This window comes from Phalacrocorax carbo, chromosome 1 (genome assembly GCF_963921805.1).
Source record: "Phalacrocorax carbo chromosome 1, bPhaCar2.1, whole genome shotgun sequence".
NCBI lineage: Eukaryota > Metazoa > Chordata > Aves > Suliformes > Phalacrocoracidae > Phalacrocorax > Phalacrocorax carbo.
Window position 1 is genome coordinate 65,385,288 of NC_087513.1, and position 144,179 is coordinate 65,529,466.

Here is a 144,179-nt window from a genome sequence, read left to right on the forward strand (position 1 = left end):
AGGCACATACCCAGCTGGACAAGTTAATACATTGTGTTAGAATGATGCTATATAATCAATCAGCTGCAAGCGAGCATCTGGCATAATAATGTTCTTGCTTTCCTTTCCTTCTGCTCCTTTTCTTATTTCCCTAGCTGGTGCTTTCTTCCTGTTGTAGAAAAGCTTCATCATTCTATCTCCAAGGATTAGCTGACACAGAAAACTATAACAGGAGCTTGCAAGCTCTATGATGGAGTATTTTTTACACAAAAAGCTTGTAATAAGCTAGCATCTTTCCATGCCTTCCTCAGCTGTCACTCGTATGCAGCCCTTTTATGTTACCACAAGAACTGAAAAAATGAGTGAAAGAAAAATATCCACTGATGTTCATTCATAGTTTTAATGAAATTTGCTTCAGTAATATTTGCGTCTCTTCTTATTTTTGTCTTACAGAAGGATTTTAATCAGCCAGTTTACTAGCACCAATGACTGGGGGCGGGGTGGCAGGGAAGAGAGAGACTGACAGACAGGAAAGATATTTTCAAAGAAGGACAATTAAATATAACCTACCAGGCAGGTGGATAGGATTCCCAGAAACTCAAATCAGCCTTCTCTCAACAATTGTCTCACTCATCCCCCTGGTAATTTTCCTACACACATAATTCCTCTTCATAATTTTTTCATGTTTTCCTCTTATATATACACACCAATATCCACATTTAGTCTATTGAGTTTTAAAAGGTAGGGGATGGAGGAGGAATTTTGGGGGAGAAATCCCAAATATCTAGGTCCCTACTGACTGTCCCCATCACATTCAGAATGAGATAAAGGAGGCAAAAGAGCATCCCAAAGAGTCAGAAAACACAAAAATGTCTGACTTATGTGTCCAATTACAACACAGTCTGTATTTAAAGTGTTTTTGTCAACCACAAGCTTGAAAGAGGAAAATTCAAAAATGCACTCATCAAACTGAAAAAAATGGGTACATGTAAGGAAGCTACAATTTGCTCATGGATATTTCATGATCTAAGAAAGATGCCAAACTCATCAGATAAATTGTTTGCTGTGAATTATTCACTTGGGTCTAAATTGCTACTCTTTCAGGCAAATACAATGGAAACCTATGACTCCTTGTCATCAGATTTGTGCTTCAGGAGCTGCATCACATTCACTGTTCTTAGTAAAAAGGGCTTTGTATGACAGTTAACAATATAACAGTAAAAAAAAGATTTTGTTACCTTTTCCTCCTGTTTTAAAATTGCCTCCTCCATATTCATATTATAAATTTACCTTTCACATACAGACCCTGATTCAGCAGAAGATTTCAACTTGCTTGCCTGTACTTAAGCAAAGCTGAAGAAAGATCTTAAAATAATGGAAGAAAGAATATATGGTTAAGGATATGCTTATTTTTCCCTGCTAATTCCCTGCTAAACTGGCACTTTGACATGTTTTCAAGCTGGTCTGAACTTTACATTCCAAGGGCAAATATTTTTCTCAGTTAATCTAAGCACAGCCAACGTCTGACAAAGGCCCCGTTATTGCCGCTGTTTAAACTGCAGCAACTTATCAGTCCACTAGAGCACAGTCCTTTCTCCTTGCATATAAATATCTGGTATTGTGTAGAGAAATGGTCGAGTAGCCTTCAAAGAAATATTGTAGGCAAGTAAAACAGAAGATTAGAGAAAATAATCATACTACTGGAAAGAAAATGTAGAGAAGCAGTAAAAAAATTATATTAAATGCCACAATACATTCACTTGAAAAACTTAGGTCCAAGATTTGAACCTTCTTCTCAGTTTGGCCCATCCAGAAACAAATGTCTCATTGTTTTCTGTTTAAGAAGTCTGGCTTCCTCTGTTGCTTGTTATATATGAATACACCCACACAAGGCAGGTTTTTTTTCGCCTCACAGCTCACTCTATTATGATGAATAATGAACGTATATTTCATTGCCACATCTTTGCCAATCTCCTTCAGCGTTTTTGAAAAGGGATTATTTAAGTTGCAGCGTGCTTAGAATGGTACTTATATTTTTATTTTGTCCTGCTTCAGTCCTTTGTCTTGGGATGGATAATTCAAACATAAAGCAGGTACCATAAAATAGGCTACAGCGCTATAAATCTGCACAAATAACTGTGATTAATATAAATAGAGGTTTTCACCAGTGATTGTAAAAGGGCTGTTGGTGAAAAGGGAGGAAGAAAAAGAGACACAAGAAAACGTAGTGAAGAATGAATTGTGCTGACAAAAGCTGCAAAATATATATATATAAATGTTAATTATCTGCATAAAACAAATGGCGAGTCAATGATAGAGAATGACATTTGCAATAGTGAAAAACAGGACAGTCCTTTCTTAACAGGTAGCAAGATCATAGTGTGCCTTTGGCTGAAACAAAAGTACAGAAAGTGCCCAAAACTATTGCTTTTTTGGACTGTTTCCCCAGATAAGTATCTTATTTCTTCCAGCCTTCTATCTCCCGACAGGGAGTAGGCTGAAGGAGTAACAGTGCTTAGGGAGCAAGAGTGCTCTCATAAATAAATTGATAGGTGCAAACTTCTGCATACATCAAGATGTAACTAGGGTCATATCATGCATATGGAATCTTCTCAGGCTGTTTCATCCCAAGTTGCATGAAGGACTACCATTGATATATGGGCCTTCAGTCCTGGTCATACAGCATGAGTCTGCAGCTGCTGGAGTCAACGGGAAAGTCCTCACTAGGTAGGGTGAGGAAGAATCCCATGGAGAGACTGTCCTTTAGCTGGCTTGCTCAGTGCTGGTGCTGCAAGAACTTGTCATCTCTAGTGTGAGCCCTCTGTGGTAGCTGGTTCTCTAACAAATATAAAGATGGAGACTGAAAAACCTTCACTGAATCACTATAATATCAGGTGCAACAAATTCTGCTCCTGAGGTAATAATCCAGTATAAAGGAACATTTCTTACCTAAATAAAAAGGATTACTATTTTTTAAACCCCTGAAATATAACATGTAATAAGCAAATCTGGACACACGTAAGTTTATCTTTTGTTTGAGAAATTCAGCTCAAGATAAACCTAAATGTCATGGATCACTTCAAATTTAAGAAATGAATGAATTAGGGTGGTTTCTAAAGGTTTGAAGAAGGGGTTTAAATGAGTGACCTCCACATGGCAGTGAAGAAAGTACCGGACTACTTTAATGATTATCTGCGCAGAGTAAAGTGAAACAGTTCCTGCCTCTCCCATGTCCTCTCACATATATCCATATAGTGAAAAAGAGAGCTATCAATACCTCAGAGCACAAAAGTATTGCTTCAGAAAGTTACCAAATAACATTTCAGCAAAGCATTTAATGGTCATTTAGAGAAGCTACCTTAAAACCAGATAACCTTTCAAATCCATTTATCAAAGTACTTACATTTCTCATTTCAAGGCAAGCAGCAGATAATAAATATAGATCAAAGGAAGCTAGTTAGTATATAAAACATTGTAATAAATGAAAAATTTATTCACAAAATAGCATTATATATTTTATAGCCTCTTCACAGCTCTTATTTATAAACTGAGCTTTGTTTTCTATGCTGAACTTTAAGAGCTATCATGTCACAGAGATATAACCCTTGGGGGAAAACTCCCCACAAATTAAAGACCTATAGAGACTAGAGACGGTTCCAACCACAGTCCAGAAGTGAGATATGAATCATTTCAGATTCTGAGGACATGTAAAATGAGATCCCAGTTTGGAAGTACAAACAAATGCTTTTGTTAAGCAAATTCACGCTGGAAACCAGGTTCAGTAAATCCCTTCAGCCATTCTGCTGCTGAGCACACACAGACCTTTCAGATTTCTTTTTCTGAGGCACGAGAGAGTGCTGCCTCTTCGCATCAGGCAAGAGGCATTTCTCGCACTTCAGGTCGTGTGGCTGGGAAAAGCCACAGCTCTGGGCTGTGGCTGCAGTTTGTGCTACTTAGCAGGACAGTGTTACATGCCGGGTCCAACGGGTAACCAGCTCCTTGGCAGCAACAGGGTGTCTCTGTTTCTTCTCCATTTTATAACCTTAGCCCATGACCTCATAGGCCTCTCCTTCACAGTTGGCCTTGATAGAGGTATTGGGTTGATATATCAAAGACAAGTCTTGTCAATATGGGAGACATAAGACCTTGCTGTGGGGAAGACTGAAGGAGGAGCCAGGTGAACAAAGCTCATGCTGAGTGGCTGGGACTTGACAGGTGTGTAGATGTACTTATCACAAAATAAACGGTGGTGTCGATAACTCCTCACACCCACCCTGCATGCCAATCCTTTGCAATCCACAAGAAGTGACAGTGACAACACAAGGTGTTATTTTCATCTTCCCCAGCTAGTTTTAGCAAATCAGGTCCCTTCATGCACAACAGTCCTCTTTTTGAACCTGAGAGCAAATATGTGTTTTTCTAGAGAGTAGAAGTCTGCCTTTTAACAAAAATTTGCCCATTATTGTGGATTTCATAATGTAACTTGTCACTGCTGGCAATTTGATCTCCTTCTATTCCCATGAATGTTCAGTAAGAACTGAAATGTTACCTTGAAAATGTGGAAACTGAAAGAGGGATGTTGCATTCCCTAACAGCTTGGAGATGTTCAACTGCCAAATTTACACACAGCTTATTTGATAACCTAACATTATTTTAATAGACTTTTTAAAATGTCAGATGTCACTTTTTCACTTATTTTTTGAGGATAATTAATGCCTTGGACATGAGTATATTACAGAGAAAATGTTAAATATTCTATCCATTCAAAAGATTATGCCTGAAGTTTTTTAGAGTTTATTTGTAATCCATGGATTGAAATCCTAGCTTCTGATCTGGAAATAACAAATATTAAAACTGTATACAAAACTGCATGAAACTTCTATAGCTTGTCAGATCTAAAGGGCTTAAAGCAAATGCATCATTTCTACAGATGCCGGCACTGTCTCCTGCATCTGAAAGGCTCAGTCAGGAAAACATGTTTTAGACAGAGTTTATATAGAAAATACTAATAAAGCAAAGCCAGGCAGCAGGAGAAAATATGCCTTTAGATGTGAAGTAAATGGAAATTTGCCAGGAGAAAAACAGGGAAATAAATTAGAAAACTCTGGGGTTAGTTACTCAGTCCATGTGCTACTAGCAAAACTCTTCATAAAGCATGTTAATTTGTCTGTGGTCCCTGCAGAGGGATGCAAGTTGGAAAAGAAGGTATGGCACAAAGAGGTTCAGCCTGCTTTTTTCCCCGCTTTCTGTAGCAATCCTGACTAAGAAACTGTGGCACATTTAGGAGTCAGTGATCCACATGATGGCTAAGCTGAGCAGGCACAAGCCTGTGCTGTGCTTCACATCCAGCACGGCCCTTAGGCCTGTGTTGTGCTGCACAAGTGCCTTGGCTGCAGGATAACCTTGGCCAGATCATTGCAACCAAGGAACCTGCAGGAGACCCCACTTGCCTGGCCTTGCCTTTATCTAGAAGTTCAGCAAGAAGTTCTCATGAGAACATCATGTAGGACCAGAGTTGTTTTCTTGTAAGGAAATTACACATCAGCTCGAATGACCAAAAGGGAGACCTTCACTCCACAGACAGGATCTGTTCCATGGTGGAGCACACCATGGGAAAATCTATCCAGGCTCCATCTGATGCTACATGAACTTAGCGTGCCTGAAATCTGAAGGGACATAAGGTTTACTTGGCATCTATATTCTGTTTTATTAAAGCGTTTATTTTATTAAGCCATTTTCTGTTTGGTCTTTCCTACTGAGGTCCAGGCAGGACCCTGCACAGTCCCTCTCTCCCCTCACCTCCCCACCTCACCCCAGTGCAGAAGAGCTTCTAGCTGAACACTAATATATATAATCTCATTAAATATAATCTCATCAAAAAGGTACAAAATCACTATGCTACACACCCAAAATATCTCCAAGCATTCCTCCCAGTGTTGGCTCCTCCAAAATTAAAACTTTAAGATTACATCAAGGGTGGGTGTATGAGCTAACCACTGCCTCCATCCATTCTGACAGGAAGGCAATACTGACTCTCTCTCTTCGAAGAAGGTACAGGCAGTTTACTGACAGGTTAGCAGCACAAACCTTCCATCTGCATTCTATTACACGTGATGCGCTGACATCTCTAAATTAACTCTTTGTGTTTCCTTCAATTGGAATCAATCCATTAAGGCCAGCAGTGAAAAATATATGACTCCCAAATAAAGCGCCCAGTATATTTCAGATATAAAATGAATCATGGGCAGGGAGTAACATGTTTCATTTGAAGTTCACTAGTAAAATAAGGACTCATTTCAAAACATCAGTGCAGATTAAATCCAGTACAATCTACAATACCATCAAATCTAACGGTTTGGATACCCATCTCTGCTAGCAAGGCTAAAACTGAATTTATACTTTCCCTGTATCTAATTCTTTTTCTCAGAGGAAGTGTGAATGACGGTTTTAATTACAGGTGCCTGTCCATCATCCCAATTCCTCTCAATTTTGCTAAATTTTAGCCACTGGTTAATAATGGTAAAGTGGACAATAATTAGTCTGGTACATCCTAATTTAGAAGTGCTCGACCTTGCAATCTTAATCTACTTTTATTAATGATGATCTTGAGCAGGCAAAGCTTATTTATCTTGGTCAAAACTCTGCACAGATACTCTATGCTTAAACTACATAATTTCCTGATTCAGAAAATCTTGACAGAATATGTTTAAAATTACTAGCTATAAATGTAAATAATATCAAACCCACCAATGGATTACAGAAGTTCCTTACCTTTAATCTCATGATTAGTCATAGAATCACAGAATCACAGAACCACAGAATGGCAGGGGTTGGAAGGGACCTCTGGGGATCATCTTGTCCAACGCCCTGCTTGAGCAGGGACACCCAGAGCAGGGGGCACAGGAACGCGTCCAGCTGGGTTTTGAATGTCTCCCGGGAAGGAGACTCCACAACCTCCCTGTTCCACTGCTCTGTCACCCTCACAGGAAAGAAGTTTCTTCTCATATTGAGGTGGAACTTCTGTGTTCCAACTTGTGCACATTGCACAATCCACTAATACTCTTTATTAAATAGTTTAAATTCAGATTCTATTCTTGATATTCTGTAATGCTGAGTTGAAATACTAGTTAGTGCTGTTATTTTTATGTCAGATGATCACAGAGTAAAATTCCCCTAACCTTAAGCAAATGGAACAGTTACTTGCTGATGGTATTATGGAATATTACACAGGACTTTCAGTTCTGCTCCAAAACTGCAGTTTACTAAGTTAATGCTTCATATACCATAGCTGGTTCATTGACCACACAAGGTACAATAACAGGAAATTAAATTTAAAATTTAATCTATTAAAGCAGTAGTTAGGTACAACAGTGACAGGCTCCAAAGAAAAGAAAAAAAAAAATCTGTTTACTGTTACTCAGAGTACATTCCCACACTGTCTTCTATTTGCTCTTGCCACTTGCAGAGAAAACCTTATTTCCCTCTCAGGTGTGCAGACATTGGTGCACTGAGATTTTATATCATTACTCAGTCTGGTGGGTCTTTTAACCAGAAACCCCTTCTCAGATACAGGAAGGCTTCTCCTACCAATTTTAGTATCTGTAATACAGACAGGAAACATTAATATCAGGCAAAAAAAAAATAATCTGTAATGTCAACATTTTGACACAGAAATACTTATGTTAAAATCATTAGCAAGAGAAATTGGCATATGCACTGACATTAAACATTCTAAAGCCACATTCATTTTCTAGGAGAAAAGCTATATATAGCGGATCATTTTTTAGAAGTAAAAGTACATTTAACAGCAAGATTGTCTTTCTATTAGCATAGTAAATGTAGCTAAAAAGATTCTGGATGGAAAACTGCAGCAGCATCTGGGAATTTGGTGGGGTGGATCTGCTGAGATACAAGTCACTGGAACAGTAGTGTGAATACATGCCCATTCGTTTATCAGGTACCTGTTGGTTGTTTCCACATCTGTTCTGGTGATTATGAATTATTAAAACTTCATCTATAGTTGGTTATAGCAATTCTTAAGTAATCAGACAGGTATGAAATATTTAAGTGTATAGAATAGGAACATGACTAATGCACAAAGGAAAAACAGGGTTTGGGACATCAGACTGATCTTGCAGCCACTGAAAAAGGATTACAGCATGTAGAAATTTGCATGCAGATTCAACACACAGAAACATGTACACACACATACATATTTGCATAACCTACATGTACATGCATGCGTATAGGCATGCTTCATAATTACCTGCAAAGAGTCAAGATATCTAACCACAGTGATGTCTTAATTTGATTTTACATGCATTAGAGATAACCTTTGAGTATATAGGCACCAGTGTATGATGAATAGATACAGAACAATGCACTGAAAGTAGGCACATCCTTACATAGATCCAGAAGATGTCATTGCTGCTTTATAACAGCAGGTCAGGATATGTCGTGGTTTTAGCTGGTTTATCCATGACAGGATAGCATCTCTTATGTGCCCTGCCTCTTTACCACTGGTAGATCAAGGCCACCTGAATTAATGAAAAACTTATTCATGACCTCAAAGCACTTTATAAAGATGGCTAGGTATTATTTCAACTCACAGACGTGTAGAAGATATGCCTAACCACTTGCAGCGAGCTTAAAGTCTTTAACCACATGCAACTAATTATGCCGTCTTTCATGCAACAACCCTAATTGAGATCTGGTCCTGAAATCGCATTTAGTTTCTCTTTGTGTTGCACTCTCTTAAACCTGAGGTAGTCTTAAATCTGTGCTCACCTCTTTCCTGACTGCCAAACGTAAGAAGTGAACTTAGTCACTCCATACGCAGGAGGAGACTCTATTTAAGAAGATAACCACTAGAGGTCAGGCAGGATATAATTCATGGCCAGAAAGAGGTGGGAGATTTTTCTAAGACTGCCGTTACAAAGAGAAATGAGTGACCAGAGTGACACTTACATAAGAAGATTTAAATATTCTCTACTTTTCATGCCAGAAAGCAAAATTTTTCTCTGGAAAACTGACATATTCAAGGTAGATCACATGCAGTGGTATGAAGGTAATGGTGAGGAAATAGTTTGATTAGATAGAAAACAGGTGTGCAGTTAAATATGGACATTCCACAGAAACAGAAGCTGGTCACAGTAAACATCTCACTCAGCAAGTGTTCAAGTCTACCCAAAGCTTACTTGTTTACTGGATCTTCATTTGCTGCCTAAAGCAGTTTTTCCACATCACTTTCGTTATATAAAGGTATGTGTGGGAAGAAGAATATGAAGTAGAAAACCACTATAATCCTCTATTTTTCTTGGCTGAATGAGAAATGCAGTCCCAACCTTGGAATACATGCAGAATATCATACTGAAATATTCAAAATAGTTCAGCAGCTACTTCCCAGAATCACCCACTCAGTTGTCACCGTTTCGGTGAGCTCCTCGGGGACATCTATTCCTTCAGTAGAAATAGATGAGTTAAGCTCAGTGGGTGCACAGATGACCACTTCTTGTCACAAAACCAGTAGCACAGCTCAGTGGGAGAGCCAATCTGCAGCTGCCAGGGCCTCCTTTGCCTCACAGGCTTTTCCTGTCCACAAAAGTGCTACTTCTGATCAAAATGCCTCTCCCATCCAATATACATGTTCATGTTCCCTTGCAGTCTATATAGGGCTATAAGCTCAAAGGTTAGGTAACAGTTTATACTTCACAGAGTATGTTTTAGGGAACTTACTCAAATAATCACGTTTCTTTTTCTGGTATATCACTTCATTACCTGGTACACTCATTACCCTGCCTGACTTGCAGCTGAGTGCTCTGAGGGCACTTCTATATATCTTGGAAGCTCATTTTCTTGGAAGCATTTAAAATAATTCCACCAACACTGACAGTAAGGTAGGCTCTGTTATCCAAGAAAAGGCTACAGTGGCTTTTGTTAGCTTACTAACTTGCAAATAGCTATGTTTGATCAGATACCATACCCAGAGTGAACAGAAGAAATGATCAAAAATTTGGCAACATTTACTAAGCTTCACATCTAACTGTATCTCCTACATTCCTAATTTGATATAGATCTGTAAATCTATACTGAGACATACCTGTCTCCGATAGCTCTATCAAAACCAGCACATCCACCAGGAATATAATTTTATTCAGGTTAGCCAAAATCTGTATAAGTACTTGCTATATACTGGACTGTGAGATAGCTAAGTAGTTAAGTCCTTAGTGGTATTAGGCAAAAAGATATGCAGTAAATTTAGACCTAATTGCCATAATACCAAAGGAAATAAAAAAGGAAGACGTGCATAATATGCATTACTATTTAAATGAGAATCTGCTAATCTTTTAATACTTGTTGATTTCTGATGAAACTTTTCCTCCTACAATAGCTGATGTTATCTTTAACAGATAATAGAAAATAAGTCCTGCATCTTCTGTGCAGCTGCTTCAATGTCAGAACTGGCCTCACACAAATTGAGGAAAACTGGGAACTGGAAACCCTTCTGTTCTGGATTCCTATCTGAACAGATAAACAAAAATTAATGTCTAATTGCTACCTGTAATGGTGCAAACTTGTGGCTCATACTGACCTGCCTATTTATAGTAAGCAATGATACTGATTGATACCTATTCTGATCACTATGAATAGGGACTACAGAAGTAAACTGAAAGGTGGTACAAAAGTCTGTTCTGGTTCCTGTGCCTCTATACATTTTATACATGTGACATTGCTGTTTTAATAAGTCTATATCATATGCATAGACAAATACCCATGTACCCTTCAGTTTCCTTAGATTCCTCCAAAAAATAAAAACAGAGAGGGCCAAGCACTCATCAGTTTCCATGGAGAGAAACAAGAAAATTCACCTTTTGTCTCTTGTTTTCATTTCCACCTCCACTGCAAAGCCTTGAATTTCACATTGCATAGCAGTTAGAAAATGGAGAGTAACACCTGGTGGATGGAGAGAGAAATAAATATCACAGCTCTGTGCACAGGACAGTACAAGTTTTATTATTAGCATGCACGCAATGTAACCTACAATCACATTTCAAACGGGAATTATGAGAAAACGCTCCAGGTACTCAAACAATGCTATTAGTGATTCTGCAAGTTAGTAAAAACCATATCAGAAACAGAGGACAGATATGGAATGACGCATACACAGTATGTGGTCAGTATGTGTCAATTTATCCAGAGAGGCTGCATTGACATGCCGCTTCTGTATTCCATCCCCTCTGGCAGAAAGAGAGTATGTATCTTCACAACAGTGACAGAGCTCCTGCGCATACTGACTGAATGGGGCGAAGCACGGATAGCAAGCGCCTATGCAAACTCATGGTGGATGAGCACCAAGCTTTATAAATAGCTATAGCTGCAAAAAATACTCTGGATATAGGGCTCTCCCTCTCCTTTTCTGTGTTGAGACCTTTCAACCTTATGAATCTGCTACGAAGTTAACCAGAGGTGTTTATTAGAACATGCAGTATTAATTAAAAGTACAAATAAACTGTATGTGGCAGAATAAGGAGGGGCTGCGATACAAAGTCTTTTCCATTACCAAGGGTAGTGCAGACACTTTGGGAGGCACTGCATAGCTGGTTCCACTGCTCCGGCAAAGCGTCTCCGGGGATGAGAAAGAGCAATGCAGAAGTTTATGTGTATAGGGTACATGGGTAATGGAAGAGTTAGTCTGTTAACAGTACTGATGGCTGTATGCTATGTCACTGTACCTATCCCCACAAACATTAGCAGCTATGTTTCTGAGGAGTGACATACACAGGACATAAAGACATAATCTGACAGAACACACTGAGCATTACTTAGCTGTCCTGTTGAGACTACTGTAAGGGTCCTGCAGTATTCCCACACACTATGTCTGAATGCTGCATGTTACAGGTTTGCAAGGGCCTTCAGTAACTGCACTATTTTCAGCTGGTTTTAGGATGTCATTTATTCCTCCCACGCCCTGCTGAGACCATGGAGAATACTGCAAAAATATACGTTGGGAAGATGGAAGGGGCAGCATTGCAACACAACACTGCTCCAGATTGTCCTGTACTGGAGATACTCACCAAATCAAGAGCAAAATGGTTCTTCATCTGTACAACCCATGTAACAAGAAGAGATATGCACCCACTCAAGGAAGCTATTCCCTTTTGCAAAAGAAGGAGAACTTAACCCAAACTGTTATATAAATAGATTATGGTAAGAGCATTATCACAGTTCTGCCTCTGTTAATGTGAAGGGACAGTCCGTGTATTAAATAGCAAAGAGAAAAGAGAAAAATATGGAAAGAAAGAAAGAAAACACTAATGAAAAGGACAAAGCAAAAAACAAAAGTTGTTGCTTTAAACTAAGGAAAATGTTGCTGATTAAAACTGAACACCAAGTCACATTGGTATCTGAAAAACACTGAAAAGTGATCTTAAGCACAGCACTTTTAGTTGATATCTCCCGTCCATATTTTTCCAAGAAAGACACAACTGGAGACACAATCAGATTATAAATGATGTAAGAATATGGATAATTATTGTGAGAGAAGAATATTGTTATTAACATAGAAAACCAAACTTTTTCAGTGCTGTCCCAGGAACAAGTATCCGCAGTGCAGCTAAGGCCTTTCTTACATCTGTTTCCAAACATATTTATTCTTCGACACAAACAGTCTGCAAAAGCAGGATATGTTCCATTTTTGTGAAGAAATATGTCTTTCATCAAAGTATCATTTTTTTGGTTTTTTTGTTTGGTTTTTTTTCATTCTGCTCCAAAGAGAAGTAGTTACAAACATAATTGATTCCTCACAATTACCTGTCCTGTATCTTGGCCTATGGCTGTCAGGAACAACGCCATCAACCATATATTTATAATAGTTTTTCACTGATGTAGCACCCTTTGTCTGAGATTCTCAAGGCTCTTCACAATTGTAGAAAAGTACGGATGGGAAAATGAAGACATAGGAAGTGATGGTTTGGACAACAGTGTCTCCCTGTGGCACTGTGACTGTTACTGTTATTGCTCGCTGTTTGTTAAACATCACTAGTGAAAGCTTCAAAACCCAAGAAAGAAAAAGGAAGTGATTGTCCTTGCCCTTTGGTTCATAAGCAGAGACTCAGTTTATTAAACACATTACAATATACAAAATATTCCTCAAAACGTTAAGAGTGTTGAAGTCAGCACAAGTATATATAACGGGATGAATTTTGCTATGTTATATTGAAGGTCTTCAGTTTATCCTCTGATGCTCACAGGACAACCAGTGTACCAGCAAACAAACTGCATAAATCCTGGTCTAAAATGGTACCTCTCAGGGTGGAACCAAAGGTCCAGATTTTATTATGGTACTGAATGGAACAGTAACATATATGGTTCATCAGTGTTTTCAAACATTCAACCAATAAATTCCCTGTGTACAGTCTGCATGGTTAATCTGGACATTCTAAACTTGAACACTGTGGTTTTGATTAAAGAAGATTTATTCCATACTTTGCAATTGCAAGCTATGTACTTCCTAGAACAATTACAGCTGACAGAAAACACACAGACTATATACTCTGTAAAACCTCTGTATAGTACTCAGGCAGTTGCTCTTGCGTCTACTGCTCACAGCTAGGTCCTTAGATACTGTTTCATAAAACATTCCAGGGGCAGAAATACAGCGTATTTCAGCTTTTTTATGTGGGTGATATAAATGCTCATGTTTAAGTTGCATTTCACAACTTCGGATGCTGAACTAAGGTTGTTCATTTTGTGATTTGGGCTGAAAGTGGAAGGCTACAGACAGTGCTTAAAGCACTAAAAAAATTATGATACTGTTCCAAAATGAATGAGATTTGGAAGCCAGCAGCCAATGTCTCACCTAGTTGCAAAATCTTGCCACTATGAAAAAAGGGGGTCCCAGGAAATTCTCAGCTTAATGATGGTAAGGAAACCCCAACACATGCTGAAGTATGCAGCCTGTGAGTGGAAAATTGCAGATCTAACAAGCAAAAGCTCCAGAAGCAGCTTTCTCTGCTGTGCAGAAGCTGAAAGGGTTCAGCAGCATCTTTGTAGGTTTTTCAGACAGAGCTGTTTTGTACTAAAAGCAGACCTATGATTGCTCTCCAAATAAAAAACTGGAAAATGTCACACAGCTGTCTGCTATCTCAAGGCACTGATCCGGGTGGAAATATAAATGGCACCAAAGAAAGGTTTAAGTGTAAATTGCTTTATTCTGGCTTACCTTGGAACTTTTAAACATTGTTTTGTTTGTTCTACTTCTGGTATTACCCAATCTCTCCAGTTGTTCATTCATCCAAGGTATAAGTTATACCGATTTACACTCACTTTTCAAACTGTAACCTTCACACGGATGCCTTGTCTGAGTTAGGACAAAAATGCATGAGAAGATGTAATTTATATTTTTTTTCTCAATGGCTGTCCTTTCTCAAAAAGGCAGAATTTTGCTATCTGCAATTCTTGCCTATAGAGCCAAGCAATTTCACTTTTCTAACTTTTCCTAAAATCCTAGAATTTCACCTACAGTTTTAGAATTTAGAATAATATCCATGCAGCAGAGCAAGTTCATAATAACTTACTTTCATTTAACTGGAAAACCACATTGGTTTCACTTTTAGCAGTCACTTGTTTATTGCTTTAACAACAAGTACTGTGGGAAAAATGATGTTGCTTATGTTTCCTCTTTGTTAGTATCAGTCCCTAATGCGCCCAACCCTCATTTGCTTACTAGCAAAAGATTTCACCTTTGTCAGCACTGCAAAGCCCATACTGTTGTGAAAAAGCAAACTGCAAACTATTCAGACACTTGCACCATCAGCAAAGCTTTGGGCTAAGTTCTCCTGATTGTGATGCTCAGCTATACTGAACAGTCCCTTGCTTTGGAACAGAGGCTGTGTTGCCACTCATGCCAGCACAAGCTCTCTGGTGTTTAACCCATCACTGCAACAGTTTGCTTGAAGGCAATTTCAGCCTTCAAAGGAATAATCGGTACAAGTGATTGATACTTTCTAGTCATCACTTGTGAGGCTGCAGATGGAGTACTGCTTCCAGTTTTGGGCTTCCCAGAGAACAAAAGGCATTGACATACTGGAATGAGTTCATCAGAAGATGACCAAGATGATAACCTGACTTAAGCACGTGACAAATGACAAAAAGCTGAAAGATATTGGCTTGTTCAGCCCTGAGATGACAAGGTTAAGGTGGAGGAAGGGGGATCCTACTGCTCTCTTCAACTACCTCATGAGAATACAGAAAGAAGACAGAGCTAAACTGTTCTTGAAGTGGTAGGTATAGGATAAGAGGTAACAATTATGAAGTTTACAACAGGGAAGTTTTGATTAGATATAAGGATTTTTTGTTTGGTTGGTTTGTGAAAGCAGTTAAACATTGGAACAAGTTGCCAGGAAAAGTTGTGGTTTCATCATACTTTGAGATATTCAGAACTTGACTAGGAAAGGCCCTGAGCAACCTCACCTAGGTTAGCCCTGCTTTGAGCAGGGATTAGATCAGATGACCTCCAGAAGTTCCTTCCAACCTAAATTTTTCTGTGCTCCTATGATTTGATTTCAACTTAGAGAAATAACTGAGATGATCAAGATATAATTTCTTGAACTTCTGTTTCATATGAACAGCTCCTGAAAAGAGAAATAAGGCTATAGAAAAAAAGTTATCTTCTCCTGTGTGAAGGCACAAAGATATTAGTTTGGTTTAGTCATGGAGACAGTAATAATGACTTATACCCATACTCTTGTAAATAAAAGAAGGCACAGTACTTAAATGTGAAACACACAAAGAAAACTATGAAAACCTACTGGCACCTACAAATGATACTGAAAGAGAAAGGCCTACAGCCAAAAGGAGATTTGTACTCTGTGGTAATAAATAAGCCCAGCCTGGTTATTTGTGGGTCAAACCTCCAAACCATTATTCACCTTCTGGTCTTGCTGAGAGTATTTGTCAACACTGGCACACTCCTTGCTTCAGTTTTCAGAGCCAGCCCCTTGTTTAGCAATTGCTAAACCGACTGCTAGATTGTGTTTACTAAATAGTGTCTGAGGAAAAGGCAGTTCCGCTCCATGGGAAGGTGCATTTCCACAGAATGACACCCTTCCTCGTTACCAAAGGCTGGCACCCAAGTTACTGCATTACTTTCCAAGGTCCAGCCTCACTGCGGTTCATGAATGGTACCAAAGAACTGGAGCTGTATGTCTGACTTTGCTTCCCCTGCTGTTTCAAGTACCACAATGAATACATTCAACCTATGTTGGGTTTCCCTGTCTGCAAGCCTTGCTGGACCTCAGGAAAGAAAAAGTAACTCTTACTTCCTTTTCCTTTCCACTCCCTCTTCCTTCAGACCTTTTGTATCACAGACGGACAAACCAAAGCCTGGTTCTCTCTATATATACATACTTACTTTCCAAATATTTACACAGATTTCCTAAAGGTTAGGAAGAAATTTGTTTGCAGTAATGTCAGCAACTACTAAACTGTTTCACCAAAGATTCACACAGCTGAAAGAACTCAGGGAGACAGGAGTCTCTTGTATCCTGTACAACAAGGTTTGAGGTGCATGGACCAAAACCCAAACTTTTTTGGCTAAGATGAAGTAAAACTGTTGCTGGATTCAAAAAGTAAGGGGAAGATGTTAGTGTTTCTTCTCTGGTAATCTCCACAGCAGAAAAACTGCAACAAACAGTATAAATATGACCAACGAATAAACACAAAGCTAATCAATAGTCCTATTTTCACCTGTCATTCCTAGATCTTTTCTGTCAGTTCTGTAACTTTATCTAGTCTGTTATTTGTTAACTTTATTATTTTCTCCTCAATAGAATGTGTTCTATATAATGATATTTTATATTTCTGCTTGCCTATTGTTGTTGAACTAACAGCTGTTGTGTATGAATTGTTTGGCATTACACAAACAGAATGTAATAAATACGAGATCAAGCACACATTTTTAAATAAAACCTGAAAGGGTACCAGTATGCATTCAAGACTCTTTTCTTGGGTTTTTATGTTGTTCTTTGTTTTTTTTTTTTAATTTGGATAACTAAATTAACCAGATTGCCTAGTATTCTAGAGTATTTGTGTACTGCATTTATGATTTATACAAGCATATGCACTATATAATAGTAATATATAACTGAACACAACAACGAATTATGATTTCTTTGTTGAAACAGATAACAGCAGCAGCATCTTTGCATATAAACTACATTTATATGCAAAAGTACATGGGCAAATATATGAAGATATATGCCCAAAAATAATGATGTTTATATTCCGTAAATGAGATTCAGTTACGGAAGTGAAGCTCTGGTCAGCAGAGCAGGATGAGTCTATGGAACAGTTCAGCAGTTATGTAGTATTCAAAAGAGGGCTTAAACAGTAGGCAGAAAGATTCATTTCATCTCAATGGGAATAACTGGGCTAGGGATGGCACAGTTCGTCAGTCTAGCAGTCTTCCCACACCTTAACTCATTATCACTTCCTGTCTCCTCCAGACATTCAATCCATCTCATGCTTCTTCTCAAATTTTCTGGAGGATGCAGAATAGAAATAACCAGTTTTTAATCAGAAAATGAAGCACAGATTCATAGAAAACATACAAAGATATGCCACGCTGATGGGGATAATGTTCATTCTTGTTTGTAATATATTTGGCTTATAACTCTATTGAAACACAAATGGCACTTCGTTTAGGTGTCTCCTTTATGCTATAACTCTTCTGGAACATGACTCGCATGCTGTATTGAAACTTCTGTTGATGGGACTAAAATACTATCCTGAAGTAGGGAATGTCATCAAGTAAATGCTTATACTTGAGAAGACAACGTAAACTCTATGGCAAACAGTTATGATGCTCTCTCAGCGATGAACTAATTCTCCAACCAGTGAACTTGCAGCCAGCCCAGAGCTTTGGCTAGTATGGTTAAAGACGGTACAAAGAAGGGATTCTTTCCACAAATGGAAAGTGATTCCACTACTGCTTACAAGACAGATGAGGTAAGTAGAAAGATGTGTAAAAGCAGTTCCTAGTTTAAGGATTATAATCAAACCCTCCAACTTTGGTGAGTCTACCCGTTGCTCATCCTGACTAGCTTGATACCACCCCCTTCCCCTTTCCAATCTAGTTTAAAGCCCTGTCAATCAGCGCTTCTAGCTCCTGAGCAAAAACCCTTTTCCCCTGCTGAGAAAGTTGAACACCGTCAGATCTCAGCAGACCTGGTGTTGAGTATACCATCCCGTGACCAAAAAAGCTGAAATTTCGCCAATGACACCAGCCTCGGAGCCATGTGTTGATCAGCTGGACCTGCCTGTTCCATTCAGAATTCTTCCCTCCTACCAAGAGAGTCAAGGAAAATACTACCTGAGCACCTGATCCTTCAATCCCAAGGCTCTGAAATCCCTTTTGACAGCCTTTTGGCTTCTCCTTGCTACCTCTTCTCTGCCGACATGGAGAACCAATAGCAGGTAATAGTCTGAGGACCTTACCAGACCAGGGAGTTTCCTAGCGACATCCCTTACCCTGGCCTCAGGGAGGCAGCAGACCTCCCTGTGGGTTGGGTCCCGTCAGCATATTGGACTCAGGTCTCTCAGACTTTCTATGTTTAGCACTGCGCTTCTTTTCAAATAACTGCAACTTCATTGTGCATTCAAAAGAAAAAAAATTCTGTTTTAGAAATTCCTTTGCTAAACACGTATTCACTGCATTTCTTTAATTTTTTTTTTTTCCTGGATTAATATGTCTTAAGAACCAAAGCTCTTACACGCACAGACTTTTAGGGGTTGGAACTGAACTTGGAAACAGTAAAAGGGAAAGAAAGCGGGCTAAGGCAGTGCATGCACCTTTTAAGGCATATATAACAGCATCCCACAGTTAGAAAACGGTATCAGGTATGGGTTTTTATTTCTGGATGCATGCCCAAGAGATCCAGTATTAGACACCAAGTAGCCAAAAGCCATTTAGAATTTGGGCCCTGAAAGTAACTGATAAGTGTACCTCTAGAAAAGGCATGTATCGGGTAGAAGGGAAGAAACATCTGACTAAATCATGTACTTTAGGTAACAGAACTTGTAGAGAAAGAGGGACGTGTGAAAATATTTCTGCTTCAGTGATGAGATAGGATCATAAACTCAGGATTATCTAGTTTTCCTAAAAGAAGAAATTGTATTTAGCTTATTTCAAAAAATCCAAATTTGCTTACCTTTTCTGCAGACTGCAAAATTAAGCACTGAAAAATTTGCATTTATGCACGTACTGTGAGCATTTACAAAACAATGCAAGGATGCTTGACAATTTCTTTCAGTTTTTTGTTTTCCTTTTCTTTAATGATATTAGGAAATGGAATTAGGAAATTAGGAAATTTAGGAAATAATTAGGAAAAGGACAAAGTCACGTGTTCCAAAACTTCAGTTTATAAGTGAAACCAGTAATTAATCCAACTTGAACGGGTATAGATTTTTTTCCGTGCAAGTAACATGCTAGCTATTTCAATGGAATACCATTCAATCCCTGACAAGAATCTGCAAAGCCGTACATATTTAACATTTCTGTGGTTCAGGAATACAAAGAAAACACAGAAAAATCACGAGCTATATGGCACCACCAACTCCCCTCCCTTACCAATTTTCTTTGGCCGCACGGCGGAGTGCCCCCTCCTCCTCATTAATAAGAGCACTGCTGCCCTTAAACAGCATCTGTACATTTTCATACTGTTGCCAGGCCGGGTACAGTCACAGCAGAGCAGCCTTAGCTCCAGGGGGGTTCAGGACGGTGCTTGCCAGCGGGGGTTAGGCGGAGCGGCTGCCTCTTGGCAGCCAAGCGTGATTCACACACCAGGCTGCACGTTCCATACGCAAAACGCGGTTTCAAAAACCAGATGCAACCACCAAGCGCCAACTGATTAATTGTCTCATACTTCCTTTCATGTCTCCCCGCTCATGTTTTGGAAGCATTATGATAATTATCCACAGCACGTTCAGTGCCTCGGGTTTTGAAGAACAGCTACTTAGCCACTTAGTTCCTCAGTGGGAACGGATGCTTAAACACGCAGTTCCCCAGCCGGTTTGGAGGCAGGAGCCCAGCGCGGCCTTGCTGCGCCCCCGGCAGCACCCCGGGCAGAGACCCACCGACCTACCCAGCCCCCCGCCCGCGGCGTCCCGCGGCGTCCCGTACACAGGGTGAGGTAAGCGTGGGGGGTGCCCGGGGCCGAGTTTCACCGGGTCCCCCTCCTCGCCCGCGGCGGGCTCAACGGCCCCACCGGCGACCCAGCGAGACGCTCGGCGCCATGGCAACCCCCGGGCAACCGGGGGCGGGACCGACGGCGGGGCGAGGCCGCGGGAACTTACAGCGCATGCGCCGCGCAGCTCCGCGGTATCTGCGGGAACGGAGGGACGCTGACGGTGGGCGCATGCGTAGAGCGGGTTCGGCGGCAGTCGGTGGACTGCGCATGCGCATAAGCCCCGCGTCCTCCCCCCCCCCCCTTCCGCGCGGGTGTTTCGTTGGGGTGGGTAGGGGACCGCGGGGGACGGGGGAGGGGAGCCGAATGGCAACCGGAAGCGGAAGCGCTGTGCGCAAGTAAACCGTTTTTCCCCTCAGTCAGGCGGGTTCTGCTGTGCTTCCCTCTGCACGCGTGCCCGGCCTCGCTCCGCGGCGCCGAGCCTTAGCCGCCCTAACTGCCACCGAGCCGCTGCCCCGCCCAACCGCCCGCCGGCAGCGAGGGAGCGAACGGGAGAGCGGCCGCCAGCCGGGCCAGGGGCTCCCGCCCTCTGCGCCGCCGCCCTCGGCCCGTGGAGGTGCTGCCGGCCCCTCGCCGCCCCGCCCGCCTGTCCGTCCGTCCGCGTCTCTGCTAGGCGGCCGCGATGTCTGACAAGGAATTTATGTGGGCCCTCAAAAATGGAGACTTGGATGAGGTGAAGGACTACGTGGCCAAGGTAGGAGGCGGCCGCGAGGGCCTGGGGTGGGTGAGGCGGCGCTGTGGGCTGAGGAGGGAGGGATGCGCTTGGAGCCTTTGGGACCCCCCGTTCGGGGGTCGGCCGGGGAGGGCTGGAGGGCGGCAGGAGCCGCCACCCGCCCGGGGACAGAGTCTTCGGGAACTTCCCGCAACGGTGAGCGTCCGGGCGATAGGGCGCCCTTCCCCTCCCCGTCGCGGCCCTCCCGTTCTTGTGCGTCTCCCTTCCCTCACCCGGCGCTCCGCTCCCCTCCTGCCCCCCGCCGGCCCCCGTGTACGCTGCTGAAGTTGTTACATGGCAGTACGTGAAACTTTCTGGGTTGACAGCCAATATCCTAGTCCCGCCTCGCTGATCTTATGTGTATATTCATATGTGTGGCCTCGGTTTGGTTATCCTTCCTCTCTGTGCCTCAGGGCTCGTCCTTAATAGGGTGATGCTAAGCTACCGGGTGTGTTGAGGCTTAATTCATTAACCTTCTGTGAAGCGTTTTGATATCTGGTTAGGGTGAGTGCTAAAAAAAAAACAGTAGATGCCTGTGTAATGGGTGAGAAGTCTTGAGGTACGTTGTATTTGGAGGGTGTCTGCCTTCATTTGCCTTCAGTTGTCAGTGAGGTTTGTGGGAAAAGTGCAGGTATGTAACGTCAAGATTCTGCTTCGGTGAACCCCTGGTGTTCAGGAATAGTGTCTAGAAACTGTTATATCCGAGCAGAAGTTTATGTGTAATTTAGCTATAATTACTTAGATCTCTGAACAAGTTAATGATTGTCTTTGGGAGCTTGACACATGCTAACATATCTTGCTGTGGTGACTTAAGTTCTTCCTATTCCAGTTGTCAACTTTGGTTGAAAGTTACACAAACTTGTAGCGCTCTTGGCAAAAAGAAATGTATGCAAGTATTTCCAGCTGCTTAAGAGCAAAGTCCAACAGCTTAGCTTGAATAGTCTTCTCTGATAGTTTCAGCTAAGCTGTTGGACTTTGCATCAAGGCGGCTGTGCACCCACATGCTCTGCTTAGTCTGTAAAGTGTTAGAGGTAGTAACTGGGAATACTATAGTTATCCCACTTTAGCTGTTTGTTAAGGGTTGTGTACCTATGTCTACGTAATGAAGCTGGATACTACATTGATGTGTCTTATTTCTTCTCAGATTTGGGAGCCTCCAAAGTGTTTCAGCAGCAGATTTGGGTTCTTGCTACAGCCCTTACAGGAATTCCATATGTATCTAGAGAACTCACTGCACACTCGTGATTAATGGATCCTTGCATATCTATTGCTGAGGCAAAAACTTGGGCAGTAACCATCTTGAGTCAGTTTTTAACTATGAGATCACTGCAGTACTAATTACAAAGCTTTTCTTTTATATTCCCACTTTTTCTGAGTGGCACTGCGCTCATGTAGCAAATTCATTTATGTGATCGCTCTTCATCTGCTTCAGCGCAAAGTCAAATGCTTAGTTCCATCTGCTACAGAAAGAGGCTTGAGCCAGCCTGGATGGTGCTATAGTAAAGAGGCTGAAGGGCATCACCTAACTGTACTAATGAGGTAAAGATCCTTAAAAGAGAGATACTGTCAGTGGTTAGATTACTATAGTAAAAGAAGCCTACAATCCTTGAACCAGCTTACATTTTAGATCTGCTTCTAATGTAGAAGGTAAATAAACTACAGGAATTTTCTGCTTATTTGTGACCTAATCTTGTTCATTCTTTCCCCCCACTTGTAAATATGCTTTCTGTCGTCTGCCATTAAGCATCCTGCTTGCCAGTAACACAAGAAGTTGAATGTTTTCTTCTCAGTCCATTGTGTTTTCTTGATGGACTTATGTTTCTGAAGTTTTCTTGGCTACTAAACTCTTAGCCTGGTTTCCTGTGGAACCAGAACTTCTATGAGCAAGTTTAGACTGACCACCTTCCTTCCTAATTGTTAATTTTTTGGCTAATTTTTGTTAAGTTTTACAGGGCTACAGGTAGATACTCTTAGGTTTTGTGAAACTAAATGAAGTAGAGGCACGTACCTTTGTGGAAGAAAAGAGTACAAGAATGAGCTTATGTTTTACCGCATGACAGGAAATGTGCACGGAGGCAAGAGAACTCTAAATCCTCCCACTGTAGGAGAAGCCTTAGTTGGAACTTCATTCTTGTTTTCTAAATTAATGAAATATGTGAGGGGAAAACATGCTTTGATAGTTACAGTTCTCAGAAAAGTATCTTTTCCATGCTGCATGTTCTTTTGACTGTCTTATCAGTTAAGTGGCTTCTGCTCCCTGCTGCTTTCCTGTTCTAAGTATGATTTAATGTTCAGGAATTTTACTTAGATAAACTTTGCAGTAATAGAAGTTTCCTCTCCCTGCAGTGTGGGAGGCAGTCTTATATGTCTTACATTCTGCATCTTCATAAAATTCTTTCTTGTCTGTCTTAAACTTGATTTCCAACTTCTCATTTGTTTTGTTTCTTGTTCTAGTCTTCTTTCCTCATTAGTTGATTGGAAAAAAAATACAGCTTTTAACTATAATCTTGCTGTTTTGCTGCCACTTACAATAGAAAGGGTTTGACCCCTGATTTTGTTTCATATCTGAATGGCAGAGCTTGAAATATGAACTAGATGACCCTGGGCACTTTAAAAAAAATAGTAGTATAAATGGATATCATCAGTGAGGCTGTAAGAGTTGAACTTGGATAATCAGTCACGGCTTTTCTTTACTTGTGTGTAATAAGCTGTGGAGATTCTGTCTTTGGAGTTATTAGTATATCTTTTTTTATCTCAAATTTGATTAGTAGGTACCAAGAGGAAGGTAGCTTAATGGCTCTCAGACTTTAAGTTTCACCTGTTGTTTGAATCAAAGTATAACGTGAAAACCTTTCTTTTTGGTGACATGGTTTATCCTCTTTAAGTAGAGAAAGTTTCTGCCACTTAAACAGTTCCTGGACAAAGAAAGGATACAGAGGCAGAAGGAAGAGCCTCCATTTGCATTTTATATTTCTATGTATTATCCTGAAGTTAACTTCTTCAGAAAGAATCTTTCACAGAAACAGTAGTTCTGAGGGGTGGCAATGAAAGACAAATGCCAAATGATACTGCCTTGTTGCTTAGCAAAATAGATCTTAGCACTGACAGTCTGTGCATTTGAAAGACATTGCTGACATCTACTTGATAAAAATATGAAAGCTTATTTGTATAGTTGGAGTAGTCCTGTAAGACTTATTTCTTTTTTTGTAAGAAACATTAGTCTCTACATTTCTCGACGTCTAATCGTATCAACTTTTTCTTCATGCTAAATGTTAATTTCTGCTGAAGTACTGCAGTTAGTGTGTTATGCCAGCAGTTAAGTATGGTGCCATCTATTTTTATGATGACTAGATTAAAAAGTAGCTCTTACTGTTTGCTTTTCTTGATGTCTTCCTTTTGAATATAGCCAACATATGTTGGCTTCAGAAGTGTCTTTGCAGGAATTGAAGGGATTGAAGGAATTCTGCACTCTTCCCACATACATCCACTCAAATTTTTAAAATTCCCCAAGAAAGCAGAAGCTTTCATGGGAACAGATGAATCAAATATGCAGTTAAATGGGTGAGGAGGACCCACGCAGATTAGAAATTTGCTTCCCTCAAGGGAGGGAATGGGGGTTAATACGTACTAGTTAGGAGAGCAGGGTATATTAGGCCTGCAGACCTTCCTAACAAGAATCGTGCTTGCTCTTTTTCCTTTTAATCCTTCTTCCCCAGTGGCATGAAATAAGCTGTACAGTTGCTTGAAAAGACTTCTCTATCAACATGTACATGTAATGTTTCCAATCAGCAGTAGATTTCTCAGGCTAAGTAGAAATCCTGTTCAGTCACTAGGCACAAAGTTTTTTGGCAAGATAAACTTGTATTTGTGAGAAAGAGGTTACAATAAACATTTGTTCTAAAGTAACTTAATCTCCCATAGCTTAACTGAGAATTCATCACTTCCTGAGCTGCTGTAATCCCCTACATCGTTGCTTCCTAAACCTACTGTTGCTTACAGTTATGTTTAGTAAATCAACTATCCTAACATAATAAGAAGATGGACAGTCAACCAAACTGGAAGCACCAAATTTTTACTGGTGAGAGGACTGTGAGGTTGAAGTGATGGTAAGCTGTGAAAAACAAACAGTTTCAGAAAGTATGTACATGCTGTGCTTGCTAGGTAGGCATTTCTGGTGTGGAGTTTTGTTTTTTAAATAACAAAACAAACCAAATCCCTAGAGGACCTTCCATAACTCAGGTAGAAAACAGGAACTACTTATTCAGCCTTCACAAAATTGTGCTACTACAAACAGTCTTGTAGTTCTTCTGAATATAATGATATTTGAATACACGTCCTGAGAAATGCGGAAAACTTGACTACTGCAAAACTAACTGGAGAGACTAAACCAAAGGCATCGTTTAGAAATATATTTTTAAAAAGAGATTGCAGTCAGGGATCTAGTTAAGGTCTAAGTGTTGTGAAAAAGAAGAGACTTAAACACATCCATGGGAAGAATGATTAGAAAGGAAAAATAAACAGCTTTTTCCTTTTGAGGGGTAACCTCTCTGCTTTTGAGTGTTCATTGAAATGCCTTCCACTCCTTCAGGAACAAACTAAATGAATATGAACACTTGAATGGTAATTACATATGGGTGGATTACTTGAGTTACAGGTTAACCATACCATGGATACATTGAAATTCACTTTGTCTCACTATGTTGAATGCTGAAGTGCACTTCATTATTATGGCTACAGTGATACCTGGATTGGCTCTGGTTTGGAAACCGGTTTCAAGCTCTTACCTGACAGGGAGCCTGAAATCCTTGCTGGGTTACAGTGCAGTGTAAGTATACCTCAGTAGTTTCTCCAGGAGCATATCAGGGCTAGCAATGACCTGGGAACTGCTGGACTGAGCTTATCCCCTTTGGAACCTCTTGGTTATCTCTGTATTTTAACTCCTCAGTGTTCTGCCAATACTTGTACTATGTGGGTTTTTTCTTTGAGTATTCTAGGCCTTCTGTTGCTTTCCTCTTGATTACTGTTGAGCATGCTGTAGTGTGATTGCTAAAGAGAGTTTTGGTTTACTGTTTAGTTCTACTTAAACTTGTTATTTACATTTTGTAAATTTGAACATGATGAGCTAAACCTTTCTTTTATGAAACAAGACAGTTGCTTGCTACTTTTAGCTTTTAGCAGGTTCCATATTTGTGAGTTACTCTTAACTAAAATGCCATGGATATACTAGAAAAAACCTTTCAGAAGAATGCAGCATGGCAGCTACTTTTTAAGAATGGGTTCAATAAGATGTATGAGGTTGATGAAAAACACCTTTTTGGGATGGTTGATTAATTTCCCCAGTGTGATCTGAAAGTCTGAGGAAATGTGGCAAAAAATTGCTCACAAATATTTATAGTTTGTGCATCAGTTCTTTAATAGTTTATAGGAAGAGGTCGGGTAACAAACCCACCAGTAAATGTGGCATTGTGGTGGAATGTGTGACTCGCTGCCTGAATGAACAGCACAGAATTCTCAAATCTGTCCTTTTTGGGAAGGTAACTGATTCTGAAGCCATTTTCATCCGAAATGTAAATGGAGTTAACGATAATACTGATCATGAATCTGGAACTGCTAAATGCAGTAGTATCTTTCTGAGATGTTGATGTTAGGCCTATGATTGGGTTTTTTTTTCATTCAGTTGACTTCTGGGCTCTGCAACTCATGGTGGCTTTAAGAGATTGCCTAAGTACGTGACTCATTTGACTTTTTTTATGCTGAAATAAAACATTAAGTACTTATTTGTTTCTGTTTAGGCTGTTCTTATTATGCTGACTTGTCCTGTGTCTAACTGGTGTTTGCCACAAAAAGTAGAGAGTGATCAAAATCAGATTTTACTAAGACATTGAATTTAAATTTTTGTTGCCGAAAGTTTTACTAACGTATTTCATTCCCTAAATCGAAAGCAAATTTTCTCTGCTGTGAAGATACCGTGTTTTGTCTGAGTTTGTGGTCTTTAGCATATGCATTACTAAGTATGATGATACAAAATTAGGAACAGGTTATGAATAACAGAGGGCTCACTGAGGTGAGGAAAATATTTACTCCTAGTACTGCTCCGTTTCTTCCCACCCTTTTTATTCTGTCCTCAGTTTTCCCTCTTGTATCAGTTCTGTCTTTATTAAATTCTTGTTTTTCAAGCCTAGCTCTTGCCTTTCAATTCAGTTTGTATTTTAACAGGAGGGCCTATAGGTGATGAGCCAAGCTTTCTAAAAGTCCAAGAGAACAGTTCTGCTGTGGTTTGTATTCTGCCTCCGTTTGGAATAATATGTGGAAAGTTGTGTTAGCTGTGAACCTTATGCATTGAATGTTGACTTGGGTACCATGGAGTTGGTGACTCGTGCAGGCCACAAGTAAAAAACTGAATGAATGGATCTCACAGCAGTGTCAAAACACATAAATAAATACCTAATTTGCACACTTCCAAAGTTGAAGGTTTGTATTAAGTTATTCTGAACTCTTCTTTCTCCCCTAGCAAAAGCCCGACCTTTAATGTTGTATTTACCATCCAGTGCAATTCTGTAGAAAGGGGCAGTTGTTACTTGTGTAGACAGATCTATTACTGGGACAAAAATATTAGCTGGAATTAATAAGTGCCAACAACTGACCAGTTGATTATACAGTTGTTTTTCGCACAAGCCGCAGTTTCAGCAGTTTTGAACAATTACATGTATTTCTGCTTTAGCTCGTTATGAGGGGGGTAGATACAAATCAGCACAGCTCATATTAATAAGACTTAGAGATATTTATTGGATGCTGGATATCCTGTTGGCTCTTTTTATTGCAAATGATGCTAAAGCCTGTGTTGATTGATACCACCAATGGCAAATTCTGCAATCACATGCCAGATATGGGAGGGAAACTATTGTTTCCTCCTAAATTTTTAAGGGACTAGTATCTGTTGTGCTCTCTAGGCAGTGAAGATCTGTAGCTCTCTGACCTGGAAAGCAATCAATATTAATAAGTCATATTGAACAAGCTACAGTTCTTGTCTCAGTTCTCAGTTTGGCTGGAATGTACTTGTGTGTGTTTTGAGGGTGTTTTGGTGGCTTTTTTTTAATAAAGAGGACACAAATAACTTGATGTTATCCTGAAAGCAGTTGAAATCCTGATAAAGAGAATAGGAAGGAGAAAATAAATATGGTCTTGTAAACTCATAATGCATATGCACATGAATATGGCTTTGATGTAGCTTGAAGGGCTTGGGTTTTAGTGCTTTTTAGCACTTTGCCCATTTTTGTGGTCTCTCTTGGTCTTTTGTATGCAGTGTAATTCTGTAGTTCAGTACAGACATATACTATGCCAATGGTTGTGTTTCTCCAAATCAAGAATTTTTGTAACTTTCTTCCCGCAACAAGAATTAGAGTATGGTCTAGATTTTTGTCTTTGCTTATATACATTTCTGTCTTCATCACCGATTACAGGCCAAAAGGGAAGTGGTGAAGTCATTTTACTTACCCTTCAGCTACACTTTGAAAATCAAATAGAGTAATTGTATGCAGTGGCTAATAAACTGAACAGACCGAAACATCACTACAAAGGTATTCTGGAGATATGCCTGTCATACTTCAGCCAAAGTTCAAAGGATATTCTAAAGTGTCTCTAATTATGGAGTCACTTTATAAAACAGAATTATGTGCTCGAAGTTTCTTATGAGCTAAGATCAAGTCTTGATAATTATTGTTGAATGACTGACACTTTCTTTCTGCAAACTCCAGTTATTTACGAACTTGCTTTTTAACACACTTGTGGCCTATAAATTAGTGATTAGCTTTAAGGAGGAAAGATGAGCTGGAAGGCCATTTGAGACACAAGATAGAGAGCTGTCCATAAACACTTACCATCAACATATCTCTTCTAAACTGGCTTGTTAATGATGCTATGAATGCAAATACCATAGGTAATAAATGTTTAAAAAGGGGTTTTGTTTGTTCAAAAACACTTCCGGTACTTGATTCAGGTAATGCAATTGAGAGCAAGTGTCAAGTCATTATGTAAAAAAAGATGGATCAGGATAGTTCCTGTGAGGTGAAATCTGCATTTCTATGTATGTCCTGTATACAAACTTTGCAGGATCCTTTGTATTCAGGTGAGGCATTTGGGAGAATCTTTATTTCTTGGATCGCTAACTTCCCAATAACTTCAGTAATAGTATTAACTCTTCCTTGACTAAAGGGGTGATTATTTAGCAGGGTTTAAAAAACTTGAATTTGGCCTGTAATAAAGCATTAGTTATCTGTTACTTAAATTCATCTTGGAGATTGAAATTAAATGTATTTACTGTTGAGTTACTAAGCCTGTTTCTTTAATTAGAGTATAACATGAAATGCAGTCTTCAGTTCTTGTGACAAGTTAGTAGGCTGTATTTACTAAAACATTTTCAACAGTAATTCCTGGTGTAATCTGGAGAAAATAGTGTAACTTTTGTAGATGGATTATTTAAATGCAATATCAATATTGCTAAGTTTTGATGGAAGATTTACAGTGAAGCTGAATACTCCAAGTGTATATAATTGGTTTACACAACATTCTGTGGATGTTAATGAGTATGTTTTACAAGTATATGCTGCTTTCTAAGCAGCATTTTTCTTATTGATTTAAAAATAGCTTTTCTGATCAAGTTTTTTACTTCCATGTTTTATTTTTGCATGATTCCAGTCATTAACTGCTTCAGCATGTCAACAGAAACCTGCATTAAGGCACAAAACTCTTAGAACTCATTAATACCCACTCTACTCAGCGCTTGTCAGGCGACACCAAGTACTGTGTACAGTTCTGGTCCCCACTGTACAAAAAGGATGTGGACAGGCTGGAAGGGGTCCAGAGAAGGGCCACCAAGATGATCAAAGGACTGGGAAGCCTGCCATATGAGGATAGGCTGGGAGAGCTGGGTTTGTTCAGCCTTGAGAAAAGGAGGCTCAGAGGGGATCTCATCACCATGTACCAGTACTTAAGGGGTAGATACAAAGAAGACGGAGACTTCCTTTTTACACGGAGTCACATGGAGCGGACAAGGGGGAATGGACACAAATTGCTTTTGGGGAGATTCCGATTGGACACCAGAGGGAGATTTTTCACACTGAGGACAGTCAACCATTGGAATAGTCTCCCCAGAGAAGGGGTTGACTTGGCCACGTTGGACACCTTGAAGAGTTGTCTGGACTGTGTGCTGTGCCATCTTGTCTAGACTGTGCTCTTCCTAGAAAGGTTGGATTAGATGATCCCTGAGGTCCCTTCCAACCTGTGATTCTGTGAAGACTGCTTTTGATATTTCATATCTTTTTTTATGCATTGCTGTGAGAAGGAAATGTAAACTCAACGTGCACAGGAAAATAATGCCTGTTAATCTTATATGAAAACCTATTCAGAAGATAAGCTTCATTGCTTTGGGTTTGACAGAACACTTGATCTTGCCTTAGACATATCCTTTGTTTAGATTCTAGAAGTGTCAGTCATGCTATTGATGCTAAGCCCCAATTATAATATTTCAATTCAATATATTTTAAATTATAGCAGTAATTTTTGGAAGATATCATTATCTTCCTGCTTATCATCTCATATCTTCATGATGGGGTACAACCTTAACTTTGAGAACTCATAACTGTGGGGAGTTTATTATTGTTAGTTTTTAGATCATGCATAGAAGTCAAAATATCAAGCTGGCATCTGTTGAAACCGAAACCCAATAGCTGGCATCTACTCTTCTCCTAGAAGTAAAACAGTTGCTTCCTGTGCATTCTTTGGGCAAGGAGTACTGAGGATTTTAATGCACATGTTGATGCTGAGGTTCCTACAGTTACTGTAAAAGCTTTAATTCAGAGCTACCAGCTAATTGCAGGTTGGATGGTAATGGCTTTTATTCTTTGCTCAGCTGGTTAACTCTTGGAGCAATGATCTAATGATGGAAATAGCCTGAATCCTATTACTGAACATTTGGATTGCTTTTTCCTTGAACTTAAAATTTTCTCTAATACAAACTTAGTGGCACCAAGGAAGTAAAGCATGCTACGGTATTTTTTATCTGCCCAAACTTGTGTTCAGAATTCCACGAGTAGATGATCTGACATGTTAAGCTTGAGTTATTTGAAAGTATATGGACAGGTATTTTGTAGATTTTTCAGTTTTGCTAGTGTCAGTCTGTTGTCAGTCTGCTGATGGTATAGTACTGAATTACTGAGACCTCATCTGATTTCTGGTTTAAGGATGGTTCATGTCTGCTGTTTAACAAGCATCTGGCACCCACATGAGCTGGAATATTTTCTGCTTAGTAGACCCTTAGAATGGGTATCATCCAAATCAGATCAAAATACAGCAGTGTTAAAACATGGACTTTGGCCAATCACTTCTAGAGGAAAAACCCTTTCAGGCCGGTTCAGTGTTGCCTGTGAAAATGGACACTGTGCTGTGTTCAATGGAAACAGTACTTAACACATCTCTTTAGACTGAACATGAGTCTTATGTCCAGTTAAGGAATACAGTCATTACATCTGGCTGTGATTCCTTAAGAATTAGTGGTTTAATGGTTTTATTTTAGATTGTGTCCCATCTCTGATAGACAAGCTGTGGTACTATAACTAATTTCAAATTCTATCAGCTCTTCAAAGCAGAGGTAGCTTAGAAAGTGCATCTGATCATTGGCTGTTTCAGTTCATGATATAGAATATTTAGCACAACAACATTCATCAATTAAAGTAGTACTCTCTGTCCAGAGTTTCTTGATATACATAATAATACTTCTGTCTGCAACAGCCTATTCTGTCAGAACTAGTTGCAGCCATTACTCTGAGCTGCTGCCTAAGAGGTGAGTGCTTTTGGACAAAACTTTAAACAGACATTCGTAATGGCAAGACAAAGCTGCCAAACTGATCCCTTCATTCCTGTTTCATCACTTGCTAAAGCAAATAGCAAATAATGCAAATTTCTACTACTTCTCCCTCAAGTCTGAGACAGTTAAATTAAGGGGGGTGGGGAGAAAAACTGTTTTCAGTAATGCACATATGTGATACATCTCTCTGAAAATGGGATTGTAGCACAAGTTTCTAGAAGCTGTAGCTAGGAAACAGTATTCATTACTGTTCTACAGAACAACTCATGTATCAGGTTTATTTGTCTCTAAAAATGCTGATACAACTGAAGCACAGATGGTTCAGTAGTTCAGTTCATTTAGCAGTTGTTTCTGGAACTGTATTCTTTTGACTGACACAAAGGACTCTGGATTGCATTTGATTATGGTGGATAAGCTAGATACTTGTTTACCATTAACAAATAAAACCTGAAAAGTATGCTTGTTAAGTACCTTTTTGTTGACTTAAGCCAAAGTAAGTGTAGGGGTGCTTATAAAAGCTTCTCGGTGTACTTTAAATACCATATCAAGACAGGCAAAATCCAGCATCAGGTTCATAATTTGTTCTCTTAACCTGTGTAGACCAAGTATTGGTGTAATCATTAGCAGTAGAGACTTCTATCAAAGTAGAGAATTGCAAAGTAGATACACATTTTAAACATACATGGGCATCTACATCCATCTGCTCTGGTTGTAGAACTTGCTGCAAAATGCCAGCTGAAAAGACTCACACTATTGTCAGAACAGATACCTCTTTTTGATAAACCAGTGAGGGTCTTTTAGTGGGAAAGTTATATTGAAATTCTGAGTAGCCTTTTTTCCAGCTTTTAAATACCGAAGTTCAGATGGATGTGGCAAGCAAAACTAATAGAGACTAGATGTAGAGCCAGAACAGCAACGAGAACTTGCTACTGATGTCTGCAGCCTCTTCCACAGAGATTTAACTTTCCATATTCAAGAAAGTCCCTTCTCAACACCTTGATTTTGCTTTTTGATCATTGGACATTTTTGTTGTTTCTGCGTCTTTCAGTAAGATGTGATAAGAGGAAGGTGTAAAGATAGCTTGTCCCAAATATTCCCCAAAGCATATAGGGTATAAAGAAGACAGCTGGGAGAAAATTCCTTGTTGCTTCAGGTTATGAAACTTAGAGAACGGGGAATAAAAAACCTGACAGTGTCCAAAAGGCATTATTAAATCTCGCTTACCATGAACCCAAAGATAATCAGTAGAAAGGCTTATCTAATATAGTTGCTCTCAGCTGTTTAAAAACAAAACAAAACAAAAAAACCCAAACTTACAGATCTTCTGAAATTCTCTAAGTGGAAAGTAGTTATCCATACAATAAACCTAGGCCATTTGCTTCTGTTCAGCTGTCCTCAGATAACTGTGGTCCACGCAGGCTGCAGTTGGAAAACTACTGGAATGGTCAGAATTTGCTGAACCACTGAGCAACAGGAGCAGTAGTCTCTCTATGGCAGGCTGAACGATACAGGATTACATTAATTTATTTAGTGGACTGAAAGTAAGTAATTTTGGAAAATCTAGAGGATTTAAATGAAAACATGGATCCTGCACAGATTTTTTGCAGTTGCCATGGGAAACTGCCTACTTGCAGTTACAGTTAGTTGATTTCTCAGCTTTGGCAGGAGCTTACTGCTGGTTTTTAACTGAAGAAATCTGCTTCAAAGTCATTAACAATTCACAAGTTACAATACTTAATCTTTTTCCTTCCCTTTCTGCTCTTTGGACTTAACCCAGCCTTTGAGTTATTAGTTCACTGTGTTCCACTCTTGCTCTCAAGCTCAGTATTGACCAGGGGCAACAGGGTCTAATTCTGTCTTGCAAATCAGAAGACAGACAAGAAAACTTGAGACTTGATAATCTTGCCGAGCAGAATATATAAAAAACTGTCACCTCTCCTTAGGCCTTCTGCATTGAGTATTTTTTCAATGCATCTGTCTGAGTGGATATGTGGAATTTATCTTTTTTCATCTTCTCTGCCCAATTCTTAATTCTGCAATCTCTGAAGCATCGTGTCAAGAGGTTTTTTCCTCTTATAAGAAAAAAAATGCACAAAAGTTTAAATAATATGCTTCACTGACTTGTATTACAAGCTGGTCATTTGAATTATTCTTGAATCTAATTAATAAAAATGGACAGGAATGTGAAAAGTGCATGTTTAATGGCAGGCTTTAGACAAGGAGACCATTTTTTTAAGTGCTAAACTAGTGGTCAGTTATCTTCAGGTTTGTATTAAGACAGCTGATATGAGAGTATGTCTACTGTAGCAATTTAAAACTGAGTCAGTTTCAATAATGGATGCAGATATTTAACCTCTCAGCTCTGCCCAGCAGAAACTGCTTCAGGCTAGTGCTCCATTTCAGTTACCATGACAAAATTTCTAGAGAAAAATTGTATAACCAGCTTGGAAGAAGAGATTAATTTATTGTCACTGCTACTCGAAGGTTTTTGAGTAGTGTTAATATATATTAACACTTGTAAACTAGAAATAAGGGGTTTTTTAGGAAAAGCTATTAGGCCTGCATTACTGAATTCATTTTAGGGGTGTTTCTATCAGTAATCTCCAAGGACCTGTGAAAGTACTAATGTAGATTTTAGTTGGATAGATAAGTTTATATCTTGGCAGGAATTAAAACTAATTCTTCAAAGTCAGTGCTGCTTTTTAGACCCTGAGAATGTTTGGGGTGGGGGGGCAGGGAAGGGGGAGAAACTCAGTTGAACTACAGCACCACTTCAAAAATATGGAATGTTGTGGGATTGTTGAACTGAAGGCCTAAAGTAGAGGCCAGATGAATACTTCTATATAGTGAGCCTTCTTGTTAAGAACTGGTGTCCTACAATGCTGTCAGATTTCTTCAACATATTTTAGAAAAATACCTATCTTGGAACAAAAGACACAAATCAAACTGAGTTAAGGTCAGCAGTATGTGAATCAGCTCTTTGGCAGTCATAAGGTGAGAACTAGGGTTATAGAACGGAATACATATGGAACCACTACAGAGGCAAACTGAGGAGGATGGAAATACTCTATACCAGGTTGTATGAGGTACCTGGGCTGTCTGCACATAAGTCCAAGGAATGTTTCAATAGTGAGAAAGTTTCAATAGTAAGAAAACTGAGGTAGTAGCACTTTTCAGTGGTAAACCTCAGCTTAGTTTTTTGTGCTGGCAAAAGTAAAAAAATGAGAGCTTTTTTGTGTTTCAACTCATAGCATTCAATTTTGGTTCTTGAGTCTTGAAAGAAAGTTAATTGAAAACCAGGGTATTTGAGGCTCCAGCTTTGTGCTTAAGCAGCTCATTCATAGAAGAAGAATTTTGGTGAGGTGAGCTATAAAATTCTCTTTCTGTGGAGGGTCAGGTTGCCTTTTTTGGTGTTAGTTGAATATAGATGAGATGATACTGCAGGCTGCCTAAAATAAAGATGATTAAGATGCTTCAGGGGCCTTTCTTTGCATTCTGAGGCTTGGTCATGATAGCATGAGAAATGTTGAGAGAGTGCTTTTCAAGGCTATTACTTGGACACACAGCTTATGTCCCTGGTTGTACATTTTGAGGAATCTGTAACCAGTGCACAGTTACACAGCAGGTGAAAGCAAAACGGTCTACTGGAAGGAATGTAAAACATTGCATGAATGTGCAGGGGTGGAGGTATGACAGCAGAAGTTCAGCTGAAGTTTAAACTAGCAGGGAATCTCAAGGGCAGCAGAAGGGGCTAGTGCATTGATAATGAAAGGAAATCAAAGGAAGAAAGGGGAATGTTCCTAATGAATCTGAGAAAGTAAACATCACACTCATTCAGGAGTGGTGAGGAGAAAGGTGTGGGGAACTGTAAGTAGGTCAGCTTAGTCTCAGTTTCTGGAAAGGCTATGGAGCAAATAATCATCCTCCTTCTCCTACTCCTAGAACCCATTTGACACTGTAAGGATAAAGTGAGAGACCAAGTTGAAGTTTGTGGTATGTGGACGGTAAGGTTGGTGGAAAATTGGATGGGCTGTTGGACTCAAAGGGTCGTGATTGGCAACATAGCTTTGAAGTGGTGCCTGGTTACCAGTGACATCTATCAGGGATTGGTATTGGTAGCATTGGTTAATATTTTTATTGGTGACCTAGACAATGGGTTGTCTACCAGTCAGGACAAAGGATAGAAAGAAGTAAACACATACACCTGCACAAGCTGGGGACTAATTGGCTAGGTAGGAGCTTTGCAGAAGAGGACTTCATGGTCCTGGTGGACATGAAGCTGCAAATGACACTGCAGTGTGCCCTCGTGTTATTGAAGGCCAGCAGCATCCTGGCTTGTATTAGCAAGAAAACAGCCAGCAGGTTAAAAGAAGTTTTTCCTTTCTTACCATTTGTGAGGCTGTCTGAGTACTGTGCCCAATTCTGGGCTTCCTAGTACAAGAAAAGCATTAACATACTGGAACAAGTTCAGAGTCAAGAGTTTGCGGGCCATCAGGATTGCTGAGGACATACAAGGAGATGCTGTTAGAATTGTGGTGGTTTGGGTTGTTTTGGTTTTTGTTTTTGTTTTTTTTCTTCCTGAAGAAGAGAAGATGAAGGGAAGATCTTATCGTCTTTCTGTACCAAAGGCAGGATATAGGGAAATTTGCTTAGAGGTGCACAGTGAAAGTGTGGGAGGCAACAATTCCAGTTGGAATGTGAGAAATTCCAGTTAGGTAGAAGAGAAAAATACTTCACTATGAGGATGATCAAGCCCTGGGAAGGGCTTGAGAGTAGAGACCTTGTGGAATCCTCTATCCTCAGGGTGCATGGAACTCAGGTGGGTAGTGTCCTGAGCAGCCTGATGTGATTCAACCTGCTCGAAGCAGATGTTGGACTAGATAACTGCCACAGTTCCCTTTCAGCCTTAAATAGTCTATGATTCCATTAGTCATAGACTTAGAAGTTTGTGGAATTAAACTGTCCATATATTTTTAGATCATTAGTCAGGTCTCAGGAAGCATGGTATTTGATTTTTCCCTCATTACCACCAGCGTTTATGACCTGTGGATTAGTTATGTAAAAACATAAAATTATGTTTTTACTGTGACAGCAAGTAGAATAAGGGCAGAAGTTTTTGTTTGACTTACAGTGTTCTTAAGCTCACAGTTACTTTAGAAACTGTAGAGTGATTGACCTTGAAGAATAAAAGTATGTAGAAGAAACTAGGGTGGTTTTTTTTTTTTCAGTTGTTTCCGCTATGTGGTTTTTAAGGACTCTCAATCAAGGTGTTTAGATCTGCAGTGCTAGAGAGGTAACTTTTGGATTAGATGAGCCCCGGAGCTCATATATGACAGCAGTAAACAGTTGAAAAGTCTATGAACATGCAACTGAAACACAGGTTAAGCAGTGAACTTTGGTTTAAGTATTTAAAATATAACCATTTTGAGAATGCAAGTAGAATAACAAGGATTCCTAAAAGTATTTTTATCTTCAGAGTACTTATGTTGTTTGGTGTTGGGGGTGTCTTTTGTTGGTTTTTGTTGGCTTTTTTTAAAGTCTTTCCAGAGATGGATGAATCTGGAAAAAATTATACTGGAGAATGATTGAAGGGGTGTGAGTTGACTCAAACTTTGAAAAAAGGGAGGAGAGTATATGGGGAAGATCAATACACAATAGTTCCTCCATACCCCCCATATTCTCATTGTGGGAGTGAGAGATTATTGGTTAAATCATGTTTATATGGCTAAACCCTGTTATATGGCTAATTTTTTTCAAGGTGTGGTTTGTCCAGACTTGCTTTCCCTTCAGAGGACTAAGGAATATAATGCCCTTAAGTGATTTCAAAGTTCGGGTTATCTATGTTCCACTTAAAAATATAACTTACTCTTTCAGGCAATTAGTTAGATGTGAAAACTAAAAATTAGTTATACTGTCCCTAAACTGGAGATACATGGATTTGATGGATGGACCACTCAGTGGATAAGGAATTGGCTGGATGGTTGCACTCAGAGTTGTAGTCAATGGCTTGATGTCCAAGTAGAGACCAGTGATAAGTGGCATTCCTCAGGGGTCGGTATTGGAACCGGTGCTGTTTAACATCTTTGTTAGTAACATGAGCAGTGGGATTGAGTGCACCCTTGGTACGTTTGCCAGTGACACCAAGCTGTGTGGTGCGGTCAACATGCTGGAGGGAAGGGATGCTATCCAGAGGCACCTTGGCAAGCTTGAGAGGTGGGCTCATGCAAACCTCATGAAGTTCACCAAGGACAAGTGCAAGGTCCTGCACATGGGTTGGGGCAATCCCGAGCACAAATACAGGCTGGGCAGAGAATGGATTGAGAGCAGCCCTGAGGAGAAAGACTTGGGCATGCTGGTTGATGAGAAGGTCAACATGACCCAGCAATGTGTGCTTGCAACCCAGGAAGCCAACTGTATCCTGGGCTACATCGGAAGAAACATGGCCAGCAGGCCAAGGGAGGCGATTCCCTTTACTCCACTCTTGAGAGCCCACCTGGAGTACAGTGTTCACCTCTGGGGCCCCCAACGTAAGAACAACACAGATCTGTTGGAGGGAGTCCAGAGGAGGGCCACAAAGATGTTCAGAGGGCTGGAGCACCTCTCCTGTGAAGACAGGCTGAGAGAGTTGGTTGTTCAGCCTGGAGTAGAGAAGGCTCTGGAGAGACCTTATAGCAGCCTTCCAGTACCTGAAGGGGGCCTACGAGAAAGCTGGAGAGGGGCTTTTTACAAGGGCATGTAGTGATACGACAAGGGGTAATGGCTTTGACCTGAAACAGGGTACATCTAGATTAGATATTAGGAAGAAATTCTTTACTGTGAGGGTGATAAGGCACTGGAACAGGTTGCCCAGAGAAGTTGTGGATGCCCCATGCCTGGAAGTGTTCAAGGCCAGGTTAGTTGACGCTTTGAGCAACCTGGTCTGGTGGAAGGTTCGATGGCAGGTGGGTTGGAACTAGGTGATCTATCACAATGTAAGAAAGATTTTACAGTCCAGTAACACCTCCGCCACTGTTATGGGGTGTATCAAAGCTTACCTAGCTATCTGCTAGGAATTTCTTTTTTTTATTATTTTTAAAAGACATCTCATGAAGAAGATAAACATAGAAAGCAGATGCTACACTGAATTTCACCTGTTGGTTTTCAAATGTTTCTTCTTGCATAAAACCCCAGGAGGATTTTTTTTTGTTACACCATGCCCTTTAAAGTGAAGATTTTGCTAACATTGCATAAAGGAATATTACACATGATCCTCCTGATATAAAGGCTATGCACTGTGGTGCGACAAAGAAACAAAAAGGTACAATGCCTGAATTTTACTTTTTTTCATCCGCATGTATCTACCTGTTGTTTGTACACCTGAGAAATATAAATGCTCAAGACCTGAGACACTCCTGCTTTCCATGAGTTGAATTCTTAACAACACCTGCTATAAATCTGTACAAAAAGATTGATTGAAAATACTTCATAGAATCATTAAGGTTGGAAAAGACCTCTAAAATCATCAAGTCTGACTGTCAAACCAACACTGCCATACCTCTTAAACTATGTCCCCAAAACATCTGAACATTCTTCTGATGAATTATCTCAATCTCTTCGTTGAATTTCAAAAGAAATACAACCTGTGTGACCAGAGGCCTACAGGGAATATACTGAATACAAAGTCTTTGGATGTAGTATTCACAATATGCAGTAAGATGTTCCAAATATCTTATCCATAAGACTTAAACTCTTCTTTATAGAAAGATAATTTTTTACTATTTGTCTTTCCACTAGACAACAACAATAAAGTTATTGCTATATTTAAAATATAGTTATCTAATACTCTATAGGAATAGCCATCCTTTGTATGCAAAGAGATGGAAGTAGTGCAACAGACTGTACAGTGAGTTCATCTTTCTCCAGGATAATGGAGACAGGAATTACCTGGTAATTCCTGAAACCTGGTAGTGTAGCTCCTGTAGGATGCTTTCCTGCGCTCTAAGGATATCTGACTGCACGGAACCTGATTTCCGTCTTTAAAACTGGAATGAAAGGAGTGCATGAAATGGGGAGATGAAGTTATTTCTGTGTGGCGGGATAAGTACAGATGGGGATATGGAGTTGTTTCTAAATCTGAAAGAGCATTTTAATGCCACCAGTATTACAGATACTGCTCTACTAATACAGTTAACCTATGCAATAGAATTTAATGAGGTCAAAATTTTCCATTTCTATTCCTGTAGTAGAACTGCAGTGTAAATTCCAGCTACTTATTTCTGGTGAGTTCAGGTGCCAAGTGGTGAATCAGATGAAGGAACAGATTCAGCTGGAAAGAAGAAAATGATCAAGTTAATTCTCAGACTGATAAGCTTCCTCATCGGAGTCGTCATTCTGCCACTAATTCTGGTGGGAAAGATCAAACTGTGGCTGGGAGTAGTGATACTGTAACTGCTACGCAGGGGAAAGTTGGTGCTAAACTGGTGGGTGAGCTGTGAATATGAATGGTGATATGCCAATAGCATGGCAGTAGTGTTCTAGAGCAACATTACTGGCAAACCACAGTGTCCAAGTGAATAGCTGGCTCAGATTCAGTCTTGGTTGGTGTGCTACTGTGAAGTAAGCCTGTGATTGAAGCACATGGAACATGGCACTAGATGAGTTTAGTTTAACTCATTTGGCTTTAACTGTTGATGCTTTTGAAACTGGCAGGAACTGGGAAAGGAGGGAGTTAGCAGGTGAAGCTAGACCAAGAGAGGCATGGAATACAGTTTGTGTAGTAAAGCCTACAGAAAAGATGAGGGCTGTTCAAGGACAATGTCAGTTTGGTGTGGTTAAATAATCTGCCTGGAAAATAAGGAGCTTTAGAACTTGTAATTTATGACTAAACTTGTTCATTCAACGTTTTCAATGAGCTGATGTCATAATGTGCATTAGGGACAAAGTCTGTGAAATCTGCTTCATTCTTTTAACTAGGACAGCAAAAGAATAAGGAATTAAATTTGGCAGAACTTATTCAAGGTAGCTGTTAAGGTGCAGATCCCTTGAGATTACTCTGAGACATCCAGCAGACTTGACAGGAAGGCAGCTTGGCTGTCAGAGAACTCCTCTGTGAGCTCAGGTACAAAGAGGGGGGACATGAAAAGTGGAACTGGGGATGGATATACAGGAAGAACATAGGCCTTTTCCCAGAGTTTGCAGGGATGGAACTAAAGCCAAAGCTTGACTGGAGTTAAACTGGAAAAGGATGTGAGACATAACCAGGCTTTCTGTGTTTTGGCACACAAAAAAAATATTGTCAACAAAAGGTAGAGCAAAGAAAATGTGTATGATAGAAGGTAGTGGAAGAATTAAGTTCAAGAGTAACTAATTTTGACAGCAGTCACTTAAGACATTAGTCAGAACAGATCTTTTTGTGGATTGAATTGCTCCATTACAGAAAGTGGGTGATAGCTACATTTGGAGGATGCTATCATGAACCCTACTATTAGTTATTTAAAAAGCAGAGAAAACTCTTGAAAGTATTTAGAACTGAGCTTCAAGTTTTTATTATCCTGCTTTTCAGTGAAAAGTTGAAACCTGGCTATCAACTGAAGCTGAAATTTAAAGTCCTTCAAAATGAATATTCTGCTGTTATCCATGTATGTGAGTTTTCGAAGTAGGACACAAGATCAATGTGTTATAAAAATCTTTCATGCTGTCTTGTTAAGTAATTGGAGATTCACAGAAATGCTTTTCTTTACCTGTAGTCAGATTTTAATAGTAGGGATTAAAGCAGATACATCAGAACCAGCAGTTAGCAGGTTTCATGTGTTGAACTGGTTTTTAATGTTACTGCATAGTTGGTGCTCTAGGTCTTTGATCTGCAAAGAAAATCATTACTGGTGTGGTTTATGCCAGACTGAGCCTTAAATGTCTCACTAAGTAAACTCGGTGTATTCTGGAAGGTCATTAAGGAGGTGATCATGTCTTTGCTTTTGCAAGGGCAAATTCTTCTCTGAGACTTTGCACAAACATTTGCACAGTTGTTAGTGAATTCGTAGGTCCACTCTAGAAAGTGAAAATCTTCTTTCAGAAGTGTGGCCTTTGACCGAATGTATATTTTATTTTGAAGTTTATATGATTCTTTGATTCTCACTTAATTACATCTCCTTCAAAGTACCCTCATAACTATTAACCTTGGTGCTCTGTTAGACTCTAGAAGATGGCAAAAGTCCCATAAAACTTCCTGGGAGAATGGTTCTGTTACTTTTTTTTTCTAATATACATAAGAATCTGTTCCTGTAGGCATAAAGGAAAAAATCACACTCGTCTTTGGCAGTTCATGTGGCTTCTGACCATATGTCTCTGTGTGTAGTATGGTGGTTTTTTAAAGAAAATCTTTAGCAGCTAGTACAGTCTTTGTTTCAGCCTACCAAAAATATAGGTCACTTTGCTGTCTCAGAGGTCAGTATTGTGAATTGTCCCTTGATAGGTTTGCTAATACCCAAGTTCATAACATTGAGTGTGATGTCTTTGAACAATATATTGTTCAAAACCACAGTAATTTCAGAAGACTTTACAGAGAGATAACTCGTTTCTTTGAATCTTTGAATTTTTATTTTCAGTGCTGTTTCCTGCTTCAGCCTGTTACAGGGCTTGAGAGACCACTTTTATTTCATTCTGTTGACATAATTAGCCACACCTTCACCAGAGCTGCCTTATTTAGTCATGATGGGGCTCAAATCTTGACCTTATGCTTAGATTTTCTTCTATTGTATGAAGATATGAATCAGCATTTGGAGCTTGTTGCTATAGCTACAATATGGAATTTCTTAGCTAATGTGAATACTTGAGTTCTCTAGAGTGTTCTCTAGTCATTCATTTGTTAGGTGCCACCATATAGAGAAGGTGTGTTTCCTATACAAAATGTGATCTGTCATGGCTGGCCAGTCTGTCAAAACTGAAAACCCAACTGCCCCCATAAGTCAATATCTCTCCCTGGCTTAGCTGAACAGGATACTTCAGGTAGAAGAGAAAGAGAATCCAACTTGGAGTGCTCATCCAGTGAAGACAAAAATCAATACCCACAAGATTGTATATCCTAAGCTTAAAGGAGAACAGGTTGTTTAGATAATCTCTGCCAACATTATGTAGGATTTTAGGTATGTTTCACATCACTGTCTGGCAGAGTGAAAGGTTTATTGTTGCAGCTGTGGTACCTGCTGTCTTTGGCACCAGTGTGCTACCAGTTAGGATCATAGGGTTCAAGCAGTTTTCTGCCTTTCCCATTTTATAGGTGATTTATATATGCAGTTGGTATCTTTGAGACTTAATTAAGCACATAAATGGCAGCTGGTGTAGATAAAGATTGAAACTTTGTATCTTCAGTTGAAATTCTATTGAAAGTCGGTATTTCCATGCCTAAAGGCACTTTCTCTTTGCGTTAGTGTAACTATAAGGATATTTTTGAGTTTTATAACAGCTTGTCTTTAATCTGAATAATTTGTATGTAGGGGTAAGGTTTAGGGTTTTTTTAGTTGGCCTATAAAATTTTCACTGAAACTGTTTAGTCTTCCAGCATGAAACTCCCTCTGAAAGAATTAATTTATCACTTCCATGGATACAGATAAAGCTCTAGATGAGTGGTGTCCAAATCTTTTTCATCATGCACCTCTATCAGTAAAGAAAAAATTGAGCATGCACCACCAATATCTGCATATTTAGTTATAAATTATATACTTCTACTACTGTACTAAGCTATCACATACATTATAAATTATAAAACATGCCCAACGATGGAAGTTAAAGATTACATAAAGATTAATTAAATGCTCTTTTTACAGTGCAAAAAATATTTCTTCTGACACCTCAGTGGATTGTCTTGCACACCTCTCCAGGTTTTCACAGCCTGCTTTGGAGACCACTGTTCCTCCTATGGGGAGATGTCCTGGGCAGTATAAACAGAAGATCTAAAGGCTAGAGACTAATTGTCTATGAAGAGTTCTGCAAGATTTGATATGTGTGTTAGAGACTCCATTTAAAGCAGGTGCTTGTGCCAGGGTTTGATCCCTGCCTATGAAATGGCTTGGTTTGTCTTCTCTTTGTACTTCTATATGTCTTGGACCAGGAGTAGGAAAGACCAAACAAAGTTTTATAACATTCAGTGGTCTGTTTTACAGTGGCTTTTCACACCCATGGAACAACTGGATATTTGACTTTGCTTACTGCAGAGCCTAGGAGTACTTTTTTTTTTAACTTATTGGATATCTTTGTTCTGTTAGTTTGGACTAAAACATTCTGATGCTGATATATTTTCACAGTACTAGTATTCAAATCCACATAGTCTGTGTTTGGGACATCTTTGCAGACTTTTTGCTAGGTACTACGCATATAAACAAGCTTTCATTGTCTTAAAGGGAAACTTAGAAAACTTCATAATTGGGTTTTTTGGGTTGGGGTTCTTTTGTTTTTGTTTTGGTTTTTTTTTTTTTCCTTCTAGAAGTTCATTGTCTGGCAGGAATTTATTCCACAGCCAGCTTAGGAGAGAACAGAGGGATCTGTGGTATATTCTTTTAAAAAGAAAAAAAAAATCCTATAGTGTAAACCAATGAGCCAAATAATATTTATAAGCTTAAGGGAGGGGAGCTTTGTTGGGCTGTCCTAATCTTAAGACATGATGATTCTAAATTTCTTTTTGAACGTGAATTTTGTAGTTTTACTGTGTGCTTTCCCAGGAGTTAGCTTCTTTGTCCTTCTCCCTTACCCCCTTATTTACCACGTCTTAGTACATGTCAGACATTACAGGAGTTTTTAGAGCCTCTTTTGGGGTAGTGATTTCATGGATTTTACATGGTTGGCTTCCTAAACTTAAGCATCCCAATCCTTATGTATCTGCAAAAATAATGTATTATTTAAATACCAGCTCTTTTTTAATTGACAGAAAGTGGCAAAGTGTAAATAGTAATACGGGTAGAGCTTAACTTCCAAGATAGGCTATGTATATGTTTCTTCCTCATACACTTTTCAGACGAGTGTGGCTATTTGTATGCTGTTAGTGTATGGTGATCTGGCTGGTTTTTTTTCTTTTAATTGGAACACAGTTGTTAACATATCCCCACCAACCACCAGTTTTGGAACTTCTCTTTTGCTGAATTTCAGTACGTCACAATACTGCTTGCCAGTAAAGTTGTTGCAGATAGAGTTAGACCTTCATTTAGTCATACTAGAATTTTATGTTAAACTATTGTACAGTGTTGACAGTCCACATAGCTAAAGCTGTGGTGGACTTTGTTTAGAAGTACGATTTGTTACTGTTCTGAAAGTTATAGATAAAAGTGAAGCTATCTTTTTTCTGATGTCTAACATTCTTCAGAAGCCATAGCTATATTTCAGGGTCAGTAACAGCAGTTGCAGAGGGTTTTTTTAACTCTGCTACTTGCTGCTACTTCATGCTACTTTGAAGCCAGAACCTTCAATGGTGTGAGAACCAGGTCCTGACTTCTGAGACCACAGAATGTACAGTGTTTAATATAACACTCTTGCGTTGCTTTGACTTTCAGCAGGGTATATTATGAGAAGAATTGAATAGTGTATTGTAGGAGAGGACAATTCTGAGGTTGTCTTGTTATTTGGCCAGCAGCGTAAAACTGATAATATAGAATATCAAATGCAGAACAAGATTGCCTTCTCACAATCTCCTCTTCCGCCCTTAGAAAGGAGGTGATGTCTGGAAGATATATGTCAAGCCCTGTGTTCTGTGAACTTTGTGAGATTTGGGGCGGGAGTGAAGGAACTGCAGGGACTCAGTAGAGAAGTATGAATTGGTGCTGCAGCTGAAATTCTTTTGGTATTTTTTTCTGTGGAGATGCAGGACTTGAGGGATGATGCTAAATTTAGCCACCCCCTAAAATACTAACATTACTTGCACATATGAACAAGAAGTCACTTACCACATAGCTTGGCAGTATTTGGTTTCCAGTAACTTCTCGTCATTACTGAAGTGCAACAAATAAGTTTATTCTTAGTTGCACAACCCAAGGTGAAGAAACAAAGCTGCTTAGGCACTCACTAAATTAAATTTTGTTTACGCCTTAAGAGATGTCTCAGTCCAGTGGTACGAGTGGCATTAGAATAAATCTTCCTGTGTCCTGATTTGGTTAACTGTCTTCAGACTTTTTTTGTGTCATGTAGAATTGGCAGGTGCTATTTATAAAACAGAATGGCAAGTTTCATAATTGGGTTTTAAGTTACAGGTGATCTGTAATCACTTGCTAGTAGTTATGACACTGGCTTATTCCTGTGGATCTGGTTTCTCAGTGTGTAGAACTCCATGTTAGAAGCAGGAAAAGTAACTTAGCCAGATAACTAGCATCCCAGCTGGGGGAAAGGAGAAGGAAAATGAGCTAATGTGAGCGTTTTTTTACAAGCTCTAATGATTTTTTGATATTTTTTTAATCACATGACTTACCTAGTGCACCTGGGTACACTTGAGATGCAGTGTGGAAGGAGGGACCACGGTTGTCTTACAGCCTTAAATGTGTAGGTGAGGTAAAGGAAATCAAGCAACTTATTTTTCATTTTCCATGGGCAATTAAATATTTGGTTGGGCTGTTCTTCAGCATATTTGAGGGCTCCTCTTCTTGGTGTGTTAGCTCTCAAATTTTCCTTATGTTTACATTTAAGGGTGAAGATGTCAACCGGACACTTGAAGGTGGGAGGAAGCCTCTTCACTATGCAGCAGACTGTGGACAGCTTGAGATTCTGGAATTTCTGCTGTTGAAAGGAGCTGATATTAATGTATGTACATCAATTTGCAAACAGATGTTAGGATGTTAGGGTCTTCTCCTGTGCCCTCCCCACCTCACACGCACGTAAGAATTGGTGTAAATGCCTATATGGTTACTGGAAGACTTAGATCAAACTAAACAATTTGAGGCATTTAAAAATATTTGAGAGGTGGTCTCCTAGAGGTTAGAAGTTTAAAATTATTTAATGTTTTTATTCTTTCTAGAGAAACTAGGAGAAGTTGTTTGAAGTTATAAAAAGTTAAATTTATTTGACAATGATTAGAAAAATAAATCCAGTAATCACATCTAAAGAAAGCTTGGATGAAATACACGCTACATTTGTTGGAAGGGACTTCAGAAGACAGTGCAATGCATCCTTGGCCAGGGCAGGATCAACTGTGTTTCTATGGGTGTGCTTCTCTCTTCTGGAGACATTCTTACTTGTACAAACTTAGTCATTTTGCTGTAGCTTGAAATGCATGGCTTTTTGTCATGAAAAGACTTGGCTGGGCTGTATTGGCACTTTAAATGAGTGTAGTTCTCCATAAAGTGAATAATTTAACCATATACCCCAAATGCTGTGCTTTAGAATACTGTCTGAAAGTTAACATACAACACATCTTAGCTTTAGTCCTTGGTGTCTGGAAAGATGATCTTTTCCTCAGGAGCTCTAACTAGAGAGGAAGAAAAAATAAAAACATTTCAGTTGCTGCATTCCTTATCCTTTCCAGGACTATGGTTCTGAGAGAAGATAGCCCAAACAATGTTTCAGCCAAAAACTGGTTTCTGAAGTTAGTTAGCTGGCTGGGAAATGGGAGAATTAGGAATAATGTTTTTAAATTGGGCAAAATTTGTCAGCTGAAATACCACAATTTCTGTCATTGGCCTAAAAAAATTGACAAACTTTGGGATACCTAAAGTCTTATGGAAGAAATATCTTGTGGGTACCTGCCTGTTCTTTAAACAATTAATCCTCTTTGTAAAAGGTAAAATTCATAAGGAATGCACTTTTGGATAATATTCTTGAATCCTTACATTCACTCTATTATTGACAAAACAAAGTTAAATGAAATGTTCTAATACCGTGTGAAATTGTGTTTCAAATAACTGTATCTCAATTTACAGGCTCCAGACAAACATAATATCACACCTCTCCTATCAGCAGTCTACGAGGGCCATGTTTCCTGTGTGAAATTGCTTCTGTCAAAGGTGAGATAGAGATGTTTAGGAGAAGTTATCCATTAGCAAAGTGTATTACTGTGCAGTTTTTTCAGTAAGATTGATGCACAGGATAAGGTCAGAATATCAAACACATGCTGTTTATGTTGCTAAACCAGAGAGGGTACTCTGATTACGGAGAAGATTGAAGGAGAAAGTTCTGGGACTTTTGCAGTGTAGCAAAAGTAATAGTGACCCCTAAGAAGGTAATGTGAGCTCCAGCTAGAGAGCAGTTAACAGCAAATCAGGCAAGAAGGAAAGAAAATGCATTGCTTCAGCAGGCAGGGAGGAGTGGGATTTAGCTTTGGCAGCTGCTTAAGTGTTTCAGGTGATAGAATCTCTGCTGTGAAGTTGCTGTGAGGTGTGGTTTCCCTCTGCTTTTGCCAGATGACTGAAAAGCCATCTGGATTGGCAGAGTGATGGGAAGTTTAAGTAGGAAGATGAGCGTTCTTTGTTACAGAACTTGTAAATTTTCTCCTGGAGAGAACAAACTTGATCTGATTGTTCTCTCTTTGATTCATATTACAAAGATGATCCATTTTATGAAGCAGTAGTTCATTCAGCAATGTTTTGTCTCCATTCATATGTGCTCCTTTTTACACCTCACTTTGAAAAGAGGTTAACAGTGCATTTTCAGTATATGAACCCTCTTAAATCACTTGGCCAAAGGATTTCATGTTGTATAATGTTTTCATATGTCACTTCCACGGTAAAATAGTTTTCCTTAACTACCTTAATACTGCATGAATTTCACTTTTCTTGATGTCTCTGATCGTACCTAATGTTAGTTATGCCTTTCTGTGAAGAAATGCTGTGACTGTTAATTTAGGATACAAATGGTGCATCCAACTTGCTTAAATTTCTTGTGAGCACTGATCCTTCTATTAGGATCATTATACACAAGTTACAAAAAAGGTATCCTTTATCCCATGTCGTATTTCTTTCTACTTCTGTTTCAGTGTTTTGCATTCTAAATAAGTTACTCAAATAATAAGATGCCTGAAAACTTGAGTTCACACATGAATTGTCTGGCATCTAGTAAGGGTTGTGCATTCGTTGTCTGTCTGCAGTCTGTCAGCAAAGGCATTAAGGGCCTTCCCGAACCAGCTATTTTTCACGTAGCCTGTGAGAATGTATTGATATCTATACTTGGTACAATTTGCATGGAATTGGTTACGCTCAACAGCCATAAAGATGAGGCAATCTTACAAAGATTTGCAGTGTTCTGAGAAAGTGAACTTGGACTAGGAGATGAGTTTAAAAAAAAAGTTACTGCAACTGCATAATTTGGGAAAGTTCGTATCACTTTCACATTTCTTAATTCAGAGGTAAATATCATACCATAATTTCTTGCTTTCGTTGACACGGGCTAGCTGATGAAATAGTTATAAACTGGAATTTTGCTCATGATATCATTCTGTTTGAGGCAGATCTTATATTAAGAGGTTGTTCTTTCTCTTAATACAGCGATGGCCCTTGTTCGAACATCTGTTGTCACGCTTTGTTTATAACAGTCTGATTTCATATATTCTTTGATAGCAGACACCTGGGAGATCAAGTGCAATGTTCCTTCTAGTTACTTTTGGAGTGGGGTGTATCTTGCTACTCCAAATGCAGGACAAATATTGAATGCCTGATGTTAGTGCATGTAAATAGCAGAACTGCAATGGGAAATGATGGACCGATATATTTAAGATTTTTCTTCAAAGCTGTTCTTTGTTTTGTAAATACTACACTTCTACTTACTGCTAAGACGCTTCATTATTTTACATATATCTCCTTTCAGCTGCCTTCATTTTCCCTGTTAGTTGATCTCTTGCATATGTGGCCTCTGTCACAGAATATTCCTTAAGCTGTTGGACTAGAAGTCAACAGCCTCCTTAACGTATTTCTAAACAGGAAAACAAAAATAATTTTTTTGTACTTTAACAAGCTTTGAGAACCAATGAACAGTGATGCATGTCTCTTTAGTCTGTTTGCATACCACAAATATTAAAAAGTTAGCAGTTGGATCAAGTTAAAATTATGAAAGGAATAAGAGATTGTTTTTCATGTGCTAAGATTAGATTTAGTATAAATAATTCTGTGCTGGATGCAGTTGTTGATTTGGAAATTGAATTGTTTTAAGCTAACATTCTGTACTGCCTTCTACAGTATAGGAATTGGGATGTTCATAAACCTATCACGTGAGACTTGAGCTATTGAGAGGAGGAGGCGTCTTCCAAGAAATGCTTCAGACATTAATCAGATAGAAAATCAGATAGAAAATACAAAAGATGTACATTAATAAAAGTTCTGAATATGAAAAAAGGTAGCTTAGTCAAGGTGACCTCCAGGATTTTTGTAAATTTTGTTACTGTAGAAGATTCATTCATGTGATGGAAGTAAGCTGGTTACTCTTTCATGTAGTATGGCCGCAGAGCATTCTTTAAACAATCTTACAAGTATTTGGGCATAATTCACTATCAGAGGATAATAACTATATATAAATAGTAGAGACACTGAATCAAGAGTCTAAGCTCTTAAACTGACTAGAATGATTAGAGTGGCCCCTTGATCTTAAGCTGAAGTAGCCTGGGCTGCTGCAAATCTGTGCTTTATGTTGTTGATACTGGTGGTCATGCAGTTGCACAGTGAAACACAGCTAAACTTCTTCGAAGTTCATATTAGAAACAGTTTACACTCAGAGTTTAACTTAAAAAGTACTGGGGACCTATGCTGGCTGTTACCAGTTCAGTCTCTGCAGAAGTTTTTAATGTACATGTCACATGACTAAATTTTCTGCAGGTGATGCTAATAGTTGAAGCCATTACGCCAACACTTGTCCCTTAAAAAGCAGCAAGTTGTTTTATGGAATTTCCAGTAACTTTCGACAAGTCTTTCCTATGATAAAGCACAGTTTGTTACTCTTTATTCCTCAGAAAGGACTGTTTTGGGGTTCTTAGCTAATGCTTATCACACATGGAAGTTGAATGCTGTGATGACACTGTGTCTAAAATACAAATGACATTTTGGAATAGTGAAGGCTGGTGGTTTATCTGGGATTCACTCGCAGCCCATATACAGCTAAACTGATAGAATTGTAGAATCATGTAGGTTGGAAAAGACCCTCAAGATCATAGAATCCAACTATAAACCTAACGTTAATGCTATGGAGTCCACCATTGAAACATGTCCCTAAGTGCCATGTCTACACGGTTTTTTGAACACCTCCAGGGATGATGATTCAACCACTTCCCTGGGCAGCCTGTCCCAATGCTTGACAACCCTTTTGGTGAAGATGGTTTTCCTAGTATCCAAACTAAACCTCCCTTGGTGCAACTTGAGACCATTTCCTCTTGTCCTATCACTCTTTACCAGGGAAAAGAGACTGACACCCACCTTCCTACAACTTTCCTTTCAGGTAGCTGTAGCAAGCAATAAGGTCTCCCCTCAGCCTCTTTTTCTCTAGGCTAAACAACCCCAGTTTCCTTAGCCACTCCTCAGAGGACTTGGGCTCTTGACCCTTCACCAGCATCATTGCTCTTCTTTGGACACGTTCCAGTATCTGTGATGGCTTTACACTGATCTGCATTTGCAATGTGGAATATTTTAAGGTCATAAAAAAAGGTGAGGATTAGGATTTTTAGACATGTAGTTATGACATCTGGGCTACAAAGCTTTTAATAATCCATTGAAATCTAGCTGATCCACTGCATGTGATGTGTCAAACTTTGCCCTTCATGTACATTGCTCTTTTACTGGTAAGCTGGGGGAAAATTTCTGAGGCTAGCATAGGATACTAGGATGACTTGAGATAGTTCCAGTTCTGTTCATTGTCAGCCTTTTCAGCATAAGAGTTCAGAATGGACACTGTAAAGACAAGTTGAAAACCAGTTCTTTCATTGGTCTGGAGGGAAGATGTTCCTTTTCTCCTCAGAAGCTGTTATTAATAATAATGCTGACAGACCAATTTGGTTTGTTATAGTAAAGCAAGAATTGTTATGCTAATTATATGCATTTATTGGACACACAGGTAAGACTGTGTTCTCCGTTCTTATGGAAAACTTAACTGCTACACTACGTTTGGAGTGGCTACAGAAGGAACTAAGCTATAGATGCTGCTATTAGTCCTCAACTACTAGCTCTTTGTCCTTTGTCTTCTGAAAATCAGTATAAAACCAATTCTAACTTTCAAGTAGTAGCCCTAGCCATTCTTGCTATAGCCCCAACCAGCTAACCAGTTCTTGTTCACTGGGGTTAGCAACGCATCAGAATCAAATGGTTTCACAGCTTCTGAGGAAGCAGGCTTCCTCTGGGAACAGCCCATATGTAAAGTTTTATGTGAACACAATGGAGGGAGAGAGATGTTTCAAATTCTCAAGAGCCCCCTGAAGCACCAACTAGTTTGACAGTACCTTAGGAGGGTGATACCTTGGACAAGCCATCTGTCTCAGAAGCAGAACTTTCTACTTTATTCTGCAGTATTTGTAGGAATATATTGAGGAAAAGCAGATAAATCAGGTTGGACTACATTTAAGATGCAGATTAAATAATATTTTAAAACCTGGAAGGGGTACCACAAGAGGTTATCTCCAAGTATTTTTAAGAATACCACTGTTGTAGTAAATGACTGACTGACTTGTTCTTGAGGACCTTCCATCAGCTGACTTCAACGTCTGCGATTCCTTAATACATTCAACTTTCCATCGTGCTGAAGCCCAGGTCTCTGGAATAGAACTGTACATTGTCAAGTCGTATCACCACCATTGTGGAAGCTGTGGCTAGGTTTGATCAGCTTCCAAATAAAGTTACTGTTACTGGGAGAGTTGTGTTGCATTGCATACCCTATATCTAAATCTTGTGGCTCTCAGGGGCTTGAATGTATATAAAATTAGATAAACAAGCTCCTTTCTAAAAATCCAAAAGATCGTACTAGCAACCTTAACTCTTGACTTGAATAACTTTGGTTTGGGCATTCATAACTTTAGGGAGATATTATTTAACATACTGCTTTCTGAAGAAACAAAGTGAAGTGTGGTGTGTAATCTATAAATGGCCTTTTCATGTTAAAGCAGGTTTTGAGGCTGTAGTTTGACAAGACAAAACACTCAGTGGTATGAGTGTCTACACCAGTCCCCTAAAATGGATTTTGTGGCACAGCATTTGGAAATGGGTGAGGAATCTAGCAAGACCTTACAAAAAACACCTCATCAATAGCCTTGTCAGGATTGATGAGGGTCTGTGGAGATGGGGGGACCTAATTAAGCAGGCATTGCCACTGGATGCTTTGTAACTTACAGCCGATGTGCAATCACATTTAAATTTGCCCAGCCAGATACTTGAGTTGTCTTCAGAAGCTTCATTTGTGGTGTTCTGCAGCCGTTTTAATCACATAAGAGTGAAGGAGTTCTTGTATGTGGTCTTTCTTGCCATACTGTCCCATCAGTGAGACACGCATGCTGTCTACCAACGTTAGTCCCATGTTACAGTTAAGCCCATGCAAAGGTTGGTTAGGTGATGCTGTTCAGTCTTTTAATACTTTTACCTGCATAATGCTCACTGCTTCCTTGTAACGGGCCTGGCATTTACCCTGTTCACTTGTCCCTATCGCAGGTTAATTTTCTGTAGTCCTCTGCTAACAGCGGCCTCCAAATTAAAGTTCTGTTGTGGCTTTAGTTCCTTGTGTTAGTTTATGGAATCAGAGGGACACTGGTGCCAAATCAAGAGACAGAACTGAGGTATCTTCAGTTTCACTTCGGCTGCTGCCTTGGGAATTTTTTTCAGTGCTTTTGCAGTGTGACCTACCTGTTCCAGAGGGTGGTCTTCTGGGTTTGATTACAGTTTTTGTAGTTGTACAGTAGAATCCAGTTTCTGTTTCACTGCTCAACCAGTCTCTGTGGTGTTCCTTTGTAAATGTCAGATGGTGTTTGCTTGTTGCCAGGTACTAAATGCGTGCTCAGCTGTCTCTGTGGCACTGTTTTTGTAGGCGATGGGTGAATTTCAGATGTAATTTGGGAATAAGAGACATGGAACAGATGAGAAGGATGAAGCTCAAGTCCCTTTAGCCCTGTAGTGTCCCTTATACCCACACTTGCTTATACTATTAGTTGCAAAGGCACAAGTGGTATCTTTTTCTCCATTATCATACTTCCTGTTAATTCTTGAAGAACTATGGGGAAAATATTTTTGCAAGCCTGTTTGTCAGCATTGTTTTGAAAGCCAGGCTCAATTCTTATTAGTTTTGATAAGCTAATGAAACATCAGCTACGGTAATTTGACAGTAATATTGTAATATTGTCATATCTGAAGGATTAATGCATCCTTACAACTTATTTTCTAAGAAAAAAAATAGTCAACGTTAAGTACTCCTTCTATAACTTTTGCCACAGCTGTATTAATTTCTTTTTTGTTTCCACGCAAGTCTCTATTCCTTAGTTGTGCAGTGTAAGATCCATGAAAATTTAAATTTTGGCTAGAAGCTTGTGTTGGGAGGCCTCTGATTGAAAGTAACTACCTGATCACAGGAAATCATGTTGTTTGCATGCACAGTTTCATTGTTTGGGAAATATATTTGTAATTAATATATGAATTTTTCTAAGAAAAGAAAGCTTCTTATTGCTTCACTTTAGCAATGAAAATAAATATTATAGGCTGGGCAAAATATGAATACCAGTTAGGGTTAATAACAATGGTTTTGGCCTTTGTATGGAAAGTAACATTCAGCTATAATTTTAGGTGGGATGAGACTTTAAGGAGGTGAGAAGTGGAGTGAAATAGGTGCCTGAAAAAGGAGCTGTAGCTGTATGCTCAATGAGAAGGGATTTTACTGGTAGAAGTCAGTCTAGAATATTACGCCTGCCACAAAAAGAATATATCATGCTGCTACCCCTCTTGTGCATTTTCAGGGGACTGGAACTGATTAATTCTGGCTAAGTTTAGATTTCACAGATCTTATTTCCTGCTTCTTCCCTCCTACCACTTCCCTAAGAACACATGAAATTCTATCTTGCGTCAACCATGGCTCCAAATTATGACATAGTTAACGTTTTCTAAACTACCTGGTGATCCTGTAGCATTTGGCTACATGTTAATACTGGAGTAATATGAAAACGGTAGGAGAGTTCCTTCCTTAATCTTGTGTGTGTTGTAACACTTACTCTAGCTTTTCAAATTGCTGTCTCTTGAGAGGTATTAAGAACTCCCTAAACAAAGTGATTTAGCTCTGAGTTTCTTCTTAAAGCGTGATCTTCTGTGAAAGGCAGGTAATCCCATAAGATTTGTTTTGACCTTGGAAAGTACATACATCAAAAATGGTGAATTAAGTACTGTGAAGAATCATTTGAGGGCATATCCTGGTGTGTTTTACAGTATGTATTTGAAATGTGATTTTAATATTCATTAGTGGTTGCAAACGAGTACTCCAGCAGGTTTAAGTGGTAATTTTACAGCTTCAGAAAGCAAACAGCTCTTTAATGCTGGTTTTACTCTTTGGTGAATCCCTTGTTCAGTATTGAAGTTGTTAACAATGTTTTAGGTTTAGGTTTTTAGGTTTTTTTTCCAAGTTTTGACCTATTGTAATGGTTGCATGGATTTAACCCCCAACAGTTTGGTTTTATTTAGGTTCTTCTGTTTATGAAGCATAGCAAAAAACCATAATTTTGTTGAATTATGGTCTTATGATTAAAGTACTTTGAACTGTAGCTTCACACATTGTTGTAATTTGTGTTGCTATTCAAGTTCAGACATTATGAAAAACAGATATAACAGAGTTATTTTGTATAAATAAAACAACTTGCATTGTTTGAACCAAAATGAAATAGTTATGACTTTGCTTTCATAATTACAGTGCATACATAGGATGACTGATAAACACCTAACATGACTTAACAGTTGATGCGTTACACTCTTCCAAAGGTAGTTTCTCAAAAGACCCGTTATTACACATTTTTTTCTGAAGTTAGTATTTCAGTGAGGACTTCCTGATGTCTTGTTCAGATGTTTTAATTTTGGAACAAGCAATGCTCGGTTAGATTTATTACGCCATAAGAAATTTAGTTGCAGTTTGAAAAATTCAAAAATCGAGATTACAAATGAGTGAGTTTTCAAGCACTGCTGTTGTGCTAATCATAGTGTTCAGCCATAATAAATTACTATCATGATTTTGACGGGTTGGATTCATTAAATGGTTTTCACCATAGCACAGTTGTGGTTAGCTCTGACAGTTCAGGCCTGCCCAATATTGACTAAATCAAAACATTGATGATGAGGTAAATGAAACTTACAGATCAAAACCAAAGATTTGGTGGCATGCTTAAAATACTCAAAGAACATCACTCCTTCCAAACCTGTAGAGGTTAAAGCTCCAATGTTGTCCTGTAAGGAGCAGAGATTTGGAGCCAATGATCATTATGGGTCCCTTCCAGCTTGAGTTATTCTATGATCCTATGAAATCACACATACATTATAAAACTGTAAAACATATCTAAGGGGGGGGGGGGGGGGGGGGAGTGAGGTTTTACACTTGAAAATTTTCTGTTCATTAGGAAAGACTTTACCTTCCATTTGGGCACAAGATTTTAATGTTTAGATTAACAGACAGCTGCTACATGTGTGCTAGATCAGCTTCCAAAAAACTTAATTAACCTACTGTTACCAGGAGGTAATAATACAGCATCATATAAATCCTCAAAAATGGAAAGATTCCAATTACTGAAATACACAATGGGTGAACATAGTTTTTACTATCCTCAGCAAGGGGTGGGTGAATTTACTAAAGTCGAATTAATTCAATCGTAAGGTATTATGGCTACCAGAAGTAGCATAAACCCTCTAGGTCATAGTTGAGATGTGCTTTTCTAATAAATGTTTTTTTTTGTCAGGCTGAAGATCAGAATACTGGATCCTTAAAGCATGTCTTTTGAAGATTTCATTCTGCATATTCCTACAAAACTGCCCATTTTAATAATCCTTCCTTTTTGAAATATCAAGCCTAACTTATACAGTACATAGCCTAGAAAAACTTTAGGGAGATCTTAACATTCTTTCAAGCTTTTGAAAATGTGTGGAATATATCATACTGTAGGCATCCTGAAGAAAAGACCAATGGAGATTTGCAGGGTGATACTTAAAACTGCTCTGTCAGCATCCAAGTTTCAGTTGAAAACATTGTTTTGGTCTGACTTACTGTAATACATGAAAGTAATTAACTTTAGTCTAAAGAGTACTTCCTGTTTAAAGTTCAAAGGTAGGGCTTGTTGTCTTACTACTACACTAATGGTAGGTAGTTCTTTATATTAATCTTAAAATATTTTTCCAGGAATTTGAGACATGTTAAAATAGCCATTGTAATTTTAAACAGTGAAGTCCTTAGCAGCATGTTGTGGCTTCAAAGTGAAGCAGAGATGTCATAAGTTGTGTTCATTTTTTCTGCCCTTTCAGTGTTACTAAACATATTAAACAACAAAATAATATTGGAAAATATTAGGGAGGAAATTAATTTTTAGTAAATTTTGACAAAGTCAGATCTGAATTGTCTTCCAAAATACCAGATTTTTATTTTGTGTGTGTTATGTACCAGCCTTCTACAAAACAAAATAACAGAAAGTAATGAGTACTAAGAACTGGACTGAAGCCACATCAGTCACTGTATTTCAGTTTGCTTGTAGTTTTTTCAGGGATAGCAGATTTAAAGGATAACTATTTGAAAAGCAGAAATACATACATATATGTATGTATATTCAAATTGTACCATGCTTTTCTTTAGGAGTTTTAGATTTAATTTTGTAATATAAAAAGGTATTTTTAGTCTAGTGTAAGAGAAACCAATATCATGTTACAATAGACAATTAAACAGCTTTGAATGCTTCTAATGGAGGATGAGGTTTGTCACATAATGTGACAAATCTCATCTGTTCATATTTCAATCTGTTTTGTGTAAAATATCTAATGCAATTTGATCTCTGCTTTCTACTAAAAAGTGTTACAAGAAATATTCTATTGAGTTAGGCAATTTAGCACCTTTTTTCTCCTCTGAGAGTGGCAAAAGTGATGCCATTTGGGAAGAACTGTGATTTTGACCCCTTCAGTTCATTTTTTCCCCTCATTCATAGTTGTTGTATTAGGGATTTTAGAGGTACACACATCTCTCCCTGTGAAGAAGTGTTTATAAATTTGTTGGCCGTTAATTGATCCGTATACTTTCTGAACAAGCTGACATCTGCCTCCCTAACTTCATCTGGAAGCTTCTGCTTGCTGTATAAACCAGTCTTTTACCAGCTTCATTACCTTTCACGTTCACTTTCACATGCACTTTCACAGGGTTTGGTGACAGCTCTGCATTGCCTTTATCTGCTGCCTTCATGTTTGGTTTTTGTTTTATTTCCTGAACTCCAGCTGTACACTAGTAGCTATTGTGCTGCCTTTAGAGCATGTTTAACATTTGTGCTTTGCCCAGTGGCTTGAGAGGGCAAATGTTCTTGATGTTATTACCCTGCCAAAGAAAGAGTATATATATGTATGTTTTTGTGTATGTATTTGTCATGGTTTAAGCTGGCAGGCTTAACACCCCACAACCATTTACTCACTCCCCCTGCAGTGGGATGGGGGAGAGAATCAGGAGAAAAAGGTAAAATGTGTCAGTTGAGATAAAAATAATTTAATAGGACAGAAAAAGAAGGGAAAATAATAGTATGATAAAAGAATATACAAAGCAAGTGATGTACAGTGCAGTTGCCCACCACCTCCTGACCGATGCCCAACCAGTTCCTTAGCAGCAGTCCTGCCCCCCCTGCTCCCAGCTAACTCCTCCCAATTTTTTGTTTAGCATGAGGTCATATGGTATGGAATATCCCTTTGGTCAATTGGGGACAGCTGTTCTGACTGTGTCCCCCCCAGCTTCTTGTACACCTCCAGCCGCCTTTCTGGCAAGGCAATATGAAAAGCTGAAAAGTCCTTGACTTAGTGTAAGCACTGCTCAGCAACAGTTCAAACATCAGTGTGTTGTCAATGTTATGTTCATCCTGAATCCAAAACACAGTGCTATACTAGCTACTAGGGAGAAAATTATCTCTATCCCAGCTGTGAAACTCAGGACAGTATTTTAAGAGAAGCACATAACACACACATAAAATGTTAATAGCTTTTACTCTGGGGAAGTAGAGAATACTGTGGAATCATTTTATTCTTATACAGTTTTCATTAAACTTGCTTCCAGGCAGTGTTGCACTTCTGAAAATTGAAGTCTTCTTGACCTGAACCTTATTATTTCCTCCTTGTTCTGTTGAATGCAAGCAGGAATATTTCTGCCTAGCTATGGGCCCATTTTCTTAATTTGTTAACACTGAGTTTATTAATCTGTGTCCTCCTTAGGTAGTCATGACCCTCTTATCCTACATTCAGTGAAGCTGGTTTAGAAACTCAGGTCTTCCAAGTCTGTGAGTTTTCTGAAGTACAAATGTGCATGAAGGGTGAAAAGCAGTCTACGTCTAAACTAAAAGTTCTCTTTATATTTTAAAGTTACTTCAGTTAACAGTTATATATTTTATGTTCTAAATGCTGATACATTGGTAGAGGGTTTTGTAAGTTAAGTCCTTTAAACTGAATCAGGATGAATAGTGGTAAGTCATTTACTACATAGTTCCCTTTTTCTTCAAGCCTAAGTTCCTTCGGGTTTTCCAAGCTTAACATCAAAGAATAGCTTTGAAGCCCTTTTGATTTCCACCTGGACTCTGATCTGAGAATGCTATCTAAGCAGGAGAAATAATCAACACCTGCGAAAGAAGCTTTTCGTCTCCCAGGACAACTAAGATAATAACAGCCGCATACCCGTTAACTCTAAGGGGTTTTTTTTAGGGGAAGAATAAATTTTTCACAAGCAGTGGGTTTCAGTGGTTTCAGCCTAAGTGTGTGTTTGCAATGACCAACTAATTATTTCTTGGGAACAGACCAATTCAGCTCACCTTCACACCCAACAGAATGGTGATACTGCAGCATACTGCATACTGTGTGGGCCAAGGATGTTACATAGTGACAGAGGTAAATGTTATGATCGCTTCTGTCGCTGGATTGAATTTAGTGCGTATGTGCAAAATGTATGCCTGCATTCTTCTACCTGAAAAGTACTAGAGAAAGTGAGCTGCCTGGAAGGAATTATTGCAATTATAAGCATGCCTCTCTGAATTCTTTACTGGAGTTGTCAAGACACTTATTTTCCCAGGCTCTTTCCCTGATACCAGAAGTCTATCCCCTTGCCCCACAGCTGACTGCCACCAAACCAACCAGTCTGTTCAGCTCATGTCTTGCACTGAGGGTCTCTAGGAGCTGCAGGGAAGATGAATGGCTGCAACAGGATCAGTTTGGCCAGTAGACCACAGGATGAGCACTACTGCCTTAGAAGTCACTGTAAAGCCATCTTTTTAGAATGGCAGATTGAATATTTAGAAGTAAAGAGAGTAGAGGTTTCAAAGATGGAAATATTCTGTGTTATGAAAAGTAGTATTGGCAGCAAATGGTAGTAATGTCAGATATAGTTTATTAGATTGTTAGAAACTTTTAAAATGGGAAGTTTAGTGGGCTGACAGTTGTCTTGGGAACAGACATGGTATTATGTGTGGAAGTTTAGTAGAGTTTTATGTGTATAATCTTTTATCAGTAAAGAAGCTCTTGAAATTCTAGATCCCTTATGTTCCTAGAAAACTATTGGCTGTCCTTTACTATTAATCTGTGTTCTTCCTTCCCTGTAATGTAACTGAGAAGAGACTTGTACTTACTCAACGGAGAGTTGATATGTAAAACTAAAGATGAACCTCTGCAGTAGATGCTCTTGCCACCCACAGTGTTTTTCCTGTTACTTTATTGAGCAAATACACATTTTAAAGTGAGACTTGCAAATCTTCTCAAGAGGAGGCGTTCTGTAATCTAACTTATTTTCAGGAAACATCTCTTGATCTCTGCAGTCAGCCCTGTGTTTTCTAATAACTTTTATCCCTTTAACTACCCAATTCATAGTTCAGCCTGTTTTTCCCTTTTATATACATGACTACACGGTGCTCAAAACAAATATGACAAGTTAACCTCTCTTTGCTTCTCATTTGCTCTCTCCATATTTCTGGCACTGAGCCTGCATTTGCACTTACTGTTCTGCAGTTTGTCTGCTTGATGCATTTCTGTTATCCTCTATCCTCCTATTGCCTCCCCATTCTGTTTTGTTGCCTTTTAGGTGTAGGCATAGTTTATTCAAAACAAACTTGATCAGTTTTGGACTTGGAATGATTTGGGCTTTTTTCTATGTAGCAATAGGGTTTTCTTCAAAATGGGGGAGAGAAGCACAGTCCTAGGTGAATGTAGTCTTTCACGATGTAGAAAGAAAATAGTATGATTTGCTAGTAAGGTCTTCTAGAGATTACCTGTTTAATTTAGCATGTGAAAAAGCTGCTGAATGATAGATTTCATAAGTGTGTAGTACTGAACTCTTGCATTCATATGAGTAGTTGCTGGAAACAAACAAAAATCTTTGTGTTTCTATCCAAGATTAATTGATAATTTGTTCATCTTGCAACTTGCTGCATGACAAAGGTTATGTGACTTTTTCCTAGTTCTAAAGTAAATTTTGAATTTTAGGTTATCTGTGTGCCGAATAGTTTTGTACATAAATCTTGCCCGTTTGGTTTCTAATTGAAACAATGCACTGCACTAAAACTCTGTAATCAATATAGTTATCCAAGGTAAGTAACTCTGGTGACACATTTAATATTAATACAGCCTGGCTTTATGAATTGACAGTCCTTCTCAATGTCTTTGCAGGGTGCTGATAAGACTGTGAAAGGCCCAGATGGACTAACTGCCTTTGAAGCCACTGACAACCAGGCAATCAAAACTCTTCTTCAGTGACGGATGGACTGATATCTTAAACGTCTCTCCTGTGGCCTCACACTGCTGCCTGTCTGTCACTCTTTGCATCTTCCAGCTTCTTCAGCTAAATACTTTGGGGGGAGGGAAATACTTTATGAATCAGACTAGTTAGGGGCTTGTATCGAAGATAATCTGTTTGGACAGGGTTGAAAACTATTATGAACAGTATCCCTCTAGGACTTCTTTCCAGTGCACAATCTCTTCCCATTTCTAGTGAAAATGGAAGAAGGAAGACAGACTATGGTCTTGAATTTTTGGCTTGTAAACCTCCTAGGTTAGTACTAAGATTTTTTTGAAAGATTCCTTTAGATGGAAATACTGTGCTATGTACCTGAAACTAATTGTGAAGGAGACAATAGTCCCATGCTATTAGTGTCTGCCATAATCTGAAGCGTAGTAATGTAGGTGGCTGGGTTGCTTTTCTCTCTCAGTGGGTAGCTTTATTCTTCTGCCTAAAGCTTATGTTGCAGTTTTGAGGACTTTTGATACTAGTTATTGGAGCTGTTCTTTATATTGACTAATTGGATGTCACACTAATGTTTTTCTGATTCTTGAGTAAACCAGGAAAGACCAGTTGAGGCATGGTGGTGTTACACTCCAGAACATCTGTCAAGGTACTTTTGGGTGCTTGAATTTGAGGTTTTTCTTTCCCATGTTTGTTCTAGTCCAGGACAGACGTTTTAAGCAACTGGTTTTGAGAGAGTTCAGAACATTACTGTAGTTACTTCCAAAATGATTGTAAGATGAAATTTCTGTACTCACCATGTCAGCATAAAGTTTATAGACATGTGCGAAAGCTACAGGCTGTTTGGTACGCAAGGATAATCAAGTCAAATGTGGAAAATGAACAGTAATTATTTAGACATTCCTATCAAGTGAATATTGTTGCTAAACTTTTCTGGTAGACTTTTAAAATATATGTAAGCTTTCTAAGTTCAGGTATTAGGAACAGGAAGACGTACAAGTAGAAGTCTTAACTTGCTCTAACTACTGGAGGGATAAAAGAAAACCTTTTTAATTGTGCATATCTTTGAACCGATGTTTTGTTGTTGGCTGAATGAACCTCTTCAATTTCATTAAGGCATGGGGCCCGTTGTTAAAGTTCCCAGTGCAAACATACCACATCAATCATTGGCTTTTAGATAAGATTTACTATACCAGTAAGTATGACAGTACTATGACAACCTTGATAATTCATGGGAAGGTATTTAATGATGTTGTAGGGATCCCTGTCACATCCTATGGTCCTCAGGAATGTCTGAGCTTCTGGCTTTCATCTTGAAAATTCTCATTAGACTGCTGATTCACCCAAAACTGAATAACAGGTTTTATAACAGAAAAGTGTGTACCACAAACTGTACATCTTCCTCTTTTTTTGGAGTACAGATTTCAAACTTTCTGACAACGTACACAATACAGAAAACAAATGTATATAATGTCTCATGCTGAATTCTTAAACAAAAGTAGCCAATATTATTTTGATATCACTGTTGAAATTGAGAGGATGTGTAGAAGTAGGCTAGTGACTACCACTCCTATTTAATGGAGACTTAGTTTTACTTGAATCATGTTGCTTATTATGATTGAATGTCTTGGCTATAAAAAGCCTTGCATTTAGACTGTAAAAGGAGAACAGAAACTGACTTACATGTACACATCCCATAAGAAAAGCAATGGAAAAAACAATCAGCTCTGGCCATAAACTGTACAGTGCAATTACTCTTTGCTTCTTGGAGATGGGTGGCAAGGAAGAGCCAGAAGGGTTGGAAATCGGTGATAAATCAATTGGTGAGCTGCTGATAGAAGAATGAGCATGTTTGAACAGTACTTTTAATGACTAAAGAGAACTCTTTAATCTTATCTCTGATCAGTGCTGGATTGTCATGTCATTGTAATAGTGTGAACACAGACTATAGGTTTAACTCTTTATTCAGCTATGAAAGTAACCATCTTTGGCATAAACTTGCCTCCATATTATGCTATTAAATACTTAGCTATTAAAATACTAGTCTAGAAAACTGCAATCTGTTTTTATGTGGAAAACTTGAATAATCAAGTTTTTTGTGTTGATTAGTGTCAAGTTGTCTGGCCATAGTGTTTTGGGGTTCTTTTCCTCTGTATTCCTTCCTGCCCTTCCTTTCAACTCTCATTTAAGTGAGCATTACCATAGTAAAGAAACATCATCTTTGTACTAACTCTTCTGGTGATTCATTGAGGCAATTTTGCCTCCCTTTTTCTACAACTATGTGGACACCTTATTTTTTCTTACTTCACTTGAGGGAAAAAAAAATTGCAAACAAACTTCAGTGAGACAAGTGTTGATTTGGCTGTAATATATACCCAAGCTGCCTTTCGAGATAGTTAAAAGATGGCATTTAATGTTTGGCTTATAAAGAAGAAATACTTTGCTTTTTGCACTACATAAGAGATGAATGATCATTTTGCCCAGGATTTTAAAAAATAAAAGTAATAATAAAAGCTTATGCTTTTGTAATTATCTAGATACTGGGCTTGTTCATTTTTTCCCTTCTTGTTAGCTATATTGTGAAAAAATAAAGGGTGGCTGCCTGTGTTTTTGAGTAGGTCCTAACTAGATGAAAAGACCAAACTGTAAATTATTTTACATTCTCTAAACACAATTCAAAAAGTCTGTCAGACTGGAATTACATATACTTGGAAATACACTCTGTTCTTAAACCTCTTCCTTTGAAATTTGTGCTGAATAAGTTATAACCTTAAGTATATTTTGGATTTTGTACCCTCTGCTCCCTTTTTTTAAGGGGGAGCAAATGGGAAAAGGAGTACCATAGTTAAATGAAATTTTATCATTGAATAGAACATTGAATTACTTGTAAAACAGGCTGGTAAGAATGGAGTGTCCTAGGTCAAGCAATTGCAGTGTTGCATGCAAAATTTCAAAATGAACTTGTCTGAATTATATTTTGTAAATGGATAAACAATCATCTTTCTACGCAGTGATGGAAGAAAATTAGTGCTCTGTGCATTTTGATATTTGACTTCCTCTTTTCACCATTGTTAACTGTTTTGACACAGTTGGGTTCATCATTATCATGGTTCATTAGACGTCAGAATGCTAAATGATACTGTATTCTTAAGTTTGTGTTGCAAGAATGAATGGAATAAACTTGAAATGTGCGATATGAGAATGTGGAGTTTTATTTGCCTTTCTAATCCTGTGTCTTATTAATCTGTGGCTACAAGTTTTTATTTGCCTGGAAGGCATCTAAGCTCCAGCTCACAGGTACAGTGATTAAAATTTTCAGGTTCTTATAAGGCTTAAATGTGGAACGGAAGCTGCTTTGAGAACTGAATATATTAAGTTGGTTTTGTGTTGGTTTTTTTTTTTTAATTACATCCATTTAAAAGAGGTTTTGATTAATTCTCTGGTATTACATTCTGCATTTCCTGCTTAAATGGTCATGCATGATGTTGAAGATCTCTTATTCATGTAAAATTCTGAGACAGTTTTGTAGGTAGAGGGATGATCCTCCCATTACCTGTGAAGACTAAAGCAATTTATTCCTTCCTTTTTTTAATCAGAGAAACTGAAAGTTATTTACAGAAAGCATAGCTGAAGTATAAATACAATGTGTAGTCATTATTTTTGTTGTATATTTATGGTGACTTTGTCAGAACTTCCTATTATAACTTTGCTTGTCAGTAGAGATTTAGATCCAATTGCTTGAATTGTTTTATATGACTTATTTTAAAATATACACTTTTTAAGACAAAGTACAGGGAGGTGTTGTGTCAAAGTGGGAAAACTATAAATATGGAAAAGGATTTCAAAAGAAACTTAGTTTGTCTGGTTTTCTCTGCTAAGTTTTGAAAACAGGGACTTCTAATGCAGTATGTGCAACCTTTCAGTCAAATATTGGAAAAGAGGGACATGTTCATCATTAATACTGAAGCAGTTCAAACTGTGCGATGGCTAGTGGCAGCTGATATATGCGCTTCAGTTCCTGTGTTCGTCTATTGGTTTTCTGTTTGTTTTTTAATGGATAGCTTTTCTGTAGGAGTAAATACTAGCTAAGGTTCAGAACACGGATTTCTTTCACTCGAATTTCTCAGTGCCTGGCTAACCAAATTCATCTATACATGTAAACACTTTTCCTAATATTTGTTTGTCTGATCCATGGTACAAATGGATTTCTCGGCTTCCTTCCAAAAGGAAGTTGCCCTGAGAAAGCCATTTTTTCAGTTGGATCACTTGATTGTTTTTCTGTTTTGAGAAAAGTATATTCTCAAAGCTCTGCTCAAAATATTTTTGTTCTACTTCTAATCTGACGTCTTGGCACAGCTTTCAACTAGGTTATGCCATAAGCTTACCAGATGCGTTGTTCAGAAAGCGCTGTTTCATGTAGTGCTTTGAAAGGTTTCAAAAGTGTAAGTGCGTGCCTGCTTGGGAAGTGAATGAGCATTTTTCCTAGGAGCAGTGCTGCTCTCTCCCTGCCTTAGCAGTCAAAACAATGTTTCTAATAATTTTAAACCAAGCAAAGTTGCATTTAGAGACCATTGCTTGCTATTGTGATCTAATGTTAATTTGAAGAGCCTTCTTCTGAACAGGAGAAGTCCTGGAATCTCTTAATTCTTCACTCTTCAGATGGCATTTGGAAAGCACCTATGTGCACATCTCCATTCTCCTGTGTCCTAAATACCTTGCTCTTCAGGAATACTGCAGGCTGCTACAGGATACAGGTTTTTTTCTGTACTCTTCAGTGAGTTCCTGTTTTCCACAAATATACCTTTATTTTGCAACACTTCAAAATTATAAATAGAGGCCTTCATTTTCATGCACTGAGGTTTGTCTCATGGTCACTAAAGTTGAGAGGCAGGACAGTGCCAACACCACAGGACAGACTGCATGATTCAATTCATCTATCAAACTTAAAATTCAATAAAGGAAAATTTTTCAGTTGTCTCAAGCTGAGCATAAATTTGAAGGATACAAAATGGAGTCTCAAAGAATTTCTTGACCTACAATAAATTCAGGTTTGGTACATACATAAAATTATTTACCTTTAAAACATTCTTTCATATGTGTGTCATTGTTTTCATCTAACTGAAAGTAATTCCTCAGTATATTCAGAAGAAACTTCAGTTTGTTCACCAAAGCTTTTGTTTCAAAACAAAAGAAACCATTTTCTGGTTTGGATCAATGTTTAACTATTTTGCCTCAAAAGTGTTTGGAGGTGGGAAGTCTGGCAAAGTGTGTAGCTTTTCATGAAAATGAAATTATACTTCCTCTTTCTTTTTGGAATACACTTTTAATTAATAAATGTAACCTTTTTAAAGAGTGGCAGCATATTGTGACAAAAATCCAGCCACTCATTTCTTATTTTCAGTGGAAAACCAATAGATACATTCCAGGTTGACACAAAATGTCTACCCCCTTCCAACCTAACAGTGCAGTCACCAAACCAGATCAGTATTTGCATGTCCTTGTGCAACGATTCAGCTTGGTTTCTGTTGAGAGGGATATCCCTGGGAGGGCTGCATGGTGCCCTAGACTTTCGTAGTGTCTCCTAATCCACTATAGCACAGGGCAGATGTAGTAGTTTAATTAGATCTAAGATAAACAGAGATATCTGAATGGGGTTGTTATTACTTAATTCAGTTTCTGCAGTGCAGAAGAATTCCCAGTATCTATCCCTTGGCATGCAGAGTGAGGAGAGCTGCCCTTGTTAAAGACTGTTAAACAGTAATTTGTTACTGTACTGAGCCAGCTATGGCCATCATAACATGGTAGCCTTCTAGAAGAGCAAATGTTAGTTGTCTTTTATAATATTATATATAATATTAAAATTACCAATGCTCTTACATAAAAATGTAATGTTTTAACCTAATATTAGGTTTTGAAAGTCTTTCTCAAAGTGTATTCTTGTTACTTTTATATATTTTATTGGGGGTGGGGGGTGTCTTGCATATGCTTTAGGAAGCTTCCTAAAACAAGAGCGCTTTCTAGGTTTTTTTTCATTGCCCCTCTGCATAAAGCGAGCTGTAACTTTACCTTTTACAACAGAAATATATTTTTTTATGTTACTTTTAAATGAAAAATGGAGTCAATGTTTGTGTGTTCTTATCTATTATAAAGAACAGTTGTGCTGAAGGATACTTCCCAACTATACTTTTTGACAAATTGCTGTGAAAACCTAGTCCTAAACCTGACACCAATATCTGTGTGGGCAAATCCTGAACAGTAGACATAAAAAAAACATGGGAGGAAATGTTTGAGTTTGTTAGAGGCATTAGATGAGATACTATTAGAACTGGGATCAATACAGTAGCAACAGATTTGTTTCGTCACCATGCACAAAACCCTCTGTATTCCACTTCTCAATAGGAAAACTTGATTTCCTTCCTTCTTTTTCATGCACTTAGCCTGTAAGCCGATTGAAGGGTTATGTCTCAGGACCTGACACACCTTAAATGTGTTTGTGTGTTTTCCAGTCAGCATCAATAACCTTCTCAAAAATACAGAAAAGCTTATTTAGAGAGAGAGATGAAACATATGGGAAGCACACTGATTCCTAGTGCCAGAGGTTTAAAATGTAAGAACAAAACCCCAAGCTTATAAATTAATGAAATTTCTGAAGATAGCTATATATTAAATATTTACAAAGCTATATTAAACAATAACTTGAAAGAAAAAAGACCCAGCCTACGGCAATAAAGCTGCATAACTATACTTAAGGCAGTGCCTCTAAGGCTGTGTTCTCACTATAAACAGCTGGATATATATTGCCCGTTCTCTCTTGTCTGGTTAAAAAAAAAAATTGGCACTTACTCAGCAGATGGTTGCTTTGGGGAAAAGAGGAGTCCCTTATTCCCAATTTGCAAAGCTCAGAGGTTGGGTTTGAAGGGGCTGGGTTTTTTGGGTGGGGTTTTTTGTTTGTGTTTTTTTTACTGTCAGAGGTGAGATTTACAGAGAGGTAGAGAGTGTGAAATGTGCTTTAAATCAATGTCAAATTTTCCCTAAGCAGTTTCTAAAGATCACATCCTGTCAACTGCATTTGTTCTCCCCACGTCAGAGCTGACCTGTGACACATGCTCCCATTCTCTCATCTTAATCTGCCCTTCCTCAATGTGCAGCTTTCAAAAGCCATACTTTACCGCGTCACAGCTTTCTCTTTTTAATAGGTGCCTAGAAAGTAGGCAGACAACTTGTTTGTAGATGTTACTAGAAAATACCCCATCTAAGGATGTCTGTCCTCTATCACAGGAAAGGAGGAATTAAAATCATGGCAGGAACAACTGAGGAGAAATTAAATAAAGACTTTTTCCATCTTATTTCCTGGCTATTACTGGCTGTTTTCCACTTTAAATATTACGGTAGTATGCCCTATTTCTTTTTTTTTTATCAGATGCTTTATCTCCCTACTGCTTTTCTTCACATCAGTTGTACACTGAGTTCTTGCAGGATTTGAATAATAGGATTTACTTTCTCCTTGTTTTTCCCTGAAAGCTACTGGAAGACAAAGTGGTTACGAAATACAGTAATATCAGTGGTGCCACAGAGATCACTGGTGCTACCCTGAAATAATGCTGAATGTAACACAAGTGTTTTAACCTGCACATTGAGTTCTTGATGCCCTTCTGACTGCTTCTCTGATGATGCTACAGGGTGGTAGGAAGAGTGTAAATTACTATTGTTTCAATCATTGATGCAAAATAATTTTCTTAAACCTGCAAGGTACTTAATTTACATACTGAACTGTGGATGGTTGATACGTTGTACTGCTGGCAGAAATAGAAGACATAATGTGTGTTGAGATCCTACTGCTTTTTACAGTGTAGCTGGCCTTGCAACTCCAATTTTCTCGATAGTTGTGATACAGCATAATTCAAAATATACCTGGGGAAATGCATCCCTTCAAGATAGGCTGACTGGTCTGTAGTTCCTCCTGACCTTGGTGATTGTGCCCCTGTACTCAGCACTGATGAGGCCACACCTTGAGTACTGTGTTCAGTTTTGGGCCCCTCACTACAAGAAAGACATTGAGTTGCTGGAGCGTGTCCAGAGAGGGGCAGCGAAGCTGGTGAAGGGTCTAGAGAAAAAGTCTGATGAGAAGTGCCTGAGAGAACTGGGGTCATTTGGTCTGGAGAAGAGGAGGCTGAGGGAGACCTTACGGTTCTCTACAACGACCTGAAAGGAGGTTGTAGCGAGGTGAGTGTTGGTCTCTTCTCCCAGGTCACAAGCAATAGAACAAGAGGAAATGGCTTCAAGCTGTATCAGGGGAGGTTTAGATTGGATATTAAGAAAAATTTATTCACTGAAAGAGTAGTCAGGAATTGGAACTGGCTGCCGAGAGGTGGTGGAGTCACCATCCTTGGGGGTGTTCAGGAAACGTGTAGATGTGGCACTCCAGGGCAAGGTTTAGGAGTCGTGGTGTTGGGTTGATGGTTGCACTTGATGATTCTAGAGGTCTTTTCCAACCTTAATGGTTGTATGATTCTAGGATTAGACGTTTTAACAGTAGGATGACTCAGCAACAGACATCTTATTTTTAATTAACTAGAAAAACCAGTAAAATAAAGATCATATTTAATGTCATGCAGAACAGTAAAGAGACAGAGCTGGAAGCCAGAGAGGAGGTGGAGGAGGCTTTGCAGTGTTTTTATAACTTTGGACTAAGAAACAAGCAGGCAAGTGAAGGAATTAAAAAAAAAAATCAATCCCATGGTGACTGAGTAGTTTTCATAGACCATTTTCTATTTTGAGCTTGCTTCTTCACAATTACCATTGGAGACAAAACACTTTTCAATAACAATTATAAGCCAAGTTCATAAACATCTGAGCTTCAGACTGGGGGCCCGGTGGGCAGTAGTTGTTGCAGTGATAAGGCAAAGAAAGGTATTACATTCAGTTTTTGTGTTCAGCAAACCAGCCTGTTTTCCCAAGCATTTGGTATTTTAATGACTATGATTTGTGACCTATAATCCATAATCCCAATGACTGAAACTTGTTGGCTTTTCTTATCATTAATGTTTGGACTTAAAATGTTCTGCAACACTTTTGTCTTCATGGGGAAGACATAGTTTATTGCTTTCCTGCTCTGAAATGATAGATGCAACATGCTGTATGATTCTTTTATCATTATTTTTAAGTTGTTTTTCAGAAATGCCTAGGTGTCTGTTGCTCCTCAGCTGTTTGGACTGAGAACTGTTGCTCTATTGAACTGGAGTTCCGCTATGAAGTAGAGGCCCATGTTAAGGCAGAGCTGCCTGCTGCACGCACAAGCATTTTCATGGCAGAGAGCAGCTGTGACACATTGTGGACTTCCAGCTGCATTTTTCCAACTGGTGGCTGTGAAAACACATCAATAATTCCACGGCCATCTAGGCAGAAAACTGTCAGCTTCTAAAAAGTTTTCAACCAGGTTGTTCTTCTCTTCATGTAGTGACAACTTACCAGAGGGAGGAAATAATGATTGGAAAGAGATAACATGATCTTGACCTGTCTAGGGTAAACCTTTTACAGAAAAAAGTGTATCCTACTGGATCCTTTCCCAAGGAAATGTTCAAACCGCTGCCAGGTAGTAGCTCTGTGCACCTACGCTTTGGTCATGTTGTCTCATCCATTTACTGAGGATTTAGAATATTTGTTCCAATGTTCTGTGTTCTGGTGTTAAAAAGCTGATGGCTGAAACCAGCTGCCTAAAACTGCCTTTGTCATTCTTGACAGCAGTTTTATTAAGAAAAGCAGTGATACTTGCTGTGGATGCGTGACTGAAAGGGTAGCGAGTTTCTTTTTAAGTTTTATTTAGTGTAAGAGCAGCAGTGATAAAGGGCTAATAGCTAGTAAGGGAGTTGACCTATTGAGGTATTTGACTAAAAATATAAAGCTTGTCTTACGGAGGTTTTGAAATGACACTAAATTTATTTTTTGACTGGTTAATAATAATAAACACTGTCACTTTTTTACATGTTATTGGCAGTTATGGTTTTTTCAGGCTTTCTTTTGTCATAATGAGAAATTCAGTCAGCTTTTTCCTTGTGTTCACAAGTTCGTCTACCTATAACTGTAGATGAATTGACTATTCTGTCTCTCAGTTCTCTGTTTTAAAGCTGAGATGTATGCTTTGTATGCTCTTTGATTAAAATAGAATTAGTCCTTGTAGCCTGGGGAAAACTTCTGTATATGTAAATAGGCAGAGAAACATCTAGCATTGAAGCTGATATTTTTTTTAATTACTCTGTTTTCTTTGTAGAGAGAGTGTAACTTATCTTACTCATAGACCACCATGTAATAGGAGGAAGGAATTTCTTTGATCCCTGGACTTTGATACAATTTTGTGATTAAAAATTGATACCTTCATCAGTATATCTTTGGCAGGATTAATATAACGACATGAACTGATAAATTTTTTCTGCCAGTTGAATTCTTACATAAGTGGATCACATCAGACATCTTTGTTATCACAACTGATGTATAAAAATTTCTTTTTGAGAACTGAAGAATTCAGAGCAATTTTTTCCAGGTACCTTCTCTGTCATCGGGAGTTAAATGAATGTACTCGGCTTTGAGTGGGAGCTATTAAGCAGGTATGGAAATAGCCATGGGAATCTTCTTCCTCCTTTGTAAAGGTATGACTAGAAGTACTCCTGGAAAATGTGGGTTTTTTAAAAAAAAAAAACCAACAACCAAAAAACAGAACCCCAACCCAAAAAAACCCAACCAAACAGAACCCCAACCTCCCCCCAAAACCACAAACAAACAAAGAACCAAACAAAAGAAAAAAAACCCAAACAAACCCACAAAACTAAAAAAAAAAAAAGAACCACAAACAAAACAAACAAAAAACAGCAAAGATGAGCTGTGTTCCTGCTAGAGATAGTTGGGAAATTAATGTCTTGTCCACCAAGCTGAGAACTGCAACATACTCAACTTCTTATCTGTGTTCTGATACAATAGCGTATAGAAGGTCTCGTTGTCTCCATACCTATGCCAGGACTGGTAGCATCTTAAAGTTGGTTTCTTCAAGGTTACGTGACTACACCAGAGAAACACTGAGATTTAGGCCTTAAAGGTTTGGGTATTAGCAGCCTGCTCTGTTTTCCACAGTGTCTTCAGGCAACTGTTTCCACATGGCATTGTTTCAATGGATAGCCAAGCCAAGTGCCTCCAGGAGGCTAGGTCTTCTCAAACTTTGAGCTTTTCTATTTCTGTGAGATGGGGTGCTTCCCCTCCTTCACAAATATTAGGAGAAAATATTAGGGAAAGTGTCAAATTATTTCACTGCTTTAATCTGTGGTGTTTAGCTTTTCTAAAGCTAAAGTTGAGTTTTAAATGTTCCTGCAACAAGCTGTTTTTGCAGTAAAGAAACCCAGGCTGATACAACATAGCTAAGAAGTGTATGGGGAGGGGGATAATTTTGTTGATTTTTGGTTCTCCAATGTATAAATAAGCTAGGTCCCCAGAAAATCTGTGCATCCTTCAATTTCATGGTTGCTTAGCAAGTCACTTCTTGAAAGCACTGTTAACCTGTGTAGTACAGCTGCTCAGGATATTGCTAACAAGTTGAAGAATTATGAATTTGCCCTTCTTGCATTTCAAGAAATGGTATTTGGCTGGAAAATAAAACATGATTAAACAGTGGAGCCAATGGCAGGGAGAAATTTTCAACAAAGTGAAGCAGCATGCAGGATCACATGCAATGCTTGTGTCTATGCTGTCAAAGTAGCTGCACTTTGTAGGTGGTGGTTAGACTGAATATCACTTTTTTTCATGACTTGTGACTCTTGTCACTGACAGTAAATGTCCCTCAAGAGCTAAGGATTGTACAGGGACTGCGGTCATTCAGCTGTATTCATTGTACCTGCTAATCAAAGATGAAAAGTGTAGGATTGAATGAAACTGAGTCTTGCCCAGATCAGAGAGAACTGGGAAAACAGAAATAAACATGGTCGTCCTGGCTTGGGGAATGGGTCCAAAGCATTTGTTTGATTATGAATTGATGAATTTTGGAGGAAATGACATTGGAAAGTGACAGCTGCAGAGAAGGTCTTTTAAAGGCACTACATAAGAGGGGCAAAGCAGGAAATTTTGAATGTTATTAGGGAACATAGAAAATTATCAGGCAGCATAAAGAGCGAGCAAAAATAACGCAAAGTACGCATTGCAACAGCACTTGGAAAAAAATACAGAATGGCAACACGTGTCCAGTATTCATATCCATGATTCTTACAGCAAAGCTATCTTTATGGCCAGGGCAGCAGAAAGAGTTTTTACCCTAAAGGAAGGGAAAGCAATGAGTGTCTGTTGCAATGCATTCACTCATAAACTTCAGGTTTACACACTTGCATAGCTTCTGCTCCAGAGGGCATTAGCTCAGTATAGTAAGACAAGAGTTGAAAAAGATTTGGGGTTTTTTCATGCTGTAATCTGGGAGAGAGGAAAGGAAATAAGTCTAAACTTGAGGATATTAATTAAAACCTATTTTCAAATGAATAAATTATGCTTTTTCATTTATCTTTCTTTTTTAGTTGCAATTTTAAATACATGAAAGCTGAATAAGTGAATGTTGCAGCTTTGGAGTTCTTCGGCTCAATATTTACTTTCTAAATGGTGCTATTATTTAATTTTGAACTGTACAACCACTATATTCTGCAGGGTTGAAATAGCATTGTGAAATATAGTGTTGCAAAAAGCACAGGAAAGCAGCTGTAATGTTTATTACTGAAAAAGACAAACACAGCAGCCCTTCTAAAATACAAAAGGGTGTCTAAGTTGGCAATATTAAGCGAACAACAATTACCAAGCACTACTTTCCACAGGCTTTCTACACTTTCAGGCTCGGTCATTCCCAATGAGGGCAGAGACAGAGTTCCATTTATTTATTTATAGCTGGTTGGAAGTTGTGAAACTTTCTTGTGTTTTGATGTAGACTCCTTATACAGAAAAGTTTGAGAACCAGTCACCCAATCCAGTAATCCTTAATACAGAAATAACAAAGATAAATGTGTATTTCAACACAATAAACAAGCACTAAACTCTTTCCATTTTGTAATAAGCAATCCCTATAAAGGTTGGGAAGGACGAATCTATTTGGATGAAAGTTCACTAATTTGCTGTGACAGATCTTTGGGTTCTCCTGCTAGGGCTCTGTCCTTGAAGCAGCTCCCCGTCTTCCAGCCAGCACTTTCCTGTGTGGGTTGGCTGCAAATGACTTCATTTATCACAGCTGTCACCTCTAGGTTTGCTTTAACCACTGTTAAACACCTTTTTAGTATATAATCTTGCAGGCCTTGGTTGATGAACTTCTGTGAACTTCAGCGGAGAAGGAAGAATATTCAAAAAGTAACGTATAGGTGTCTGGTGTAAAGGATCCTTATGCAAGTGGTACGTCATGCAGTGGTGTAAGCTGTCATGGCTTTTACAAGTGCGTTGCTGTCATTGCAGCAGTAGTGGGAGAAGTACAGATATCCACAGCTCAGAAAGATGCAGTGGACAGCCAGTAGATTATTGCTGTTCACTGCTTTCCCCTGCTGAGGAGGAGGATATTCCGAATGATTAAGTGTCTGTCTCCAGATTCAGGAGAACTGGTTTCCTTATGTGACAGATTTTGTTTGATCATCGGACAAATCATCTATGCTGCAGTTTGATGGAACAGTTAAAGTAGCAAATGCTGCTGAAAAGGCAGATGTTTTTTTTCCCCTTGTCTTGGGCTGAGCCCCTGCATTAGCACTAATGCTCACCTGGTCCTGAAGAGAGCTGAAATAGCAGAAAATGTAGCCTGACAGCAATAATAAAAATATGATAAGCCAGAAACAATATTTTAGCTTTTCTAGGGAGAATCAAATTTTTATCTTAACTTGAGCAGTGACAAAAAATGTACATAGTTATCTGTGGATTCATTGCATCTGGCGCATTCCCCAGGCTTGCTAGGTCTTTCCAAAGTTTCTTGTAATCCTCACTGGCCACAAGAATCTAGAATAATCAAGGGGATATAGTCACCTTGCTGTTCACCTTCGCTTTCAGTTCATTAATCCATGGGTTGAATGTCCTCAGTCCAGTCCTAAGGCTGGTCCCTAGGTCACTCTAGTATTAACCTCTGTTGAAAGTGAGAAATAGCTACTTATGTCTAATTCTCCCTCATTCAGGTTTTATACTGTGCCATGACTTTTCCAGATGTTGGCTGCCAGGTTTCTTCAATAGCTGAAGTCTTTGGAAAGTTTAAACATTTTCTATCTAGAAGCTTCTCTATTTAAAAACAAATGGATACTAGGGGGGTGGGCAATAGAGAAGAAGCAGTATGGGCAATTTATTTTTATTTTTAGAAAACATAGACCTTTAAAAATCAGTAATTATCTTGTAACTTTACTGTCCTTCAGTAAAGTTCAGTAAAGTAGCTCCGGACTCTAACTTCAAAGGAAAGGGGATGTAAGCACCCCAAATGCAGAAATAGGCAATTAAAATCCAGCCAGAAGTTCTATTTTTCCCCAAAGTCCTTGTGTGTACTCTATAAACTGCTCTTTAGAAGGGTAAATATATGCTTAGGGGAGTAATCGATTCCTTTTCTGAATGAATTAATTGATTCCCTGCCCCTGCTTCTTGTAACAAACAACAAATTACCAGCTACTGTTAAGGCAATTTCAATACACGGCTTCATCTCCATCTAAACCAAGTTTGGACAGGTCGTTAATAATGCAAGCCCAGGAATGGAGTGAACTTGCGTCTGCAATATTTTTCAGAAATCCATTGCAACTGAAACCCAAGGTTTGCCAGCAGCCTGACAGTTCAAACAGCCTGTGACAAGCCATCAGACTGTCTTGTATTTCAATTATTTATCATCATTCTGTGAATATACTAGACAGCCCTTTAGAATTTGAACAAACACTTTGAATGATGTGTAATCCTTGCTAGAGTTCATCACCACAATGATAGCATGTGCAAACAGCTGAAAAATATAATTATCAATGCCTGGTTCATACACACTGTTTTGCATGTGGGAGGTCTTACAGAGGAAGTAGACAATTTGAGACAAAAGTATCATGGTCAAGGACAGAGATAGAAGAAAAATTCACGTCTCCAAATTCTCAGTCTGAAGCTCCACTAGAGCTTGCTGGTACCAAATCTATTTAATGCATTATGCTGGAGTCCTGAAGCCCCAGCCGAAGACTGGCATCTCTTTTCTTCCGTGATACAATGCAGACGTGTAAAAAGTCTATGGCAAGCTAGTGTTTCACATCTGCTGCTACTTCAAATAGCTCTGGGAGATCGAAAGTCGTGAATTTCAGTAAGCTGGACTCTGAACATTCTTCACACAGAGGAAAGCAGTAAGAATGATCAAAGGCCCAGAAAACAGATGCAATTAACAGACCTTCCAAATATGTAAAACACTTGCAAAGAGGAAGGGAAGCCATCTTTTTCTGTGACTGAGGTGGACAGGACAAAATGGGGGAACAACAGTGAGGAGTCTGACATGACGAAACTGATTTCTGAGAAAGTCTATGCAGTCTCCATCACTAAATGCCTTTAAAACCAGATATGAGGGAAATTATTTTTTCTCAGAAATTACTCACATAAACCTCTGAGGCAAGGTGAGGTCTAGATCACTTTTTCCAAACTCCTCCTAGGCCTGCAATTTTGTGAAGTTTCATCTACTTGACAGGTGTATATATATTTAATACAGATAAATATATCAAAAAAAGGGGATTCAAATACACGTCTAACAAAATGCATACAAGGAATACATATTTATGCAATTTATACGGATTTAAACACGTTTAGTCATATTGAGAATTATGAGTTAGGTTGTCTTTCTGGGTGATTTAAAGGATGAGTTTGGATTTGGTGTCCTCTGAAACTGAGTTATTCAGTGTACTTCATAGGGGTTTTCGTCAGATATTGTGCTCATTGAAGGCAACCTCTCTGTACAGCTTATTGAAAAATAATGTTCTTTGGCAAGAAAAACACCAAAAGCTTGAAATTCTAAAAAGAAAATTATTTTTAAAACTTTTTTAAAATTTTTTCTAAGGGCACATCACCTGCAGCTCTGCATTGATCCAGACACTGACTACTCTGCAGAATCCTACTGAATCACTACAGCTCAGTCTATGAGAAAGAGATTGCAAGCAACCTGAAAAATATGAAAAAATGGTTCTGAGAGCCATGTTGGATGTCGAACAGTGTCAAAATCATAAAACTGCTCAATCGATCATATTCCAGTTCTGATGCCTTACATAGGCACAGGCTGCATGTTGGTATGATTAATTCAGTTAAAAGTGTAATACTTTATTTTTCTTTTTATTTGTGTTCACACTAGTTGTATTGGTACTCTGGTGTGAAAACAGCTTATAGCAGTACAGCTTATTTCCATTTCCACTTAGAAATTATGTCTGCCATCACTAGCTCCTTTTCACTAGTTTCGTATTCAACTGCATCCACAGTACTAAGGTTGTGCTTCTGTAATTATACAGGTCTAGATAGGGCTCCTCTCTTTTTAATAGATTTTAGTTTCCTTTATTATGTAGCATTGCTGATTAATGGCTCTTTTCTCCCAGGAAAATAGGATTTATACAAAACAAACTGCTTGCCAACTGGCTTTAAAGATTCCCCCATTCATTTTAGTTAATTGAAATTATGAAAATTCTGCAGCTTCTTAGTCAGAGATATCTCTGCAGAGTACCACTTCTGGTGATGCTTCACAGCTGTATATGACTTCAGCAGATCCAAATAAGTTATATCACGAAAAGTGTGTTTACAGGCTCCATTAATCTGAAATAACATGGCCTGGGGTATTGTAGTATCCCTTGATAAATACATTTGGGTTGTATTAGAATTTTTCCTCTCTGCTATGAGGCTATTGTTCCCCGACTTCCAGAAAATATCATTTCAGGATTATTTATCTTCTATTATTAGTTTGTGCTTAAGGTATAAATCCAATAATATTATTGTCTTTTTATTTGTAACAAATGATGAACAAATAAAAGGAAAACATCATGGTCTGCATGTAGGGTTTACATTTTTTTAAATGTGAACCAGATGATAATTTTAGCTGCAGGACATGTCTACATTACCAGGACCACTAACGTGCTATACTAGAAAAATTCTGCAAGAGTGCGTACAGCTACAACAGGGTAGCTGTCCTTTGTATCAGTCCAGCCATCACCCTGAGGAAAAAAAAAAAAAAAAACCAACACAAAACCAGCAAAAGATCTGGTATGGCAATATTTACTTCATGAGTGTTGATGGATCACATCCCTCCTGGTTGCAAAGCAGCCTTTGCATCAGCTTGTAGTTTGAAGTTTCTCATGGAGGTTGGACTAGACCTTCTGAGGTTCCTTAGACCATAGGATAATTCACATTATATGTTGCATTTTTCATCCATTTAGAGTTTGAATTCATACATACAGAAAAGACAAAATCCGTAAGATTCTTCCTGATTGTCCTAGTTTTCCTTCGTGTTTTGTATGATGGTATACTTTCCTTTCAGGTCTTCAAGTCAAGTGCAGTCCATAATCAGGTGATTAGAGAACAATCCTGCTGTTACAGCTGACACAGTGGTCCTTTGTAAATGGGCTACAGTGGTGCTAATCATGCTCAGTCAGTCAAACCTGTGCTTCCAGTTTTAATGCAGGTTGTCCATTTTAGAGGTAAAATGACCATTACTTTAAATAGCACTTTGCAACTGTAAGTGGCCAGGACCCCACCTGTAGTCTGCTCTTATAGCTCAGTCATTGAACAGGGCTTTGGCGAACCACAGTGGCTTGACTGACTGAATCACCTGCCTAATTCCGCAGAGCGACCAGAGATTTGTCTAAGGGGTTATACAATATCTTTTCAAAGGTTATGTTCCAAGACCCATTTAAAAATGCAAGAGGAGGCAAAAGGACAGAGGCAGAAGAGACTTGCAAAAGCATCTATTTTCCATGGTGTGTAGGAAGATGCATGTGGCCACGCTATTTCAGTGTTAGTTATCCGGGTACTCCCAGGAGAAAAGCAAACATACAGTACACACATTTTGGAGACTAGGGCTGCAAATTATTTGCAGAGGTATTAGTGCTGGGAATTGAACCTGGTAGCACCAGAGGAACTCTAGGCAACATGGGTGAACAGGAGGAACTAGGTGTCTGTGAGTAGCTGCAGAGCTATGATCTCAGTGGATCACAGGGATGTGCTGCAATGGATGGCTACTGGTTTTTTAGGAAGGACAGACCAGCATGGTGAGATGGGGAGTTGCCTTTTATGTGAGAGAGCAGTGGGAGTGCATGCAGCTATACCACAGGGTAGGTGATGAGCTAGTCAAGAGCTTGAGAGTCAGGATTGGAGATCAAGATGGGCACAGTTGTGGTGGGTGCCCGCTGCAGCCCATTGGATCAGGAAGAAGTAGGTGAGGCCGCCTTCAGGCAACTGGAAGAAACCTCATGATCTGATACCCTGGTCCTTATGGGAGACTTCAACCACCCCAGTGTCTGCTGGAGAGACAAGACAGCGGGGTACAAGCAATCCAGGAGGTTTCTGGGTATTTTGTTTCTTAAATAATAAAACAATATAAAACCTGAAGAGCAACCCTGGTTACAAATAAATATCGTATCCTCAGGGGCTCCAATGTGAATGAGCATGCGAACTGTAAAAGTGGATTCCTTGAGCTATTCTTACATTATTAGGGAGAAACAGATAAGCTGTGAACAGTCAGAAAGGTAATTTCTCCTGTACTTGCAATAAAATATCAGTTAATTCTCAAGTTTATTGTGTTGCAAGCAAATCCACACCTTTTCTTCTATACTTACCAGGTTTTTATTAAGTTACAAAAGAGAAATATAATTACAGCTCTAGGAATGCCTGGAACCACGATAAAGCTTTGACTCCACAGGACTTTTTACTGTACTTAATTTTAAGCATCTTCTCACCTTGCTTGTCAACGGATAACACATAAAACACTTGTTTCACAGCATCATCGCTATAACATGTTCCTTCCTAGAATAGTGATCTTCTGTGTTGTACTTGCCTGTGACAACTATAATCTCTTGATGTGATAAAATGCAGCTTTTTAGTGTATGGTCCATGCTACATATGATACGCAGCAAATTATCTGAATCATCTAACTCTCAGTGTCATTTTTATTACAGATTTCTTCATTCTGTGGCTGATAAATGAGATGAGGATCAATGGAGAGACAAGGGAAAAGAGAGACAAAGAGAACAATGGGAAACCCATTTCCCATAACCTGGGAAAAATGGTTACGAGACCCTAGATACATACATACAGTCTTCAGTGAGGTCACAGCATTTTGGCCTTCGACAGCAGGCTTGTAAGTCAGTGGTCGATCTGTGTAAGAGAATGGGTTTTTTCCAGTATTGGATTGGTATCTTGAAAAGTTATTTCATCACTTATTGAACTACTGTTCCATATATCCTCATAAACCTATAGTTAATGCTGTAATATTAAAAGCCTGATGGCTCAAAAGTGGAAGTTCTCTATTTCAGTTATTGTGAGATATGCCCTTGTCACTTTTTAGAAAGCCCTTTTAAAAACACACAGAGAAAATCCCAAAGGTACCATAGGTACCTTGTTTATCCCAAGCTACGTTTTCTGCTTCCTGTTAGCCTGGACACATTTAGTTTGCTTTTGCAGGTGGTCTTTGTGGGGGCACTAAAAGACATCAAATAAGACCAAAACAGGCTGAAGAAGGGACCACCTATACCTCAAGGGCAAAATGCCTACTTGGTTTAGGGGAAGGTAAAGTGTCCTACCTGCTGAAAGGGAGGTTTTCAATATAACTAAGATAAAAGAAATGATTGAGGAGAGAGGGAAGGCAAGAGGAAACCTTAGAATACCTCAAAGCTTTAGGATTTATTGCTTTTAAAAAGATACAATATTGAAAAAGCCATTGCTGTTGCTGCTATTATTTATTTATTATTTCCCCAGGTATTCCGTTAATTATTTTTATTCCCGTAGTTGAAAGAAGTCTGGATTACTTTCCAAAGTGTCTAAGAGATCTCATACCCATGGCTACTTAAATAAGATAAAAACCCTGACTTTAAGATTTTACTTTATTTCCTCAACTCTGTTAGCTGTGTGAAAAGCTATGTGGGCTCTATTAAAAACTTATGTTTAAAGCAACTCATATTTTGATCTGGAGAGGAATCTCTATATCTGCACTGCCAGGTATTTGTCTATGCAAGCTGGATCTTGGGTTGTCTTTTCACTACTGCCATGATTTTGAGTAGAGTATCTGACAATGAATAAACATTGTTAGGTTTGGAGACTTCATTTGAGTAAAGTTCCCAAGAGCTGTATCTGAATGTAATCTTCATCTGAATCTACTGAGAGGAGTGTTGCTTGGTAAGCTTTCATTTCCAGGTATTTTTGGCTTGGCTAGAAATAGCGTAGCTTATTTTGTATGTATTTCAGCACTTCTTGTTTCAGTCAATGCTAGAAATAAGCAGTGCAGGAACAAACAGCTATGGCAAAAAACCATTATTTAAAAATCAACTAGCTTCATTTTGCTGTCTCCTTGCTTTGCTTTTTGGAATAGTAGATAAAGCTCCTCTTGAGTGCAGCCATTGTTATTAGTTATAATATTCAATGTTTGTGAATGACTTAGAAGCCAGTTTCAATCATTTTAGGTAACCTTACTGTCCCTTTCTATGAGTCAGTCACACCTAGGAACTTCAGGATACATCACAAAAGACTGAAATGGAAGGAGGCAGAACTTTCTAAGGTAAAACCTTAAAATAGTCTTGTTTAGGGCTCCAATAATTCTGCTCCTTTCCCTGCCCAAGTTGCCTAGTCCTGCTCCTTTCTCTGGTCAGATATTGGAGTTTGTGTGAGAGATTGAGAAGGCTACAAAGCTGCTGAGCATCTGAGCCTGTGAAAACTCTTGACTTTTTGGGGAGGGTGCCAGGCAACACTGTTGGCTCCTCCTAATGGCCAAGGCACCAGGGCTGTGGCAAAGGAGTGGGTTGGGCTGAGTGACTCTGGGTGACAGCTCCAAAATGGATCACATGAAGCCTCCATGCAGGTGTGAAATTAATTATTTAAGTGTAATTACTGAAGTGGCTGAAGGCTAAATATGGATTAGAAACAACACTTGGATATAGCAAACAGGCATGACATTTAGATACTCAATCAGAGCCCCTAAACATAGCATTAAAGAACATTGTTAAAGTACTCAAAAATTAGGGAAGATAAGGATTAAGGTGCAACTTGAATTCAGCTTCCTACTGTATTATTTTGTAGTTGTGCCTAAAATAATCAGTTTGGAGTACTTGCAGAACTAACAGCTCTCTAACACAAAGTCCTGTACTAGGTCAGACAACCACAGCTGCATGATCTAGTTCAGGGTTGAGTGGTTTGGTTGGGTTTTTTTTGCTTTTTATATTTTTTTATCTCATTTTATTTTGCAAGAAACGCTTACTTGCAAAGAGGGCTTTAGTTTTCAGAAAGGCCTTTCCTTGAACAGCATTTTGAGTGACACCGTTTATTTCTCTGTTGAAGATTTCAGGCAAGCGGAGCGCTTTTCAAAGACACAGACCCTCTTGGAAGCATCCCAGCTCTGCAGCAGTTTTTTCTGGTCAGAGGTTGCACGCTTTTCATGGCTCTGTTCGTGACAGTATGTGCCATATCCCAAGTGAATCAGTGATGATAAGAGAAAGGAAAAGGGTGCTTCACTGCACGTTTGCATTTGGCGTTTGGAAAGTCCATGGCTGGGGAGCAAAACATACTGGCTGCTGGAGAGCTCTAGTCATTTCATAGTGACTTATAGACAAGAAAAGTGAATCTCATTAAAGACCTGACCTGCAGATGAATACAAATCTTGTCCTCCGTTATAAACGACATCTGTGAAATCCAGCTTTGCTTCCTAGCAGGAGAAGGAACACTCCAGCTCGATACTAATTCAGCAGCCCCATCCTGTCCTGAGATTCACAGTGATCAATTGCTTGTTCCTCTTCTGCTGTGGACGTAACACATCTTCTCTGAGCGGGGAAACACTCTAGTCTAATGTGTGGATTTAATTTTCCTGTCATTCTTTCTGCTTTGTAGAATAGGAGTCTGAGCTATGGCAAAGAAATTTAAATTTTTCCAGGAGGCTTTGACTGGGAGGAATGATCGAGAAGTGGACAGCTGTAAAGAGCTCATGACATTAATTGCTTCATGACCTGATTAAGCTATTCTTTCTGATGTTCTGAGACATGAAAGATTTATTTCCATGTTATCAAGTCAGGGGCTGGGTGCAAGTTGAAAACCCCTTTATCTCGTGATTCAGAATCTAACTGGTGGAGCTGGAAGATTTTATGTGCTGACTGGTGTTAGTGGGGATTAGATCAACCTGTGACTGCCTGTTCTCCTGCAGGATAGCTGGGTCCTTCCTAACATGGATTTGGGAAATTATGAGTCACATTCACCTGTTACTCTTTCTGGAGAAAGCTTTGGTATTTTTAGAGAATGCCAGACAAGGATTTATCTTCTGTGTAAGAAAAGACTCAGTGATTCGGGTAGATAGGGTCATTTAAAGGAAAGAGAAAAAGAGAGGTCAGTTAAAAAGCATAGAAAAGCACAGTCTACAGGTTGTCTTTTAAGAAGAGCAGTGAGAGCTAGCTTCTAAACTTAAGTTTCAGTATTACTCAGTAGAGAGTTTGCACAGGCTTGCAGAGGGCAGCTTGACTTTCTGAAAGCCTGTCGAAATTATCTTACATAGGGGAGTGGCGGCTGTTAAGAGAAGAAAAGTGTCCTCGGCTTTAGAAGCGAAGCATGCAGGTGGGGTTTCCTTTGTGGTCACATATCTTGTTCCCTTGATCTAAAAATAATAAGTGACAGCAGATTTTGTTGTAGTTGCCAACTTGAGAATAAGTTCAGGCAATTTGCTTGTGCTTCAGAAGCGATGGGACACCTTGAACTGGATCACCTGGCATCTGTCTTGCAAACACATTCTCCCTCAGGGCTGGAAAGCTGGGCAGAAACTGAAAGCAAGGGTTAATTAGAAAAGAAAGGATAATTATCCGGGTTTTCCTTTTTTTTTTTTTTTTTTCCTTCCTGCTGCAACCTTCACTGACCTAAAGCTACGGTTGGTTCATTTCCCATTCTGCACTGATACCTCTGTGCATTTCAAATGGCTTTGCCTGTTGTCTCCCAGCTTAAATAAAGCCCTGGGGATTCTTCAGCCTTTAAAGAAAAGTACAAAAGCCTTCGCATATTGTGCAATTACCTCTCCCTTTGTTTCCCTAAAACATGGGTTCAGCACCTCCCTGGCAGGACACCAGAATTAGCATGTCGATATCACAACATTTCTCTGTGGGAGTAATCTTGTGTGTACAGCATCCTGGTCCAAGGTTATACGTTTATAGGTGAAATCACATTAAAATGAGCTGTTTGCACAATTACCATCAGGGGATGTAAACAGTGAGTAGGTTGTTCATTCCTGTCCCGACTGCAGATCCTGTTAAAGGCATTAAAAAAATTGTGATTTAGGTTGAGAGGTTTTAGCAGAGGTAACCTCATTGCCTCTCCAACATCCTACCCACTGCTGCTGCTCCCCAGAGTTCTTTCGTATAAGACACCGTCTCTGCACCATTAGCATTACCTGGAAACTGATATCCCTCTTCCAGCTTGGCTTTAAGCAGTGGAGCCCTAGCAATGACATCCTCATTTTCCACTAATTCTTCAGCATTTGCATCTTCACTAATGAATGTTTTTCCTGGTGTATATATACTGTATAGGTAGTGAACCCCTTCTGAGAAAAAAAGTGTGTATATATATGTAACTTCAAAGCCACATGTCATTCTGGGAAGTATCCTAGGGCAATGATGTGACATCGGTATAATGGTGTTTCTGAAGATTAAACGTTCTAATTAAAGCCTGTCTCCAGTTCTGAATCAGCTGACTTGTACTAGAAGTCAGAAATGTGTGTCTATTTTTCAGTTTGCATACTGGAAAAAAAATATTAAGGACACTATTTTTGAAAGCTCTGATCCTGTTTATACATCTACATGTACTGCCAGAGTAGATAACGGTCTTCTGATAAGATGTAGGTGAAACCAAACAACCAGTACAATAGAGACCAGCAACACCCAGAATCTGGTGAAAGAACAGTTTGCACCGAACAGGTCTCCACCTCTAAGCTCTCCATCTCTAACCTCTAAGCCACAACTCTGCAGGGAGATCAGAGCAAGCTTGGGAATTCCTACGTTCACAGCATTGCTGCAGAATAAAACCATAGACTAAATGAAAACACCTTACCTTCCATTTCTCTTTGAAGTTGTTAAATTAAATATTATAACAAGACTCTCTCTTAGCAGGACTGTAATTCGCCCCTTCTCAGCTGATGTAGAAGCATTAGCTCTGTCTGTTTCTGACCTGGCTGGAAATTTTTATGTTCTAGATTTTTTTTTCTTTTTTTTCTTTTCCTTTCTTAATGCACTCATTTGATTTTAGAAATAATTTTATCCATCCCTTCAGACCATACATTTCAGAAAAGATTAGCAGTTTTTGTTGCTGATGAACCAACTAAAGGGAGTTTGGGTTGTTAGTGCCTTACTCTGAACAGCATGGTTCGTTCCTTTGTTTGCACAAGAGAATACTAGGAGGTTGAGTGAGCCTGAAGCTGGATGAGGTAGCATATTTAGCCCAGTCATCTATTCTCCTTGTGCTTCAGTTTCCTCATCTGTAAACTGGGAATAATGATACTAACCTCTTCACAGTGCCTTAAAGAAAAGAATTACAGAGAACTGCTGAGCTCACCAGGACCTGTACAAGAAGTCTGGGCACCTAGGTCAGAGGTCAGCTCTGGGAGCATCACCAAATTACTTTTTGGTACCCCAAATATTTTTCTGGGCCTAGATCTGCATGTCTACAGAAGATCTTAGCACCTCATCCACTTCAGCTGCTGTTGATCTGCTACTCCATTCTTCTTTCTTCCTTCCATGTTAAGAACTTGTGAAGATGAAAGTTCATTTATCCCTAAACATGTGTTCTCCTTTGCTTTGCTATTAACAGCTTCAGAGGATCCTCAGCCTCAGCAACATCCCACTGCTGCAGCTGCTGGACTTGCTGCTGCTGCTGCTAAAGGGAACCCAAACATTCAATCCAACATAAGCACCGAAGTCAGTGCAGTAGTTCCTGAGGGCTCTTGCGGAGGCAGAGAGCCCCCGGCTGTTGCTAGACATGGCCCATGAGCAGAATGAGAGCGTGGGTGCCTAAAAGTTTACAGCCTGACCAGGCAAATCAAATCACATGATGAAAGAAGTATGCCAGCGCCCATCTCCAGACAGCAGACAGAGACAGAATCGCAGAATCACACACAGCAAAACAAAGCGATTTGCCAAGGACAGAGCTGGGAGTTATATTGTTGTAACTCCCAGGGGAGAGCTGGGTATCTACAGACAGATCTACGCTCTTTCTGGTTGAACAGATGCTTTGGATTTTGAAGTGGTTTTATTCCTTCCCCCACCCCTCCCTTTTCGTCACTTTACCTCCTTAATTCTTTCTTTCTCTTTCTTTTTTTCAGGCCGCTCTTCATATCTCTATATTTGATTATGTTCTCCAGGGATAACTGCTCTTCCTCGCTAAACACCTGCTGCTTTTTTGTGAATAAGTGGAGGACAGAAATGCAGCAAGGCAGAAACAGAGGGAAGCCAGGCCCCAGAGAGCTACAGCCGAGCGCCCGGGGAGGGCTCTGGCAAGTGCACACCTTCAGAGCTTCCTGGCTTTGCTCTGCTGCTTTCATGCCGCATTTGGTTTTCTCTGTCTCTCTCTCCGGTCAAGCCACCAGGTGAAATCTGTCACCAGCCAACCCTTGTTTACCTCACAGAAGTGCTTGCAGGGTGCTGGTGCCAATTCCTCTTTTCTCCAATAATAATAGATTCCCTGTGATACAATCTACCTTAGCTGTGATTTTTGTCTTGCCAGAATAACTTGACACTGCTGGTAGCTGGAAACAAAAGCTACTTGTTCACGTCTTTATGTCTCCTCTCTGTGTCTGCTGCTGTTTACAATTCCACCTGCTTTCCCCCGTCTTGCAGTAATCTGATCATTTCGTCAGGTCTCCTGCCTCATGTCCCAGAGGCTGCACATTTACAGGGAGAGAAGGGGCCCTGAGTAGAGAGATACAGCACGGGGGTTTGGACAATGGTATAGAGTAATTTATCAACAGCAGTATCCCTGCTGGAAACAAGCCATCAGCAATAAGAAAGGTCTGTGATCTTCCCCTCTGTACTCCAGAGCAACAGTAGGGCCTGGCACTGAATGGTAATGTCTTTGTGTAGGGCTCGTAGTCCTCTGTGTTTGTTCTGAAGTACAAGAAGAAACCTGCTTCCACTGGAAAGCATTTTTGGCATGGTCCTTAGAGGTGTTCGTACAGCCCCACAAAGGGTCTATGTAACTCCTTCAGCATTTTGGAGCTATTTAGGGCTTCCACCAAAAGGACTCCAGCCTAAAAATATCTCCATGCACAAGAAGGTAGCTGGTGCAGACTTGTTGCATTGTGCAGTATTAGCGCTTGCTCTTGCTGTGGCCAGACAGTCCTTGCTGTTGCAGCACTGAGAACCACAGCAGTCGTGTTTGTGAACCACATATCTGAGCATGCATTTGAATCACAGCTGTAGAAGTTTCCATTTTAGTCACACAAGAAAAACAGAATTTTGTTAAAACTTTGTTCCTGTAAAGGGTGTAGCGGGGAGAAGCCTGCTCCTATCCTTTTGGTAGATGTACATTTCTGCAGAATGCTGCTGCTGATAAACTGCTATGACTGTTCTCCTACACCATGCAGTTTCTCTCCCATAAATCCCATATAGCTGTGTCCGAGTACCCCACTCCAATGCAGCGTAAGGTATGTATAGCACAGATGTCCAGAGACCTTTCCTATAAGTTCTGAGTCCTATGTTTAATGGATACATGGGCTTTCCATTCTGTACCACTTGACATTAAAAGTATTTCCATTGATTCCCCAAATCTGTAATCAACTGGACTTGAGCTGTCTTATAGACTTGTGCTGCTTCGATGGCCAAAACCAGCCTTGTTGACTAGAAGAGAAAACAACAAATTTCTTTTTCTTCATCTTTCAGAGAGAGAGGTGCGTGGGACTGCAAGCCTTCAAAGCCTATGGTCCATGGTCCAAGAGCTAAAAACAGTCACAAACTTCTCCACCATCTGGATGAAAAATTACAGCTCCTCTTGCTACTGTTTCTTCTTCAGCAGTAAGAAAAATAGTCACTTTTAATAGGGTTTATCCGTTTAAATTTTTCTCTGCCTGTAACAGGAAGAAGCTAAAAACCCACAGTGGGACCACAGACTTAGACTAGCTACCAGATTTACAGTCCTGAAAAATGTTCACATAACTGAGTGATGTATCACTCAAATATGTAAATAAGTTTGCCATGGGGAGCTCTCAGACTCTGCCTCAGAGGAAGAGTTTTGCTTAAATAAGCACAGAACAGCTTTGTTGTTGCAACTTTATGGAGCTTGTCCCTTCAGGCTGCTAGTCCCAAAAGCTGTGCAAGTCCTGGCCAGGCTCACTGGTGAGCTGGCAATTGTGTTCAGCTACAGACACTACCTTTCTAGCCCTGCCAGCACTCCTCCCCAGCTCTGTCAGAGGCTGCTGCTGCCGCCCTTCGCTAATAATAGAGCACTTGTATTTTTTTCAGGGAAGGGACGTAGGACATCTGGTTTGTGCACAGCAAGGGTGATTCTCAAATGCATTTTTCATGGGACTAAATTATAATAATTCAGCTTTTGGCTTGCTTTGAAGTTAGTGCAGTCATGCTATGTAGTTCCTTTTCTTACCAAAATTACAATGCAAGTTGTCCCTTAAAATGGCAATTCCTGCTTCTCTGCAGCAGCCCCCTTCCTGACAGAGAACAGCGGCATTGTTTTGCCATTATTTTCGATATCTCTTCTACCTATCCCTATTTCTTTAAAACAGGGATTTGGAGATCTTCTGTGCAAGCATCAAGAGCTAAATTCAAGGATGAATTTCAAAATTTTAGATAAATTATTTTCAGAAAAAATTATTTTCAGAATATTTTAGAAGCAGATTCAGCTCAAGAGATCCAGGGAACATAGTCAGGAAAAACTAGTCTTGTATGGAACAAAAGGAGGAGGAGGTGGAAGCATAAAAACAGCAGACAAGATAGAAGCAGGAGAGAGGGAAGAGAAACTGGATGAAATCAGGATATAAACGCTTATAATATCTTTATTTTAATGTACAAGAAATACCAAGTCCTAAAATACAACACTCCCATCAATGACCACATTGTTCAGAAGTTTGCCTTTTGGGGCAAAAGGGGTGCGTATGCTCAGTGGCATTATTCCAGCCTTATGCTTGACATAGCTTTCCTTCTACACCCATTTCAAGCAAGTGCTATTACAAGCCACACATAGGCATACACACAAAATAACTAAGAAAATAGAAGTAGCCATTATTTCAGACAATGAAAACAGAGGAAGTTTTGTATGCAGATGGCCTTCTTTGAAATCTGGCTTTCTTTCAACATATCAGCATAGCTATATATCTGAGTAACTGTGACAAAAGCTGAGAATGGATGGATGGCTGTTTTACTGCAGTTTTTGATAGCAATTTTCAGAGATTAGGACTGTTTTGGAAAGTCAAGTTTTAGAGTCTATTTTCAGAAGGTGCTTGAGATTAGCTCCTTCAAAGATGATCGCGGTTGAAGGAAAATCACTCATAAAGGAGAACTGAATTTTGTTTCTTATCACATTGTGCTTGTTTAGGGAGGGTTTTTGCAGAGGTTTGTCAGAACCAACTTCACAGCATGCATTTCAACAATGAGAAATGGCTGTGATCAAGGGAATAAACATACTCCTGAGTACAATACCTCTGCACTGGCATAGCAACCTCTTGCATTGCTTGGAAAGAAATGGAATCAGCAGGCAATAAAACAGGCAAGTTGTCTTTGACTGTCCTTACACTAATTACTCACTTTTTACCTTTCTTTTTTTCTTCTAATTTTTTGTTCCCCTTTTTGGCTTGCTAGTGTCCTAGGTTTACCTTCTGATCTCAGTCATTAGTCTCTCTGCACCAGTGGGAAGTCGCTTAATTCAGCCAATGTGGTAAATGTTGTGTGGCTGCTTTCACAGAAGAATTATAATGACTGCTGTTAGTATTAATCACTGCATTCTTGAATTAGTTTTGCAATGCACTGTCTGGAGAAAGGAGAAGAATCATATCCACATGACAAACTGCCATAACTCTATTGACATCCAAAGAGAGGGGCTGCTTAGCTTAGCGCTGACTGCGGTCTCTTATTTCATTTAAGAAAACATTTGTCTTCCTTCTGACATTCATGTCTGCTTTACACTAAATAAAATTATGCTTTTTGTCAAACTTGGGTCACACGAACTGATTCTAATGGTAAATGAGGGAGTGAAACTTTAAAAGATTTATTCCTTAAACACTGCTAAGAAAGGAAAAGTAAGTGTGTCTGTCAGCAGTTATTATCTTTCTTTTGTGCTATTCACTAGTGGTACAGGAACTTCGCCAGGCCTCACTCTTTTGATAATTTAATTGTGTTGTAGCTTCTTATGGTAGATATTTCCAGGAAAGCAAGATCAGTAGGGACAGGCAGCATCTTTTCCTAGCCTTGCTAATATATTTGGAAAAACCAGGTGTGCTGTCAGGTTCTGAGATCCTGCAGGTGACCATGCTTAAAAATGTTCTATACCTGCTCTGGTGAATGACATTAGCTCTGCTCCAAGCCTCATTTTCTCTGGCCATCACAGCTATAACACCACTGCTATTAAAAAACACAGAGGGTGATTCTTTCCCTCAGCTTCCATAGGCCAGAAAAATGATTACTGTATGTCCCTTAAGATGTTGGGAGGGAAGAAGCAATGTTTTCTGTATCAGTGGGCAGCACTTTCTCTGCAGCTGTTGTCTGGTATTGTCCTTTGATCACTCCAATCCCTCCTGCTTCACAACAGTTGTGATATCTCAGTGCTGAAGCTGGGCACTGAATCCTCCCGCTCGCTTCTGGATACGGTCCCCATGCAATCCACCATCAGACCAACAGCTTCTGCTCTGTTTAGACCAACAGTTCAGACACACATTTCATAACCGTCATCTTCTGGATCAGTTTTTACAGACATATAAAATAGCTTTTCTTCCCCCGGCATCCATATGCTGAACTGCCAGATTACACAGATGCCCTGTTTTAAGGTTCTAATTTGCAAAGTCTCATTAAATTAAGAATTAACTGCAGACTGAGAATTAAATCACTTACCTGCCTTAAGCAATGCTATGTTCTGTGCAAACTGTTTTCTAGGACTTCGACAAGTCATTTTAAGGCCGGGTTTACCCTAAGCAGTGCCTACTTGTGAATGTGCAAATCCTTGACACAAAATTCACTTTCCTGTTACATGGAACTAAATGCCCAAATGGACTTTCAAAGGAATCTTTGTGCTTAACTTCTGCATCTTTGATCGTACACCTTACATACTGAAGAGAAACAGAAGACAGGAGAGAAGCCTGAGGCCAGAGAAAGGCCCAAGGTCAAACAGAAGATGGGAGCCAGGGCAGACCTGCCCCATCTCAGCTCCGGCCATGTGCGCCAGGCACAGGTAGTGAGCTGCCTCCCACCTTTATACCTTCTAACAATGATTTACCTTGGCTTCACAAGCTGGCTGCCTGCGCTTCTGCGGGGTGAGGATATTTGAAAATGAGAATACAGGATTGTGTGGTTTTCTCACTATAAGCTAGAAGAATAAAGTTGGTGCACGGATTTGTGTTTATTAATGATAATTTTTCCTAGATCATGTAATATATTAAACGCACATATTTATACTAATGCACTTTCATAGTTCCCCTTAGACCAGGAAGATGAAGAATGTTTAACAAGTCTGCTAGCTGACTGTGGCTGTTATTTTTCTCTAAGGGTTACCACAGTGAATTGCAATGTTCATTTAAATACCAGCAGCTTCCCATCTAAGACAGGCTGACGTCCTGACTTCCCTGACCTCCTGTTTGCACAGAAATCAATCAATGTATATAGGCCTTGCTATGTTTGCACTTAACCTAGATACGGCTATGCTGCTGGAAGAGAAGTGTGACACAGCTTAAAATGTTTTTGGCTAGTGCTATGCCAAGCTATATCAGCAAGCATATACATATAGCTTCTTGATGTTTTGATCAGTATGGTTATAGTTATTCCAGAGCAAAGAAATGGTACAAAAATCATACACAAGCACAACGTTACCAAAGCCAATAGTTGTAATGTGGGCCAAATCTGAATGACTTTAAAATATGTTATTTAACAACAGATGAGCTAGCACATCTGCTAAATGTTTCATTTTTCTTTAGAAAGTAAGCAATCAAAAGTCTCGGTATCGGATATCTTCACATTGCTTGTGCTTCATTAGCTGCCCTGTGTGTGGACCGTGTGAGCTTTACAGTCTGTCGCAGTAAAAGTAATGCAGGAAGACTTATTCTTAGAAACAAAAGTTTGTGCGACCAGAGGCTTTTTATTTCTTGGGCTTTCTTCAGTTTAAACATTCAAGCTGTTGCAGTTTTTTGCTGTGTTTTCATGTCCTGAAGAAAAAGACAGTAACATCTGTGAACGATGCATTCTTTTCCTGACCTTGTTTTCATCCCAAGTTGAGGAGCTTTTTGACTGATTGGCCACCGTATTCCATATTTGGATTTAGCACATCAAGTTAGGGCAGAGGCATAGCCCAGATCAAGCCTGTCTCCAGGTAGAGTCATCTGTTTTCAGGCTGTAAGACTTTAAAAGTTGAAATGGATTCATCTCTGAGTACTCCTTAAGTACCATTTTGTGGTAGCTTTATAAAAGTATGACTCAGAGCATAAAATTAATCCCTAAAACATTTCATTCTTTGACAAGTTTTGCAACAAACGAGACTTCACAATAATGGTGAAATTGTTTTATTGCCAAAATGGCAGAACGAGTTCAGCTGTAACTTTTCTGCTGGGGCTATAGCAACATGTTTATTTCTGTGCTCAGGAAAAAAAATCCAGTATAGATGGATGTACTCAACTTTAAAGCAAGAAAAGGATTGTGAGATCCAAGAATATCTGTGCATATATATAAAGTTTATTATAGATTTCTGTAGTTAAATTTCTTCATGATTTTTTAAACAGGGAGAAGAGCTGGAAGCTCTATTACCTTAATGATTACTTAATGGGAGAAGACTACTGAAGTTCTGGACAGTGTTCACAGAATTACCTACACTGCTTGAAGGTAACTATCCATAATGTTTTTAAGTCTGATTCATTGAATATAAGAATGTCAGTGCAACATCAGAATAAAGATTTATTTAGGTGATTTGCTGTCCAGGGTCAGTAGCAGATGCTTAGAAATGAGCACCAGCTTATGGTTTCATAATACAGCTTAAGCCAAGATAACAGCTTGCTATTGCCAAGAGGGAAAGGTCCTCCTCTTTCTTTCAGCTTCTGTGTCCCCACTCCTGGATTCATAAACCCCAGCTTGCCTATGAATTTCTGGTGCTCATCCAGATGCACAGTAAGCCAATTCACTGAAATGGCAGAAAATGTACTTTAATAATAATAAAAGAAGTGCTTTTGTCATTGGTGAGTTGAGCTGGCTTGTCTTATGATCAGTCAGGGTGCCAAGCCAGACAGGGGGGTCATGCACTTGGGATTAGTGGATATGGGAGGAAAAGGCAGGGAAGGCTGGATAGGAGGAGAAATGAAGGAATGAACTATAGAAGGGGGGGTAAGGGGGAGGGAGGCCTCCCAGTTGTGTCAGCAGTGAGACATTTATTTATTTTTGCCTGTTTGACACCTACTGGAAAATCCAGCTGATCTTCCCAGAGAAGCATTTACAGTGGGTGGAAGAGCTCTTTCCTGAATGGAAATCACTAATTTACAATTTATCATCAAGTCTGTACAGAGTTGTGGGGTTTGGCATTTTTTTTTCCACATGTGCATTACTTTATACTCATTGTCCTTGAATTTCATCAGCCATTTTTTTGCAGAGTCATTTAACATCACGCAATGTGGGCTGCACTAGATCTTAGTCTCCAGAAATTGTTGTATCGTCTGAAAACTTTGTGTGTCACTTTTTAGCCTTTTTCATGTTATTTATTTATATTCTGAAGAATATAGATCCCAGCACTGAACATAAGAGAACCATGACAACTGCCGTTCCATTGTAAAAACTAACTGTATATAGTTCAGTGCTCTCTTTCCTCCTTTTTAAGCAGTTATCAGTCCTTGAGGGAATCTTTCCTTCCAGACTGAGAGGGCTGAAGGGCTTTTGATAAGGAGCACTGTTGCCACCTTTTTTGGGAGGTGACAAACTGACCACTTGAGTTTTGATTCTGTCCATCTGATGGGTGACTTCCCTGAACAAAAGTCATGTTGAGATGCACGTATAATATTTACTATTAATTCTCTTTGTTTCTATCACCACCTCTTATGGAGGTTAGGAATATTTTCTCTGATTTTCACCACAGGCAGGGAGCCCTTGTTAAAGATTGGTGCCACACTGCCACCTTTCATTCCTTTAGCACTTCGTCTGTGCTAAGCTATAGATCATGGCACTTCCACAGCTGAGGTGCTTTAAACTCCTGGATAAATATAATCTGTTCTAAGTTATTTTTCACTGTTTGGTTTCTCAATTTGTTCCAAGTGATCCAGTATTGATTTGTTGAGACTGTTCTTTCTGGTGAAGAATGTCTCTATTGTAGGAAATTCATGGACGCTTTTAGGGCCATTAGATACTTCTGAAAACCTCTGATGTTCTTTTGTAGCTTAGCAATATGTTCAATTGCAAACATTAAATAAGTAGTCACTGTAGTAGGCAAAAAAACCCCCTGTGACTACCAATAGGCAGCAGATAATTGTGTGCATCTGTGTGTGTGGGATGAACGTCTGAATATCCCAGTTGGAGGAAGACCTTGGAAATGGGGGGAGATCAATAGAGGCAAATGCCAGAGGATGCCCAGGAACCTTGGCTGGTAACACTGGAGACTGACAACTGCAAGCAGTCACCCAGCAGGAAGCAGCCTGACCTTCCCTGGCCAGAAGAGATCTCCCATCCAGAGGCGGAAGAGAAGACCTAGGGAAGATAGCATTGGTGTGACAGCCAGCGAGCATGTGCAGTAATCATGTAAGGTAAAAGATGTAACCTCATTTGTTCTTAAATAGATGCCAGTATCCAGATCCACTATGGGTTGTTATTTGCTCTGTCTTATCCATGACAGGCATTAGTCAGGCCCACTATTTCTTTTTTTTTTCTTTTTCATTTATTCTATAGCAGTAAGTTGAGGCTTCTTTTGTCCTTTATGTTTTGAGTCTTGAAATGCACTTTGATCATGTTTTCAACTGTTGCTTCTCAATTAGTAAAATAAGAAATCTACTATTATTTTGGGGAAAGGTTCTATATTCCCCTATTTACCTGATTCCCATAACTGGAGAATAAATTAGAAGCTTCATTCTCATTCATCTTGCCATAAAAGTTGAAGAACTGTCAATATTGGACAAAGAATACAGCTATATGTGCAATCAGAGCTGGTACTATTATTATTTAAGCTGAAAGTGGTTTCCTGGGGTAAAAGTACACTTAATTGATCTTCATTTTAAATTCATTATGTTTTATTCTGTGCAGTTAACTCTCAACTTGTAAGCCAAACTTATGTTTATTCTACTGCAAAACTAATCTTTAGAAAAACAGCATGGCTTTCTCCTGACCTGAAATATCTACACAATATAGACAGAAGTTTAATATAGTGACCTGTTTTTTTATTAAGATTTCACTTTGGGGAATGGTTAAAAGAGATCATTCATGATCTTTTTCAAGTGCTGCCTATTAGATTACCTACTTAATAATCTTTTTTTAAATGATTCTGAAATTTGGACACCAAATCCTTATTTAGATACACAGCAAGGCTACATGACATAGAAAAGTGATAAACATTTACCAGCTTCTGTTGCCTTTCAGCCTTTTTTCTGTAACTCAAAGCCCTTTTCTTGTACTTTAACAGATAGGCAATCGCTTGTTTTACCCAGCCCTGAAAGCAGAACAGGAACTACTTCATTACTACCTCTAACCAAAGTCAGGTGCTGCCAGTACTCAGCTATCCAGGTATTCAGCATGCCAATGAAGGTAGGTCAAGTCCTCTAGACAGCTGGCTTCAGGGCAAGGAGCCTTCTACCCCAGAAGGCTTCACTTTGAGGTGCTGCTCCTGAGGCTGATAGTTGCCTGACTTTCTTAGATTAATGGTGAGTACCCAGAGTCACTGGCAGCCTCAGAGCATTAGTTATTTTGTTCTGCTAAAGCTAAACTGGAATGCCACTTTGATTTGTTAGATAATTATCTGCTTTTTGCTTTTATTTCTTGGAACATTTTTGGGGTTTGGTTCCTACTGACCTACAGAAACTGCCTACTCACTCATTTATCTCTTAGTTTTCTTCCAGTCAGGAACAAAATTAATAGCAGCCAACATCATTGTAACATTATTACAGATATCTCCAAACTTGATGCCAAGCAATATATTAAGATATCGCTGAGGAAATCAGAATTTAATAAGAATAGCATTCTTCAGTTTTATGGATTAAGATATAATAAGAATCAATAGCTGAGAGTTAAATCTAGGCAAGTTCAGACTAGTGATAACCTACTGATTTTAATAGTGAGAATGATTGGTCATTTAAACAAATTATCTGCTGATTGGAGTGGGTACCCTGCAAACTATAAGTATTCATATCAAAGTTGCAGACATTTTTGGAAGGATGTACTTGCTTCAGCCTCAACAAAAACTGTTACAGGAGAGAATAATGATAAGGATCAGACTATATTACCACAGTTTTCTCTTTTGGTCTTAAAACTCTATGAATTTTATTTCTTTGACTGGAAATCTTTTCCTTCTGAATTATTTACCAATTTACATTTTTATCATCTTTCTTCACACCTTCTTCACTAGCATAGTGAAAGAATAAGTAAACAGAAGTTTTTGGCTTTTATTTCTGGAGGGCAGAAAAAATCCACAACTTTCAAGTCACAGTCAGCCTCCCCTCTTCTTTCACCTCCAGTAAGGACAGATATATGTTCCTCTCCTTAAGCATGTGCTGAACTCAGATATTCCACATCTCATAGCTGTCTCCGGAGATAACTGTTGTATGCCTAAGTGCACAGTGGAAAGGACTGAGTTTTTATTTTATTGGGTATTTTTTCTGTCTAGCAGGATTGGTAGAAAGGGTAGCAAAGCAAACAAAATTAATATGAACCCTGAGGTGGAAATAACATCATCCAGCAGACTGAACATCTCTGCTGTGATAGTTTTATTCCTCTTCAGCTCTCAGTTGTGGGCAGGGATGCTGAAGGCCAAGTAACAGGTCTAGGACTTTTAACATACTCAGACAATTTTACCTCTGTGTCATTACTTTGAACGTATGGCTAGTTCGGTGGCTCGCTAAAGGAAATGCTAGTTTCAGTTCAGTTTGTAGCAAAAAGAACATACCCACCTCTCACTGCCAGCTATCACAACTGGTTAGCACCCTTACCTTTGATCTCTCCAAACCCACTCAACTCTTGCTGTTCCATGGAAAGCTTTGTTTCATCCTAAAGAGTGATCTCTATGAGAGTTTACTTGAATGTACAGGGTGCTGCTTCTGTACTTGTTCTGTGAATGGCTTTGGTACTATTAAATGCTTACTTTTCCACTAATTTTATGTTACAGTGGTCAGCTCTTCGCCTTCCAGGGGTAAGGCAGCTCCTGGAAAGCAGCACACAGCATGGCAAATAACACCTTGATGCACCAGCTTGGTCCTAGCTCAAGCAAAAGAGGTCTAAGTTCCTACCAAGATTCTCTAAAGAATTGTGGTTTTCACTGGTCAGTGTAATTTGATTGACACAAATTAAGGTTATATCCCTAATATGTTATTGTTTCAATCAAGTTTCTCTGGTCAAAATGCAAGCTTTAATCAATAGGTTCACTGTTAAGAATGTGCTGCCTCCCTTATCCTTTTGGCCCAGGAGACTAATCAAAAGATGTGTCACAGTATACTTCTGGTGACAATGAATGTTTTTTTCACATACTGAATAAAAAATGAGGAAGTGTGCATGTGTGCATGTTTTCATGCAGGTGGTTTCTGACAGCCTGGGTCTCTAACCACCTGTTTTCTCTGTTCCCTTCTCATGGCTTTTGCAGCAAATGTGTCATTCTGAAGATTAAGATTTTGATGAGGGAAAATGGGAAGTCCCCAAATCAATGTTTTCCTGCAGGCTGCACGTCTGGCTGGGGAGCGTGAGATCTGCCTACTCAACAACTTAGTGTAAAGGGGTAGAACCCACCAATTTATTTTCCATTGACAGCTGAAAACCTCTAGTTTCTCTCCCTTTCTTTCCTTCCTTGTCTATGCTTCTGATTGCAGGGATCACTGCAAACTAGCTCCAACTGGTTGTGAATGGCTGTGCTGTTAATTACTTTATTGGTTATCACAGATCCCAGCAGATAACATTTTTGCTTGATTTCCCATTTCTTGATGTTTCTCCTTGCCCCTGCAGTGTGAATCACAGAATGGTAGGGGTTAGAAGGGACCTCTGGAGATCATCTTGCCCAACCCCAGCAGGGTTGGACAGGACTGCAGGGGGCACAGGACTACATCCAGGAGGGTTTTGAATGTCTCCAGGGAAGGAGACTCCACAACCTCCCTGGGCAGCCTGTTCCACTGCTCTGGCACCCTCACAGGAAAGAAGTTTCTTTTCATGTTTAAGTGGAACTTCCTGTGTTCCAACTTGTGCCCATTGCCCCTTGGCCTGTCATTGGGCACCACTGAAAAGAGTCCAGTCCCATCCTCTTGACACCCACCCTTCAGATATTTCTAAGTATTGGTAAGATCCCCCCTCAGTCTTTTCTTCTCCAGGCTGAACAAACCCAAGTTTCTCAGCTTGTCCTCATAAGGGAGATGCTCCAGTCCAGTGATCATCTCGGTAGCTCTCCACTGGACTTACTCAAGCAGTTTCCTCTCCTTCTTAATCTAGGGAGCCCAGAACTGAACACAGTACTCCAGATGTAGCCACACTAGGGCACAGTAGAGGGGGAAGATAACCTCCCTCGACTTGTTGGCCACCCTCCTTTTTATGCACCCCAGGATACCATTGGCCTTCTTGGCCACAAGGGCACATTGCTGGCTCATGAGCAACCTGCTGTCCACCAGCACCCCCAGGTCCTCCTCAGCAGAGCTGCTTTCCAGTAGTTCAGCCCCCAGCCTGTACTGGTGTATGGAATTGTTTCTCCCCAGGTGCAGGACCTTGCACTTGCTCTGGTTGAATTTCATCAGGTTGCCCTCGGCCCAGCTCTCCAGCCTGTCCAGGTCTTGCTGGATGGCAGCACAGTCTTCTGGTGTATCAGCCACTCCTCCCAGCTTGGTATCGTCAGTGAACTTGCTAAGGGTACACTCTATCCCTTCATCCAGGACATTGATGAATATATTGAATAGAAGCGGACCCAGTACAGACCTCTGGGGAACACCAGACTCTGCCCTGTTGATCACAACCCTCCGAGCTCTGTCATTAAGCCAGTTCTCAATCCACCTCACTGTCCTCTCATCTAACCAACACTTCCTTACCTTGTCTGTGAGGATTTTATGGGAGACAGTGTCAAAAGCCTTGCTGAAGTCAAGGTAAATGACATCCACTGCTCTACCTTCATCTACCCAGCCAGTCACAGCATCATAGAAGGCTATCACCTTGGTCAAGCATGATCTCCCCTTGTTGAATCCATGTTGACTACTTCTGATAACCGTCTTTTCCTCTACATGCCTAGAGATGACCTCCAGACCAAACTCTTCCATCACCTTTCCAGGGATGGAGTTAAGTTTGACTGGGCTATAGTTTTCCAGGTCCTCCTTCTTGCCCTTTTTGAAGATTGGAGTAGCACTGGCTAAGGTCCAGTCCTCGGGCACCTCTCCTGTCCTCCATGACCTTTCAAAGATGATGGAGAGTGGCTTGCCAAGAACATCCGCCAGCTCCCTCAGTATTCGTGGCTGCATCCCCGTCAGGGCCCATGGATTTGTGAAGATGCAGTTTGCTTAGGTGATCTCTAACCCAACCCTCCTCAACCAAGGGGAAGTCTTTTTTTTCTCCAGATTTCCTCTCTCTCTTCTGGGGGCTGGGATGCCTGAGGTCCAGCCTTAGCAGTAAAGACTGAAGCAAAGAAGGCATTCAGTAACTCTACCCTCTCTGCATCCTGCATCACCAGGGTCCCCACCTCCTTCATCAGCAGGCCCACAGTTTCCCCAGTCTTCCTTTTACTGCTGATGTATTTGAAGAAGCCCTTCTTGTTATCCTTGACATCCCTTCCCAGACTGAGTTCCAAGTGGGCCTTGGCCTTCCTCGTTGCATCTCCGCATACCCTGACAACGTTCCTATAATCAACAACTTTCCCAATACAAGAGGTGAATGCTTAAAATAAACATGTATTTAATTGCAAAGGAAGGTTTGAAGGGAAAGAAAGTGCACTACTCTTAGGCATGCTTTGGTGCTTCTGTTTGAATTATAGCCTAAAAGAAGGCATTTCTTTACCTATTGCCTCAACAAAGCATCACAGTCAAAGGGTGGGGTCATGGTTTCCCATGGAATTGCCTGTTTATATTGATTACTATCTTCTAGAAAGACAAATTTTTTAGGATTAATTGTTATAAAGTCAAGAATTATAGGCTTGTTACGGGACAAGTTATGAGTTCTAGGAGGTGCATGGTATAAAAGCAGATAGAAAACAAGATTACAACTTTAAGGCAGTCATTCACTTGAATGGATCTGATGAAGTACAGTAATGTCAGGGCTTGCACTAAATGTGCCTTCACTGTGTGGTTAGCCCAAACACCACCTTAATTTTTTCCTCAGTTCTACTATCTACTTAGAAAAATCTTGTGCCAATGAGTCAATACATGCTTCCCAGCAAGGCAGCGGACCAGGGGATGGCTACCTTCTGGGCTCCAGGTGGAAGCTACCCAGGAACCAGTTAGGGAGCAACAAGGACACAACTTTCCAATGCCTTTCCTACAAGTATCCCAGAAAGACAGATAGCTTTTAACCCAATTAATTTTCCAGAATTTTCCAGAAGTGGTAAAAGGCAAATGAAACTATGTTTCCTGAGAATGAGTGGGTTTTCTTAACAAGACTGTTTAATTACACTGAGAAAGGTGGCGATAAAGCCTCTGGCAAAATTTTTTGCTAAAAAATGTTGCTAGAAGTATAACAAAACATAGAAATAATTTGTCTGGGTTTTGTGGTGTGCCCATTACCAGTGGCTTTTAATAATATATTAGAGTTAGATAAACATCTGTCAATGTTGCAGTAGTACAGTAAATCCTGCCTTGGGGCAGATGAATAAACCAGTTATTAAGACTGAGGTCCCTTTCAGCCCTAATTTTCGATGATTGCATCCATCAAGGTACTTGGTGCTGTTCTATGTATCTGAAGCCTTGTTATGTGCCCATGTAACAAGTGGGACAATGGGGAGGTGAATACTGTTTCTGCCGTGCTAGTTGTAGTGGCTGACACTACTTTTACAGTGTCATTACATTGACTGACATTACTTTTACAGTGTAATCCTGCCCCCAGCAATAGGCTAAGCCTGGGCTACCATGTGGAGTGGAAACCCTTGACAACTCCTCAACAGGCAAGGGAGCTGGGAAGGCAAGCATTTTGTGGGACACCTGCAGCAGCAATTTTGCAATATGTTTGTTCTATGGAAGAGAACTGTAAATCTGGGGGAATACATCTGCAGGTGTTGCATCCTGCTGCACTACTTATTTTTCTGGCTGGCAACACAGAAGTGTTCAGAGATTTATGTTTTGAATTCACTTTGAGGGAGCTACCAGAAGGTCCAAGGAAATCTGTTCATTTCCTGTTTAAAAACTCCAGAGTCTGTGGAGTGTAAAACCATTTGAAAGAAAAAAATATCCTTTACGTAGTTAGAATGGTAAGTAAATCAGGTTTTCATAGGATGTTATTTTTTTCTTCTGTTTTAAATTTGACTGATTTCGTATTCTCTATACATGTTGGATAGGTGTCCTAAAAGCTTCTTAAGCATGTGAAATGTTTTACCTATGTAATTCCTGAGGTGAAGAATGGATAGATGCTCTTAGCAGCTGACAAACAGCATTGCACTTCAGGTTCATTTGTGGTGTTTGTGTCATCCCAACAAACTGTTTGGCATTTCCTTTAAAATTTGTACTGAAAGACAAACTAAATGCAAGTGTAGCAGTAATGAAGAATTAGGTTTTACTATTACATAAAACTTTGCAAGACAAGGAATCTACAGCTGGATGGGCTCAGACAGAAATTTCTTCATGTAATTCTTTCAAATGGAGCTTTTTACTGAAAGAAGTGGAATCAAATGAAAACTCATTTTAAAAGTGGTGGGGTTTTTGGTCTTTAAAATAAAATTGCAGGGTCCAAGATGATTTACCACATAAATAATCTGGGTTAGATTTTATTAGTTCCTTACATTTGCATAGGGCTGTTCATCTGGAAGAACTGTATCCTGTGCTCGTTTACATCCTATTCACTTTGCATATGTACCACACTTCTAAACTAAGTAGCAGACCAAATGTTTTTTTTTACCACTGCAGAAAAGAATTAGGAAGCTAAAGAACTGCCAGGAAAGTAATTATAGGTACCTGAAATCCATCAATGGAAATGTTTTCTTTCACAGTCATGTAGGGTCTCCTTGTGTCCACTGCTTGAGGAGAGGTTAGTCTTCCTTTACTTTGTTTGAGGAGAGGTTAATCTCCTTTAACCCTTGCTGTTTAACACTTAGAATCTAACCCAGTCAGTCTGGGGCTCTAGGTAGCGTATAGAGGACAAGGAATGCATTCGGGAAGTGATGGACCTCAGCTTCCTGGGCTGCTGTCACAGAATGAAGCATGCTCCAGGAGAGCCACTTTTCCCTCCCCATTGATGGTCGTTTGTGACTAATTGAGATCAGGCCACCTAGGCTGAGGTAGTCAAAATGACCCCTATCCTGATTAGTTCACAGGTAAATAAGGCTTGTGTATTTCTGCACTCTTAATTACAACTCTATGTATACTGGAAAGGCTTTATCAGTGTGGTAAGTCAGAGTATATGGAGTTTGGATTGGTCAAAGTATCTCCTAGAAGCTCGTTCCAGAAGAAAACATCAAAGGTTTACTAAAAATGCAGGTATAACTTCCAGTCCCAACGGGCCTATTTTCAAGAGCAAGAAGGCTTTACAGTAAAAAGCTTTCCTCTGTATTTGTCTTGGTTTTACTCTAAATGTCCACTACCAGACTCAGACAGAAAAAGGACAGTGAGGTACGTTGTCTGAAGTACTCGCATTTCCTGCTCATGTAGGTGAACCATGCAACAACCACGAACTTCTGTGCTGGCTCCTTTTCTGCCTTCCAGAAACAGTTACTGAAACTGGTCATTTGCTAGAATAGAAAAATGAGGAAATGATTGAGCTTTGAAGTCTCTGTCTGCTTGGCTTCCCTCTTGCTTTGCTGTTCCACTAACTGCACGTGGAGGTCTGTGTAGGAGAGTCCATACCACCCACAAAAGAAAGCAGGGAAGTATATTGATAACATTGCTGAGATAGATAACTTCTCTAGGGACCTGAGGACCAGTGGAGGAGAACAGTAGCAAGAAAATGGTGATGGAAAGGGCAGTCATTCTCTCTCTAAATCTTATTTTACTAGGTGCTTTAGCAAATATTGAGCTTTAAATATGAAATATCCCATTGAAACCAATGTGGAATCCTGAAATGGGACCTTTGTCAACAGAGCTATTTATGTAAAAAAAGCTTTCCAAAGCGTGCAAGTGAGTTACTACATGCAGTAAAACAGATGAGCTGGTAGCCTCTGGCTCCCAGAGGGGAATAACTTACAATCACTGCATGAGTCATGGAGACAGGCAGATACAAATACTCTTGTTAGCTCAAAGGAAAAAAAGTTCTGCTCTCAGAGATCAGCATTCCCATCAGGCCACTACCCTGCCACATCTTGTACACATTCCTAGCTCAAAGCAGATAAATAGGTCATTTGGGAACAAAGGACTCCAAAGAATTACAAAACTGCAGTAAAGGGCATGCATTGTCACACGACTAATTTTTCTCATTACTTTCAAAGATACTGTTCAAAGGTTTGGGTTTAGATTTAAAGATAGTACATATAATTCAAAATAGAAATTCTAAGGTAATGTAATTGCAACATAGTGAAGGGTCGCACATCCTTTCCCAGACAGCTGAGGATGAGAATTGCTTGCTCTTTGTCACTTGTTCTCTGGAAGGAAGCCTTTTTGACTTCTCAGAGTGAAGGCTAAGGTTACCGCCAGTGTGGAGAGCAGAGAGAAGGAACAGGAAAAGACTGATATTCTTCTCTGAATTTGTCTCATTGTTTCCATAATCTGGATATACTTTTGACCTCCTAAGCTTCCAAAGGCAGAGATGTCTATGATGCAGTACGAGGTTCTTACTTTTTTGTGTTGCCAAAAAAAAATACATTTTAAAAATCTCATTTTAAAGCCTGGGGAAATGTGTTTACTTAGGGTAACATTCATGCAGCTCTCCTGTTACATAGCTGCTATGTAACAATAGATGGATTCATCTATTTGGACATGGCAAATGATAAACAGTGAATCATTCTAACTGGTTACCTGAGTTATGTATCCATAAACATTTGAAATATAACGTACTTTATATCAGTTTCACTTCTCTGTGTCCAACAGTACAGCCACAGGCAGTGAAAGAGAAGAAAGAAATCAGAAATCAGAAGTTTTTCTGTGATTCCTGTTTGGGTCATGTAACTTGTCCCTAGAGCTGGTCAAACAGACTTTGACTGTCCGCAGAAGTAGCCAGATGCTACTACCTCTGCTCTGTTTGCAGGTTACAAGGAGCATAGGGAAATCCTGCAGGCTAAAATCAGAAATAAGACAACAATAACAATAGTCCCAGCACATACCTTCCAGGTGGCTTTTATGGAAACCAGTACTTCATGAATGTGAATAGCACTCAATATCTTCCCTTCCTTCACCACTGCCTCTTCTGCCCTAGAGAACATTACCACTCTTTTTTTTTTCTCTCTTAGTAAGAAGGCATCACATAGCAGCTCTTCTAAGATGAGAGATATGGTAAGTCCATTGACCTTCCCACCATGGTGTCACCAAAGCTGTAGGCTTGTTTGGAAGAAGAGTCTAGCTCAGGTTACTGAAAGATCTGTTTCTTACTTACATTTTGTACATGGTATTCACATGCACATATGTCAAACTGCTTGTGAGATATTGCAGCACTACTTCTAAGACAGGATAAAAGGTCCATAAGAAATACTTTGGAGTTTATTCTCTGAGGTTTGGTCTGGCTACTTTGCAATTGCTGTAATGTACAAATAACTAAAAGGTTATAACAGTAGCTTGAACTAAGAGGTTGTCTTGCTCTTTTTAAGTTTTTCTTTTTCTTTGGTTGTTCACATTTCTAGAACCTACAGACAGAAAATGAGATATCTCTCTCTCAAAAAAAAAAAAAAAAACCCAACAAAAAACTCAAACAAACAAAAACCCAACCAACCAACCAAAAAACCCCCAAACCCAACCAGAATGTTGCTTCTTTTTTTCCCAATTTCTCTTTTTCTGAGACAATGAACTGACTGCAGTCAGTGCCTAACAAAAGTAAGGTACAGTAATATAACAGAAACAGTCTCTTATGCTGTGCAATTTACTATGTAGTCCCTTGAGTACCATGCAGAATATCCCAGATACGCTGGCTTGCATTCACACTCTTCCCACATATCATATTTGCCCTAGAGAAGTTGTTCTGATATACTACTGGTGATGAGAAATGCAACGTGAGCTTGACATTACGGAGTTAATATTGCTGATGTATTTTTTTCCCTCTTTATAAACCTTATTTCTTTAAGGGATCTGCTTGACTTTTTACATTCCTCAAAAATATGTGTGGCACTTTCCTGAAAAAAATAACCAGGGCTTCTGTCCCTGGTAATGGCAAAATAAAATTAAATTCAGTAAAGCCTGTACTTCTGGCCATCCTCAGTGAAAGCTTTCTCTATACCATTTTCATGTGCTATTTGTGGAAGGTGGTAGAGATATGGTAGAGAAAAACCGCAGCCTCCTTAAAAATCTTTGACTGTCATTAAATTCCAGGGAGAAGTTTCTCCTTGACTTTCTATGGACAAATAAGCTTCCAATCTCATCAGTGTTCATTTGTATTTGCTGAACTGGCTGTAAGGAGAGGTGGATTTTTCAACGCTTACCTCAGCCTGAGCTAGGCAGAGGTTACTGTCTCTTTGAAACACCTTCTGACAGACATGAATTCTAATCAGGCACAGATGATTTTTCATTCACCGAAGACTTGAACCAAAAAGCAAGAGGTGACAAAGCTCAATCTTGCTAATCTCCTTTCCTCACTTTGCTAAACTTAATCAGAAATTGCTGACACTGATGTTTCTTTCCTTGACATCAGGCAAAGAACGGTCTTACTGAATTCAACCCTTCCAGCCTCATGAGGAGACCTACACTTCCAGTAAAGTGTAGGATACAGATAAGGACATGCACTCCCTCTCTAATGACCAAACACAGGTGACCCCATTGACAACATTTGTGAGGTGGACAAAACCCAGCAACTGAAATGTTTAAGTAGAAATAAAGTGATTGCGTGTGTAGATCCTTCCCTGCACCTCAAGGAAAGGAGAAAAAAAAACTTTACAGATGAGTACAGAACAAAATTACGTTCTGGACATTACGGGACTTTATTTCCTCAGGCACTTTTTCAAGCCTAAATGGAATGTGTGCATTTTTACAAATGTATGAATACAGAATTTGGCCTGGTCACGTGTGATGTGATGATTCCAGAAGAGCATTGAACACTAACACGTCACGTTTGTGGTATAAAGCCTGGCTGACATGTAACCAGGTACTGCTGGTGATGGAAGAAAACTCTTGTGACACATGGTTTGCAAAATGTTGTAATGTAAGTTTATAATTGGAATTAGTCTGATTTTCTGAAAAAAATATTTAGAATGCCTTATAAAACATGATATTCTGAGGTTCTCCTTTATTAGTAAGATATTCACTCTCAAATAAACATAAAGACATCTCATTACCCTTCTCTGGGAGCCTGGCAGCTACCTAAAAGACCGCAAGACCTCATAATTAGGGAGGGAACAAGGGGAGAGAAAGGGCTGAAACATACTTTGAAATATATTTGCAATAAAGAGCAAGCTAAATGTCCCTCAAAGATGGAAATTAAGACACCAGGATACGATCTCACTCTTTAAGGTGGTAACCTGGAGAAATAGTATTTTTGTATGGGAGTTGTATGTGAGTCCAGCACAGCTGCTCTCCCCATCATTCCCCTCCCCAAAAGCTATAAAAGCAAGCTGAATCAGGAGATTAAGGTATATTCTGAGTGCTAGTGGATTTTTTTTCTCCTTTAAACGTGTCTTCAGCTTTGTAAACAAGAACAATGAGATTCTGACTTTGTAGTGACAACAAATCTAAGAAAGACTTGTTGCAGGAAAAAAAAAAAAAGTTTTTTTGAGAAGCTTAGCATGCTAAGACAGGTTTTTTTTTTTTATTCCAGCAATTGGAAAGCATTGCCCATTAAACTCCAACTTGTTCTGGTAGCTGTTGTCAGGAGGATTTCTGGATCCTGGCAACAAGTACTACTTATAACCTTTCCACCCAGGAGCAATGGAGACAAGGTTACCAATAGCTGCAGCAGTAACCCGTATAGAAGCATCATGTTTCTGTTGGGTCCAGACAGCTTTTGTGGGATTTCATTTCATTGTTTACAGCACAGATACTTATGTGTGGGCTCCTTGTCTAACCTCCCTGTGAGGTCGAGAGGGAGAGAAGAAGAAACTGACTAATGCCCTTAAGCTCAAGGGGACACTTAAGCAGATCAAGACTATTTCCCCCTAAAAATGTCAATTTCTGTCCAGCAAGTATGAAAAGAGTCCAGGTTCACTACCTGGCAGGCATCTAGACCTATGCAAAATTAATCCCACCCTTCATTTCAGCAGGTGTTGCATAAATTAATAGATCACAGACATAGGAATAACCAGATCATGTCCCCCATATACCCTCAATACGCTTGTGTGGCAAAACACTGGAAATATTATTCTATAGTTCCAGTATTTCTCCACATTTATGCAGAAAGCCCCCATCTGCTGATGCAGCTGTAAAACCGCTTACTGCTGCTGCAGAGGAGGAAGTCAACAGTTGCTGGCTGCTGTATTTGTTTGTGGCAGCAAACCAAATGGAGCACAGACACCCAACAGGCCTTTTTGGCTTGGGTTCAAACTATGAAACAGTCCTATAAACTGGGCTATAGCCAGCTCTTCTTCTCATGTCAGGTATCCAGGGAAGAAACCAGGCCTGCAATTTGTTTTGTCTTACTTATTCGCAACCTCTCTAAGACAGGCATTTTTCTTTCGTCAGTCTCCTTAGCCACCTTTTCTGCCCTGCTAATGTGTTTTTTCCCCTCATATAAATATATATATATGTCCTTTCTCAAACACAGTAATCTGAGTATTATTAGCATAGAAATGATACCAAGAAGTATATGCAAAAGTCATTTCCTTTACCCTCTCCTTGCAATTATGGTTTAACTGCTTCAATAAACAACAAAATCATTCCTTGCACACATCATTACCATTGAAAAGATTTAAATAGTCTGGCTATCAGAAAGAAAGAAAAAACCAACCCACTCACAGAGGAGCAACTTCTGCATGTACCCATCCATCCCAAATTCCAGCACATGGCCCCTCCTTGCTAGGAAATGTCTCAGGATGCTGCTTCCCTCCCTCTGCCCAAGCAGCCCTGGAAGTTCTGAAGAAAGAGGAAGGAAAGGCAAAAAAAGGTAATTTAAAAAACAACAAACAAAAAGCAACAGTGGGAAAGGTCTCTGCAGTTTCTAATCTGATTTCCAGAACACGGGAATAGGCTGGGAAGGGCCAATACTTTAGTGCCTGAAGCATTTTTTAGTTCAGCTGTCCCTGCGTTATTGCACATAAGAATGCGTTATGATTTGCACAGGGGAGTGCTAGTTTATTATCTCAAAAAATGTGTCGGACAGCTTCATTACACAGACAATAGACTCATTTAGCTGGTGCCTGCCTTTCGTGAGGCAAGTTTTAAGAGCTATCTATTTCTTTGATGAAAATACATTTAGGCTGTTTTCTCTAAACACAGGTTTATCTGATAGGTTCTATGTCCTAATTATAACATTTCACTGCACATTAGATTGGACTCAAGGAAGAGCTATTATCCCTGGATTGTTCAGTGCTTGGCACAGTGGGGTCACATTCCTGATTGAGGCCTCACTGCTCTATTATGATGCAAATTATGTTAGAATAAGAATAGGGAAAGTATTTCGCACTGATTATGAAGTTTAAGATATATTATAAGCAATATATGATAGTTTGTATTGTGTCTTATGCAGCTACACGGAGCACAATTGCAATAGTACCTATCTTATGCATAATGCTGTACATGAGGCACACTGTTTTTCTTGAGGCTGCTGTGTCTTTGTGTGTACATCTGCATTGCACTATAAACACTCATTTGCTAAAATAACCCTAGGTATGTCATCCAGAGCTATGTCCTTGGCAATCTCATGTTACTGCTGAAAGCTCTGAGTCTGTTCTGGCAATTTTTGACTTTGCTCTGTGAGTTCCTCAACTTGCAGGGAGGTTGCTAGCTAGCTGGCAAATTAGCTCCAGCAGCACTAACCAGAAAACATAAAGGACTCTTCAGGCCTGCCCATCTGACCTTCTCTGGCCCAAGTCAAAACCACACAGGCCCCACTTGTTGGAAACTCTCTGCTGTGTCTCACATTCCATCTGCTTCTTTTTTGTCTTTTTTTTTTACAGACAGCAAGGTAATGCAAAGAGAAATTTTCCCTTGACCTCATTTGGATATCAAGGCCAACCCTCATATCCTCAGGGAACAGACAAGTATGTGGGCTGAACATGCTGCTCTATGTAATTTGTCTTCATGAAAACACTTGACTTGTCAAAAGTAAACACTTGCAAGAAACTGTGCCCACTATAATTCCATCACTTGACTGGCGCTATTAAGTACATTATTAAAAAATTAAGTTGTCTCCCACTACTGCACACTGCTTTGTTCTTATAACTTGTGTCTTTCTTATGCTGTTGTCCCAGCGTAGCTGCAAAACCTGCAGTATTAGGAAACCCAACTCTTAATGTGTTGGGCTAGGCTAGGCTAGGCTGGAAGAGGAATCACAAGCCTGCTTGAATTATTTTGTAGGTTCTTTTAACCTGGAGGTTTGAGGGCTTCTTCTTCAGTATATGGTAACTTGACACCTTTTTCTATATTTCACATCATCTTGGGAAATGAAGACAAGCCACAAAGCTCAAGTTGGAAGCTTGGTTACTCTGCTTAACCATCATGACCAGATTTGTTTACTCTCTTGTGATTGCAGAGTCTCATGTTCTGGGTGAGGTTGTGTATGTCAGAAATTATGTGATTTAAATTTTATATCCCAGGGTAAATAGAGATTACTTTAGAGACAATAACTGCACGATGCCATGTTTCCATCACTCTGAAGGTTTAATTATGTCAGACTGGTATGAGAAACAGACACAAGAACTGGATCATTCAGAATTTAAGCTGATTATTCATCACCAAAGTGATGATAAACACCACTGATTATGATAAAAGAGGTTCAATATTTGTGCTTCCAGAGGAGATAAAAATATATTCCAAGAAGCTGCCTCAGGGGGAATGATACACTTTCCCTGAATAATGCTTTGAATAATACTTCTATACAGTTGTTTGGCTTAAAATTGTTTAAATGTCTTACCTTATATGTCTGGATGAAAATTTGTTAACTTCTTCAAATACCGCTTACACTCCCTGTGTCTGAGGAGAACTACAACAATATTACAGTGATTTGTTTCTCAGTTTTTGGGTAATAGCCCACACATTCAGTTCTAAATGAAATGTTCTTCCTTTATTTTTTTAAAATATAAAATGTTCATATTTGAGCACTTCAAAAAGCCAGGCAAGATGCATTTTACATCTTAAACGTGACAGACACCTGTCATTATTTCTAAGGATTTGCCGATACTTAGTTAATTTCTAAATATTCTTCTAAACTCCCTTCCAAGAGTGGAAGCCCCTGGGAAGGGCAAAGTCAGTGGTACACAGTGGCCAGTGAAGGTGAGTTCATAGCAATATCCCCTCATGTGGGAGTGCAGAGTGCTGCTGGTGGAGCTGCTGTGTAATTTGCCGTTGCTTTATTGTCTGAATAGGGTATGTGGTGGGGTGTGATAACACAGTCATTTCAGAAGTAGCTGCAGAGGTGTAAGAAGTGACCCCACCTGTGCTCCTTAGCCTTTCAACATGAAGGTCCCACCTTCTTCACTAAGAAAGCCTGCAAATGTCTCTAATCCAATTTACTGCAAAATTGCCCAGGTTATGACTTGCCCTGATACTACTCTGAAATGGAATAGGAGTCTTTGCGTGATCCTTCACGCATAATCTCCAGCTTGGTAATGTTTTAAACCATTCTGTCTAGAGCCAGAAAAACTCCATTAGGTGAGACTATACTATATAAAAGAGGTCAAAAGAGCCCATCTGCCAGAGAACTCTGTACTTGAAAAACTTCACTTTCCTGCTGTAGCTCTGACAGTTCTACCTTATGCAACCAAATACCAGTTACATTAAAACTTGTGATAACACTGCAGAAGCTGCCAGAACTCTGAGACGAGCTTTCGTACCAGTAACAATGAATGCTTTCTGCTAGGGAAAAAAGAACAACTCAGCATGGACCACTTCAGAAGGAACAAGCCTCCACTGTGTCTAGCTTGGAGCAATTAAAGGTGCTTATGAGCTGTCTCTGTCCTCACATGGGAAATATACATCAAAGAAGTTAATACTCCTCTCCTCCTTTTTACTTAGAGTGTCCCTGTTGCTGTTCCATCTAGAAGACATATGGGAGACAGGAGTACAAGTGTACTTACATGGTCTCAAAGGTTACCATAACAAAGCAATGCCTGTTAGAGGGATGACAGGGTTTTGTTATAGAGAAATCTCAATTTATCAACATTTCAGCAACTGATTCACTACTAAATACTTTGTTGTAGTCTTAACCTTCAGCCTCTGCAAGAGCTGAGAAAAGGGCAGGACACATCTGAAGATGATAACTCATCAGCATGCCTAACACCTGGTGTGGGTGCCTATCAGCTAGAAAATTTTCTGCTTGATTCCGTTGACTTTGAGTTCAAGCTTTTAAGCTGCTCCCAAGATCTCATAATTTCTCAGACCCCAGCAGCAATATTTACCTTTAGTCAAAAACGCTGCTGTGCTCTGCAATGAAGACTGAGACACACCAGTAACCACAATTAAAAAATATTGCTTCCCTTAGAAGGTCAGGTTGCTTAGACTTGGCGACCTCATGTGTTAATGTAACACTGCTACAAAGCAAAGCTTACATATATCCAGTTACTGGCAGAACAAAATGGGAAATATGTTTTCTTTCTCTCTCTGGCCCTTAAATGGAGAAAAGAAACATGGGCAGGTACAAGCAGCCCCCTGGGAGGCAAACAAAAATCACAGCTGTACCCCAAATCTTCTTAAGAAATAGGTACTGGTGTCCACATGTTGCTTTAAAGTCAACTGCTGCTGCTGTGACAATTGGTGACTGACCAGCAGCCCTGGGTTGCATAGTGCTGGCTTGCAGTTGGCTCAGGACAGTGACTGGAACCATAGTGTCTTAACAAAGATGGCTGTGGTTCTCAGAGTCACTTGGTCTCTCTCCTGTCTTCTTCTGTGCAACACTCGGGACCATCATACTCCATGTTTCTCAGCAGCTTCCTCCGTGTCCCCAGCCCCAGCAATGTGCACCTCCATGAGTGCAACTGTTCTCTCATCCTGTTTTATGTCGCCAGATTCCGCCCCTTGAAGGTCCAGCAATGTTGAGTCTGGCTCTCCCCACCTATTTCCTTTTCCCATTGGTCCCACATAAGCATTTTGCTTCTGGGACGTTTGGAACTTCCAGGGTGGAGGCAAGAGTGAGTAAAGGCAAAGGCAAGTTAGAAAAGCTTCTCACCTTCCTTCTATCCAATGCCCAGGATACATCTTGACCAACTCTTCCTTTACATGTCATGGGTCTACTTGCTGATTTTCCCATATTGATCCACTCATCCAGCCCCCTAATCAGACACTTCCAATCTCTTTAAAGGTAAACTCTGTCAGGAGACTCCTGGTAGATTTCCCTCCAATGTTCATAAGATAGGTTTTCCCTGCCTTTCTGCTGTCCCATTCCTCTGACATGCATCTTCCTTAGGGCAGACTGGATGGGAGAGTCCCTTGGGAGGCAGTCCTGAAGGGCAAAGGAATCCAGGAAAGCTGGGCATTCCTAAAGAAGGAAGTTTTAAAGGTGCAGGAGCAGGCTGTCCCCATGTGCCACAAGATGAACCAGCAGGGAAAACAACAGGCCTGACTGAACAGGGAGCCTTTGCTGGAACTCAGGAAAAAAAAGGAGAGTTTACCACTTCTGGAAGACGGGGCAGGCAACTCAAGAAGAGTACAGGGATCTTGTTAGGTCATACAGAGAGAACATTAGAAAGGCAAAACACAGCTAGAACTCAATCTGGCCACTGTTGTAAGGGATAACAAAAAATGTTTTTACAAATATATTAACAACAAAAAGTGAGCTAAGGAGAATCTTCATCCTCTACTGCATGCAGAGGGGAACATTACTACTGCGGATGAGGAGAAGGCTGAGGTGCTAAATGCCTTCTTTGCCTCAGTCTTTAGCAGTCAGACCAGTTATCCCCAGGGTTTTCAGATCCCTGAGCTGGAAGGCAGGGACAGGGAGCAGAATATACCCTGCCATAATCCAGGAAGAAGCTGTTTATGACCTGCTGAGCCACCTGGACACTCATAAGTCCATATAGCCAGACGGGATCCATGCGGGAGCACTGAGGGACCTGGCAGAGGAACTTGCCAAGCCACTCTCCATAATTTATCAGCAGTCCTGGTTAACAGGGGAGGTCCCAGGCAACTGGAGGCTTGCCAATGTGACACCCATCTACAAGAAGGGCTGGAAGGAGGATCCAAGGACCTACAGGCCTGTCATCCTGGGAGTGGTTCATCTTGGGTGCGCTCACCAGGCAAGTGCAGGACAGCCAGGGGGTCAGGCCCAGCCAGCATGGCTTCATGAAAGGCAGGTCCTGCCTGACCAACCTGATCTCCTTCTATGACCTGGTGACCCACCTAGGGATGAGGGAAAGGCTGTGGATGTTGTCTAGCTGGACTTGAGCAAAGCCTTTGACAGTGTCTCCCACAGCATCCTCCTAGGGAAGCTGGAAGCTCATGGCTTAGACAGGTGTGCTCTTTGCTGGGTAAAAAACTGGCTGGATGGCCGAGCCCAGAGAATTGTAGTGAACGGAGCTAAACCCAGTTGGCAGCCAGTCACAATCAGTGTTCCCCAGGGCTCAGTGTTGGGGCCAGTCTTGTTTAATATCTTTACCAATTGCCTGGATGAGGGGACTGGGTGCACCCTCAGTAAGTTTGCAGATGACACCAAATCGGGCAGGAGTGTTGATCTGCTTGAGGGTAGGAAGGCTCTGCAGAGGGGTCTGGACAGGCTGGATCAATGAGCCAAGGTCAACTGTCTGAGGTTTACCAAGGCCAAGTGCTGGGTCCTACACCTGGGTCACAACAACCCCATGCAAAGCTACAGGCTTGGGGAAGAGTGGCTGGAAAGCTGCCTGGCGAAGAAGGACCTGGGGTGTTGGTCAACAGCTGGCTGAACATGAGCCAGCAGTGTTCCCAGGTGGCCAAGAAGGCCAACAGCATCCTGGCTTGTATCAGGAATAGTGTGGCCAGCAGGAGTAGGGAAGTGATCGTGCCCCTGTACTCAGCACTGGTGAGGCCACACCTTGAGTACTGTGTTCAGTTTTGGGCCCCTCACTACAAGAAAGACATTGAGTTGCTGGCATGTGTCCAGAGAAAAGCAACGAAGCTGGTGAAGGGTCTAGAGAAAAAGTCTGACGAGGAGTGCCTGAAGGAACTGGGGTTGTTTAGTCTGGTGAAGAGGAGGCTGAGGGGAGACCTTACGGCTCTCTACAGCTACCTGAAAGAAGGTTGTAGCCAGGTGGATGTTAGTCTTTTCTCCAAAGTTACTAGCAATAGGACAAGAGGAAATGGCCTTGAGTGGCACCAGGAGAGGTTTAGATTGGATATTAGGAAAAATTTCTTCACTGAAAGAGTGGTCAGGCATTGGAACAGGCTGCCGAGAGAGGTGGTGGAGTCACCATCCCTGGAGGTGTTGAAAAAGCATGTAGACATAGCACTTTGGGACATGGTTTAAGAGGCATGGTGGTGTTGGGTTGAAGGTTGGACTTGATGATCTTAGAGGTCTCTTCCAACCTTGACGATTCTATGGTCTTGTTGGACACTGCACCTTGCTACAAACTTGAGGTGATAAGGAAAACGATGAAAGCAACATTACAATAATAGAGTGTTGAACTCCTTAAAACAGTTTGACACGAAAAGGCCTCCCATTGTATAACTATCTCACAAGATAAATTCTGCAGAAATCCACTCAAGCTGCATCCCAGCAAAACAACCCAGAGCAGCGCAGCACAGGCTATAGTGGAGAGCATTGCTGCATGCACATGGCTGTCTATGGATTTCTCTGCAGCTCTTGCTCCAGCAGTCTATGGTTTTGTTTGCTTCAGGGTAGGATGACCGGAGAGATTGCTGGACTGAAATATGTGACTGAGATATCAATTACCTTATGTAGCATATCCTGATTACACTTCTTGAAGGAGCAGGCATTGTACATAACAGCAAGATATTGCTCTGGTGTGAAAATACACTCATGGTCTTTACCCTTTGTAGAAGAGGGAGCTTCCTTAACTAGGCTTGGAAATGATAAGTGCAACAAGGCAGTCCTCTTTCTCCTTCCCAAAAGTAAGTAAGAAAGAAGGAGTTGTGATTGTGTATCTTTCCCTTCTAATTTAAGCATATTTTCTGAAATTGCCATAATGAGTTGGGTATACTGGGCTGTGTCTGCTAATTGTTTTCAATTCTACTGCCTTTAAATAACAGCGCATTGGTCTGTGGCTGAGCTGTGTACACCTTTGTTAGGATGCTTACTAGATCTGCAGCAGAATTCGTACCTACGTCAGCCTATTCACAATTTTCTCTGTGTTTCTCAGTGTTGCTACTTTCATCTTTAGTTAATATTGGTACAGTAGTGATTGCTGCAGTTCAAAGTTCTATATACGTTTTTCTTTCCTGTCAGTCAATCTGTCACTCATTTTTTAGACAGGACAGTAGCAGAGGTTAGAATCAAATTATTTTTAATGCTCACTGACAGAGCCAGACTGGATCGTATCTCCTTTTGGAAGGGGAAGCATAAAGGTTATACAGTGAAACACTCTAGAAACAGAGAGAAAAAGTCTTCTTTTGCCTTTGTAGCCCTGATTGTGTGATTTCTTCTTTCTTGCCAGCAGATTCATAACCTAAGTAGATACCCACAAATCTCAGCTCTGTGGCATGGGAAGCTCTTCTGCTACACCAGCTGAGACCTCACTGAAGCTATTCATTCTCATTTGTGGCTTTGTAGGGAGACATCACTCTTAGACAGTCAGAAATCCTTATCTTTGTGAATAACAACACCTCAAATAACTCACATTTGATTTTCCCACTGTTAGTTTGCTGCAGGACCTTAGCCCGACTTCTGCCTATGCTTGTACTCCATTTGCAGTTCAGTAGTTCGTCTCCACCAGTACAGAGCTGTGTTTTACAGTCATGCCAGGCTGAAAAGCTTTGAGTAATCATTTCACAGCACTTTTAAATAATTTCAAATTATGTCAAAGGATGAAAAATAATTTCAAATCATGTCAGACTTTTTTAGGGCTTGCTTTCTACAAGTAGTCTACCTAGCAAATTTTCCTGTAGCAATATTTCTAGTCTCAAAGAATTTTATGCATTTTACCTTATTTTCAGCAGGGACAAAGGATATAATTTTCCTATGAAATTTTTAATGTGGTTACTGATATAAAATAAAACCTTTGTAATCACAGTTCTGTCTGCAGGTGCCATTTGAGTTCGTAGACAAATGTTGATACTTGGTAGGGGAAGGTATAGTTTATACTAGCCTATTAATTTCTGTGATAGTTACACAATGACGCGTCTTCACCTCAACATTTATCTCATGTTACTTCCCACAGTCCTGATAAGATGGTTGTCTGGATTTATTCTTCTCTTTCCTCCTGAAAAGACGACCTTATTATTTTCCTTCTAGAGTTGTCTAAGGCCATGGAGTAGGTCAACAACAAAGTTGGAGGTTTTTCTCCTTGATTTTTTTCTGGAGTATCCACCAGATTTGCTCAAAGCATACCAAAACAGGCAGCTCCTCCTTTAAAGAGACTTAATATCATCTGCAGGTTTTGTTACCTAAATTAACATTAATGAGCAAATATGTATATGGACCAAGCACCCAGAAGCACCTAGCAGGATGTGGTGTGTTTTCATTATCTGCTGTGACAATAAGTAAGAGGTGAAATTCAGTTGCCTACATATATGTGTTTATTGCCATTTGAGACTTCATAGGATGCCCCACTTGGCCTCCAGTGACGTCTCCGTACAGGCTTAGGTTTGTTTGTGGTCCCATGCCATACCTGCCACCCCTGGGAGGATGTCTCCAGTACCCTAGGACATCAAGAGTGTCCAGATTTGCAATAAGCTTTCTTAGAAGCAGATCAGGAACGGCCAAAAAAATCCATGCTTTCCAAAATCATACAACAAGTTGTATATGCTAGAGAGTGATCAAGCCATTGCTTGGTAGTAGATGGCCTCCCTGATTCCCGAAACCACAGTGACTGCTGTTTTATGCAGTGCTCCCAGTCACTGTGCTTGCTTCCCTCCCTCTCCCCCTTGTATTTGCTTTTCTGGCTCTCTTTCCTGAAGGCTGCTGACTCCAAAACAGCAAATGCCTTATGTGCAGGAGCAGCATGCTTACTTCAGGGAAACTGTTTCCATGCTGGAAGTAATGACTCTACTTGATGATTTTGCTAGATCAAGGCCAAAATACTCAATACCTTTGAGATTGGTGTTGTCCTTGTGTAATCCACGTGGGTGCTGATTAAATAAATTAAATTAATTCTACTGCAATTATACCAAAAAATCAAATCTCTGATTTTGCACAAAGAAAGGTGGGAGATGAACAAATATATAATAAGCATACAAAGTAATGAATTTGTCTTGGGACTAATTACTCAGTTTTAAGTATATAATTGAAAATTCTGTCTTTCAATTTCAGGTTATACATCTCCAAGAAGTGTAACTGCTGCCTGTCAACACCACAGAGCCAGATGAACCCTGTTTTCCTTCCTATCCTATTACTCAGCAAAGGGCTAGTCATAACTGCCCAAAATATATGTGAATTTATAACATAAGGCCTTCACTATGCCTTGCCAACCGTCTCTCTTCCTGAATTATTTAGTTATTTCCTTTTCTGCCTTCCTTCTTCCAGCATGCTGATTTCAAGTGACAGTATCTAGGACTACCCATCCATGTAAAATGGAAAACCCTTCAGGCTCTTCTCTTATTTTCCTTAAGTGAATGAGAAAATGCAAAATTATCAAATTTAAAACAATTATCGAAAGCAAAAACCCTCACCAAGACAAACCAAAAAACCCAGACCCAAACACGGCTAATTATCTCTTGCTAACAGCACCATTATTAATCTTTGACCATATTGGCAGGGGAAAGCAAGTGGTACAAACTCTCATCAAGGAAACAGAACCGGAAAAGTACCGCCCTGGAGGTCAAACCTTGACTGTTCAAGAAGGGTGTCAGAGGCAAACTGCACTAGCTAGTCTCTTTGCTCTAGTGTGTGCTCTGCAAGAGAGCACAGGGCTCGACTTCAATTCCATTTCAAAGCAAACAAATTATTATTTCTCTAGAATTTAAAAGAATTTCCTTTTCCATAGGGAATATCACCATGTATTTCATTCTGATATGTAACTTTGTGTGCTCAAAATTTCAAAATCACCATGAAACAGAAATCTGGAGGTTTTTACTATTGCTAGTCATGAAACATAAAGGTGTTCATTGCTGTTTTATTCTTAGACGCAGAACAGACCTGAGTGTCAGGAATGAGAAAGTTGCAGGCAGGACATTGATATATTTTGATATCCTACCTTGGAGCAGCAGAGAGATAAATTGCTGCATTATCCTGGATATTTCTAATATAAAAAAGCATAAAGAGCAACAATTTCAAAGCCCAGAGCAACTTTACCTTCTTCTGCAAATGAGATAGTTCTCCATTTCATAAGTTTTCCACCACAGTTTCTGAAATATTGCTGGATTTTTCCCACTGGGACAGTAAAAGACTGGATTAGCATCTGGGCTGTGGTCTAGATTATTGCATTAGGGAAGTTACAATGTAAAGTATTTGCTGCTACAACAAAACTTTTTTTTTTCAATGTAGTTGGCTTGGTTCTAGAAAGAAAACTTGAAAAAAACAGATGGAATATATTATCAAATGAAAACTTAATTTAACTTCACTATCATTCTAGTTATAGCAGCTTTCAGACTGAACAGCCGATGGGAACAATAAGAAGCTATACGGCAATGCATATTCCTCAGCCGGTAGAGGGAAACAGAAATCAGAAATGTGTGCTTTTTAAAGGTAAAATCCACAGAGAGAAGTATTAGCATTTACATTATTCCAGTGCCCTTTAGCTGAGATCCAAATTTATCTTACTAAATTATCATATTTAGGCAATCTGTTCTCTGTGCAAGTCCAAAAGTTCTGTTCCGTACACCCAGTACAACATTGTTTAGCTATTAATGTTTGTGGCAATGTCAAAAAGTGATGACATGGTTGTTATGTGACACAGTTTTAGTCTTCTTCCTCTCAAAGTTGGAGTCACACTGGAAATATCAGGATGGCACTTGGTTGTGGTCTGTTTCACTCAGCTTCCAGATGCAAAATAACAAATTTCGTGTAAGGTTAGCTTTAAGCAACTCAACTCAGCACAACTGGCTTTTGCAAAAATTTCTTGAAGGTACATATCAACACATCTTTCTTCCAGATAAATATAGCATTAATAATAATTAACAACCATTAGTGATGTACCATAGTACTCTAAATGCAGAACCACATTTCAGTGCTCCAATGACATTTGATCTGCTTCTGAGGTGCTGCTGTAACAGTGTGGACCTGGAGCTCTTCCCCTGGGACAGGAGTTCCTGTGCTGCCAAGTAACTACCCATCCACTATATCCATTTGTCTTTTGCAAAGCATTGCCCAAATGTGCCTACAAATAATTTGTCTGAATGAATGGTGTCTGCGCTTGAAAACTCAGATAAAATGAGGTTATCCAGTGAGGTCTTCCCAGTTGTAAAATGAAGTCATTAATTCAGTCACCACATTAGATGAGGTTTTGCATCCCCTGAAATCAGGTTTCACACTCCCTTCTGCCTCGGAAGTTAGCATTTAATTTAGTACTCTGGATGCTCTACCAAGTTGACAATGTCAATGCATCATTCATGCTTCATTAGCTTCCCTTGAGACTGCCTTATTTCCTCAGCTTGGCAGAGTCTAGTTACTTCATTAAATACCTTTCAGTGGTCAAAACTAGATCTAAGCATAGACTTAACTCTCCACTCTGCAAACTGGCCTGGGGTCAAGGAGCTGATCACTCGTCTTTGTGTTTAAGCATTTTGTCTCTAAAACCCTACCACAAAGAGATTTCCTTCTTATATTGTTATTAAAAACAACAAGGTGGTCTGGAGGTTGGCATCCCCCACCTGCAGGGAAGTTACCAGGTCCAATGACATAAGTACAATTGATGGCTGCAAGAATTGAAGCCCCTGCTTCGTTCACCATATGGGTGAAACCCTACAATTCTATATTTGGCATCCTTGAGGGCAGATTTTACTCCTTTCACTCCACTTCTCCTCCTGAGCTCACTGGCTTATTTAGCCCATTGTTTTCTCCTCACACTTGAGCCAGCACCAGTGATTCATCAGGAGAGACCCTAGCCCAGCTCTGCTTCCCTGGCGCTGGTGGGAACCAGCCCGGCAAGCTGATGCAGCCTCTCAGGTGAGTGGAGGGGCTGCCTCTCGCAGTCACCTTAGATGGCCAAGTGTTCACTGGACAGGCAGGCTGGTAACCAGGGAAAAAATGCTATGGAAGAATATGCTTCTTCACAACTACAAGTGCTGTGTACTTCAGAGGCCAGCCTTGCTGCTGGCCCTCCTATAATGTCATCTGCGTCCTACACAGTCTTTCTTTCCTTGGGCTTGGGTAGGTACAGAAGGAAATCAAAAAGGAGAGTGAAGTGCAGCAACATGGGGAAATGATAAAGAGTAGCAGCGTGTGCAGAGCTTGAGTCCAGGGGTGACAGGAGTACAGGGGCTTTCAGTGTGCCTGACAGGTTCCCCATGCAAGAAAATGAAATCTATCTCTATTTTTGCTCACCCTGAAAATAATAACCTTGCTCAGGAGGAAGGTCATTGATTGTGCTTGAGAGACAGGAAGCATGCTGTTACAATCCCATTCATTCTTGTATCTCTCCATTACTTGGATACCTTTAAATCCCACGTAATTAGAATGAAGAAGAGCAGGAAGGAAAGACTGTTTAAGGCAGCTTAAAAAAAAAACCAACGCAGCAACCTCTCTTAAATTCAGATACTTTGAAGGAAAGTTAAACATGGCATTGTATCTTCTCCACAGCAACCTTTCTCCTCCAGAGCTTGCTGGGGAAAATCATGTAGTAGCAGGAAGGTAACTACTGACCTACATGACCTTGCCACAAATGCAAAGCAGGAGGTCATAAACTGTTTCATTGATGACTGTATGAAAAGTTTTATCCCTCTATTTATTTCGATTTTATAATTCAGATTAAAAAAAAAAAAGATGGCTGGCCATAGCTTCACATGCTCTTTTCTCTGGTTTCCATAACACGTCACTGCTTATTGATATGCTTCTCTTGCCTATGTCTAAAAAAAGGGTGGGGTAGAAACACTAGGTGAAGGATAAAAGTATTCCTGAAATGATACGTGCAAGTGTCAAAAGCATCTTCCGAATGTCCTTTTTAAAAAAACTGATAGGCAAAATAACTTTTAAATGGACCTTCTTCAACCCCACCTCACTCCATCTTGCCAATGAAAACTGGAAAAAAGGAAGAAGTAGTTTGAGGTCTATGAAGAAGACCAAAACAGAAGACCTGTTTTGAATACCTAGCTCTGAATAAGTTTCTTGGCATATGTCCGCACTGTTTTATCAGAGGATCCTTGTCCTCTGCTTTTCCATATTGCATTCAAGCTTGTTCACTCCCTGGTTGACAGTTAGACAGAGTCAATTTGTTTCCTTCAGAAGAAAGGGAGGGTGCAGTTGGCAGGATCATTTGCTTCAGGTCCATTCCTGTTAGAAAGACTGGACATGATTCAGAACAAGTTTGGTTTCCTCCCCCAGAACCCTCCCTGTAAATATGTGTGGCCTCACGTATGCCCTGCCATACATCAGGATACATAACACACCTTTAGCATGTTGTGAAGAGAACCTGTTGTTGGCTGCATCAGCACCCTTTCATCACTTTGGATGTTGACTGAAAGCTTACATGCATATAAAGCCAACAGGGGCACCAAACAGAGGGACAGCGTAGACCAAGGCTTAGGAAGCATACACATGGCCAGTGTGCGCTAAAGGCTGTGAGATGCTAGTCTTCAACAGCTTGGGCATAAGCCAGTCCAGTGTTGCTGTGGGGGCTGTGGTTGTCCTTGCTGAGGGAGTGGGGGAGACAGGTCCTGGTTTGATGAGAGTCCCTGGTATGTGAAGTTGGCTAAACCTCCTGAAGAAAAAAAGTCATGGTTGGTCCGTGAGTGAATGCATAAGCCAAAACGTTGCAACAGAAGAAAGGCTAGAACAAAGACAGACATTGAATTATTTGGTCAGATATAGTCACCCAAAGACTTAAGACAAAAACACCAACAGGAAAATCTATAAAACCCCAAGAAAACACAAGCAGTGAGTCAGAAGATGACAGTTTGGCAAGACCAAGGATTAGACTGTTCTGTGGAGCAATCAATGGAGGCCAACACTTCCCTGTCCTGTTGACTTCTGCCTGGCTGGCAGACTTGTGAGGGTGAGGGAGGGATGTTGCATCTCTCTTAGGCAGCTCAACAATTATCATTCACCTCAAAAAAATATTCAGGGGGTTGTATGGTGGTGGCTCATGCCTATATATAAGTGCCAGAGACTTTCAAAATCTGGACTGCTGCCATCATCTTATTGGCATTATGCAAAATCTGTTGGTGGCTTTGATATTGTCTTCCATATTTCACCTTCGGTAGTGGAGGGCTTCAACAGCAGGGCTCTTTAATATTCCTTCCCTTGATTTTGCTCAGAAGCTCTTTTTCTATCTCATTCACACACTGATTCCCTTTTCATGTAGATAGACTAGACTGTGAATCACAATTTCCATTCCAGAGGAATTGCTGATACTTAATCTTTTTTTTTAATAATATCTTGGAAAGTTGACATTTTTTATTTTAACATTTTTGACTGAAATGAATAGTGTTGATGTTCCCAAATTAGAATATTTGGTTTGCTGAACTCAGCTGAAACTTTATCTGAAGTCAATTCAAGATGAACATACCTCTGCCAGTGGTGCTGGAGGTCCCTGGGTTACCACTTGCTTTGAGATGAAGCTGCAGTGACCTAGGGGAAATAAAACAGGGTGGGATAAAGGAGCTTGGCCTGTAAAAGGGCATGAGAAAAAAGTCATGTGAATGCTGACATAACAGGATTTGAAGTGTTCAAGTAGAACATATTTCTGAATAAATGATTATGCCCTATAGTCATTCTGTCTGGGAGACAGGATCCACTGGCATGACAGAGGCAAAGGAATGGGACATTCCCACCCAGAGAGGAGCAGCACTGAGTCTCTAACAGAGAAACTTGTTGCAGCAGGTCAGCGTGTGTTTTGTTCCAAAAGGCATCAATAGCAAACTTTAAGGAAGAAAAGAGAAATTCATGGTGTACAAGAAAAAAGAAAGGAAAAACAATGCTACAAATAACACTGGTGGTAGGTCTGCTTTTCAGTGTCTGTTACCAGTTCTGAGGGAAAAAAAGACTTGCAGAGAGTAGGAGAGTTACTGCTTTAACAGCTGGCTGCTTCTCCCAGGTCCTTATCCTCCAGCTACTGAACAAATTGTTTCAATGTACTTATTCACTGGGTAGGGTGCTGAAACCTTAACTCTCTCTTTCTGTCTCTCTCCTTCTATCTGATCTGGTTACTATAATCCTATGTAGCAATTGCACAGATTTATTAGTATGTTTATGATGCTGCAAGCATATGGCAGAAAATATATCAGCTAAGTTAATAAGGTATGCTAGCAGGTTATTTTACAATTATTTTTATTAAATTGATATCAGTGAGGTCTGTCTTTATTTTCTTTGTACAACCGAATGAAACTGAAGTGCTATTTGCCACATATTAAAAACAGAGATATATTCCCAGTATATGAGGAGTGTGTACAGTAGAAGCATACCTTGCATTATGTTTAGTTACAAAATATAGAGACAGAGCTATGCAGGAAAAAAACAGGTTGAGGCATGCTGTCTGGCCACCTCCATTACATAAAAGTAACTAAAGAAAGCAACCAAACCTACCCTCTGCCTTAAAACTTCTTTTAAAATCTTAAGATAGACTTTAACACCTAAGATATTTCTTTCTTCCTTGATGTAATTTACTCTTTTTGTCAGGGAAAATTAAGTCCTTCTTGACACTAGAAGAGCAAAATGGTATGTAAGTAGAGGGTTTGGGGAATGTAACAGCTCTCTGTTGAATACTGACACTACTGCAGGGTTCTCTATTTGCTGTAAGAGGGCTACTCAATGTGCATGACCTAGGTTAACAACTTGTCCAGAACAGTGTCAAAGACTCATTATGCCTATGAAACAGGCAGACTATTAGACTATTTTTCTCCTATGCCAAAGGGAAAAATAGTTTCTGAAAGTTCTTGTAGGCATTTTCATGTCATTAACCCAATGCTTATTTTTGAAATTTTTAAAACTAAGCCAAGCTAGACATTTTGTGCTGCGATGTTCCTTCCTTGGCCACAACCTCCAGGATATCTAAGTTGTCTAGCACCCAGTCCACGGTTTATCTATGACCATATACCATAAGTTTTGTTCATAGGGTCATTCAAAGTGTATTAAGCCAGAAAGAAACAACTCTGATGGATGCTCCATAACAGAAACTAAAAGGAATTTCAAATATATCAATATATTTTTGTTTAAAGTAGTGCACACCTCAAAAAAAGATCCAATCCTGTCAACTAAACTGTGCACAGGTAATTGGTAAAAGTACTGGATTACAGCCTCTTCCTGTGCGGATTGTAACTAGTTTGTCAGTGAGCCTAGAGTATATCAAGCATATTGCCACAGATGGGAAATAAGGGACAACCGGTGGCATGTTTTGCTCCGCTCCCCCTGCCCAAAACCCAGAAACTAACTCCAAATTTTCTAAACCTATTTTGATGAGAAACACCCTTGTTTCTGTTCTTCTCCCTATGCTTAGGATGGAGCTCAAAATATTTGCCTCACTGAATGCCAGAAGTGGTTTGTCCTTTACCTACAAGATGAAGTGGTCATCAAACTAAAGGGCAGTGTTCCCAAAATGTGTTTTTCCAGCATCACACAGTGAAGTTCAAGCCTGTGGGAAGCCTGCTTTGTAATGGCATGGACTCAGGTCTTCCGAGGGTCAGGAAAGGAGAACAGGAAGTTCAGAGAGAAGGTAAGATTCTCTGAGACAACTAGCCAGGGTAAATCAACTAATTATGAGCAAAATAAAGCAATGGACTTCTACAGAGTAAGTTAATTTGCTGTATTACTGTCACATGAAGAAAGCATTACTCTTAAGTGTTTTAGCATGCACTGTACAGTTATAAGAAAAGTGTGCCATCTTGTGGGAAAATGCAGAAAATAGCAAACCATGCCTTCACATACATTTTGCATACATTATGCAAAATGAAGGGCAGATGCCTCCATGAACAAATGTTTGGGAGACTATTCAGGAGGTCACTGTCCAAAGGGAAGTCCCTAGCCTGAACACTGAAGGACCAAAACCTTCAAAAGACAAGTTCAACTTTCTGATCTAAATTGTTGCGTGGATTTTGTCGTTCTCAGACTGAAAAGAAAAACTCAACCAGGAGATTTATTACTGGAAAATGCCGGACTGGCAGACTTCTCCCAGCCAGCTGTGGACTTCCACAGTGGGCAAATCCTTACCCAGGATAATTCAGCATAGCCCAGGTGTCTCATACCATCCTAGTCTGTGAGCTTTTTAAGGAAAGAATGGGCAGGTTGATCAAAAGAGACAGAAATGAAAATGAAGGGGAAGGAGAAAATCAGAAATACTTGCAGAACAAAACTTGTATCACCAGAGCCTCAGTCTCTGTGATTCTTGGCAAAGAGCAAGCAGCAAGACTTCATATCCAAGAGGATGGAGTTATATTAGCAGTACAAGATGAAAACTAGACAACAGCAATAAATGTCTTGCTCAGAGATCAAATGCTGTACAGTTAATCCTTAGATTATTTATATAGTTTGGAAAAGTGATGCTTTTGAAACAGTTGTTTAGACACAAGTATTACTGGGCTGCTGTTGCTCAAGAGTCCTGCTGTGAGAGGCATCGTGAGGCAGAGAAGGTGAGAGAAGAGCAACTTTCAAGTGTGGGCTCGGGGCATAGAGGCAGAGAAGAAAGGTGGGTGAAGTTGTCCTCTACCAAAGAAAATAATAGGTAGTAGAAATCTGTGAGAGAAAAGGGCTGTGATGCACCCTTTCCCTCCCCAGTGGCTAGAGTGAGTGCATTCTCCTCTGGTGAAGCCCACCCATGTCCCTGCTGCTGTGGAGGGAGCTCAAAGCCACCTCTTAGACCCTCGGCTCACAGCTGGTTCAATAACTAACTGTGGCACACAGCTTCTAAAGTATGAGGTTAATGAGCTCTGTACAGCCCAAGCTGCTCAAGCTTCACAGCTGGGCTTACCCTTGACAGGAAGAAGTGTCCAATGTGTCTCATTAGCTGCTCTGCTTTCCTATAGTCATTTAAATAATGCAAAATATGCAAGAAAATTCCTCTGACTTGAATACAAAAGAAAAAAAACCCAAACAAACAAAACCAAACCACAAAACAAAACAAAACCAACAAAACAAAACCACAGGTTAGGACAAGATGCATTGCCATAAGATCATACTTGGGATACACATGCTTTAAATTTAAACATGGCTGAGAGATGCTAGATGGTAGAAGGAAAAGGATATATATATATATAAAAGACTGTTGGAAATCTTAATAAGCAACAGAAAAGGTAGTCTGAAAACTTTTATTTTTTGCTGCTTAGAAAACTTACTTTGTTATTAACAGTCCCTTCAGATATAACAGTGTCCAATGAAGCAGGGAGATAATTTTTAGTCTGGTTTGTTATTTTTACGTTAAGAACATTAGATAGAAAATAAGGAGAAGATCAAGAATCAAAAGAATAAGTTCATGTAATACGTCCTGAGTGTTGGAAGAACCTTTTTTGAGTGAGACCATGTCCATGGAGTGGGGCAAGATTCACGCCACTGAACATTAAGCTCAGATGCCAAAGTCTGAGCTTGGTTGCATTCTGTTCCATGGAAGTCAATAAAGAGAGAGGCGCTTCAGAGAGAGAGGTTAAGGACTTCTGTTCAAAGTCTGAGGTTTGGCAGGTTGAATCAGATCTTTGCTGTGGCCATATTCACATTAGGGATGTTTCATTCAGGACACCAGACTATATCTAGTCCAGAGTAAAACCCCATGTAGTATAGTTAGAGTGCCCCCAGCAATGTGTTGTGCTAAACTGTTGCTCCTGTAAATGTAAGTGTGTGTTTGCTGATGCAGCACTCAACAGAGAACATCGGCCTGGACAGAGCACTGAGGAGACACAGTTATACTGTCCCCAAGCTAACTCATGCAGAGATAGCTCAGAAGATATTTTTTGCAGAACATTGCCTTTGCCTGGGATTGCTAGGAAGACCAGGGGTGCCAAACATCAGTCACATGGTCCCCTCAAATTAGCCAAAGCAGTTGTCCAACACCCTGCCTTGTGGCACGCAGGCTTACCCACTGGCTGACATGCTGGAAAAGCAGGGCCAGTGTTGGCAACAAGGTGACACAAAACTGCAGCCTTAATACTAAGGCAACCGTGAATGCTGTTGCTTTTTCTGGTACAGGAGAATGTCAGGCTCTAGAGGCAACAAGTCCATCGCAGCACAGTCCACCAGGGCTTTGGCAAAGCAGATGGGAGGGAAAATGAGCCACAAAGGTGGAATCTGGACTTGATATTGAGAAAAGAGAGAGAAGTAGCCAGGAGTCAACATCAGCGCCATGTTCCTGTTGGCTTTTGTTTGCATGTAAAGATGGATTATATAAACGTATGCTGATCACATCATCCATTGGTGAGCTTCACTTGGGAAGTCTCAGGCTTTTAGTTTTATTCATCAATATTGGGGGTTTCCTATGATGACAGCATCAAGTCCAGTGAAGGAAAGGGGACTGTATTTGACTAAAGGTCTTATCAGACCAGTAAAAACTTCATACTCCCACTGCTGAGTGTCCTCTTGTCAGTTCAGCACAGGTGTTGAACTGGTTGTATCCTGGTTTCTTTTTTATGCACAGCCAACCTGATGTCATGAAAAAAATTGCAATAACATTCTTGCATTTTTAATCTACATTTCTCCCAGTTGGTTTTGACCTTTCTAAAAATATAACTTACATGTGAGTTTTGACTAAGGAACAATTTTAATTCCTGTAATCCCTGACTAGAACAGGACGTTGTGATCATTCCCAGAACTATGGCAAGTTCTGGCAGTGCTGGTGAGCAGTCAGAAAGCTCTTTGGAGAAAAACAGGATACTTTCAGGATGGGAACCCATCCTTCCTTCCATTAGCATAAGCTGCCATGGGCCAGTAGGTGATGTGCACTGGCTACACCACATACCTCTTCTTCTTTGTTTCTCCTGGCAATAGACATTCTACTGGCCCCTTTTCCAGTCCAAGCTATTCAACCTGAGACAGCTCCAAACCACAAAATTGAAACAAATTTTAATTTCCTAAAGCTTGGGGTAGGGTTTCCATCCCATATCTAGTTAGAAGGTTCCTTCTCATAACAAAATAATTACTTTAAAATATACAAAATGTTGCTGACAAGTCCACGTGTGGCATTATTTCAATGATTTGTTTTTGTGTTTTCAGTCTAGCCTAGACTCCCAAGAAGAACTGACATATAACTCCACTGATACTTGCCTCCTCTGACTTTCAGCTGGATTTCACAGAATCACAGAATCACAGGTTGGAAGGGACCTCAGGGATCATCTAATCCAACCTTTCTAGGAAGAGCACAGTCTAGACAAGATGGCACAGCACACAGTCCAGCTGAATCTTAAAGTGTCCGATGTGGCCGAGTCAACCACTTCCTTGGGGAGATTATTCCAATGGTTGACTGTCCTCAGTGTGAAAAATTTCCCTCTCATGTCCAATCAGAATCTCCCCAAGAGCAACTTGTGTCCATCCCCCCTTGTCCTCTCCATGTGACTCCGTGTAAAAAGGGAACCTCATTCTTCTCTGCAGCTGCCCCTTAAGTACTGGTACATGGTGATGAGATTCCCTCTGAGCCTCCTTTTCTCAAGGCTGAACAAACCTAGTTCTCCCAGCCTATCCCATGGCAGGCTTCCCAGTCCTTTGATCATCTTGGTGGCCCTTCTCGGGACCCCTTCCAGCCTGTCCACATCTTTTTTGTATAGAGGGGACCAGAACTGTACACAGGACTCCAGGTGTGGCCTGACCAGTGCTGAGTAGTGGGATAATGACTTCTTTCTCTCTGCTGGCGATGCCCTTTTTGATGCAACCCAGCATCCTGTTGGCCTTCTTGGCTGCAACAGCACACTCTTCACTCGTGTTGAGCTTCATGTCCACCAGATTTATAGCTTAATTTCCCCAGGAGCCTTAGAAACTCCCAGCTGAATGATTTTTAACAGGCTCACTTCTGAGGCAGATCATTTCTCCTCCCTGCCCCATATCTCTAGGAAAACTCACCTCTACTCTTTCTAGTGAAACGTTCTGCCTATATACCAGGTTGCTTTAGAAAAACCCCAAACAACTGCAACTGTTTTAAATGGGGTGTACTGTATTTTCCTCCTTGCACATCCATGCAATGAGGTGGAGGAGGGAGGATATGAGGCCCTCCTCATAGCCTTGTTCACAGTGCAGGGGAGCCAATTAAGGTCTCAGAGAGTGGGTGAAGGTGTGTTACTAATTGCCTTGGGCTAGTATGAAGGAAAGAAGTTATTGTATTGTTTAAAACCAGTCCCTGGAGGTTTTAGATCAGAACTCCAAAACCCTGGCTGGCAATTTTTCATTATTTTTATTATTTTCCAGAAAGAAAAAGTAGGTGACCTTATTTCAGCTCCTAAAAGTTTTTGCAAGCCACAGCACGTTGTATAAGAAAGCTTTTCCCTGCTCTGCATTGGTGATGGCATCTGTTTTCTGAACCTGGATCTGGTTGGTGCTAGGCTGTGTACGGATGAATTGCACAGACAGTTTTCTGTCTCTGTGCTTTAAACCACATCATTTACAAGAAGTAGCCCACAGTATTATTTTTGGCTGGAGTTTGCCAGACTGCCTTGAGATTTTAGTCTTGCCAAATATTGCTATCATGATCAGTGAAATTCTTCACTGCACTTACTTCCTTCTCTAAAGAAATTGAGTTCAGATTTTTTTTCATATGACTGAAAAAAAAAGGACTGCACAGCAGTGCTGCAACTTTTCCTCTACAAGGCCCTAAAATGATTAAAGCTAATGGGAGACCACTCTCCCCCTTTGTCCCATCACCCCAGTGAATGTGGATGCTATTAAGTTTCCCCTTTCCATTTCTATAGCTTTGTTAGAGGCTGAGGTTTGGCCAGGAGCTGGCATCTCAGGTATGGGTGAGCCCTGAGCCTTTTTGAGAAAGCCAGCAAAGAAAGATGCTGGAGAAGAAACTAAGAAGCTACTAGAGGCATTGCTCTGAAGCAGATGCTGCAGAACTCTGAGAAACAGGGACACAAACAGGGAAACACTGTGACCAGACACTTAGTAAGGTCACTGATGGACAACTGTCCTTTAAAACCAGGTCAATCCCATTATAACTCCTCATTCATTACTCTTCCCATGCCTCCTGAGTGTGCAGGTCAGCCTGACTTATAAAAATAAATGCATTCAGCTGTGCCTTTGGTAGTACATATACAGGAAGAAGAGGAGAAATTTTGTGAAAATTCTCTTGCTAACTAGTGACGAGAGTCAGAATGACTGAACCTCAGCAGCCAGTCCAGATCAGGAGCTGCGATAAGAGATGAATCTGACAGAAAGCTGCAGATGTAACCAAACATAATCAAAAAGCCTTTCTCTCTCTACTGAGAAGCCTAGTATTGGGAAATGGGACAGCAAAACAACACTTTGGGGATGTCCTCTCAAAAAAATGATCAGTGATTGTGATTAGCAAATCTCTAACAGACACTGGAAGCAGTGTCCATCCTTGGATATATTTACAACCTGTTTAGACAAGACCCTGAGCCACCAGTTCTTGTAGCTGGGTCTGCTTTGAGCAGGTTGAACCAGGTGATCTCCAAAGATCTTCAATCTTAACTTTTCTGCGATTCTATGAATCTAGAGTTACAAGAAGGTTCTAGCACATTATTAGTCATTCATTAAATGTTATTCATGAATTTAAGAGATGACGACTACACCATTTCAGAGCCTGTTCCAGGTTTGCGTTATATGACTTCAGGAATTTCTGGTGAATTACTGAGTGAGACAATGCAGGGTACATGAAGTACAGATTAGGCCAAGTGTATAGGATAGTGAATACCAGTTTCACCTAACCATTTTTAATTTAACAAACAGGGCAACATATAAAGCATGTGGTTTAGAGAATCTGGTCACATTTAAAGGCCTTTCTGAGGCTTGCCTGACTTCAGCTCTTCTGTGTACATTTTTACTATTAAGAAACAGATGATGTTTATTGTCTTGACTCACTCTCCCTTTCACCAAAAATGAGACAAGCACTGATAAAAATTATTTTGGTCATGCAGAGATGACATTACATCTTCACACCCTAAGATGCCCCATATCTTATAAATGTTCCTTAATGTTTGTGCACATGTATTTCCCTAATTTCAGTTGCAATGCCAATGTGCTGGGTGTTTGGTCTGTGGGATCAAAGACTTAGGGCAGTCATTTGTCTGACAAATGAAAAGTGTCAAAACTGTTTACATGACTTCAGGCTAAATGGGCTAAGTTATTTAGGTGTCTAAACATGCAGAGGAAGACCATGGATAATTTTTGAAAGCCTCTTTACTGGTTGGGAGCAAGAAACTAAGTTTTTAAAGGTCCAAGTCCACAAAAGGGTGTTGACATGTAAAGTGAATTTTAGGTACCTAAATCCAAAATATACATCCTGATCATCTGCTACCTGTTTGGAGAGGTTCCAACAGAGTTTCCTGACTAGTAGATGTTAAGGTACATACCGCACAGTAGATTTAGTCAGCTCTTTCTGTTGAAGTTGTGCTTTTGCGTGGAGTAACTGAACTATCCCACGATTAGAGAAAGATGGCATATGTGATTCCCCCACTGAGTTAAAGAGGGTGAAGTTAATCCACTGAGGAAAAAAACAGATCTCCTGCCTAAAAGAGTGAATGCTGAATCATTCTGGTTACTTTATAAAGGAATAACTATCTCATCAAATTTGCCTTAGGACCAGCAAGAAAGTACAAGCACTCAGCTAGAAGAGATGAGGCTCCAGCTCCTAATCCCAAGGTTATTTCTGCTTCTTTTAACAGGTTAAAATCATGATGCCCAGCCCTAGACTTTTGGCTAGGTGAGCCAAGGCAAAGCTTTCCTGCCTGTGTGAGGGAAAGGGCACATACCATCGATCTTCTTGTATCATTGGACTGCTGTTGTGCCTGGGGCATGATGGGGCTTTGCACTCAGGCCCAGAAAGAGTGCCCAGTTGATATGCAACAGACCAGACTCTTCCCAGAAGCATTGCTCTTTGACATTCATGCAATAAATCAGTCATCCTCACTTTGAGGGTTCATTTATGACAATGTTAACAATAGTATTTTTATTGGGTTTATAGTTAATTATTTACTGGTTTTCTATTCAGCTTCTGAGGGGGTAAAGTTGTTTATTTTCCCACAGCTTAGTGTCGCTGAGAAAATTCCATTGTTGCAAACCTTATTAAAAGCCTTTTCATGTCTTTCTGCTTTTGTTTATAACAATACTAACTGTAGCAGTTAATACGCCAATACCTACTTAATGGTAAGCGCTGCTTTTTATTGTTGCTAAAAAGCAACAGCCAGGTTAGCAATCCACGTTTAATATCTAGTCTCTAATGTCCTTATCTCAGTAGGTAGAGAGAGTGGGAAACACCTGCCTTGGAGAACTCAGGTCTTTCACATTATTTACAGACTTACATGGACTTGGTAATAAGTAGTTGTAACAGGGAGGGGATGCTGGTTTTGGTTGGGTTTTTTTGTTTGGGTTTTTGATGTTTTTTTTTAATTGTTGGTGAGATGCTATAAAGAAAGGAGCAAGGGCTTATTATCAGAGAGCGTTCACAAGGCAGGCTGCTGAGAAATTTGTGGAGGCTGGGGATTTTTTTGTTTGTTTGTTTTTAAGAGGAAGCAGATGTAAAGTTCAACTATTAATTTCCAGCCTAATCCATGCCTGGCAGAGAGGTTTCAGGCTCCTGGCCTGGCTTATTGCCCTGCTAGATGAAACCTCACTGTTGCTCTTGTTCCCGGGAGAAGCAGGGAGAGCCACCCTATGCGCTTCCCCGGCAGGGCAGTGCTGCCATCCTGCATGGCCAACAGCACAGTAACCAACACCGAGTGTAGCAGCTTCAGAACAAGGAACCCTTGGGACAGGGGTCCTTGGAAGTGGCACATTAAATACTGTTAATGCTGCTACTTGAGGAGCAGAGCGAGCTAAGCTCTCCTGTCCTGCTGGAGTTTAGAACAGTAATCATATGCTGCAGGTGGGAAGGATGCTTTTGTAATTATGTGAAAACCCAACAGTAAGAAGGGAAAATGTAACAAAGAATAATCCTCTACTAAGGAGCTTGCAATATAAATACAAGCACATTGTTTCAGGATTTAAGGAGATTAGCACAATGTAACATGGAGGCTGGGCTGGCTAACTCCAGCCTTCCCAGCTCACCCTTCCTAGCCATCACCTGAGTTAAATGACCATGCGTGGAGGGGAGGCATCACAATTTTCTGATGCTTTCTGACAGGTCTGTGCATTTCAGTCCTTGTATTATCGTCTGCAGTTATCTCAGCAGGTCCAGCACAGGCTGAGCAATGCATTTCTTTTTCCTCCAACAGCACTGAGAGAGATTTTCAGTGGGCAAACAACTTCCCCAAACCAAAATGTTTAGAATGAATCCCTTAAAACTACTCAGTCTATATGCCTAGTGGATACCCGAGGACCTGTAATTTCCTGCTTTTCAGGAAACTCAGCTTCTTTAGGCTACCTCTTGGTCACAACAGACCACTGCAAATCCTGTGCCCTCCTCACCCTGCTCTCAACCAGACTCCTCAGCTTCATGGCCTTTTTGAGGACTGATTTCAATACTGGCAGAGAAGATGTCTCACTGTGGTTTGGTACCTGAAAATAGACTAGTATCCTGCAGTTACACACATACACTCCCTCCACTAAGTTGCTGGGAGAGAACATTTCCATAACATCGCATTTTTGCAGTTTATGCCTTTCTCGTCCTCCATTAAGGCAGAATGGCACATTCACATAAAATCCTTTCAGTCTTTTATAACTTTATAACCAAAACTGATGCACGGTATTAAAAATTGTCATGCTTGGGTTACTCCATAGTGATTCCATGCCTATCATGGTAAAAGTAGATATATTTACTTTTATAAACAGATCACATCAGTCTGTTGACTACAAGTACTCTCCTGTTTAGCAGGTGGCTCTGCTTAGGTAAGAGCTTCAGTCACTCATACTATCCAAGAAGATATTGTGTGAAGCATCAAGTACTATATATATGTGAAATATAGAAGTATTCCTTTCAGGATGTGAAAATGAGAAGATTTTTATGTTCAGTTTCATTTACAACTCTATGGAAAAAAATTAAACCTAGCAAGGATCACTCTGTTCTCCATCTCTTCCCTTAATGTACATGTACTTACTATTATTTTCTATCTTTTTATATGAAGTAGTTATGGATTAAGTTTTCTGGATTGATTGGCTCAGCCAAAATAAATTAACTTGTTATGTCCTTTTTCAAGTGTCTTTCCAGCATTTTTTTTCCAGATACTGGGCTTTCAGAGTTTGTTTGCTCTGTAACAGGTAAAGTCAGTGCCCTGTAGTTAGTTCCGTGAAATTAGTTTGCGTTGGAGTGACCACCCAGAGAAATATAGCAATGTTAATTGACAGTTCTTCAATTAAAAGAATGACTAGGTTCTCTGCTTTATGAGCTTTTGTAATTTAATTACCAGCTTGTGTATCAACAGCACTTGAATGTCAGCCCACTTCCTCAAGCAGGTGAGCAAGTCCTAGGAAAAAGCCCCTCTGAGCTCAGGTCCCCACCTGAGGTTCAGTACAAATTAGTATTGCAGCAAAGACAAGCTCTCCATGAGACCAGTGCAACGAAGCTTGTCCAGCCCATTAATTTCAGTGTATTTGACTGTGACAGACAACAAAGGACTGATTATGACCTAATAAATAATTACTGAATGACTAACTACTTTCATATACAGCAATCTACCAATTTATGTAACAGTTAATACAGTGAATCACTTCTATATGTATAAAACAAATTAGTGAGTACAAAAAGGTACAACAAAGATTAGGTTTCAGTTCTTCCATGCATGGACATGTTGTATCTAGTTTCATCTAAAAGGCTCGTGTTGGACTTCCCAGTGTAAAAGTCAAAAGCTAATTGTAGAGTAGCACTGTGTGTATGTTTATAGAATTACTTGAAAACAAAGACCTATAAAGAACAGTTATTTCCAGCTTTATACTGCCTTCATTTTCAGTGCTGTTGGAAGAGGACAGGCACAACAGGTAAGTTTTTGATAGCCACTTCCAGATCACACAAACGTGTGCCCAATATTATTATTGCAATGGGGCTTACAGATGCTTGACAGCACATAGCAGATACTGTTATCTTCTTTCATTTCATTGCTTCATTTACTGAAACAAGAATTTTATGAGAATTTGATATTCTTGTCATTGACCTTTCCTCCTCATAATGTTTACTACCGTGTTCACCATCGCTATTCCTTTCAGTGGCACCTATGTATAAGGAAAAATAAATCTTTTATTTATCCTCTTTATATACCAATATTTTTTCCTGTTATGTTTTGACGTAATAAAAGGCTTTTTAAAATTATCAGTAAACCATGCCTGTGAAATGTACCATCTGGGAGCAGAAAAAAACCTGGAATGCAGATGAGTGTTAAAAGAGGGGAAAAAAAGGGCAGTATTTTACAAAACAAACCAACCAAACAGAAAAATATCTTTTATCATTCTACCACACCCAATCTGAAAACAGCAGGTAGCTGCTTTCTGTTAAATGACAGAAAGAAGGGAGAACTAGACAAGGCAGTGCACTAGTGAAAGACAAATAGCCACATGAATGTCATTTTCAGATTATTTGCCAAACTACATCTGGTTTTTGTTCTAAAATTGTTGTGGAGTTTGTGTCAGCAAAATTTTTCCATTAGATACTTGTTTAAGACAGTATTGTCTAGGGACTTGAATCACTTCAAAAAACAGTAAGGTGGTTTTCAACAAATGGGTAATAGGCTAAAATAAGAGTGGTTGTCAGGATAAAATTACACTTAAGGCTTAAGCTGATCTAATGACTTCCTACCCCTGAGACAGGAAGCTCTCCTTTCCCCTGCCTTCTAAGCTGCACCCCTCAGTCTCAGCTGCATACTCGCAACCCCATGCCACACCGGGGGTGAGGGTGGGAGGGTGTTGCACGCCTACTGGCAAAGCAGAAGACCAGAGATCATATTTGGCCCACAAAGGATCCAGTAGGCACCAGAAGGGGCAGAAGAAGGGGAGCAAGGTCACTCACTCAGAAGCAGTGGTAGTGGGAGTCCGTCCTCCCCCCATTTCAGCCTGGAGTGAACTGTTGGACTGACACAGCTATTCATACTGTGTAACTTACTCTCAGGGTTATGATGCAGGAAATACTTAAGCCTGCTGTGATTCAAGGTTCATATGAAAAGAAGCAAGCCCTCTGATTTAAAAAGAAATAAATCACTTTAATCCCAGGCTATGAACTGTGGCAGTGATGGGAATATTCTCTCTTTATTTCTGCATTTATGATGTTTCTTTTACATCACTATAAAAAAAAAAAAGTTAGGCTATGAATATGACAGTATGTGGCAGGCAACAAAAGTAATCTTGGAACACAGAAGAACTATAGGGAAAAAATGGCCTCCGATGAAACTGGTTATTACATGCCAGATTTCTGTCCAGTCCTGCAGCATCTGAGACACCCCTCAAGAAGGTCCATACTTAATGCTTTTTCATACCCTAGTCCTATTACAGTCTGAGAGCTCTGCAAATGCTATTCACCCGTGTGTGTTCAGCAATTACTGCTATCACTAAAAGGCAGCCATCCCTGACATGAAACACCAAGGTCATTTTAAGCCATAAAAAAACCCATCTGTGGAGTGGTTGGAAGGGATAGTAAAGGTTTGCTGTCATGGAATGCTTCTACACAGTGCAGTCCTAGGAATGATTGTAATTAAAGTGACTGTTTTACCCTGTGGAAAAATATTAAAAACTTTTGTGCTTACCATCCGCCTTATGAATGCTGTCATGCACTGTCATGAGGAGAGTGCCTTTAAATAGCTCATGAGATTTCCTGTGTTTGTGACTCTTTTCCAGGTTTCAGAAGCCATGTTTCCCATGTTTCACAAGGTTCCTTCTCAGAAATATAATGTGAATCATTAGCTATTCAAGGTGTATCGTGATAAAAAGGGGCATTTGCCATGCAGGAAGTATTTATCTAGGAAACGTAGTCATTTGTTCTCCTTGGTGCTCATGTGGTTCCTCTATAATACAAAAGTGTGTACAATCAAAAGATTTACCAACTACATCAACAAATAAAATGTCAGAAAAATGGACACGTAACCTGACAGTTCAGACACTCTAAGTTGGGTCTCTCCACACCCCTTGCCTAAAAAGATGAGACTGTAGAATCATAGAAAAATTCAGGCTGGAAGGGACCTTGGGAGATCATCTAGTCCAATCTCTTGCTCAAAGCAGGGACACCTTCAAAGTTAACTCCAAAGCCTTGTCTAGTTAAGTTCTAGATATCACCGCAGATGGAGTTTCCCCAGCTTTCCTGGGCACCTCTTTCAGTACAATCCTTGGGTCAAAACCTTTTTCCTCATTTCCTACCAGAATTTCCCTTGCTGCAATTGTGTCCATGGCTGCTTCATGGCCTCCCACTGAGCATCTCTAAGAGGTTTGCTCCATCTTCCCCATAGCCTCCCTCTAGGTGGGTGAAGACGACTCACTCCGGTTTGTCTAGCTCCCCATTTAGGTTGCTCTTCTGCAGGCTGAACAAAAGCAGTTTCCTTAGACTTTTCTCATACCTCATGTCCTTCAGCCCCTTGACCCTCCTCTGGATTCTTTACAGTTTACTGCTTTCTTTTATACAGGTATGCCCTGAAATTGGACACAGGTTAGATGTGGCCTCTCTGATACTGAGAAGGAAATAACCACTTCCCTCTACTTTCTAGCTACTCTTCTGCTAATGCAAACCAATAAATACTTCAGTGTGTATCTCATGTTTTCCTTTCAAACCATGTAAATAGGAGATTTCCTGTATGTGTTGAAGGCTGGTATTTCAGGCTTCTTTATACTGCCATGAAGACTGCAGAAATGGTGTTAACTGGTTTTGTTTTATTTTCACATTAAGGGAAGCTGGATTCTCAGGAGAACATTAGACCCTGGCAGCTTGTGGATTAGGGGAAGGCATTAAACATCTCAGAATGATTTGAGCTAGCACTAAGAAACATCTGCTGCTATAGACTTCATAAAAGGGAAGAACAAAAAGCACCTTGGAAAGAAGGCGAAGCTATATATGTGGTTTGAAAGGTGTCATTCAGCCACTGGGAATGTTATTTGATCCAAAACAATATTCTCCCCTAGGATGCTGGCCAGTCAAGCAGGGGTGAGTGTGTCTCTGTATCCTGACACAACCCCCCCTTGCTGAGGAACCAAAGAACATAATGAGTCCCTGACTTAAAATTTCACTTCACCCTTTCTTTGGCCCATAGTGATGTTTCCTTCACTGGGAACTGCATCAAAATGCCAGTACTCTCCAGGAACAAAGAACTAACAAGTGGAAAGCATAACATGAGGCTTGGTCTTCAGCCCAGCATAACAAAAGCTCTTCTCATTAATACAATGTCCCTTTTCTTTAGCTCAGAAGTGAACCATCTCATTTTTTGCACAGGCAGGTTTACTGCTTCTTACAAAGTTTTTTTGAGCCTTAAAGGCAGTAATAATGTAGTTTCATAATGACTCATGATATAGATCAATACTGGAGCATCTGTTCAACCGAGGCACAAAAGGATTAATTCTTGTCCTCCTCTTACCGACCAGTATGCCACCTTTTCCATGCTCTAGCATACCTGCAAGTCTTCATGCTGAGGTGGTTTTCCATAGTGGTTGTAGCTCTAACCTATGGCTATATTCAGCCTGTCTTGCTGAAAACTCCCAGGATAATGGTATATTAAAGACAGAGTAACATGTCTGAAGCCATGTCTATGGTCCCAGTCCAGAGCCTTGATCACCACAAAACAACTATTCCCCCAGCTTGACAGGTAACCTCAGTACAGATTATCTGTGTTAAATGTACACTTTTTTCACTGAGGATAGATTGCTACTAAGTTTCCTTCACAAATTTTTTGGCTTCCTGTTAAACTTTTTACTTTTTCCTGATTGCAAATCACAAACTAAATTACCACAGAAGTCCTAGTATGCCGGAAATGCACGGCAAATTATGTCTCTGCTTAAATGGGGTTAGTAATCACAATGCAATAAGTAAAAAGAAAATGCAGGCTTTTTTTTTGTGCATGTTACTGAATTGTAAGAGCGGTTAATCAGCTTGAGAGATTAAACATAAGGCATTTACAAACTAAACAGTGTATGTGGAAGGGAGAAAGACACCAAGTGTAATGCTTGCTGCCATTTCTGTACTGAATCATTTCTAAGCTTAACTTGCCTGTATTTGGGTCAGCAATCAAAGTAAACATTAGAACGCTTGACAGCTAAATTATCCAATAAACCAACATGAATTCAGCCTTTTGATCACCTGCAGGAGCTTGTGATTAAGACAAACCCCATAACAGTTTCTTCCTGGAACAGCCCTGAGAGCCTTCATTTAGATGTCCATTTTCTAGGAAACCTTAGCAATCTTGGCTTAAAGATAATAGGCAAAAGTGAGAATGCTCTTTTTAAAAAGTATGCGATTGTTTATCATTTTATTCTTTCCTGGGTGGCTTCAGATTAAAGCACTGCAGTCTTGATAATGAGACACAGCTTTATGATGTGCATTAATCTCAGCTGCACCATCTGAAAGTACAGTAGTCGTGGTTAAGGCCTGGTTTGCTTTGCATAGCCATAAAAACAGTACAAAGCTGGTGTAAGATATTATTCATATGCAGTGGAAGAGCCAAAGGCACAGAGGATGAATTCCTGTGAACTCAGCAGGTTCTGTGGTATTGAGTTCATCCTTTCACTGTATTACTGTAAAGGGTACCTTACCTGTGCCCTTTTGCTCATATGACTGTGCTCTGCATCTTGATGTTCTCTTTAGCCATTCATTTCAAATTAACACCTAGAGGGCTATGTAAGTTCCATTTAAGCAGTGATTTTCCTCATTTTCCAAAAGGATGAAAGATTTTTCATGGTGAAACCTGTTTATCATGTGTGAGATTAAATATGGTCAAAGATATTCTTGTAGATGTTTCCGTTACCCTTAGTGCTGCTTCGTTTTGGCAAGAACTCCTGGTCACCTGAAGGATGTACAGGGCAGCTGTAAAAATAAGGACAATTAATTTTGGAGCAAATTTAGAAGAGACTTGGAAAATTCACCATAAATTTGCACAATTTTACCAAGACAGGGCACCTTCCCAAAGGTGTAAGTCAACCACATCTTTGGTTAGTGAAGCAATCGTGGAAATTATTGGATTCAAATCTGTGACCGGTGCTTTGCTATAGTTCAGTTTTTATGACTTTCACAGTTCCTTTAGATGCTTTGATAGAATGATTAAATTCCAAGCACGAAGATGCCCATCGCAGCACTTTTGCTTCTGGTCCTCATCCAAAGATGTCTTCTCCTGCCACTCAGCAGTTTGTGGACAGGTACAGGGAGCAGTGGGGAATACAGCAGTAACGTTGCGTGGCTGTGTCGGCAGTGCTTGCCCGCTGGCTTTCCATACAGCAGGCTGTACCTACAACACCCAATACCTGATTACACAGCAGTGTGGAGGGCATCCTAGAATATGTAGTGTTGCAGCAACAGGTATATTTGATCCAACTGCAAAGATCCATGCCAGCTGGAAATGCAATACTAGTCAATTGAGAATGGAAACACTTGAGTATTATTTAATGTTCAGCTTTCTTTGTAATGACTTGCTTTTTAACTATTTTGTAGAGGATGTCTATTATTTCCTTTTATTTCAGAACACATTAAAGCTTCAAAAGCCTTAACAAATCTCATCTGTAGCCAAATCCAGACTTTTCCTTTTTCTGTTTTCATCCAACCGCAAGGAATGTAGGGTAATTTCTTGTCTCCTTTAAGTGTTTGTAAAAGAAATCACATGAATCTGCAAATTTAGCAGAACAGATTTTTGTAGTCCAAATGCCCAGAATATAGATCATGCTTTATGACAGAGAAACTATTTCAGATTAAGTAATTTCACATTTTAGTTACAGTATTTTTTAGAAATACTTTTTCAGAAGTTTTTTTGTGTTTTCAGAAAGTGTGTTTTGGTGGCATTCAAAATAATAATTCAAATAGGGTTTTTTTTCTTTTTTTTTTTTTTTTTTCCCCTGTGGCTTCATGCTGGTGTCTTAAAGCTTAAACTTTGAAATAGGAGAAACACAACTTGTTCCTCTTATTTCAAGAAAAAGCTAGAAAAAGTCTTGGTACAAAAACTGAAACAAAGTTTAAGGAAGTCCTAAAGTCTGGCACTACCAGAAGGTGGGAAATGCAGCATTCCAATAAAACGTGAACCTCAGCTTTATCTGTGCTTAAATTCAAATCCAACCTCTTTCTTCAATTTCATCAGGCATTGAAAATTTCAGGAAAAAAAAGACAAATGGTTCATGACTTTTTTTCTCCATTTTTGGGTAATTGGAAAGCCGATCTTTTTCTGGCAGAGCAGAGACTTTGTTGACTGGACCCAGCTGTCCTGTGCTTCATGGCCTTTGGCCATGCACTGGGTTGGTGGAGACAGGAGCAGCCACAGCCACCAGGCAGCTCCCAGGGCCAGTTGGGATGTCTGCCCACCTGTGGGCAAGGTTCAGTCCCATGCCTCATGTCTTTCCTTGGATACAGGCAGCACAAGCCCTAGGAGGGAGGGGAAGAGGTTGCAAAGGCTGTGGATTCCCGTGTGAGGTTTTCTCCTCCTCTAGTGTCAAAAGATTCAGGTCTCTACTGAACAAGGTCATACCTGAAATCTTAAAAGCAGCTACTAAAGGCAGTACTTAGGTAGCAAGACCAGCATTTCACCCTTTGTTGGTAGCAGCCATCTGCCCCATGAGGCATTTGGGAAATATATTCCCAGTGCAGTGCCTGCTTAATTGAGTTACACTATTTCCTTTCTACCACACAATTTGAGATTTGTTTTTACAAATTTTTTCACAGTGTACATTAATTTCTTATTTCTTAACCTTTTCCAGTGCTTCTCCAAATATTGATCTGTACTCAGCAAATATTTTCTTATTTTTCTGATTATATGTAGCACACACATATTTACAGTTGCTGTTAGAAGGGCTTTTACCCTGCAGGCAGAATTTTAGTCTTTCCTGACTTTCATACACTGCGTGAATTTCATACACTGAGATTTTTATTTCAGAAACCAAGAATTCTTTACCTGCAGTTGTGGAGCAAGGCATTTTAAATACAAAAATAGCTCCAGTCCCAGGCTAATGGCTCTAAAGATCATGACATTAATTTTCTCAAGACACTTTAAACCAAATGCAATTTGTGTCAAACAGCAACATACCTTTCTAGCTAGCACAGACACCAAACATCAATGATGTCATTTTCTCACCACAAGCTGCTAATTAAAAAAAGTAATCTATGTAATGGTCCCTTGTTAAGAACAAACAGTTAATTTAAATAGGTTTTGTAGCTTTCAAGCCAAGATTGAGAACCTGAAAAATTATTTTCTGTGTGGGAGGAAGAAGTGTGCTTTTTTCCCTAAATACAACTTTCCTCATTTTAAAAAAGGGGCATCCAAAGCACGGTGGAA

At 39.9% G+C, this 144,179-nt stretch overlaps 1 protein-coding gene and 1 long non-coding RNA gene across 2 annotated transcripts; both read left to right on the forward strand.

The window, feature by feature from the left end:
• The first annotated feature begins 20,507 nt into the window (after positions 1 to 20,507).
• MTPN (myotrophin) lies at positions 20,508 to 64,808 on the forward strand. Its single transcript, XM_064457587.1, has 4 exons — positions 20,508 to 20,916; positions 46,436 to 46,549; positions 47,665 to 47,748; positions 61,540 to 64,808. Exons 1-4 carry the CDS (start codon positions 20,845 to 20,847, stop codon positions 61,624 to 61,626), a joined length of 357 nt encoding a protein of 118 aa, XP_064313657.1. The 5' UTR covers positions 20,508 to 20,844; the 3' UTR covers positions 61,627 to 64,808.
• A 22,306-nt stretch (positions 64,809 to 87,114) lies between these two features.
• On the forward strand, positions 87,115 to 110,777 carry LOC135315189 (uncharacterized). The gene is made up of 5 exons (XR_010374631.1): positions 87,115 to 87,294; positions 88,679 to 88,806; positions 90,341 to 92,185; positions 93,723 to 93,822; positions 110,456 to 110,777. It is a non-coding gene; the product is annotated as an uncharacterized LOC135315189 (long non-coding RNA).
• Positions 110,778 to 144,179: the final 33,402 nt, after the last annotated feature.

Coding starts and splice junctions, on each gene's coding strand:
- MTPN (XM_064457587.1), top strand. CDS start 20,845: ATGTCTGACAAGGAATTTATGTGGGCCCTCAAAAATGGAGACTTGGAT. Junction 46,550..47,664: donor TGAAAGGAGCTGATATTAAT/GTATGTACATCA, acceptor CTCAATTTACAG/GCTCCAGACAAACATAATAT. Junction 47,749..61,539: donor TGAAATTGCTTCTGTCAAAG/GTGAGATAGAGA, acceptor ATGTCTTTGCAG/GGTGCTGATAAGACTGTGAA.